The sequence below is a fragment of the Homalodisca vitripennis genome, chromosome 4 (assembly GCF_021130785.1).
Source record: "Homalodisca vitripennis isolate AUS2020 chromosome 4, UT_GWSS_2.1, whole genome shotgun sequence".
Lineage (NCBI taxonomy): Eukaryota > Metazoa > Arthropoda > Insecta > Hemiptera > Cicadellidae > Homalodisca > Homalodisca vitripennis.
In genome coordinates this window covers 158,901,666-159,033,449 of record NC_060210.1, presented here as the reverse complement: position 1 = coordinate 159,033,449, position 131,784 = coordinate 158,901,666, and the positions used below count along the sequence as shown (strand labels likewise).

The following is a 131,784-nucleotide window of genomic DNA, read 5'->3' as shown; positions in this document are numbered from 1 at the left end:
GTATCAAACGATACTTTTGGGCTCGGTCTTTCCGGGCTAGTGTAGTGTAATCACGGTGACGTCGCACAAAAGTAAACCTGAACCGAAACACGGCGAACAGTTTAAATTAGCGACCACTTCGTTCAAATTCGTCGTGGGGACGTAAAATGACTACATAGAATTAAGTTTAAAGACGTTGATTTTAGGTGTCATTAAACTGTAAACGTGCATATAATTATCGAAAAAATCATCACTTAGTTCGGTCGGAAAATACACTTGAAAAACTCTACTGATTAGAACTTCAACTAATTTGGACTTCAATGATTGATGTAAAACGTGGGGTTTTCGATTGAGTTAGGCGACGATTTTTGTTATCATTAAACTGTACACCATACCTAGATAATTATCGAGAAAAAAAATCACTTCGGTCGGTAAAATACAGAAAAAAAGCTCTCTACAGATTCAAGTTTTTGCCGATTTTGGAATTTCATTGGTTGAGTGGTTGAGGTAAAAGTGGTACTTAGGATTATGGTTAGGACGGTGATTGTAGGTATGAATTCAACGCCGACTAATACATATAATAATTATCGAGAAAAAAAAAACAATTAAATCACTTTAAAATTAGCGACTTTCTTAATATGGAGTCCCACAGGGATCTATACTTGGACCAGTCCTTGTTCCTTGTGTACATCAGCAGGCGGAACTCATCGCTCCTGAGTAGGGAAATATGGTCCAGTATGTTTGACGATACAACGCTCTGCATTAAAGGAGCTCCAACAAAACAACGAAGTAGAAATCATTTCCTTTTTAGAACTGAATTCATGTAATTTCAGTTTTTTTCTAAATTTAAATCTGAGGACCAACAACTCCAAATCAAATGCACTAAATTTCTGTTTGCGGCAAAGAGAGATTGAGGATCGCGCTGCTGTGATGGCGGACGATGTCCTCATAGAGGGAAACTGATTCCCACCAAGGTTCCTCGGAATGTAACCTTAATCGAAGTCTGGACTTGAGACAATCACATTGAAAGTTACCTGCTCAACGGTTTCTTCAGGCATTTTATGCTCTACGGAACCTTTCAAAAATTTTGCTGCCGAGGATGTACTAAAAATGGCCTACTTCAGCCCTGTACAGCCCCCATCTAATGTACGAGAGTTGAGGCTATGGGGCAGCTGTTCTAAATACAAATTTGAGGCGAGGTATTTTAGAAGTCAAAAGAAAAGCTGTCCGCAATCATTCATTTCAAAATTTAAATCCCGAAATTTCATGGCAGAGATGCCTTTGAGGGAGCTTGGATTGCTAACTTTTGCCCCTGTCTCCTACATCCTCGATGTCGCCCTGTTCTGGCCCGATTTTTAAGTGCGAGTTCGTCCGGGGCAGGGACATACATCAATACGGGACACAGAGGCAGGGCACAGGGACAACCTTCGGTTTACATCCGCACAGAACAGCCGCATTTAAACGTTTGCCCATCCGAGGTTTGGTGTTAAGCTGATCAACAAGCTTCCCTGATGAAAAATCAAAAATTTGTATGAAACCAACAAAATTTAAAGCTCGATTGAGACACTTTTTGGGTGATCGAGGGTGTTTTATTCAGTGGAAGAGTTTTAAGATGAAGCCACTGGGATGAAATTTAAAAGTAATTCGATCAATCCTCTGATTCTCTGGTGGTAAAATTTAGAAGATTTTAAAACGTGTAAGTATGTTATCAGGTCTTAGGAATGAGTGTGGACTGTGTATGGATGAAAACGGGTATGAATGGGAGGTCAAATTTAAAATAGATATACATATTTCTAAATAATTTAATTTGACGATTGTATGCCATATTTTCTATTAATTGTTTGACAACAATAAAGTATTATTATTACCTCCCACCGGTCGGAATATACCGAGGGAAAAGCTTCTTTACTGATTCAGATATTTTACGATTTTGGGTTTCACTGGTTGAGTCGTTGAGATAAAAGTGGTACTTAGAATTATGTTAGAACATTGATTTTAGGTATCAATGTGAACGGCCGACTTAATATCTATATAATTATCAAATAAAAAATTGAAAAAAAAATCGCTTCCGGTCAGATAATACACTGGAAAAACCTCTACTGATAAGAAGTTCCGACTACTTTGGATTTCACTCACTGAGGTAATTGATTTCATCATTTCCTTAGTATATTCCGATCGGAAGTGATTCAATTTTCTGTTTTGTTTTTTTTCTCGATAAAATTTATATAATCTCTAAATTCAATGTCCTAACATAAATTATAAGTACTACTTTTAACCCTCAACCTCTCAAGCCCAGTGAAATCCAAAAATCGTCAAAACGAATCGGTAGAGAGCTTTTTTTTTGTATTTCAACCGACCGGAAAGTGATTTTTTTCTCGATAATTATATAGGTAGTCGAGTACAGTTTTAATGATAACAAAAAATCGTCATCCTTAACTCAATAAAAAAAATACCACGTTTACCTCAATAACCGAGAAGTCCGAAGTCAGTTGAAGTTTCTTCAGTGTGTATTTTATTTCCCCGACCCGAAAGTGATTTTTTTCAGATAATTATATAACTCGTCTAACAGTGTATTGATACAAAAAAATCCGTCATTATAACTCATTTCATAAATACCCCAATCAGTGAAATCCAAAGTGGGCCCGAACTTCTTAATCAGTAGAGTTTTTCCGGTGCATTTTCCGACCGTCTAGTTTTGATCTGTAACCCGAGCAACGCTCGACAAATCGCCCTTCTTTTCTAAAGGGGTTTTCGGCCGTCATTCAGTGGCCCAATGTTCCCCGAAGGAGTATTTCATTTTTCTCCACACAATAATAGTTGAGTCAATTATACGCTTGAGTGAAGCTCTGTTTTTGATCTTTTTATTTCTTATCCAGTGAATCCAACATCACTTTGGTGCCTTATACTCGGCCAGAGAATCAGAACTTCGTAAAGTTTTCTGTAGCTATACAAGAAAATTTGTGGTACTAGAGTTTGCCTGCTGTGAGAGTTTGAATTTGCCTATTACTTCTTTCCACTTTCTATAAGGCGTAGTTACTACTAAAGCTCCATATTTTTGGTATTTACCTTTTACCAGTGAATTCATTGGCAAATAACAACCACACAAAACGTCCCCCGGATCCCCGGTTTTTCGGAACCCCCCCACCGAACATTTCTGGCTACGCTACTGTGTGGTAGAATAGATCACGGAACTCTATATTGTTTAACTTTCATACTTAGAACTGATGGTTTAAAATAAACAACTGAACTAACTCTAAAAATAACACTTAAAAATTAAAACATAATAATTTTAAGACAGTTACAATGAACACTTATAGAAACCAAATACAAAATTAAGTTTAAAACACTGCACACATTTTCTAACACAGATTGGCCTTAATCAGAGGAACTCAGTAAACATATACTGATCTGGCATATAGTATTCCTGATAAAATTACTGTAATTGTTCATGAAAGCCAAGGAAAAGCTTTATCTGTAAAAACCCTGTATAAGTAGATCAACATTAGTCCATGGTTATTGATTTTTAACAATACACAAATTGGGGGGGTGGGGGGGGGGGGGGGTGGGGGGGGGGGGGGGTGGGGGGGGGGGGGGGTGGGGGGGGGGGGGGGTGGGGGGGGGGGGGGGTGGGGGGGGGGGACTTCCTTGCCAGTAAGTCATTTTTTGTAATTGGTTTTAGATTTTTTAAATTTAATAGTACTGGAGTTACAGTTTATTTTGGTTGTAGCCTATGAACAACACTGTAAAGTGTGTGCAGAGTACTTAGTACAAGTATTCAAACCGTACCACCAGAAAAGTAAATGGTGTATGTATGGTGAATAATACGTAACAAAAATTACTTTCAATTCATGTTATTATAATTAAAAATGTTGATCACTTTTACTAAAGTAACCTGGATCTCCAATAGTTAAATAATTATTATTTACTTTACGTTAATAATTTTTTAGTAAGTGATTGAGTGTGGCTATTCGGTCACACTAGCAATATATTATATCGAAACCAATATTCTTTGTTTTAAAGGCCGTTATTGACAATAAATGATTTGAAAGGATGATAGGATTTCAGGCATTTGCTGTCATATTGTTACAAAAATAGAACACTAAATTTGTGAGGATTGAAAATCTACCCTCTTTCTCAAGTGCTAATATATAAGGCTAAACATGCAAAACGAATTTTAAATTAAGTGTGACGATAAAGTTGCTACAACTAAACTAAAATTGACAACTAAAATTACGTATGGTAAAAATAAGGAATGGTCCAACAACAGCATCCAGACTGCAAGAAAGAACCTATAGTGACGTCACAGACACCTGGGAGGGTGGAAGACTGGGCAAAAAAATCATCAATGGTGGCACTTCTGTGCTATTATCTAAAACAAAGAGATCAGGGAGGACTGTGGTCTGGGAGGGGGAGAGGTAAAGGACAGGTGCCTCCGGCTTTATTTTCATCCTGGTTCTTAAAATCATAGTGTGTGTATAAATTTTACTGGCTAAACTTTTTTGATTGTTGTTGTTTTGTTTTGAATTTGTTTAGGTTTCCTAGTTATTCATTTTTGAATATTGGTAGCCAAAGTAGCATAGCTTCAACAGAAGATTGACTTAGTGGTTGAATCTGCTAAGTATTACAAAAATTTTAACACTCAATGAGTGTACCACGTGTGTGTGATGTGTATACTTGTAATCATACATGAATATGGAAAACATTTACAAACAACAATTTAACTTTAGATTCATGTTAAATGTAAGTAAATTATATATTGTAAATATTAAATGTAAGTATATTCATACGAGATTGTTCAGTTATACAGATATCTCATTTAACCTTTTGGCCTAAATTGGTATTTTGTTTTTTATACTTAATTTTTTTGTTACATTTTCAATTACACTTTTTTACACTTGCATAATTTAAGATAAAAAAACTGTTTACATACATGGTGAAATACCAAAGTTTTAATAAGAAAGTAAATTAAAGAGTGCCCTATATATAAACATTGTTTCTTATTCTGTTCCAGATGATACTTTTGATGCATGGATATTGCATAATATGTATCTAATATACATGTTTCCTACAGAAATCCATGCTTTATATATGCCAAACTACATATGTATGTGATGTAAAAAAATTTATACCTAATAGATTTTATTTATACTTTTTTCAGAAATCTTTGGGAGTTGTTCAGACATCTTGGCTACAATGTTAAAACAATAAAATACAATGAATGGAAAGCTCTAATTTTAAAAGAAGGAGAGAAAGATACTCAGTTATTCCAACTCTCACAACTACTTGAAAATCTTGTCAAGTATGTACCATCTGATAATTTAGCCGATAACACTTACCTTAAATTTACAGAATAGCACAAGAATGAGAAGGTAAATTTTATAACAAGCCTGTATCAGTGGAAGCCTGAAGATTGTGGAAAAACATAAGTATATATTTGTTTCTAGGTTTGCCGAAGGTGTTGAAAGTGACAATATTAAGCAATATGTTAATGCTCGAGCCAAAGGTAAAAATAATTTTGAAGTGACAAAGTTAAAAAAATAAGTTTCCAGGATACAGTTTCATTTAAAATAGGTGTCCCTTTGTCGCTGTGGACCACAGTATATGATGAAGAATTCTGGCCTGAAGGTTCTTATGTAAGTCGGTTTGTGTTTAAACGCCAAAGTCCCGTGGAGAAAGAAGCCCATGAGGCTTCTTTTTTGGAAAATGTACAGGCGAATCTGCAAAATACTTAGGCCTAGTTTGTGGATCTAAGCTTGTACCCTCTATTGAGGATGGAACTAATGTTGAGGTTAGTGACACTACTACGATTAGGTGCGACGGTGCCTACCCAGGGTCGCCGACACAAGACGTCATATATAGGCCTACCTCAAAGCCTAACCTAAAGTTACTGTTCTTAAATGTACAAGGTTTGCAAGAAAAAGAAAATATTTTAAGTGTCCTGGGTGATGAAAATCATTATGACCTGCTGTGTTTTTGTGAACATTGGCTCAGTGATCAGGAACAGGATTGTGTGGATGTGGAAGGCTATGTGCGAGCATCTTTATTCTGCAGAAGTAATCACATTAGAGGTGGAACAGGCATATTTATTTCAGCTACTAGTAACTTAAGGTATGAGCGTATAGCGGTGGATCAATTCTGTGAAGAGCTCCATTTTGAAAATGTACAGCAGTTTTGCTTTCTTACCTCAACCTACTCACAATAACTCTTTATCACTCTCCAGCTGGTGATGCAAATATATTTTTTAGAAAAAACTGGAGCAGCTTTTAATTTATTTGGGTCGCTTCAAGGCTTACATAGTTATAGGTGGGGATGTTAATGCTAAATTTGACGTCACTATAAACTCGCCTACAGTTAAGAAGTTGAAAATTGTTCTTGCTCAGTTTAACTGTCACTACGTCAACAATCAACCCACAAGGTAATAAACAACTGTCTGGATAATATTTTCACAGATATTGAGACATCTGCTTATGAGTACAAAGTTGTATGCCCTGACATAAGCAGATCATGAGGGTGTCGAGATGGAAATAAAATGTAATTGTTTGCTGGAAGTTGCGCCCAAAGAAACTCCTGCAGTAAAAATGGTTTAGAAACATTTCTGTAAATAGCATTTTGTATTTTTAAATTTTGCTTAAGTGAAATGAACTGGCTAGAACTTCTCAAGTGCAAAACAATGACAGCAGAAACCATGTTTGACCAGTTCTTCAACAAGTTTTTAGAAATATTCAATGATTGTTGCCCTTTGAAGTATGTAAAAGCTAAAGCTCATACCGTGAAGAAACGGTCTATTAAATCACATCTTGCGTGGTATACTCCGGAGCTGGAAATTTTAAGGAAGAGGGTGATGGGTTACCGAACAGTTTTCAAAACTACTGGGAGCGAACAGGCTCTTAGGGCCTATAAGGAGATCAGATGTCGGTACAAGGAAATCAGTAAATCAAGCCAAACTAGTAGCCAATGTCAACTTTAATTGAGTCTGTCGAGCAACCCTTGTCAGGCAGCCTGGTCTCTTATAAAAAAGAAGACATCCCCAGCCGTAAACGAGACAACAAAACATTTCCGCTGAATGAGTTCAACAACTTCTTCATCGACCAGTCAGTACACGCTACCAAGGCTGCGGAGTCACAACCTGTTGCGACTTCAAGCCACTTTCTGCGGAACATCGTGCAACCTCAGCAGCAACTTCATTGGGAAACTGTATCTGAAAAAGACTTGTTGTGTACAGTGAATAAAAATGAAGTGCACCAAAAGCAAAGATGTATATGGCCTGTCTAGTTATATTTTGAAAATGGTGATTAGTGAAATAATGCTGCCTCTTATGCTGTGCATAAACGCTTGCCTTAAAGAGGGTGTGTTTCCTACTTCACAGAAGGTGTCCAGAGTTGTGCCGGTGTTCAAGAAGAATGACAGAAACCAGGTCTGTAACTACCGTCCTGTATCTCTTGTGCTTGTATTGGTAAAATCATAGAACATGTTGTACATAGGCAATTGTGTACCTTTTTAAGTGAGAATGATATTTTTTCAAACTCACAATTTGGTTTCCGTAAAAATAGATCGACAGTTGATGCCCTTGAGTCCTTAATTTCAAAAATGTTACAGGCTTTCGAAGACAGACGCCTTGCTCAGATCACAGCTTGTGATCTGAGTAAGGCGTTTGACTGTATTGACCACCAGATTCTTTTGGAGAAACTTAATTATTATGGTGTTTGTGGTCACCAATTAGATTTCTTTAAATCGTACTTACTTGGAAGGTCGCAATATGTAGATAATGGTAAGGATCAATCTAAAAAAGTTGAGGTAAATGAAGGTGTGCCTCAGGGATCTATATTAGGCCCAACATTGTTTCTTTTTGATTATGAATGATCTGCCAAATAATATTAGTCGATCCTTTACCGCTATGTTTGCGGACGACACTACTTTTTTAAGTGTTGACAGTGATGTAAATAGTCTTTCATTAGTAGTAGAAAACACCATGAAGCAAGCAGTAGATTGGTTTGCAGCAAACAGTTTAACACTGAAATCAGGGCAAAACCCAAAAATCTTTTATGTAGCTTAAAAAATAGTGTAAGCCTAGGCCATATTGAATCCATCACAGAAATTAAAATATTAGGAATAATAGTAGATAATAAGTTAACTTGGACTCCCCAAATAGAATCAATGTGCACAAAGTTAGCCAAAGTAATTTACTTGCTCAAGAGTCTTTCTTCCATGTTACCATTACAATATTTACGTATAGTTTATTTTGCCTTTTTTCATTCTGTGATATGTTATGGTGTTCTCCTGTGGGGAAACAGCAGTCATGTAAATAATATTTTATTGCTCCAAAAGAAGGCCATTAGGATTGTTACCAAATCTCTAGTCAAAGCTCATTGCAAACCCCTTTTTGTAGATAGTAGAATTTTAACTGTGATAAACCTGTATATATTTGTCTGTGTGGTAAATGTGAAAAATAACTCAAATTTAGTTTCCGTACATAGTGATGTTCACAATCATGACACTCGCAATCAGTCTAAGGCAGTAATCCCACTTTGCAGATTAAGTAAGAGTACAAATAGTTACAATGTTGTTGGCCTCAAGTTGTACAATAAACTACATATTGCATCCAAGTCCTTACCTCTTAGTCTATTTAAGGTCCAGATTTCACAAATGGTTAATTGCTAACCCTTTTTATGACTTAAAAGATTTTTTAAAGTTTGATAATATTATTAATTTAACTAGGGCCTACCTTGTTATATAGACTATTAATTTTAGGCTACTTATGTTTCATACATTTAAAATTATTGTAATAGCCTAACTTATTGTTACAAATTGACTATGTCTATCACATTTTTGTAATGTTTAATGACAATAAAGAACTTATGACTTATGACTTATCAAGCAGACAAATATAGCATCCAAGTTTTTTCAAGTGGGCTCAGTTTTCTTATGTTTCTTTTTGAAGTTTTCATACTTTTTTATTGCCATACCAACTCATAGCCCTTTATAAATTAATAATATAATTTCTTATAGAAACTTTCAGAATAGTTGTTTAATTACTCTAAAAAATGTAATAGTATTAGAAGTTACTGAGGTGGTTTATTATCCTATTTGTGCATTATTATCCTACTAAATTTAGAGCATATTAAAAAATATACATACAATTAAAAACTGATTTTTTCCCCTATTAGAGAAGAAATTTACTTCTCGTCTGACAGCACTTACAGTCAAGAGAATTTAACTGATGTTTTGAAGAAGATGAAACATATCCTATCCTCAAGTATCATCTGAACTATTCACCTGGTACATCGAGAGCCTGTCAAGCGTGGGGAATTCTACCACAAGCTGAGACTGATAGAAGTAAGTTTTTCAGTTACAATCAAAGTCAGTAATTAGATGATCAACGATAGAGTGGAATAGAATGTTGTTGTGACCAACTATCTTTTAATAGTTGGACTTCCTTATAACCACAGTACTAAGCTATGACTTTAATTTTTCTTTTTATTGTTTCAAAAGTGTACTTGAAAGTTAAATTTAATAATAAACATGCAGCCTAATCTTAAATTGTAGTGACCCCAACTATGATTTTTGATTAAAAATACAAAAAATATATACTTATGTAATTATTGTTTGAAAACTAAAAATGTTAATTAAAAATACTTCCAATATCTTTACATTGATAATATAAAGAGTGTAAAATATGCAGTGAGACAAAAATATATAAAAAACCACATAAACTTAATTTTTAGACCTGGGTTTTAGTAACTCGAGAATTTAGTTTTTTTCACCTAGTTTCTCACTGGTCAAGTGGGTTTATCTTATTTGTAGAATAACATGTATTAGAATTGGATACTTAGCTTGTCTCTGAACAGTAGATTTTTGCTAACCTTATTTTGATTGTAACATACACAGTGTCGGGTCCAGGAGAGGGGCTATGACCCCCCCCCCCCCAAGAGTTTTGAAAAATGCGGTTTTATGAAAAAATAATTTAATCACTCTCATATTGTAAACCATCAAAAATAAAATAAACTCAAATTAATGAAATAAACTTTGAGTATGAGTATTAATATAACTTATTTTAAAAAATTTTATTTTTTGTGGCATAAAAACTTCAAAATTACATTTTACAGTAAAGAAAGTGGTTAAAACTAGTACCAAGGTGGCCTCTTGAGAAAATCAGTTCTGAATCCGCCTTTGAATGTATATATGCACATTCATAATCTTTATATAAATCAGAACCACTAAACATCAGATGGTTTTGTCCAAAATAAACAATGCATGCCAAAAATAATGACAATCAGTTAATGCTTTTGGCCATTATTGCAAGATATACATTTTAGACAAGGTTCAGAGGGCCACTTCAAGTAAAGTGAAGTGGGGACCGTGCATCTGAGGACCAAAACCCAAAATCAATCTATTTATAGGAGGCCAGTACACGAAAAATGTGGCAGACAAACAGATTAAATCTAACATATTCACAAGAAGTACAAAAGTTTAAGTTTAATGAAGATCTTATTTTATACAGTAAAGTTTAAAAGGTTTTAAAAGTCCTCTCTGTGAATTAAACCTTGGAACCAAGGGCTTAAAAATGATAATTTGAACCACCACCAATGAGCATGTACATAGATTCTTTCAAGGACAGGTGATCTTTTAAAAGTATCAGATGAGGCATTCAGTTTCAGACAGAACAAAACACTGCCAAGTTAGCATGTGTCTCATACGCAGTGAACACTAAAATTAGTGTTGAATCTATTTTTTGTAATTTATGACCAAACCATAGTTTCTATCACTCTGACTCTAGTCTTTCAAATTTTTTTGTTTCTAGATATTGTAAAGCCTTATGGAAACCTGAAAGGCAAAGTGATAGTTGTTACGGGAGCATCTTCAGGCATTGGTGAAGGTATTAGTCGAACATTGGCGCGAGCTGGTGCAAGAGTAGTTTTGGCTGCTAGAAGACTGGATAGGTTTGCAGGCTATAGTTGACTCACTGCGCAAATCTGGTGCTGAGGCTACTCCAGTTCAACTAGACGTCTGCAATGCAGAGCAGGTAATATTTTTCCTGAAGAAATATTTATCTAAAGTTGAAAGGAAACTTGCTCTTGCGCTACAAACCTATTCAGTTCTGTAAAAGATTCAAACACTTGAATTTGATCATCTTTCTACCTTTTCCTGCAAATGTAAAGTAATAGACAGAGAATCTGTCACTTGCAGTCCTGAGAAATCTTTGGTATCTAATTGCAGCTTAATTTTTTCTTCACTATGCAGAGTGCATTCAGTACTTATTTAATTCATTTATATTGTTCTAACATGAATATTTTATAAATTAACTATCAACAGATTGTTCCCTATATCATAACCAATTTAACATGAATTTAATAAAGTCAAATGTAAAAATATAGTTTTTTAAATAAAATGTAATACTTTAGGTTTCTACTTGTATGCAAGAGATAGAAAGTAGAGTGGGACCAATAGATGTGCTGGTAAACAATGCTGGAGTCATGTTCTACCAGTTCATGAAGAAATGTGATTTGGCGAGATGGCAGCACATGGTCAATGTCAACATTAATGGAAACACTCAACTGCCTAGCTGCGGGTCCTCGGAGGAATGGTAGCGAGAGGGTCTGGCCATAATCGTCAACATCACTTCAGACGGAGCAAGGAAGGTAAATCTTACATTTAACTTTATCAGACCCAGTCAACTGCTTGAAGATAGTCTTTGAGAGAGTGATAACAAGAGAGGATGACCATACCATCAATATCACTTCAGGCAGGAGTGGATGGTAAAAATTTCTAGTAATTACTTTTTGGTATCAACATTATTGGCGCACTAAATTCTCCTAAGAGTCCTAGTAAGAATGGTAATAAGAATATTAGCTCTATAAAAACATAGAAAAAGCTATTTTATTTTAAGTGTTCCTCGGTACAAACCACCTAAGAAACTAAAATAACAATGATATACATATTACAATGTATATGAGCTTAATATTAACTATATAAATAATTTCATAAATAAATTATTATTAATTGTATATAATATCCAACAGACCTATTGCAAATGAAAATCATAACACGTTCACTTCCCAGAGCTGTATTCGTCGGAGCAATCATTACTAAACGTTGCGCAGCTTGGGAGCAAAAGTCATAACATGGTATCACTGTAGTTTAGAGAAGTAATTGATATATAAAACATTAATTCCCAGAGCTTACACACGTGCTGACTCCTCTGAGCAGGTCATGAATAGACGTTGTGCTGCCTAGGAGCTAAATTGCTACATACAATAACTTAAAATGGTATGAATGAACAAAGTGGTATAATTCACTATATATGGTTTTTTATATTTCAACACAAATTATTCCCCTTATCCATGTTCTTTCAAAGCTTTGGCAGTTCCTTAGATAGAAACGCATAAGCAATTTCAAATATTATTTTCACCATGTATGTAGTTTTTCTGTTTCACTCATACCTTGTACCATGTTTTTACATTTAGCAGCCCTTTGATTTATACCATCGAAGATCTGTAAATAATTATTTTAAAAAAACTTTGTTTCACAACTTTTGGTAACAATGTTTTCTATTATTCATATATAACTTAGGTTGATAAAACAACTCTTGTGATGAAGTTGTAATCAACTGGCAAAAAGTAGGTACTTAGTTTATCCAGCACTGCATGTCCAATCTAAGAAACATTTATAATGTAGGTATAAAAGGACGTTTTATCATAAGTGACCTTAAATTAATATTTTTTTCTTATTAATACTGTATGTGTTTTAACAGCCTTTCCCAGGGTTAGCGGTGTATTGTGGAACAAAATATTTTGTTCACTGCTTATCTGGAGCTTTGAGGTCGGAACTAGCATCGTTGGGGGTGAAAGTGACCGATGTTCAACCGGGAGATGTCAGCTCAGAATTGCACAACCATGTCTCTGATCCAGAGGTAACATTTCTATATTCAGAATTATTGATTCCAATGGTCAGTTTAAATTTAGTAAAAACTTATAGATCAACATAGATTAATTACTCATTATAATTAGCTACATTATAAACTTTGATCCATGAAAAATTTTGGATGTGACTTTTTTATATCCCTTGTTATGTTTTGTTTCAAAAATAGTTGCCGCACTAATGGTTAGCAAAATAAACATGAATATCTTGTATAATACTATCTAAGAAACACAATAGCCTAGTCAAACATCATACTTAAGAAATTCTTTGTTATAAAAATATAAGCAAGGAAAGTACCAAGTGACACCAGATAACTTTGTAGGTGTTAAAAAGAAGGACAAGCGACAGCAACAGTCATATAAATTATGGATGTTGAGGATAGGGTGAAGTAAATCAGGTAGTCCAAAACTCATCTTTTTACTGTAATTAGGGTTTTGCTGAATGTAAATTGAAAAAACAACAGTATTGATTTTGCTGATTTTTCTTTTAGCTCTTTTTCTAACGACTTTATCTCTTTTTGCTCTAAAACATGAATATGTGTATCATGGATTACTATTTTCTGATCTGTTCAAAAAGGATTTTGGACCCTTGCCTGAAGGACTTAGATTTTAAGACCTATGCACTCATTTTTACTGATAGTTTTAGTGGTTAGCATCTCAGTGGCTTGGATTCTTATTTTGTTTTGGCCTTAAACTTTTCACACTCTAAACAAATAATCATATATGCCTGTTGTAATTGTTATAAATGGTTTCTGAACTGCCCTTTTTTATAAAATGGTTCTGGTTTTATAAGCCCTTTAAATCTTTCATGTTTGAAAAGTGTCCTGAAGGCCTGTGAAGTAGTTCACCTAACCACAAGTTCCTCCTACAAAAGTTCGTTTTCCCTCTCCTGTACAGTCCTACAGCATACACTCAGCATTTTCTGTCTATAAAACACATTAACCCTCTTAGTGCCACCGGACGTGTTGAGTATACTGTCTCTAAAGTCACAACGTCCGGTTTTCCCGGACGTTATGCGAACTACACGTTAAGTGCCAACGTTCTGGTTTAGCGGGACGTTATGCAAACACAGATACAAATAACTTTATTCATTGAGCCTCAAGCACAGAATGGTGTCAAAACAATTGATAATTACAATTCATTTGTATGCAACTTAATATGGAGTGGCGTTGTCGAGATGAGGTCCTTGCACGAGTAGTGAATTCATCCAGACTGTACAATGCCAAACAACCTACGTTTATAGTGCCAACGTCCTGTTTTCCGGACATGTGAAAAATAAATTACAGAAAATCAATTATTACGATATTTTGTATTCAGTTTTCGGATAAACCTTTAACCTTTCACAATCAATTGGTAGAACAACTGTCAAATGAATTGGTTAAATCAGCCAAAAACTTCTAGGTCTAATCTGTCAGATTTGCAAGTTGGGACCTCACGGCGAAAAAAATGGGTGGCACTCAGGGGTTATGATTTTTTTTTTAATTCTGGCACTAAAAGAGTTAACAAGGTATTCACAAAAAGATCCCCATCCCCATCCTATTTGAGTCATTCTTGGATGATAGTATTCTGAAAACAAGTTGCGGTTATCAACGGTATCTACCTAGGGTGGGAATGAAATACAGAGATCCTCAACCATGAGCCACCGATGATGGGCATACAGCCCAGAAATTCATTGTCAGATATGCAACGTTTCTTGGAAATACAGAATGGTTCTGATCTCTTGAATAATGATGATTCCCTCAATTTACCAACTCATCTACAATCTCATTACGTCTAATACATGCATTTCCAGGTATTTAGCAAAGAAAATATATTATGGAATCTTCTCACCATCGAGACATCAATAAAGCAGTCCCTAAAAAATCCTGCATCAAAACTCCTAAACATTTAATCCTCAGAGCTACCAAAAGACTGTCAGTGGTTTGGCCAAATAACTTTATTAAAGTTTGACGATGTAAAAAAGAGCACATTTAGGATCTTAAGGACATGTCTTAACAATTAACCCTAATATGCTAATAAAACATTGGTTAAAAGTGTGTTAGATGTGAATTTTCAATGACAACATTTCTTATTGAGGCATAAGGATATTCTACAAAAGACTGTAAAATGTCAAGTGACAATGCCTTGTTTGTAGCCGATTTTTGGTCATCCAGGTTTGTGGCGGTCTTTAACACTGCCTGTTTTCTGGAAATGTTGGATTGTTTGTTGAACTCCTGATTTAGATTGGGATAAGTGTCGTTAAATAAATTCCTTACTTCATCACAAGATTTCAGCCGGTCTCCATAGTCTCGCATTATCAGGATCATAAAATGCACTTGTTCACATCACTCAATTTCAACGTAAAGTATCGCAAAAACATATCTTAACTTTGTTAATTCCAACCAGAAACTGGACTGGACTTCCTCAAAACTCATAAGATAAGGGGGGGCCTGCCCTGCAGCAGGTAATAACTGTAAAATTATATTGAAGTTATTTACCTTCTGAATGTGGATGTTCATGTTTTGCCTCAATCAATTTTTAATTAATTTCAGTGAGCTGGCCATTTAGTACTGGGTTGAGATAGAAAGCTCTAGTCTCCACTGTATTCTTTTTATCAAGACCTTACAAATGAGGGCATCACTTAATGGGGTCTTTACATTTAATAAATGTTGAGCCACCTCCCCTCCCCCAAATACCATTTTAGGGAAATGGGCAAAGTTGTAACAGTGACTAAAAAGTTCACTTTTTATTTCCTAGAAAGGTATCCCGATTTCCATCCCTCCATCTTTACCATCAAAAACTAAAACATAGTGTATCCATACACACTGTATATTGGTGTGTTTTTAAAATTGAAAAATATTAGAAATTAAAATATTTTGTTAAAATAATATGAAAGAGTAAATTAAAATTTATATAAATTCTATCAAACATGAAATTAAGTTATGTAAATATGAGCTAACAGATTTCTCCATGTGTTGATAAATAAAAAAAAATAAAGAATAAAGTGTACATATAAATATATCAATTTTTTTAGAGTTTGAATCATTTTAAATTTCAGGCAGAATTGCAGTTTGATTGGAGTACCAAAGTGCCGATACTGAAAGCCATCAGATGTGGGTGAAGCTGTTTCTCTACGCTCTTTCTCAACCATCATACTGTGCAGTGAATGAGATTCTATTGGAGCCAGAACAGTTACCCCTATAAGAAATACCATTTTTAACATTCAAACCAAATACAAATGTCTATTATTTGTTCTCGTTTCTCTTTCTGTTCTTTAGTTCCAAAAAGTATTATTCTTAAATACAATATGAGGTATAGCAAACTAAATGAAACATTTCCTAGTCAGTTTCAAAGAAACTTTTCTTTAAAAAGTATTCTAAATATGACTTTATTACAAAAAACAGTAGTTTAATATAGAATTAAATGTAGGTGTTCTGCCAGATTCTATGCTTTATCCTCTTTTATTTATCGTCTATGTAAATTAACTTAAAAAATCAAACAGGGGTCACCTAATGTTGATGACATTAGTGTCATTATCCAATTGGAATCACCTAACAGCCTTGCAATTGAACTATCTTCAACTTTTAAAAGTCTTAGCTCATGGTTTTCTTTGAATTATTTGTTTTGAAACACTGAAAAAAATCACAATAGTTCATTGCAGACCCAAAAGTAAAAACAGTGAAGGGGCTATGTATGATGCTTGATAGTATTCCAGTCAGGAATCAAACTCATATAAGTTAAAGACTAAGTGCACTATATATATAAATTGAGATATTTTTCATAAATTATATGTGGAAACCCCATATCCTGGTTTATTTTGTATATTTTATTCCTATTTTTACATATAAGTTGATCTTTTGGAGAACAGCATTAAGTTAAGTTAGTTATAGGAGAATATTTAAATTGAAAGAAAAGCTTATATCATGATGTGTGGCCTGGGCATGTGATAGTTGTCAAAAAGTGTTCACTAATGACATTTCACATTACGTTCATTGTTTATAATTTCTGTTTTCAGTTTTTCCCTTAAAAAACCTGCAGTCTTTTCCTGCATGTATATCTATATATTCCGCATATATATTTACCTATAAAAAATAAGGATATACTTCAAATTTATTCTTTGGCCAAGCCGTTCAATGGAACTCATTAAGCCTGTGCCTCTAAAATTATATGTAACTTAAGACTAATTTGTTTTTGTTTCTTTACAATTATTGTATTACATATTGGTATTTAAAACATATTTTATATTGTATACTCCCCATAGCTTCGATATTGTATAATAATAGATATTTTAATGGCCATGTTCAATAAAAAATAAAATTTTGATTTTATTTCAGTAAAAGAAATATTATTAGTGTGACTTCCACTAACCCCTACACTCCCCCCCCCACCCATTCCTCGTTGGCCTTTTATACTCAATGAATACAAAATAACTTAATTTTTCAGTTTTATTCATTTCACACAAAATATCAGCCTTTTCTGCGTTTACTCATAATTTTATATAATCCTGTATCACAAACTTTCTAAAAAATTCAAAAGCACCGGAGTAGTGGAAGATGTATCAGTGATTGTTTTTCACTGGTTAAACTAAACGCAAGTTTGAAAAGAGGAATATTAGAGAATAATGAATGTTTTAAATCCCCCGCCCCAATAATGAAAATTATCATCCATATAATAGTAAAACCATGCACTTATAGTTTAAATGTTATATTAGTGTGTTCTAATGGGTTGTACATCAGGGTGGAACGAAAAAATATATTTTTGTATTTCAATATATAATAGTGATAAAAAGTTGCCTTTTGCTATTTTATTTAATTAAATTTAAAGTTTAAACATGATTGGTGTAGGGTAAGAGGTGCTGCAAAGCGTTAGAAATTGTGATTTTTTAGTGAAATTTATAGACTTTCAATACATTTTTATCTGTAAAATATATTGTTGTATTTTTCCATTTCTGCTTAAAAAAGGCAGTTATAGGTGACTAAGATGCACTAGATAACACTTGATCACAGTTGGTATTATAGTATGTACGGTTTGAGTGGAGGGGGGAGCGTGTTACTGCTTGTCTGCAGGAAGTTGGTGGGAGGGGGCTAGAGCTAGAGCTAAATTCGAATAGCTTGAGCCAGTAATCGAAAAAAGGCAAGTTGCAACCAGTGTCAACAATAAAGTTGGAGAGAACAAAGGGTTGTTTTTTGATTGCAAAAAGAGTAAGACAATTGTTAAAGAGAAAAAGGGGAAACAAATTTTACAGAAATACTGGTGTTGAAGAACCGATTCCTTAGTTGAAGAACCATATTCTTTATTTCTGGCGCACGTTGCTTCCGCCTCCGGTACAGGTGAAGGGATTAAAGAAAGTTTTATTGAGTATATTAATAGTAACTGTGATTTGAACTTGAACAGTGCAACTACTATTGGATGTGATGGTACTGCTACAAAATAATGGAGCTAATAATGGTGTTATTGCTCTATTAGAAAAAACATTCATAAGTCTTTTGCAATGGCTAATGTGTTTCATTGCAACAAGTTGCCATTGCGCCATCTGTTTTGTGTGTATATGGGAAAAAAACGACCTACTGAGTTCTGAGAAGTATTAGGCGAATTGCTTGAAAAATGTCATGAGCTTCCAGTAGTTACGTTACTCACCAATGAGGACAACTTTCCGGACCTAGAAGTAAACAAGATCTAAGTACCAATAAAAAGTATTTATTTGAATGTGTAAATCAATCTCAATCAGAATCTGGCTCCCTGAATTAGCTATGATGAAACCAGGAAAGTTAGTACATTCACGATGACTGACGTTGGCTAGTTGCATTCACTGGTTGTATGTTAGAACAGAGAACCCTTCAGAAAACCTGAAAACTTTAACAGATTATGTAGTTAAGGTGTACGCTCCCATCAGGTGTCACATTAAGCTGAGCCCCTCTTGTGTAAATGGAGCCAAACACTTATGGAGACTGATTTCGTTCACATTACCTTTTCGAAAAGCACCTCAAAATAATCGACCCAGTTATTCAAATAAATGGCTACTACTCTCATCCTGTAAACATGCTGGCTCTGCATGTTAAGTGATGAGAGAAAAACACATTAGAGAGTTAGCATTCCGATGACTTTTGAAGGCAAGGTAAGAACAGAAGAATGAAGTACGGAAGTTTGTGATACCTTAACTAAACTTCAAAGCTGAAGATTACATCGACATTATCAACTGGGCTGATGTAACAATCATAGAACCACCTGACAAAGCATGTGACTAATGAGGACTTATCCAAGACACATAAGTGAATCAAGAGAAGATGATCTGATGCATTCTGTTGATTTTCCACGTTTCCTTGCCATACACAAGCAGTGGGAAAGAGTAATCAAGCTTGTAACAGAATCATCACTCTGCAGTCTCGAAGAAAGAAATGGATTTTTCAAAGCCAGAATTGCTTCACACAAGATGATGCCAAAATTTGAAACAAAGAGACACTTACCTAAAATGTATAATTGAGAATATTAAATATTGATTTAGCTTTGTTGCAATGTTTCATTTGTGTATTATTTGTATTTTATGAATATAAGTGTGTGTTTAATGGAATAGAATGTGACTTTATTGCATAGGTTAATAACTTTTCTACTCTTTCATTTTTAATTCAATATTACCACTGTACTATAAAAATAAAAGGAGAAATTCTTTAATAAATTTTATTCAAAGACAAATCATCACAAAATTATATCTACTAATATCTTAGAACAGCAAAGCCAAAAAAGTACATTAAAAAAACCTTTCTTTTTTTCAAGTTTTAATACCTACTAAGTAGACCTATAAAATGTTGATGGAAGTAAAACCACATTTTTTCATGATGTTATTCTTAGTTTAATTAAATTTAAATAATAAACATAAAATACCGTCCCAAAAATAAATAAAAAAATTCTACAAAATTGGAAAAATTTTATAGACAAAAAAACTATTTTCAAGGCTTTTGGGGCACCTAAAGATGCGTTTCTAGGAAAATGAAACTTTGTTGAGTTATTTCTCCTATAAAAAGACAAATTTATTTCACTATTAGAATGTGTAAAACAGAAAACTATTTTTTGCCCCATATCAACGTTCCACCCTATTGTAAATTGGCAAAAGACATAAATCAGTTTTTTAAATTTTTACATGCACTATAAACATTTTCCTGCTTTTAGAAATATAAAAACTATTTTTTTGTTTTAAATTACAATTGTATTATTTTGTTTATATTAAATACGATAACATTTTATTCTATCTCTCAATATTACAAGATTCCTACGTCAATGGGGTTTTATAGTGTCACATGAATTTTTCCACAGAATCGTTTTTTTTTCTGGTGTGGACCTTCCAAGTGTTAATAATGTGTGAGAGCCCATCTTTTACAGTTCCTGGTGAAAGTTTTAAGATTTAGAAACTTTTTATCCTCAATAAATCATCTGCTCAATATCTCCTTTCTATTGGGTTTTATGGTGTCTGATTTTTACATAAAATTCATCATTTTCCCATGCATTCATATTCTACAGAAAAAAAAATCACTTTCATATTAAAAGTTTTCTTTTATTTGATTATTCACATTTAGAAACTTTCATCATCAATCCGTGGTGAAAGTATAGGTTCCCATTTAGAAACTAAAGTGACCCTAAAAAACCCATGAGAATAAAACTCCACACAAGTGAGTAGGAAAGAGTTTTACAAACCGTTCAATTTTTATTTGGAACTTTATTTCCAGAATTTGTGCCTGAGAATATATACAGGGTTTACCACGAGTAACGCGACAAACTTCTCAGGTGGTTTTCCTCTTATTAAAATAATGAAAAAGTTCATATAAACATATGTCCGTAATAAAGCAGCTTTAGTTTCACATTTCAAGTTAACAGCCACATATTAAATGTACCTGTCTTTCAAATCATACAAAAGGTATATTTATGATTTTTATATTTCTATAATAATACACATTCAAGAAATCAATCTTTGATGATTGTTTTTTGTTTGTTGTTTGATGGTCAAATTCTTGAGGATTAGTGAGAAGAAAAGTTAAGAGCAATCACAAAAGCCTTGAGCTAAGATGTGCTCTTGACTCCTGATGGGCCTGTCTCTTGGGTTCGAATGATTGCTGATCAAAAGGTCAAGTAGTTCACTCACACTAATAGTTACCTAAAGTCCCGACTTTCTATCTGTAATTTTGTTTTAATCTTTAAAATACTTTTTTTAAATTAATTTAACTTTAAATTAAAATTAACAATTCAATGTTGGGTACGTATTTATCTTAGTTAACTTCAAATTTAAGTTTGATCTCTAGAAAAGATTTTTTATATATGTACATCTTGGTACTAGATATATACAATATATCATTCAAATGCCATTATTGTTCAGGGTACCAATAGCCTACATTTGTAGAATACACATCTCCTATCCTGAATGACCGGCTGGATATCTAAATGCACTTGATGTTTTTTACCTAATCTTTTGAATCTAATGGTGTTTGAAAGTGATTTGAAAATCATATTTGATGAGTTATCAAAGTGTATTAAATTTATGTAAATGATCTTTTGTTACATACAACAATTCAGTGTATATATTTTACAAATTTGGTTGAGACTACAAAAATATGTTTACCTAAATACTTATTATTGTCCGTTACACGATTGCAGGTTTAATAAGAAGTACCAAGCACTTACCCTACTTAAAACAGATAACTATATTGGTTGGATAAATTGAGAAGATTGATGCCAACCAAAAGAATGGCCTGTCATATAAATATTTTTACAACCTTAACAACTATATTAATGTTTAAAACCAATCTTTCAAGAAGCTCAGACTAATATTATATTTGACTTACAAACTAGTCTCATAGCATTATAAAATTATAGAAGATTAAATTGACTTTTTATTATTGAGTTATATATATATATATTATATATATATATTTTAAATATATATATATATATATATATATATATATATATAAAACCTATAGCATTTACTTAAAAGAAATCTACTGTTGAAAGTCTATATGAGATAAAAACACTGGTGGAATCATTGTAGAAAAGTATATTCTCTAAAACACATTTCCAAATTTTCAAATAAAGTTTCATGTCCATGAACACAAATATTATGAATTATATAAGATAAAATGGAACCTAACAAAGCTTCCAGTTATAAAATATCATTGCAAAGAAATAAATTGAACTTTAAATTACATTTATACAGCAGAACATGAGAAATATAGATGAATTAATAGTGTACAAAAACATTTAAAACCTATTTACAAATAAGTAAGATATAAATTTATATTTTATAAGTACACAAGCTTTAAAAAAGTTACAATATAAGATTTATATGAATATAACAGATTTTGTAAATATATAAAGCTACCTTTAATAAATAAAAATTAAATATGGTAATTTTAAAAATAGTATCCATCTTCTACTTAATTTTGTTTGTACTACTGTAATAATTTTAAAATAAGTTGTACAAGAGAAATTTAAAACAGAGAAATAAATAGACTTATTATAAAATACAAATAATAAAAAAACACAAAAATTATGATTTTTCTTCTTTTTCTTTATTGTATCTTTCTAGCTCTTCAGGAACTGGGCTTTAGGTTCTTTTTCACTTATATTAGGTCGGTCAACCAACGGACACTTTTGGGGCAAAACCACTTGTCCCTTCAGGTTTTTAGTTGCCAAAGCCTACACAAAGAAAAGTGGGAACCACTCTCATTGGGCACCAGGTCATTGTCACAATAGTATCATCTTCACCATCTGAATGATATTTGATCACACAGATCACATACGATGGGTTCAATTCATTTTGTCTTGGGGTCATTATGAAGCGAGTTCTTCTTCTCTTCGGTGGCGGACTCTTCTACGCTGCTGAGTTTTGCCGTTGCTGCCTTTTTCTCTTCTTTTTCGTTACCTGGTACTTGTTGTTGATTTTTTGTGAGCGCGGCAGCAGTAGCAATATCTATGGACCTAGGTAAAGGAGTTTATGGGGCTCTGGTGGGTTCGGGTGTGGGTTCTGATGGTGCCAGATTCCAATTACAAGTAGTGTTTCCTGACGGACTTTCTTCGTGATCGCTTGCTCTGCCTCTCTCCTCCGCTGTTAGCATCACCGTAGCAGGGACACTACTAGGTACCTCCCGTCTGTGGTTACATCACCTTGAACCTCTCTTCCCTGGCCAGCTGAAACTCCTTAATGTTATTGTTCCCAAATGAGTCTGGCTTCATTTACTGAATGGATTTACAAAGGATCTGTTGAAAAAGTTACATTTTGGATTAAATAACCTAATGTATTATGTTAAAGGTGTAACTCTAGGATACATTTGACCCAAGAAACTAGGTGACTGGTCACTGTAATTTTATCAGTCTATTCACCGTTCTTCAACTTGCTGACCAATAAAATCATGACGAACAAACAATGCCTTTATAAATGTGCCACGATTGTATGAGTAGCAACTTACAGTTTTTCCACACAAAAATTAGTATTGTCCGTTGCGATAGAGCTGGATATAAAACAATCTATCATATTTGTATTAATTTAAATTATATTTTACATGTTTGTATTACGGCAAAAATTGACCGAGAAAAGAAGAATAGAAAAGAAATAAAGAAAGCGAGAAAGAAATAGAAAATATCATACATTTATTAGTCTCATTAATATTGTTTTTGTGTCAGTAGCTTTTGTCTTGGTTGTTTTTTTTATGAGTAATAAATGTGGAAATTATAAAATTTTTTTTAAAACTGGTACAATGTATGGACATACTTATAACTTTTGTAAATTTAATTCATATTTGAGGAAAATGTTCTGCTCAATGTACAAAAAAGTGCACTATGTATACACTTATGTATACATTTATCTATGCCTAAGAAATTATTAACCATCATTGTATTACTCAAATACAAAACAAAGACAAAACATTTCTGTTGCAGTTTGTTAAAAATAATGAAATTTGACTACCAATTTCAGTTATATTTATTCTTTTTCCTAAAACGGCAGTGTAAAACTAATAAATATTCGAACCAGTTAGTATATACACTGAAGGCCTGTTTTGAGTAGAAAAGTACACACTCCAACGCGATATTGCTCAGATTGGTCGTCAAATTGGTGTTTCTAACTTTACTGACAATATAATCAAATGACAGGTCCTAAAACGGTTAACAATTTTGTTCTACAAGCAATAACTGGCTACAAAATCTAATGTACTTATGTATAATCGAATGTATAATTGTTATTGTGGTTTCAAAGGATCCAATTTAAGCAACAACAGAAACAGGTATTTAAATTTTTCCAAATGCATATTTAGTTTTAAATTAAAAACCATTAGTCTCAATTAAAATCTCCAATTATGTGAAATGTTTCCTAACATTCATATAACTGTAATTATCTTATAGTACTCTATTGTAACCAGAAGACTCAATTTTGAGATTCAAATAAATACTTTAGTAAAAAGTTTAGGCTGTTTTTAAGTTTGTTTTCATCTTTCTTTATAGTTATAAATTTTCAAAACCATTTGTTTTATCAGTACACCCATCAATTGGCCAACTAAATGAAACAACTTCCGATCAACAAAGTTAAAACAAAAAAATATCTACCAAAGAATCTTGAAGTCGTAGCTCCAACTTGCCTGTGCTTTTGTTTTCTATTTAGATCACAGATTTTTGTTGGGCTATCTGCAATTTCTCGTCCACCTTACGTTCCTGAGACCTGGGGGGGGGGATTAACGTTTTGTTTGCAGGACGAAACTATAGCTCGTTTTTTCTAACATGTGAATTCTTGGATCCTTAGAATAGGTATTATGTCTTTCTGATGATCCTATGTCCTTCAAAAAATGCTGAGAAAAATAAAATATATTAAAAGATGTTTAAATAAACCAACTATAAAGTAGAACATTTATTTTAGATGATGAAACTATTTATGTTAGTCAACTGTGTACTAACACCCTAACCTATATCCCACAATTCATAAGGCCTTAGGTAAACCTACTCATTTACAATTTTCTTTTATTGGTCCAATCTATGTGGTTATATAAGTCAGATCAACCCGAGATTTCTTGGCAAATAACTGAATAAAATAAATAATTATATAGGCTCTCCAATCAAAAGTGGGCATGGGAACAAGCATTCCCTCATGTCCAGGCTAGGAATAGCCTTTAGTATTAAGACAAGGGATACACAGTCCGTGGGATTGTCTTTATGGAGGTGACATCCTTTCAAGCATGTTTTTAACAACCAAAATAAGGGAGCAGTTACAATTCTTAGATATGGATCAAGAGATACCAATAAAAATCTAATCCAACCAGCAGAATTGTTAAGCTTCGGTCACAGACATAAAAAGAAAACTCAAACAGGAACTGTAATTTGTTCATCCAATTCTCCAGGAAGAAGACATTTACTTTGCATGCGTTCAAATACTCGTTTTTTTGTGATCTAACCAGAGAGATTGATGACAAGTTTTTAATACTCCAAAATATGCAATTTTTAATTTTCATGAAACTGACTTGGGAAAATAAACACGAAGTTCAATGAAACATGAGAAAACGTGTTAAACTACAGAATATGTTAGCCTGTAGGTAGAAGAGTAAAATTTATTTTAGAAAAAATTTAGTTATTTATTAATATGGATAGTCATTGTAATATTTTTTAATTAGACACAGTAAAAAGTACAAATATGAGGTCTACGGTTTAAAAACCTGTGAGCATTCGATTTTATATTAACTTTATTTTTTGTCTATGAACATGTGAATTATCTTGAGATTCAAATTTTATGTATGGGAAATTCTAAAATAATCAGAATATAACTAGAATACACTAGATGTGTATGAGTGCTCTTTGTCACTGAGAACATAACGATTAGACTGTGTCAGAAATTAATACTACACTGAAACTGGGGTGGAAGAGCCGAGGATTCTCAGAGTTACAATTCAACACAATGCCTATACTAACATACCATTTTCACAGGCTGTTCGAGTCTTGGATTCCAGTTATGAATACTCTGGTGATCCCACAGGCGTTTTTTGAAATTTTGGATGGGCAAATGCTCTACTGGGCTTTGTGTTGTTCCGACTCATTTATTAAATGTACTCGTGCTTCATCCAAAGAATTCGGATGTGTCTCCATAGCCTAAAGGAGCTCTCCAACCACACCAACAGACATCCTTCTCTGTAGACTAGAATGTGAAGGGAACAGGATTTATTCGGACATTTGCCATCATTCAGTGATAAAAAAAAAAAAAAGTAACAGTACGTTTCAAGATCTGCAATGTGATCTCTTCTTAAGGTAAGTAAACTAATTTAACACATAATTACAAACTAGGTTAAAATAAACAAATCATACCAGAGGATTGTGACATGCGTAAGTCAGGAATCACAACCACCATGTTGAGTGTCAACTTCACTAACTCTAAAAAACATGAACTTAATAAAAAAACAACTATAATTATTAAAACTGAAACTACAGAATGCTTAAATGAATTTGCAGGATGCAGTATGATTTTTTTATCACTGAACAAAGGCTAATGCCCGGAAAAATCCTGTTTCCTTCATAATCCTTCCATCGTCAAAAACAAATTTTAAAGAAAGAAACTAGAAACTATCGATCCACCCAAATATCTCAACATTTGCAGTTAGTGATGAAGGTCTAACGCTTCTGGATATACATAGGGTTGCCCAGATATAATAGCGCTAAGTTTATGGTACAAAATAGTCTAAGTTCAAGTTCTGTTCATCCAATTTTGTTAGATAGCCTATATTTTAGTTACTGTACAATTCAAATTTCTGATCAGTGCCACACAGATAGGATCAAATTCAGTTATTTTCTATTTAACTCGTATATATGTTTTACGGTACCTCATGTCGATTATTTTACAAATCCACTCGTCCTGGGGAAAGGGAATTGCAATTTTTAGGGTTTGGCATTATTTGGGGAAATAAGTTGTAAACTGGTTTTTTTGTATTTACATTTAAAGTTTTACTACTAGAAAATTTCTGTTTAATACAATTACATTTTTAGAAAGCACTTCATAGCGCACCTACACACAATTTACGTAATTGCCTGATAATATTGCCATTAATCTGCGTCAGAAGCACTCGGGTAACACATTGAAAGAAATACATCATGTTACTACACTATAAGCTAGAGCGTTTTTTTTAACCTGTACCCTTCTTTTTTTAAATGTTGACATATTCAGCATGTTCCTTAAGGAGCGTTCACTTTCTTATAAACCCCCCCCCCCCCAGCTATGTTCTGAGCATCAACATCATGCATATTCTCCAATTAATTTTCAATGACATTTAGGCCATTTCCAAAATGGTATTTAGGCAAGGGGTTAACCCTCTCCAGTGCCAAAGTCAATTTTTATGCGATGTCTGAAAAAACGTGGCAAGAAGAATCCAAATGTCCGTTTTTACAGACGTCAGGAGTAAGATGTGCAAGCATATCCACCAGTTGAGGCCTTCCTAATCTTTACAATATTTTTGTTTTTGATTAGGGCACTAAATGGTTTAATTTTTGCGTATTAGAGCTTTAATATCTGGCTCCAGTATAATAAACCAAACCCAACACCATTAATGGAATCACTCAAATATTCATGAACTATTCCAAAACTAACAGAAACTCCAAACCCTCAATGTTGAAGGCCAGGAATATTACGTTATAGTTATTTTCAAAATGGGACAGTATAGTTCACACTGCTTGGGTAGGGTACGATAAAGCGGACCCGGTTTCTTTATATACGATATTGGCTAAATCGATTATTACATAATCAATCGATAGCTAATTAATTATTCATCTTCTAAACGGGTCCAATTAAAATAATCTATATCAATAGACTTGTAAAACCACTTTCAAATATATACTTCTTAATGTTAATATTTTAAAATTTTTATATTACAGTAAACATTTCATTATTAAAAATGACAGTCCAAATTTTAGAAAACTACACGACATTGCTTTGGAAGATGACCTAAGGACATGTTTTTCATTGACTTCAACATGTTTGGGACATCGTGCAGAAAAAAACCCAATTATGTGACCATTTGTTGGGACAAGAAAACAACTGTAGAGAACAGGCATATATATGGTCGTCTTCAGTTTTCATAATTTTTTGGTTATAATAATTTGTGTTGATTCACTGTAAAATATTAGATTCATATTTTTAATTTTAAAACATATGCATTTGTTATTGATGAACTATAGATACATTTATATCGGATTGATAGTTAGTCTAGGGTTTTTGAGATGCGAATAGTTAGGTATCGATGATTGCATTTCTTCGATTATAAAAATGGGCAGGGTCCGCTTATCGTACCCTACCCCCCTTATTTTAATGGGACGATGGCCAAACTTTTTAAAAATTTTATACTGAAACCTTCTAAGGCGTATATTTTGAACTATAATATGTGTATATTATAGTTGTATTTATGGAATTAAAACCAAATTCATAAAGTATTGCAAACAAAACTTGGTTCATTATAATCGTCCTCAAAAAAGTTTACTTTTCAAGATATACGTTAATGAATTTTTTCAAGTTACATACTATAATAACTGTGGTTGAGAAACATCACTCAAAAACAATCAAACTGTGTAAAGGAACTTTCTTGAAACTGGGAAACTATATTGAGGAGCTAAAAATGGTCTAAAAACAATTATAATCTCATTCTAAATACAATTTTTAATCACTAAACATATAAAAATAATTCATTAATGGCCATGCCACAGTAGTAAAATCTTAGTTCATAATTTGATAAAAACTAGAATTTCTATAAGAAGATCTTACATAAAATCAAGTGTTTTAGTTCCCAAAATTAGCCTACCAAAGTCATTATAATTTAATGTATGGGCAGTTGTAAAAAGTAAAATTTTGGGCCCTAGGTCTTCTTTAACGCACAGCCATTAGGGCATATAAACACTGGCACTTTTTCTGCAATGTCAACCCAGAAGAAAATTGGTTCTTGGGCTCTGAAAGGGGTTTAGGATAGTTCTAAAATAGGTAGGTTATGTGACTTAGAGACTAACTATAATAAATTTGTTTTAACACTTGGAATTCATAAATTTGGGGTTATATTATTTTTATAATAGAATAATTGTTGTGCTAAGAAAATAAAAAATGTACACTGCTCTAGGGTTGGTTGGATAGGATCTTAAATTTTTAAACCTCCTAGGGACGCTCCTTGTCCACATATTTCAAAATGAGCTTACTTGAGTTGAATTTCTTACCCTTGGTAAGTTTACGTCTCACAACTCCCGCCATTCTAGAAAGTTGGCGAGATTTAACATCTTCCGGCAAAGGTTGTTCTAAAGAATCCAAATTAATTCTGTTACATAAGTAGCAATGTATATTAGAATTCAACGTATGAATGGTTTAACATAATCTTCATAATATTTCAAAAAATTCAGATCTCCGTTCATTTGTTAACCTTATTTTCAATCTCTATACTTTATATAGGAATCCCACAATTAAAGTTTGGAAGTTGGATTTTGTAAAAGATTAAATTGAAATATGTTTTTTAAAAAAAAAAAATTTAGACGATCTGCATTTCACTAAGTAAAACTCAGACGATTGCACTCACAAAGCCGGAATACTTACTTATAACAATAAACAACTAACACATCGACTAACCTCACACCACCTAACTCTCATAGCAAACACTGTAACTTGCATTGGGGGATTGGGCAGAGTCAATGTGGAAGTAAATTGTGAATGTAAACAAACACACACAAAAACAAAAAAACTCAGCTTGCTGCTTGCAGGACGCTCGGCTGGTTAAGTGGACACTTGTGGTGCAAAAAATCCCTTTCCAGGTAATAAACAACCCCAAGTAGTTTATTGCAAGGAAACTGGATACAGTTTAATCGTCACATTTATTAAACATCAAACTTAGTAGTACCTCATCTTTTGTATGACAGTACATTATGATAAATATGATCTATCTAATGGACAAATATTGTAAACTTTACTACTTGAAAACGACAACTGAGGGAAATGGGATTTAGGAATGACTAGGGGATATTGTTTAGCTAGGATAACGTCAAAGCTTCGATAATAGTCAAGCTGTGGGGTTTAAAAATTGTAACTATAGTTTTTGTCAGTGTTTTAAAACACGTGCATATATAATCTATATTTTCACTTCAATAAATAACAAATACAAAACAAATTATTTATACAGTGTATTTTTTGCTTTAAAAATTACATTTATATACAAGCATTGTCTTTAATTAATTACAGGATTGTGTTTTGGTCTATAAACATTATGACTGATGTTCTTAGCCAATGGGGAAGCTTGTTTTCTCGCGCCAAGAATCGCGGTGTTTCCCAATTTTCTTCGTTTCGTGTTCCTTTCCTGAGTTCTTCGCCTTAGGAATTCTGTGATTCTGAAAAGTTCGGTGTGTTATTGCAGTACTGTCTTCTTCAAATATTATTAATTTATTAGTAAATAAAAAGCGTTGCTGGTTGTGCAAAGTTTTATTTCTCTTCAGTACGAAGTCCGCTACGGTAAACAAAATTAACTAATTGACTAATCAACAAGTTTCAAACGTAGGTTTTAACTACAGGCACATCGCAATTCCAGCAGCAAGTTAAGTCATGCATTTGATTTTGGTTTATGATTTGACCCAAAGTCTCATAAATAGTCGTTTCCAATTTATTAAATTATCTTAGTGTTCAGATATTAAAATTTAATAATAATTTGATCGTATGGACATAAGGGGAGCAACAACTTTATAGGTTGCAGATTTTTCTTTTTACATAAACACATGATAAGAAACATTGATTTGGTCATCTGGAGAATTGCCAAGAATTTCAAATTTCGGAGTATTTGGTTTCTAATAAATATTCTGTTTCAATGTTTGGTGGTTTAGTTTTTGTTAATTAATGCTTTATTTTCTGTTAAGTTACAACAGTCTCAAAATTTATTTACTGGAAGGGAAAATAAAAAATAATTATTATTACACGCTGGCATTCCTCATGAGGGGGGAGGGGGGGGGGGGGTGGGAGTGATTTGTGGAGAGTTGGATTTGAACTGGGTTTTATACTTGGTTTTTTGGTCAGCTATTTATTCTGGTTAGCTAAGGAGTGTGGTTGGTCTAGCTGTTCTGGTTTACTCTTTGTTACTTTAAGCATGTTACAAGAATGTTTAAAGGTTCTGTTAATCATGTGTACCTAAACAAATAAATTCTGAAGGCACAAAGTAGCTACTTCCAGGATTACATTTTATCAAAATTGTTTAAACAAGGTTATGTCTTGATAGAAAATTGTGTGTTTTAACCCATCAGGCTGCTCAATATTCCCTGTAGTATATACCTAAAACCCTAACATATAAATTCCAATGATAAATTAATGCCCCCCCTCCCCCGCCGCCCTCCCCCCCCCCCCCTCCCCCCCTTCCGTGAATGGCATGTGTTCTGGCAATGTCACTAAAAATTAAATTTTATCACAATTTGCTTGGACTGAACCAAAATTTGTTTTTTTACGCACAATGGCAACAGGCTAGAAATATTATAATGTAACTTATAAGCAATATGAATGTATGTTATATACAATAAACATTTTTACTTTAGTACGGACCTAGAACTATATACAAATCTGGCTTTTGTTTTTTTTTAAATTCTGAAAGCTACGTAATCTTTTCGGTACATTTTAAAATTTTATTTAGGCTATTTAGTTGTACTTCTATAGAAAAATGTTTTGTTGTGTGTTATTTCAGGATACTATTGAAAAATTTGTATTAACACATCCAAACTGGCAGTCATTTTTTCCTTGGCTAGTGGCGGCAATGTTTTTGAGCCTCGTGCAAGTTTTTTTTAAAAAATTTATCTAAAAATATTATTTATAAGAGTAATATATATATAAAAGAAGTATATATTTTTGTGTTCTGAAATTAAACATATTAATGATATTAGTATTTAAATTATCGGCCTTAAAAAAAAATTATTGGTTAACTTTTTTTTCCATGAAATTCAAAATTTACATTTTCTTTTTTTATTTGATTTGGGGCGGGGACTATACTTATGCAAACCAAAGTTATAAGTAAGAAAACTACAAAAGTTGGAGAAGCTACCATTGTGTGTCAAATTTATTCTAGATTTCAGAAAACACATATAAGCATTATCACAAATTTTCATGAAACTAATAATAAACACTATATAACAAAAAGCAGCGATGCGGCATTAACATCGGTGCGAAAAAATAGGGTGTATATGTAAGAGTTTTCTAATAACAAAGTTTTACTAATACAGTTTTACTTAAATACATGTTAATATTGGCATATGTTTATTAGTAAACTATACAAGCAGTAGTTAAAATAAATTCATAACTTTTGTTTTGAAGAGTCGAAAAATCAAGTTTTCATTTTGTCATTAAAGTTACTCCAAAACTTTTGCGAAAATTTTTCGAGATAAGAAATTTATTTATTTAAAATAAAATTTATTTGCCAACTACTGCAAATATTTTAAACAATTCACCAACACACTAATCACAACACTAAAACACAAATAAATCTACTATAAATACTTACTAATAAAACACGTACTCGTCAACATCAAACAACTCAGACGGCATCGACAAACATGCGCGGTGGGTCACAATCTTTTACGTTCCAAACTGACGAACTTGGTACGTTGCATACTACAATACAAACCAAGGAATAAAACTATATGTATTCCTTATGCTTTTTTTTTTTTATTTCCCCGAATCCAATGGTGCATGAATCGAATCGATACGTTGCCCGGAATATACCTGTATATGAGTGATTATGGCAACAAGGGAATGTTTGGATTTATCAAAATTTTCCTTTGACAAAACAACAATCGCTAAGGGTTATTGTTTATCAAAATTTAATGATAAACAAACCAGGTTGGAGGGTTTTTAAACTACAATATACAACAAATGTGTATTCAACAGATATATAAGTGTAACCTGTTCAACCAGTTATTAATACCTTTTCACATCTGTCAAACAAAATTAAAGACCTGTTCTTTTATTTTATGGGTACCTCCAAATTGGCTTTCCAACTTGCCTTCAATTTCCAATTACCATAATATTGTTGTAGGTGTATGGTCAAGAATTTAAATAACTTATGCGTAATACAAAAAAACATACCATAGGTATAATTAATTGTAAATTAAGGTGGGTTGGTGTAATATAAAATCAAATTTTTTATTAATTAATACTTAATTTCATGGTACGTAATTGTAAGGATGATAATGGGTGAAATATAAATTAGGTTTAGTTGTAGTGGAAATCATTTAATTATATAATGCAATTTCACTTTTATTAACAAATACTTTATTATGTTATGTAAATGCAAAGTTCCCCCCTTGATGATTTGGCCACCCCCCCACCGCCCCCAATCTGCGCTGCACCCCCCAATATAATAGGCCTACTAGGCTAATTTTTAGTAAATTATTCGTGTCAACAAATGTAAATTTACGTTTTGAAGAACCTTAAAAAATATTTTGTAGCCTAAAGTGAATAAAAAATCTATTTTAATTAAAAAGTATAAAAACAAAGGTATTGCGTCATAGACCCCCCCCCCTGGTACAAAAATTTATAATAGAATAGAATCATTCAATAACCTAATATTACGCATATCGAATATCATTAGACTATTCAATTCGATATAAAAGTAGAAATACATTCATATGTTTTAAATTGAAAAATGTGAATTTAATGGATGTAACAAATAACCTTTTGACCATTACCTCTTTTTTTGCATCTGAAGGTCGACCATGTTAGATTCCCTCCCCCCCGACAGTTACATTGTTACCTTTCCACAAATATTCACATTAATGGATTCTTTAGGTACTAACCAAACATTCTGAAAGCCATAAAAAAAACATTTTTTCCGTCTTCTTTTAAAGCAATTTTCTTGAAGCTTCCTAAAGATTGACAAGCCATTTTTAATACACATTGTTTACTTATGTGAAATTTTAAAATATTACCTTAATTTGTTATTATTTACAAAGTGTTTACAGGCTGTTTATTTAAGATTTTTTCTGGTTACTTTTTGGGATCTATACAGACCAAACCACTTGTATGAAGAACAAAAAATATGACAATTTAATAGAAACAAACATGATAGAAACGAAAATAAAAACAATCTTCAATTAAAAATTACCTCTCCCTACCGTACAAGCATTTCCAGGTATTGTGATCGGTTTATTGTCGCTGTTATATCTTATCTTTCTCGAGAATCCTGTTTAAGCGCAGGACCGCGCGGAATTACGTGATTTGCCGGTTACATAATTGCTTTCCATTAAATTCAATTTATATTTATGATTAGCCCTCCTAAGAATTTGATATTTTACTGATAGGTACTATCTCGAGGGCAGTTTTTCTTTAGTTGAATCAGGGCGGGACAGCACCGCGAAGCCCGCGTGACATGGCCGGAGGCACTCGCATTTTGGGTGGGCGAACTCGATGTATCAAGAATATAAAATCAAGTTTTGAGTGTTTTTTTAATTAAAGGTTTACGTTTGGTAAATGTTTGTTTTTTGTTAAATTTTTGTGTTTGGAGAAAATGTAGCGGTTTTAAAACACGAAAAGTACAAACAAGCGATGCACCAGATGAACGGGCGGCGAGGCTTCTGCAATCACGTATCTTCTAGAAGCTCGACTTTGACCTCTTTGAGGATGGGGAGGTTGTTTGCGATAAGACAATCTCCTGTTTTATACTGACGAAATATAGTTCTCAGCTAATCTAGTAATCGTAGAAAGACAATGTGGAAATCCGATTCTGTCTGGGTGTGGTCGGTATAATCCAAAAAAAAGTAGATTATTTAAGTTAATTGTTAAAAATAATATTTAAATCCAGTATCGTAGTTGATTTATATCGATGGTTTATGATTTAAGTAATATCGTTTGCCAATTTGGATATAAAAAAACAGGGTCCGCTTATTAGGAACCTACCACACAAATTCAGCTAAATATAAAGTAAACATTTTGGGGGTAGGTACGATAAGGAAGCTGGTACCCAGTTTTGGTATATCGATTTTGACAAACGATAGGTTTACTTAATTATAACTTTTGATGGGGGAGCTTTAATTAAGAAGGGGCCTATACTCATATATCCAATTGATTTATAGGAATTTGGGGCCCTATTCGAGTATATTTATCCCCAAATGAGTTATGTCTTAAAATCGTTCACACATGAAAGTGTTATATTATATTACCGTAACAAGGAAGGGAATCTTCCCATAGGTTACATTAACAAAGTTTAAATTACACAAAATTTACAATAACATTATATAAAACAACAAAACCAATTATGGCCTAGACTGAAATATCAGAAGAAAAACCATATTACATATTGATAAACTTGTTCCAGGGGTTGATATCGTTTTTATCGTTCTATGAGCTAATTTATTATTTATTTTAAAGATTATCACTATTATATGATTGCGATTCTCAATTTAAAATATGATTGTGTAATGACTAAGATGGGGTTGTATATGAAATTTTTTATAAAGTATTTCCCCGAAAATGAATATTAAGTATCGATGATTATTACTAATCTATATAAATAACTGGGTACGCTTATCGTACTCTACCAATAGTTTTGCTCATTGTTTTCCTTTAAAATAAAAAAAAAAAAAAATTTAAACACACAAAATCACATCATTATAATCAAAATCCTTACTGTTTCACATGAAAATTTGTTGTATTCCGTCCCCAAAACCCCTTAGATTACGATGATTTAAAACCTGATTGACATGTTCCATCCTTTTAAAAATATTTGTAAAAATAATTAAACTTAAGTGGTATTAGCCTACTCGATAAGAAGTTTGTAGTACTAAAAATGGTTTCAAAATGTAACTTAATGTAATCAGAAATAATGTAATGATTGATAAATTTGTAAGTTTGCTGTTATATTTTATAGAAAGCAGTACTTTGTCATGCTTGGAGAGAAAAAGGGAAAATTTTATTTCATATTGAAATTTATAAATTGTTATTGTACAGTGGATCTTTGAGTATTGAAAAGAAATTAAATGAAAGGGGAAGTCATGGTGGCTAAAATTAATTCGCAAGTCCCCCAAACCTTTTAAACACTAAACAAGAATTTTACATTATTTTGGATACAATTTTGGTGGTCCCCAAGTGATTTCTCCCCTTTTGTTGTTTGAATCCAAGAGAAATGCTAATACATTTTTTACTCAAAAAAGAAAATTCTTACAAGCTCTCCATTTTCATCTTAATCAGAATTCGTGCTCAAGTCCTTATGTCTCTAACTTCTATGGCACTCCATAGGTGTTCACCCTTCGGATTATAACAAGTGTCATTGGATAAGAGGGGGGGGGGGGGGGATTCAGAAGGGGTCGTGGTCTCATCTAGTTCCTCCCCCTTGGTCATCAAACTTATTGCTCACCTTTGGGGTTTTATTTTGGCTTTCTTTTTGGTTTTTTGGGGGGTTTTATGATTTAAAAGGTGCAGTTGTGAGGGGAAGAGTGTACGGTATTTTTGGGACTTACTGGTGGTTCATCAAGCGATTTCTTCCCTTTTGATGTGAATCCAAGAGAAAGTGCTTAATGTTCCTCTCAGTAGCTGAAGATGTTATTAGGACACCCAAAAGGATTCGGATGGCAACATATCCAGCACAAAAGTACCTCTTAATTGGGGCCCTCACACAATTTAAAGGGCTGCAACTGTTTGGGGTTCTCCCTTCTTCCACTTTTTCAGGTTTTCCCCCCTATCCTTCCCAAATTATATGTCCTCTTCCACAAAACCTTTTTTGTCTTTGTTATTAGGCCATATATTGTTTGATTGTTTCTTATTTATCTTAAAGCCCCCCTTGTCTCACTGTTTTCCCACAAATATAATAATGCATTCCAGTAACTTTAGGGGTTTGTAGTTAGGGCAGCCCCTTTGACTTGAAAAGGATTTCAATAGGGCTCTTGCCGAGGTGGATCGTGCTTATTTCGCAAAATTTCATTCTCTTTGTTTACTTTTTTCATACTCCTGTTCTACTCCCTTTACTTTTTGAAAAAAGGGTGGGAAAGAGGTATTTCTTGTAGCCAAATTGTATGTGCAGTTCTTTTAAACTTGACTTGACTTTGTAGATTCATGTCATAGTGCCCTCGAAGCTTGTTATCAGTTCTATGATGGAAACTCATTATCTTTATTATTTTCTCCCACAAGTACCCCCAAAATACTGTTTCATCCAATATGTGCAACTCTCTTCAAGATTCAGAGGAGATTTCAGCCTTTTCACTGATGGCAAGTTGTCTGCCTAAACAGGACTCATTGCCTCCAGACTTTATAAGCAAAAATTAAAAATTGCTCCCTATTTTGTGGGGTTTCCCCCAAGCAAAATTTTCAAAGAGATTCTTCTTTTTTAAAATCTTTTCTCTGACTGAAGACAAATCAAAAATAGCCCTTTTTAAAAGATGGTTTAAATTTTTTTCACCAATCTACAGTTGCCATGAAGCTTTTACACTGTGGCACATCTCACTATATACCCCACCTAACAAGGAGGTTAAGTGGTAGAGAGGACTTTTAAGTTTCCTAACTTTCGCCTTCTGTAAGAATAAAGTCATTTTTCATTTCATTTCATTTCAAAGATAGACCCAAGACATCCTAAAGCGATGATTTAAGAAAACCCCTTCTCCCTTTAACAATATTTAAAGCACTTTGCATGTTGGCTGCATTGTCTCCAAATTTTACAAATAAAATCTACAAGTAATGCTTTGGTTTAGAAAATTTTCCACAAGTTTACAATTGATTTGTTTTTATTTAGGGAATATTACTCCATCCGTTGCATTTTAAATGAAGATTTAGGCTGGGGGAAGTTTTGTCATTTGCATTCTCCGCATACGCAGCTTCTTGCGAGTTTACGGCGATATGGTACTTTAAATGGAGAGATTTACGGGTTTGGGCCACAATTTTCGGAAAAAAAATCCCAATCCATGGTAGGATGTTTTTTGGTCATCGATAAGGGTGCGCTGACGTACAAATATGGCCCTTTTGGTCAAACTTGGTTGAGGGATTCCCTGAAACAAAAAGACATTCGTTTGGTCTGTGGTCTACTTGATACTTTTATGCAACAAGACTAGACCTTTTAGACTTGGAACTGCCACTCCCAAGCTTTTCCCTAATCAATTTTAAAACATTGAATTCAATTGATCTAGACATCTGGTTACCACCATTAAGTTTATCTCAATATAATTAGGCAAGTGATTTTTATCTTGACGTTTAATATTTCCCCAATAGGATAGTATCTTTTGTCTGTTCCCATGTGGTCAAAATAAAAAATAAATTTATTTTATAAAGTAATAAAACAACTTGCCAAATCAAATAGGGACAGATATATTAAAATTAGGTAGGGTCTCGGGCCTAACACTTTATAATAGGCCTTTATTACTGGTTTGGTTAGTTAGTCTTTTCATTACTTAGTAAGAAAAAAAATCATTTGGGGTTTAAATTTCAGAACTCTATATAAATTTGTTTTTTAATCAAAGTAGTAATCAACATCAACAACAGAAAATAATATATAAGTACAAGCCATTTAATAACAACTTTATTTATAGCCTTAGAGATTCCCAAAAAATTCGAACCTTACATTTTAAAATTTGCTATTGTGGTAAAAATAGTTTTTTATAGAAAGTTATTTAGTCTCACACCAAATATTGTGTCTTTTTTGTATTAATGCTATGAACAAATGTTTTTTTAAAAATAGCTTTTTTTTCCAAAAAAAACTCCCAATATAGTTAATCTTGTTCAAATTTACTAGGCGTAGTGGCATTTTAAAAATATTTGAACTTTACATTTGTTTTTGGATCCATCTGATCCCCCAAAAATGAAAGGTAATTTCTCCCTTTTTGAGGAACCCTTGAAATTTTTAGAAATTGGAAACAGTTGTAAATCTTCCCCAAATAGAGGAGGTTGCAGATAGCAGACTTGCGTGTGTTGTATTGATTGATGTGGGTGTCAAGAGAAAAACTTGTAGATGATTGATGCTGAAATATTTTCACCAGCTGAGGGTTAAATAAACTTGAGTTTTAGTAAGTTGGCCTGCCGAATTTTTCAAATCTACAGCAATGCAGTTGGCTATTTTAAATTTTTTTTGAGGCTGATTGTTTTTAGGTGGGTTTGCTTAGCAAGATATATGGCTTTAAGCCAACAGGAGATATTTAATAACAATTTCTTAAAGTAAAATTCTTTCCATTCTGACTTAATTAGGTTCGTTGGACTATTAGTACAGTTTTTACATACCACCCCCTTTGCATTTTATATTAATAAGTTTTTCCCAAATTACTCCCTTTTTTACTGTATTGTAACATGAACAATTTCAAGGGTTAGGCCTTCATTGGAGGTCAGTGGACTACTTCTTCCTAAAATTTGTTTCCTTATCTTTAAAATCTCAAAAACTTCACCCCTTGAAAACCGGGTTCTATTAAAAACAACCATCAAAACCCACAAAAGAAATAGAAAAACAAAAGATGGCTGTCTTTCTTTTAAAAATAGTTCAATTGTCAGTGATGAGAGTTGTGATTGAAAGAGAGAAAAAAACTTCGCACCCAAACAATGATGGGCTTAAAATTTTTCCTCCTTACAATTTATAACACATTACAACCAAATCTATCTTTTAAAATTTTAAAAAATCTTATAAAAAGTTTTTTAAAATAGACATCCTATAAAAAAATTTGAAGCTTAGGAAAAAATTGATATAAAGAACCCAGATAGCATGACCGTGATATTCTTAGTTTTTACTTTTTATAAGGCTTATACTTGTTTCCTCTTAAACAAATGGTATACCTGAACGTTATTTATCAAAAACATATTTGTTAATATACATTATGTATGATTTCGTTAAAAAAAAAATTTATTTAATAGCGTTTATTTTTTTAATGCCAGTTTTGTTGTTACTGGTACTAGATATCTAAAATTTTATAAAAATTGCATTTGTTTTCTTAAGTTTGTATTTGAAACTTTATTTATTTAAAAGGAGTAGAATAATTAGTTTTTAATTTTAAAAAACTTACGTTAGGAGTAACCAGTTCAGTTTTTAATGTTATGTACTCAAAATCTAACAAATTTTCATATAAAAATTTTCCACTTTTTTGGGGGGAAAAATCTTTCCAGGCCAAGGAAATGAGCAATTATTTCCATTTCATAATTTTTCCCTTTTCCAGTGGAAATATTTACTGGCCCACATACTAATCTTGAGTGTGGCCATCCGCGCTGTAGCTCCACAACTATGAGTATTCGGGCCTCTGAAACGAAATGTCTGACCTTGCACTACTGTGATTGGATGAGGGTCACATGCGTAATATTTGACATGTTAAGATTCTCTCTATTTCTATCTGAGTGCTAAGGGTTTTTAAACTTAAATGTTTCCCAAAACGGGAAGTTATGAAGGTTATATAATAGTGAAAAATTCTGTAACAAACCCCTTGAGTTTCCAAATCCATGAATTCGTGTCAAAAATTTTTTCAAAAATCATTAGCATGCCCCTTATTTTTTTAAAAACAAGAAAAAATTCTTTTCTCAGTAATCAATGGGAAATGTCTATTATCTCTTTTGTTCAGTCCTAGACAGATTCGTATACTCATTTCTTCATGCTCACCCAAAAACCCATTGCCATGAATACCAATCCATTGCATGTTCCAACTGGTATGATAAACTCCGTTCTCCTTATGCTTAAAATTTTTACAAAGCCTTCCCCCTTAAACTTAGCCTTTAAAAAAATTTAACTGAAAATTAGCAACTTATTCAGGAATCAGATCACTATTTTGGGACCGATCTGGGACTATGATTTCCCAGAATGTCAGGGGATCTGCCCTTCAGCCAATCAGTCACAGCTTCGGCACCGCCCTGCTCAATTTTTTTGGCGCGTAAAAAGAAAAACCTTCACTCGAAATAGTACCCAAAATCAAGCTAAGATCACGGTAAACGCTACATCTAATGGCTATCTGTAACTTTGGTACTACTAATAAAACTTCTTTATGAAAAAACCTATCTAATCCTACCCTTATATCGGTAACAATAAGTAGTAGATAGGGACAGAGTGACATCCTTGCTAACCAACATCGCTTCATTTTTAGGAAAAGGGGCAGAAAACAAGAAGTGATTGTCCTATTATACATATGTAATTTTTTACAAATAATGTCAAATAAAGTCTGTTGATTCTTAATTTAATGTAGTTTTTTAGGTTCCTTTGGGGGGTAAGAATACTAAAAAATAGTTGCATCTCCGAAATTACCGAAATTGCATCCTTGATTCTAGAGACTACTTTCCACTTTCATATTTCTAAGTTCTTTTAAAACAGCATAGGAATTCCCAGTACACTCAGTTATTTGAATTAATTTCTAAACTAAGGTTTACAGTTTTTTGGGGTTAGCTTTTCTTTACTCAGGAATGGAATTATTGACCCCTTTTCAGACTTTAGAATAGAAAACACCCTTTCTTTATGAGGGGAAAAATTTGGGACCATATGGTCTTTCCTACATTTTAAACTACCCCCTTTAAACAAATTTTAAATAATCTTTAGTAGTACAAAATAAAAGGGACTTATCTTTAAACTATAAAACATATTAACGCATAATTTTCATTCAACAAAAGAGGTCATTTTGGGTTCAAAGAGTAGCAACGCTGTCCATCACGATATCCAGTCCAGGTATTTACGTTGAGTTTCCCGCACAAACCGGGTTGTTCCCCGTCTTAATGTTGTTTTTAACAGAATCTTGGGTAAGGGTGCCATAATCTACACGGGCAGTGACGGTGAAGGGATCAGTAATAGGTTGTAGTTCTGTGTATTGGAATTCTCGGAGAACTGTAGTGCACCAGACAGAGTTTTTCTGTGCACCACTCCCTTGACAAAACGAAGTTTCCATATAAAATATTTATTTTGGTGAATCTGTATCATAATGACTACAACAATGACAAAAATTACGAATTGATCTTGAACGGCGGCAAATTCTAGAAAAATTATTGCTAAATCAATTATGGCGTACATGATCCCCCCTTCAAACTGTAAATCCCCAAACAAGAAAGGGGAATCAGCCATTTTGTGTTCTTTGGCGTTTAGTGATTAAAGGGTTGTCATGTCAAAATTGATTACAGAACTGCAGTAGTTTAAGTAGGGGAAACACAGGTTGATTTTATCTTACCCAAAAAAGTTTCATGTGAAATGGTAGAAGTCCTTGCATTCGTGTTTAGTGTGGTACCGCAGCGGGAAACACCCTGTTACAGTTGTACAACATGTGCATCGGGGGGTCCATCCAAGCCTGTTGTTTTTGATTAGTCCTAGACTTATCACCCCCTTTTCATACATATCGTAAGAGTTTTCCGTCGACAGTTATTTTTCAGTGTAAAATTTTATAGGTCCCCAATGATTGGCAAGTCGATAAACAGACAATCATGTGCTTGGGTTTTGTCTCAATACTTAATCTATTACAAAAAATTTTTAGTAAAATTTGTTTGTTTCTTGTAAACCCTTTAAATTAGTTGAAGAGGATGTGAAAAGTTCATGTTTTAGCACCGAACACTTTTTTCTCGATTTTCTTGAGAAGCTTATTTTCCTTTAATCACATCACTCAATAATGTTTTAAAACAGGTAACTTGTACATCGGGTTTTGGGGGTTTCCCCCAAACTCGATCATGATAGGATCACTTTTCAGAAGCACTGTTTAATATTATGGACCACCTAACTTACAAATCTAACAAATTTCTTTCCTTGCAGGTAATTCTGACAAATTTTCATGCTAGACATAACTTTCCCCCATAAGTGTTGAATCAAATTTATAGTTTTTAAATTTACCACTTATATGTGAATCTTTTTTTTCCCGATTATAAAAGGACAAGTAAAACCCCTTTTTACATCTTTTAACAATTTTCCTCAGTCAACATGTTTTTGCCAGTGTATGAAGATCAGTAATGACTTTTTCAGCAGTTTTAAAATTGCCTTGATGTGTGTTTTAGGGACTTTGCCCAGTTCAAAAATTATATTTCCCCCCTAGGAGTTATGATAAGTCTTTTTAAACCCTTTGAAGAGTATTCATTCTTCCAAACATTTGCTAATGTTGTAGGCTAGTTAAGAATGATGATCATTCTTTGATGCCACACTATCAATGTCAATACCCTTTTGAATGATCAACTTTAAAGTGAAATTTTTTTCCCACAATGAACCCACTCATTAGGGGTTGAAAATCAAAATTTGTTCCATAAGCATAGATGTAGGCTGAATGCTTTATTACGAACATATTTTTCCATGGGGTTCACTAACAATATCTTAATTCTTTCCTATCGTTTACCAAAATCATTCACCTTTACAAAGTTGAGAATTTAGACATTTTTTATTGTATGAACAAAAGTCTTATCATTTCCATCAATATTTTCCTGGGGCCACCTTGCTTGGTTGGGAAATATCAATTCATAAAATTTATAACTTCAAGACCAAAAAAAAAAAATTTGTTCAAAGATCATAAACCCCATTTTAAGCTGGTTTGCCAAATAATAATAAATTTTTGATGGATGGCTATAGAATTGAGAAGTCCAAAATTCTTCATTCGAAATTTTTTTCATTCATCTTATCTTCATTTTTCAATTTTATACTAATTTTTTTGTAAACTAACAAATTTAAAGAAAACATCTCCTACTTACAACTCCAAATTGTAAACATGCAAATGCCAAAAAGGTTTTTTAAACTTCAGCAAACAATTCAGTTTTATTGTAATTTGATTTGACTGAACTTAATAAATTTTAAATAGGAGCCGAATAGGATCCTTGAGCGACCTTTTTAAATATATATATTATATATTTTTATATATATATCTATATATATATATATATATATATTCAGTAACTGTAAAAATATAATTAGTTTTAATTATATAAAAACTCCCTTTATATCATTCTTCTTTTAATAAAACTAATACCAGAGTAAACAACTCAGAATATTTACAAATTGATAATTTTGAAACTAAATATCTACAACACATGATACGGATGTGCCATAGTTATTTAAAAATTCTTAACACTCCTCTTAAAAATTTTTAGTTCATTTTTTTACAAAAGAAAAATTTTTAAAAAACTTATAATATGTTCAGATATTTTTCCAAATTTGTTCCCAAAACTGTCTCTCTGATTAAAAACTCCTGTTAAATATACTGTATCTCGCCAAAAAATTTTTGTTTTGATTCTACATACCCCTTGTATCTTCACAATCTCCAGTAAAATTTATTAAAATTTATTTATAAAATGGTATTTGTATCAGTGTGTTTTAGTTCTTTTATTATTTCAAAACTGCACTATGCTTGGACTATTGTTTCCACCTTTTTTGTCAACGTGTATTAATGATACTTATGATCCATAAAATTTATTTTTTAAAATCACATACAGGTATGTTTCCTTGAAGCAGCAACGTGCTTCAACTTTTGTGTTGACCCAATAAACACACCGTTTGTTTTCTGAAAAAAACATGATATTGCACTTTTCCATAATAATAATCTGATTAGTTCACCCCAAATAGTTTTCTGTCACGTTAACATTTAGCCCAATCTGCATCAGAATATGTGGCTCAATTAATTTTCTTTAATTGGTATACGAGTCCCTTTTCTTGAGTTGCCTTTAAATATCTTTAAATACTCATTTTGGGGTTTCTTTCCATGCCACCCTTTTTTTGGATTATCAAGAAAATTGGCTTGATAGCCTTTCGGGCATGAGTTAAATCTTGGGGTCTTGAATTAAGAAACATCAAGGCTACCGATTAGTTTTTGGTAAGGTATTATCAATACTCAAAATTCATTTGTCTAAGTTCACCCTTGAAATCCTTTGGGCCCCTTTAGAATGTTAATTGTTTCCAATTACATTCAAAATTCATATTTTGGTCCAGCATGGGGTTATCAATTTACCTTTTTGTGTTGTCTTCATTTCATGTTCAAACAAATTCAGTTCCAATATACAAAAAATTTCAAAATTTGTTGAAGCACCCTTTCAAAAAAATTTCGGGCAGCAATAAAAATTTAAATCTTGTGTTTTAAACATCTTCAGACTTCTTAATTCATCAATGGTTGTTCATTATCATCTCTTTTTAAAAATGTTCACATGTTTCTTTTTCCCCTTTGTTATGATTTTCATGGTCAGTATTTGAATTACCTTCCCCTTCAAACCGCAAAGTTTAAGTTCTAATTTTTTTAAAATTTCATTGGTTTTTCATTCCCCCTTTAATTTGTGTTTTCGTCTCGAATTTTGAAACCCTTCTCTGGATTCGAGAATTTTTTTAAAATTTGTTTTTACATTCTAGAGCCTATAACAGTTTAATGCTTATCCTTCCAAATTATTGTTTCAAGCTCTTTCTTGAAGTTAGGAATCTTTGTTAAAAATTTAAATTGCCATGCTTTGGGTTTCCAAATTAATTTCAGTTTTGAGATCTAAACCTTTCCATACCATTTTTAAGCAGGTTTACTCTGATTATTTTTATTTAAAATATATTAAAAAATTTTTTTTTTTTTTTCCCCATCTGGTTATGCAGCACATGTCATTGGCTTTATTATATAAGTATTGGGGGGTTTTAATTTGTTCAGATACGCCCCAAATTTTGGGGCTTTGGTGGATATAGTTGTATATATTTCAGTACCATTCCTTTTATCTGAACAGAACTGATTTAAGTCATTGGATGAATACTTTTTCCCCTCTCCCTCAATCACCAATGGGGAATTTTTTTAAATCCCCTTTCTGTGGTTTTTTAATCCTCCTTATATAAAATTTCATGTTTATGAAGCTTCTGGTTTTAATTTTTTTAATTTTAATGAAACTTTTATGAATAGTCATGTGTTACTTGTTTGAAAAATACTAAATTGATCATTGAGCTTGGAGTAACTGGTATTGTTATGTCAGTATGAAGTAGGGGTTCACCCAAAATTATTAACACATTTCTTCGTCTTTCACGAGATTTAAAAAAAGGAAAATTCCCCTTGTCAACTTACTTTATTACAAAAAGGGGTTCGCAAATCGCATAGATACAGATATTTTTCAAATTATTTTAATAAGTCCCCTTTTCCCCTTTTTAGGTGGTTTTAAGTCTGCGGTGCTTTCACAAATTATTTTGATTGCACACATTTTCCTGATTGTAGAAATCTAAAATGATAAATTTGCTTTTCATAAATGCATAAAACCAACTGTTGGATCCTCAAACAGAATAAATTTTAAATAGTTATTCATAAATTGGTTTTTCTTTCCATTACTTTGCAAACATGAATTTTTTAAAAAAATGTTTTGTTTGTAAACTTTTTTACACAGTAAAACAGGGTTGTAGACTCAGGATATTCTGAAAATATCTGGGTACTATTAATGCTTCTTTATTTCACTATTTTACCTTCACAATTTTATTGTTTAAAAGGTATTCCTTTCTTTGATCCAACTTGCAGAATATGTATGTTTCATTTACTATTTTAATTTGGAACTTGTCTGTCTAACATGATGCCAAAAAAGTGGTGTTTTCAAAATTATTTCTTCTTACTTAAATTTTTTGTTTATCACCAGAATCTTAATATATCAGTTAACAGGTGTTACTGTGTTCTATCTTCTACTACTGGTTTAAATTTATAATCAGTTTCATCGTGTAAAGCTACAGAAAATTTAAAATTATTCATGGTTTTGGGTTTAAATGAGGGTTTGACGTGTTATAAGAGATTGTTAGGCCTATTATACTACTAATTTGTAAAAAAATTTTTACTCATTCGATAGCCATAAACCTATTTCCTTGAAAAAATAGGGTTTCTTGAAAAAACAATTCTGAATGCTTGTCTTTTTTTATGACTTTAAAACATTTTAAATTTGTCTTGTTTAAAGGGAATACTAAATGCAGCTTCTGCTCAGATCTACTCTGCTAAATATATTTGAACCCGCTTTGAAAGCAGACCTGCCTCTAAGATTTTCTTGCGTATTGGGGGGAGCTCGACCATGCCTACTGCCACCTTCCCTCTTTCTCTATTCGAACCTATTTCCTTTTACAACACACAAGTGGGAACCCAAGTGCTTTACTTTCCCTGCATTGGTGTTGTGTTGGAGCGGTCACGATGTTTGTGTTATTCTCTTTTTCTCGTTTGTTATGGAATAAAAAATATTTTTTTATTATTATGTTAAGAATAGTTCCATTTTAATCTATTTAATATGTTAGTATAATTAAGAAGTATTTTAAAAAATTTTTTATCGTTAACAGCTGTTATTGTAACACATACCCTACAAATGGTAAAATGTGGCGACTGAGGAAAACGTGGTTGCGTATGAAAATGTGGAGGGGGAAGTGACGGGCCACACTTCTTCCCTCTCACACATCTCTCTCTCACTCCCCCCACTGCAACTGTTCACTTAACAGGTCACTTTCAAAGCGGACTCATGTACCAGCATTATTTTCTGTTGTTGAGTTTCAACCATCAAGCTAACTTTGATTTTTAACAAAATCTAATGTTTTATATCTTATTTCTTACTACTTTATGCTCTACTTGGTTGTAAACAATATTATGTGTAACGTTCAGGCTTAGTCAACAGGAAGACATGGCATACTTTGTCAAAATTTAAATAAATGATCTTGTAACCTGTCATTTATTTAATAATATCAGCTCGAAATGTTCCTTGAGTTTATTATTTAAATTTTTATATAATTTAACTTATTAAACCTTAAAATGAGCTACTGTTATTTTAGCTAATTAATGGAAAACTAATAGTAAGTAGAATACAAATTTTTTTGAAAGCATCTGGAGATATATTGAACATTGTTTTTTTTATTTTAAAGGATAATAAGAAGTAAATGGATTTTTTGGTAAATTTCTGGAAAGCAAAAAATATTTTTAGCATAAAAAAAACGTTTTTATCCATTGTTTCTGTTGTGTTTTAATAGTATATTTTTTAAATTCCTATTCAAGTGAATATACCTTTAATATTATGTCCACATAGATAAGGGTTAAAATTGATATTTTAAAGTTTAACCCCGTACCTCCCTTTGAAAAAGGAGGGGCGGGAGGGCTTTTTTATCATTTCGAAAAAATTTTTTCATAAAAGTATTTGAAATAAGTCATGGTTAAGATTGTTACATTCGTTATCTCAATCCGTTTAGAATATATTCCAGCGCTTGTCAGGGAAACTTAAAATTTACCACCCTGTATGTACTTTTAAAGTCTTATATCCTCACTACGGTATGCAGCAGGCAGAATACTTTGACTTTGTTTGAGACTGTAACTTTTTTCTAATTTTCCCTTTACATCATTAACACTTTTTTTACCCTGGATTTCTATCTGATTCCTCCACATTTGTCCTTAGCCACTGTGTTGTTAAACTTAATCTGTGGAAGGAATATACTGCATCAATGACAAAAATTTTTTAAAATAAGTTAAATTTTTATTTGTGTTCTAAATTAATTGGTATACTAATAAAAATTTTTTTCAGGTCTGTGCCTATGCTTTTAGGCCACTACTACTAAAAACATATCTTCAGCAGGGTTGATATTAGTTTAGAAAATTATTTTTTAAAATTTTGGTTATGGTAGGAAGTTTTTGTAGAACAATGAAAGGAACCTATCATTTCCAAAAAACTATCAGCTAAGGCCTACAAAACTGTCAAGTTATAAGAAAAACTTGAATTGTGCCCTCTTTTTGATAAATAACATACTAACTCAGGATAATTTTACCCAGGCACTCATGTTACTTTTTACCTAATAAGTCAGAAAAAATTGAATTGTGCCCTCTTTTGATAATAACACTTACTAAACTCCAGCGAATTTTACCCAGGCAACTCATATTTACTTTTACCCAATAAGGTCATAACCTTTAATTATTCCGAGATTGACTGAAAAAAATCAAAACTGGTACATCTTACAGATTCTTCTGCAAAGTGAGGTTAGGGTCTCAAACCCCCCCACCAGCTAAACCCCCCCCACCTTAATGTGGTTTCTATTGCTGTCTCACCCATTATAGAACAATAGTGTTTTCATATTCTTTCTATTGTTTTATTAAGCAATTATGACATAACATTCATGAGAAATAGTTAATTGTACTTACCTCATTTACTACCAGTGTGTTCCAGAAATATTAGTGAACAGCAAACCCCAACTTTTCACAATTCAAACCTAAAACCAAGATTCCTGTATTGTGTCTTACCTACCTTGCTATCACATGTAGGCCTACTGCAATTTCAAATGGAACTATTGTGCTTTGTGGTAAACAATTTCTAAGAGATGTTGTGTACAGTATATTATAAAATTTTAATATTTTTGAGATAAATTAAAAATGGAAATATTGCAAAAAATTCCGGATTCCCTCTGGTAATTTCACCTGCCCGAGAGAGGGTATTTCAGGACACTCCGAAATTTGTGAACCGATTTTCCACTTAGTGAACAATTATGACAAACTCTAGACTGACACGTTTACTTTAAGAGTAAAATCATTTATACTTATTCCTTAGGTATTACTTGGAAGTATGGAATATTTTCTACACTTTAATAATGTTATCAAAAATGGCAAGCAAAATATTATCCTCTGAGGCCGAAACATTGGAAATATGTAAACGCACAGCGCTCACCATTGGCTGTAAATCACGTGAAAGAATTTCAATGAATAACAAATACTGGACTGGTTTGATTGTCATCCTGACCGCAGCCAAATCAGTCATACATAATTTTTAGAGCATGACAGTGTGAGTTTTTTATTCTTTTATTTTCCAATTTAGTATGCTTTCTATCCTAGTTAGAGTAGGGGATTGTATAATCGCCCTTATTGACTCGCGCTACTTGCTCGATATCCGGTAACACCCGTTCATCCGGCTTGCCCTCCCCTTCCGTTTCATCTTCCTCCCTTTTTCCACAACCACAACTGATCATACCGTACGTGGAGTTATTGATTTTAAAATGGTTTATCAACCTTACATTAAGTTAAACTCAGGGCTGTAATTAAATTTGGGACCCGGGGGGGTTATATTATTCTTAAAAGCTCAAAGGGCGTCAATTGATCTTTAAGGTAATTAACGGTGTTCACCGAAAACGCCCTCCTGTGCGTTAGCGCGGGGCGTGTGTGTATGTGTGTGCGTGTAGGGCGACTAGTGTATTAGTCATCTGACCTACCACGTGCAGCGGCCGTCTCTCCTAATTGGGATTTCTAGGGAGTAAAAACCAGGGCTTCATATTTACTGATGTCACATTCACATCATGCTGTTTAACAAAAGGCAAAACGATTTTTCTCAGATTACAACAAATAGAGTAACCTATTTAGAGGTCTGCATCTGTTATGGTTCCGTGGTTTAAATGCTGTCGCCGTTGTACCAATTTGGCACTTTTAAAAAATGTCAATACGGATTTTAAAATTTTTTTTTTTTGTAATAACTATAATAATATCAATAACTTGCGGAAATTCTATGAAAAAAAATGTTAAGGACACATTATTTAAATTACTATGAGAGTAACATAATACGTAAGAATCATTATAAAATTGTAAGAGACATTCTAACCTTCAGGGAAATTCCCCAAACACAAATTTACACAAGAAGTCTAGTTTAAATAAACTTTTTTGGGTTTATTTGGCTTTTAAAAATACAGGGTGTGCCATAAATAAAACTGAGGGCCATGAGGTTTTAATAGACAGTAATGTTGGGAGTGCTATAATTAATACCTCTACTTAATAACACTATAATTCCGCTAAGATAATTTAGGTTTAAAATATCTCACAACCAAAATTCTTACAATGCCATTGTGGGATTGTTGACAAAATGGAACATATTCCTAATAAAATTGACACAATATCATTAAACAATTCTTTGCTTACTTAGAAATGGCGTTTGCATTTTTGGACTACAAGTACTTGACGTAACCGTTGTTCTGTATTATAATTTTTCCATTACTGCGAATACAATACTGTTCCGCCATTGGGTCTACTTATCGACATGTTTTTTGTGTAACAAAGTAAACGAAATTGTGCTTTAGAGCCCAGCCATTAGACCCTGGTAAGGTAAGGTAAGGTAGGTAGTGTTGAAGGCTAATCCGCCCACGTTGGAGCCCTACTTTGGGCAGTCACTCTCGCCCCACAGCTCAGTCCCCAGCCAGCCTTCTCTCACCAGGTTTGACTAGCCTTAGCCGTCCTGACTGACTAACCCTAAACTAACATCTTCTGTAGCTTCCTTTCTTGAACAAGACACGCTCGAGTGCCCCCGTCAGACGCTGCTTCTATCTTATCGGCGAGTTTCCGTTTTCTTCCGAGGAGAGTGCGAGTGAGCGTGGCCCGAACGCTCGCAAGAAACAGCAGCGAAAGGTGACCTTTCTACCATCAGAAAATGTAATTATTATTAGCTGTATCAAGGCATATCAACGAAATTCCAGTTGATAAGACCGACCTGCAACCGTTCTGGTCCCCCCGCCCTTTCTCTTTGTATTGTTATCTTTTAGTACGCGAGTACTCTGTAAGGTTAACCACTGTGTCTTGCTTTTTACTGCTTCTTTGTTTACTACAAGTCTATTAATCGCGCAAGATTTTTCTAGTCATAATAAATTCTGAATATGTGGCGAATAGATGTATAAGGGAATGGAAATAGTATTTTCTCAGTAGCAATAATAAATATTATCATTTTGAGATATTGTATATTGCGTAAAGTACACTCAATGACTGCTTTTTCTCATTTTCGGCTGTATATTAAATTACTATTTGCTAACAATTTGTTTGCTTCATATCACAATTTTGTCCTAAGTAAATAACTGTCGATTTGACGCCCTTGTAAAGTAACCCTGCAATGATTTATTCCTTTGAAATGGGTTTTACCGTAATTATTTTGTGTAGGTAATTATTTAAACTTAATCATTTTATTACATTGTTGTTTATTTGACCTATGGGCAATTGAAACGTTTTCAAACTGTTTGATTCGGATGTGCCTAATTACTAATCGTGTATTTGGATGCAAAGATTACGTATGTGACTCAGAATGTATGTGCGTAATGTACTAAATGGATTAGAATAATCAGGTTATTACTACTTCATTACAAATATATTCACAACAAGCCGTTCATTAAAATCACTGTTTTTGTTTTTGTTTGTTTGAAATGTTATATTTAACATTCAAAAATGTTTTTAATTAATACAGAACGCAAATATAATATGTACAAATCAGATAAACTTCGTCAAACTACCAAAAATTGGAAAGGAGGTTGACTGTTGTTATCCAAGTAAACCATGTCTCAAACAATAAATAATTTTGTATTGTATTTGTAAGATCAGACTGTGAAAGATGCACTGTTCGGAGGGATAGGAAGAGCGCCTGTATCCATAAGCACAGGCTTGACAACACATTGATTCGTGCATTTCACTTTAAGAAAATATATTCTTCATGGTACATAATACATATTACACAATGATTATAAGTGTTCACAATGTACATTCATTCACGCGAGTATCATAAAATATACACATCAAATATAACATTATAATACATATACGTAGTAGCATATGCATTTCCCTTCGGATATATTTATTCGTTCTTATATTATAGATCAACACAAAGTAGTAATCAGTCACGCTGAGTTGTACTAATATTCATTCACTAAATGGCGTTATTTTTTATCATAATGGTTTAATGTTTTATAACATTTATTTGCCAACTATTTTTCCAGTGATTTTCATCCTTCAAGTAGGTGGCTCTGTAATAGTTTTCGTATATGCCCTATCAAAAGCCTCTTTCGTATTTTTATTATCCTCTGTGGAAGCATACTTGTATAAGTGACCTGTACAGAAGACAGGACAATAGCACGGTAAATGATTGAGGTAGTGGGCAATTAGAGTAAAGCGGAGTGGGGCCAGTGGCATTGGCCATGACGGTTTCTGGTCGCTCCTGCAGTAATTGGTTTAGTGCCGCGCCATCCGGTGCCGGCCCAGCTGTATGATAATCTATAATTTACAGGTAAATTGTAGTATTGGTGGAGGCCGTATGTAACTGCAAGTCATGTCTTACAATATAAATAGATAATAACAACACTTTGATAGATTAATTAGATAAAACTATATACATATTTTTATTTGCAGTATATAGCACCAAACATCACTTCGTGATTGAGGGGGGGGGGTGGTAATTATGTCTGGGAGAAGCCACAAGACGAGTAAGTCGATCCGCTTACATAAGCGAGGGCCAATGCCACCTCGTAGCCCTTCTAGTGAGTGCAGTTTACAGCACCTGGCTGTTCTTACTGGCCAGTCGGATAAACACATGAGTCACTAGACAACTGACTATCGACTTAGAACTTCATAGCGTTATATAGGCCGATATTAATTGTGTCTGGATGAAGCCACAGGGAGTAAGTCGATCCGCTTACATAAGCAAGGGTCAATACCTGCCGTGTATTGTAATAAGTGCAGTTTGTAGCACGTAGCATTTTGCGTCTTGCCAGTCGGATAAACACGGTAATCACTAGACCACTGATTATCGACGTAGCTTTTTAATGGCGTTTTGATAGGATGATAGTAATTGTGTCTGGATGAAGCCACAAGATGAGGTGTGTAAATCGATCCGCATACATAAGGCAGTGCAGGGCCAGTCTTAGCCCTTGTAATAAGTGCAGTTTATAGCACGTAGCATGTTCGTCTTGCCAGCCGGATAAACACGTTCGCCATGAGACCACTGATTATCGACGTAGCTTTTAATGGCGTTTGATAGGATGATAGTACTTGTGTCTGGATGAAGCCACAAGATGAGGTGTGTAAATCGATCCGCTTACATAAGGCAGTGCAGGGCCAGTCTTAGCCCTTGTAATAAGTGCAGTTTTGTAGCACGTAGCATGTTCGTCTTGCCAGCCGGATAAACACGTTAATCACTAGACCACTTATTATCGACGTAGCTTGTAATGGCGTTTGATAGGATGATAGTACTTGTGTCTGGATGAAGTCACAAGATGAGGTGTGTAAATCGATCCGCTTACATAAGGCAGTGCAGGGCCAGTCTTAGCCCTTGTAATGATTGCAGTTTATAGCACGTAGCATGTTCGTCTTGCGAGTCGGATAAACACGTTCGCCACGAGACCACTGATTATCGGACGTGTAGCTTTTAACGGCATTTGATAGGATGATAGTACTTGTGTCTGGATGAAGCCACAAGATGAGGTGTGTAAATCGATCCGCTTACATAAGCAAGGGCCAATACCAGTCGTAGCCTAATAAATACAGTTTATAGCACGTGGCATGTTCGTCTTTTCCAGTCGGATAAACATGTTAGTCACTAGGCCACTGATTATCGACGTAGCTTTTAATGGCGTTTGATAGGGTGACAGTAATTGTGTCTGGATGAAGCTACAAGATGTGTGTAAATCGATCCGCTTACATAAGGCAGTGCAAGGCCAGTCTCAGTCCTTGCTGTACATTCTGCACCAAAGATGAGCGTGCGTAATTTATTATTGTTAGTGCCGATGTCGGGTGACCAGGTGGACAGAGACGTTGGTGGCTAAATCGTACCGAGTACTCTTTAGCTATAAGAGCATGATTGCCGCTATGGAACAGCCGTTTGGAGAACTTTGGCTTTGCATTCAGCACATATAGTATAAAGATCAAAATATTTTGAATAAAAATGAGCATTTGTTAAACACGTCTGTTCCTACTTAGATTAAAATTTTGCTCAGAGGTATTAAACAAATGTATAACGACCTTGGTGTGCTAAAATAGTAATCTCTTCCCGTTTACAGATCACTTTTTCCTTCTTGAAGTACCCATACCTGTCGGTGATTGGCCAGTCATGCCTATATCACTCACCTGCCTGTAATTCTTGGCCTCCCCTTTCATAATAGGTACTGCAGTTAAGTCATTCTCTTAAATTTTTCAAACAAGATACTCTTCTTCTTCCTCTATTAATTTTGTTTTTAATAATTGTATTCATTTCCTTTTTAACTTATTTTACATGTGGTGGTGGACTGTAAAATTTAACTGTAACATTAATTAATTAACTGTTAATAAAACTGTACATTTCGTTTCTTACTCTATCCATCCATGACATTCTCAAAATTCTTCTGTGTCGCGCCACATTTCAAAAGCTTCTAGTTTCGTCATTATTCCCTGTATAAGAGTCCACTCCTCAGCAACCATATAAGTAATAGTAATATATAACAGTGCAACATTTGGAGCTTATGCTGTGCGTTTATATCTCGACTGCATTAAACCATCTCATTGAAATGACATTTTATCAATCCATTTCAATGCCACTTTTTCATTTCTTTTGTTTAATCACACGTCTCTGTAATTCATGTTGTAATATGATCCAATGCAATGAGAAACTTTCTATTTCAATGTCATTTATTGTTAAGTTTACTGTGTATCGTGTTTATTAAATTATTAATCTACTAAATTATATGAATATTATCTTATCTATTAAATTTATCACACGCTTAATATAGTCTTGTATGTATATATATTATATAATTTCGTTAGTAACATATTTTAGGTTAAACCAGTTAATATTAAAATTGTATTATCTATGTCTAAACGTTATCACAATACTTTCATTTTATTTGTGGTGCCGAGTGTATATCTTTTTTGTCGTTACAAAAATACAACAGCACAATAATTCATTTATTACAAGATAAAAACATAATTAGTTTCAATCTAAAGTAAAGTTAATATTATCTGCTCGAAAGACATAGATGTTACATAACAATAATGGATACACGGGTGAGTGTGGTTACAGTTTGCGTGTAGTCTGGGAAGCCTGGTTCGGGAAATGAGAGGAGAGGAGGGACACTCGTGTTACCGCGCACGTGTGTCCTGCTGCCCTGCCTTGGTCATATCGCGGTATCGGTATGGTTTCCATCAGGGTTTCTGATACTTCCTCGGTCCCCCAATAGGCGTGCATCCGTGTCTATCAAACTACTACACCCTTCAAACTATCATTTTATTTAAATTTGCATTATGATATCGCCTTTATGTCAGAATTTTCGCTAACTACGGGACTCAAAATCTGAAACCACCATTGTTCCAGGGTTTTCTTGTTGCTTTTTTGTTTATTTAGCAGAACAACGGCCAGATTCTTGTGATTTTAACGTAGGAAAGTGTAAAACGTGAGAGGGTAAAAGAAAAGGTATAACGAAACGGTGCTGGGGAGTTCTATTAGATCTGGGCTTGTAATAACTATTACTGTGATATTATGTTATGCTTTCAATAAGCTGATCTATAAAAAAATAGTGCTTCTTTATTTGACCACAAAGAAGTATTTGTTGACATCCAAAAACCTACTATATATGTGAGATATGTAGAGTAATGAAAATTTCTCTAAAATTCATTACATTTTTTTGTGCAGGGTTTATTCGTGTTCCAAAAGTTTTAAATGCAGGCTACGTGTTTATTTGACCTAAAACGCTATATCTCGAAAACTATTTGAACTAGAAACACGACATGAATACAATGGACTATGTGTCCTGTTGATTCAAATAAAACCTAATTCAAATATTTTGTAAAATCTAGTTGTTGTATAGTAGTTTAAATCTAAAACTGTTACAATCTTTAAAGTGCCACCTTAATGCATCTATCTTATAATCCTCATCTTCAATATAAATTTTTGAATTTTGGTTGATAAAAGGAGAGGTTATAAAAATGTTCAGTGACTATGCAGCTTATTAGATTGGAGGTGGACTCTATACACGCCGCGCCGTATACAAACTAAGCTTCGTACAGTTGGTATTCTCTAGATGAAGCCGTTCGCGTTTGTGCAACTATTTAATAACATAGACCCAATGTCACACGACTTACTGAAAAGTGATATCATTGTAGAGCTAAACAAAGAACGTTTCAGAATTGTCAGGTCTTTTAAAAACAAAAATTTGTTACTGTACGTTTTTAAATATAACGTATGAGTTCAAAATAGCGACCGTTCCAAGTTTTAAGAATTGAATGTGTTGAGTGTTTGAAAACACAATTTTTATCGGGTTACAATCAAAGTCCACGTGCTTTAATGCCAGTATATAATAATGATTTCAATCTGAAGGTTTTATATGATTGAGTTTTGACATTTTTGAACCCATTATGGGTTTATTATGATAGCAACCGTCCAGCGGTCCCAGCGCCCAATAGCGTGTCCCCCATCACATTCCACTCGAATGTTTCCGCCTCTTGTCCCGTTACTGTTCTCTACCATTATAATAATATACCTACCGGGAATAATTGACTGTTTCCCAGTAAAGTTCTGCTTGTAATTGCGTTGACACTATTACGCGTGGCCGATGGCATTTTAGTGTCTTCCGTTATCCCACAAGTGGCACCTACATCAGTTACTGGTGTCACTTTTGACAACCAGGCGGCACAGTAACGACATTGCCGACATTGAAACCTCGCTTTATAAATGACCGTTTAAGATAGTTTTACTACGCTTATTGTTGAGAAGAAGTCAATTTAATTTATCTAATGTCTCTGTAAATAATTGCGAGAGTGTGACGGTGGCTGAATTGTAAGAATCGCCGGTATTCAACCTTACTGAACGCACATGTACCTTATCAGTTCAGCTGTGTTATCTACAACAAAAGAGTTTCTTACAGAGATAAGAAATCTTTGTTCATCCAGACACAATAACTAGAATAGACGTCAGATAACACTTATTATCTATATTATTTTGTATATTTCTATTAAAAACTCTTACTCGCTGAACGGGTTAGTTTGATTATTTGTAAGGACTCTGTAAGATATACAAGTAATTGAGTGGCATGAGTATTCATGCCTTAGGGTTAAATTTATGATACAATAAGCTCGACACAATTATCGTCCTAAACGGCTTTAGGCGACTTTTATCAAATGGCTCAGCACTAGGGAAGCCTCATCATTCGAGGGGCTGGGGCTGGGGCTGGGCAAATTGCATTTCTGTCTATCCGCAAGAACTAATCTTTAGGTTTGAAATTTTGCACCGAGCTTCATGCTAATATAGGCAACGTCAGGTTTGAAGATTGGTGTGTGTTACGCCATGGTATATGCAGGGGGTGGTTACAACAGTTTTAAGATTGCAAACTGTGTAAGATTTGCAGTCCTGATTACTGGTTAAAAAAAATTAAGAAAGTGTACCTTATACAATAATAATTGTATATGTATAACATTTTTAACGACTATACCAAACCTAAAACTTTTAAATTAAAACTTTTTTAAAAGCGAGTTTTGGTATATTCTTTGAACAGCAGTAATCATTAATTTCTTACGCCCGTTTTCGACATCAGCAGCAATGTAGAGACATGATACAGCACCCTCCCTGAATAACACGGATGTATGTTATGTGTCCAAATCTGCTTGTGTCTTTCATGCCGCTCACCTCCCATAGATATGGAGATGATTAAGTACAGACATCAGCAGCAATGTAGAGACATGATACAGCGCCCTCCCTGAATAACACGGATGTATGTTATGTGTCCAAATCTGCTTGTGTCTTTCATGCCGCTCACCTCCCATAGATATGGAGATGATTAAGTACAGACATCAGCAGCAATGTAGAGACATGATACAGCGCCCTCCCTGAATAACACGGATGTATGTTATGTGTCCAAATCTGCTTGTGTCTTTCATGCCGCTCACCTCCCATAGATATGGAGATGATTAAGTACAGACATCAGCAGCAATGTAGAGACATGATACAGCGCCCTCCCTGAATAACACGGATGTATGTTATGTGTCCAAATCTGCTTGTGTCTTTCATGCCGCTCACCTCCCATAGATATGGAGATGATTAAGTACAGACATCAGCAGCAATGTAGAGACATGATACAGCGCCCTCCCTGAATAACACGGATGTATGTTATGTGTCCAAATCTGCTTGTGTCTTTCATGCCGCTCACCTCCCATAGATATGGAGATGATTAAGTACAGACATCAGCAGCAATATAGAGACATGATACAGCGCCCTCCCTGAATAACACGGATGTATGTTATGTGTCCAAATCTGCTTGTGTCTTTCATGCCGCTCACCTCCCATAGATATGGAGATGATTAAGTACAGACATCAGCAGCAATGTAGAGACATGATACAGCGCCCTCCCTGAATAACACGGATGTATGTTATGTGTCCAAATCTGCTTGTGTCTTTCATGCCGCTCACCTCCCATAGATATGGAGATGATTAAGTACAGACATCAGCAGCAATGTAGAGACATGATACAGCGCCCTCCCTGAATAACACGGATGTATGTTATGTGTCCAAATCTGCTTGTGTCTTTCATGCCGCTCACCTCCCATAGATATGGAGATGATTAAGTACAGACATCAGCAGCAATGTAGAGACATGATACAGCGCCCTCCCTGAATAACACGGATGTATGTTATGTGTCCAAATCTGCTTGTGTCTTTCATGCCGCTCACCTCCCATAGATATGGAGATGATTAAGTACAGACATCAAGCTTGCCGCCTTTTATATAATTATTATACAGCTCTACTACATAGGTCACTTATGTAAATAGCAGTAAATATTGAGCTGAGTGACATACTGAAAATCGATAATTCTTGAGATCCAGGATTTCTTCTTCTGAAAATGCAGAGTTCTCTGTATACATTTTCACATGGGCCCAGAATCTCTAATTTATTATTGACTGTGAGTGTTATACTCATGCTCAGTGGCAGACTGGTCGGCCTACAGTCACTGACACTACTCATTATTGGCTGAATCACAGTCGTATAATCAAAGATTGAAGATGAGCAAAGACCAAAAATTGTGGTCATCGTCTTCTCAAAGTGCTTAGTTCTATAACAATTTGAGTCTTCTCGACAATGTAGCATCTCCACACAATTAATTCTATTTCCCGTGTTCTTCACCCATTGCCACTGCTATTTTCTTACGTTGGTACCTACTTAATTCGTAATGTTGTGTTACTAATGACATAGTAAAAATTAATGGATGCATTGATTTGAAAACCATTTTTCTCTCTCCTATTAATTGCAACAAGACGTATGTTTGATGAGGTAAAATTTATAAATTTGGCTTGTGCACATTGGCAAGTAGCACTGCCCGCGGACTGTATTAGGGGCCATTTAGTGAAAGGTGGACCGCTTGAAATAGAATGCTGTACATGAAATGACATTGCAATTTGTAGTGCTTCACTGGACAGAATCTCTTCTGTGGTCGATTGGGAGAAATCGTGACATTTTGGAATGAAATGGGAGTCAAATTTCAATTTAATCTACTCAGGCATAGTACTTGGTAGATCGTGATGCGATTTCCCCTCGTCATATGTAACACAAACCTAGTTCGACCAGTTTACTGGGGTACACATTAGGTTTCTTACTCATTAATTGTAATTTTGCAGTTCCTGGCTTGTAGTCTACTGGGCATGAAGAATATCTGGACATTCCGTCATAAGAATACGTAAAAAAGCGAACATACTCAACATACGGTGATGGCAAGTCCAACGTGTGCACAAAGCTTTGTATATTTGATCTGACCACCGTGTGTTCCGTTGTAACTTAGAAGCAAACGTTCGTTTCATATTGATTTTGTGACGGTTTTTCGATTCGCTCATGGTTCGAATTACGAGTAGTCTCAAATTCGTCGCAACCGCATTGGTATTTGACACCCAAATGTTACATTTGTTCTGTCATTTGTATCTGGTTGGGCATTTGTGGATTAACTGAAATTTAAGGATTGTAAAGTCTATGTTGTGGGATTTGAATTCTTTTTAGTTCTAACCGTCCGTTGAACTATAAAATGTTAAATTTTTAAATTTCTACCATAGATCGAATTTTATAAATAATAACATTGTTAGGTTATGAGTATCAGCTTCTGGTCCTGAGCAATTCGCGTTTTGACTCATTTGGGTTAGAAAACTACCGTAACGACCTGAGGACTATACGGTAAACAGTTTGCAGCTTCCTAAATATAAAACTGGAGTCAGAGAAAGGGGTCACGGTGCCGTAATCTGGAAGGCTTGTATAGGTATAAGCTTTTGTATAGGTTACAGAAATACAGGATTTTATAGGAAATTCAATTTCCACCAAGCTTAAATGGCCTCAACACTTTTAAAGCGTTCTGTCGTTTTAGATAGTAAAATGAGACGTCAGGAAGCATGGCCAAAGGTTCCATTAGGAATCCCACTTTTGTCTCGAACCATCGTCCACATTTGTTGTAATACGTTTTGACGTACGATAAAACTATGTTTAAATTTCAATTCACTCGTCTATTTCCGATTATTTACAAGTTCCGTATCTGATTTTAAACCATAATAATAACAAACAATTGCTCTCACAGATGCAGTTTGTCTTTGTGATATTGCGACTTGTTATTGTGAGGCCATTTCCCTCGCCAATGAGGTATAATTTTGTGGACAGATTTTACCTGAAGTTTAGCGGTTATTAATCGTAGTAAATGGTAGGTTCTATAGGCCAGCGGTTAACATGTATAAGAAGACATGAGAACAGTAAATACTGTGAAGAGACCGTGAAGGGTTGGAGTGGGGTAGCGAAGTGATATAACAAGGAGCGGAGCGGCGGGGCAGTCAGTCAGTCAGTGTGGTGCAGTGGCGGTGATGGCGACCTACGCGGCGTATCGGCACATCGAACTCGACAACGTCGGATATGGCAAGAAAAGGTATCACGTAACTGTATTCGTTTATTATAGTCGGTTGAGGTATTATATATTTAAACCATTCGTTGAGCAACGATATGATACAATTTCTGGTATTAATGGTCAAACCTGTGAGTAGTTAAATCTTTTACGGAAATTATACTTTAGCGTAATAAAAATGTTAATGTTTGAATTTTTATGTTAATTCAAGGTGTCTCTACATGTGTAGAACTGCTGTATATACAGTGCGGGGTAGTGGCGTGGCCACATGGCGGCCTATGCCAGTTCTAGCTGGACAACATTAATTATTAATAACTACTGACAGGACGAAAACTTTGGATATTTCACACTGTCTAGACACCGTACTTGTAGGTTTACAAAATTATTGTACCTTCCTCGCACAAGGGTAAAGGGTCTCCTTATCTTATTAATAAATAATGTTAAGCAATCTTTAGCGTAATATTATTTAAAATTTTAAAACAGAATTAAAATTATTTCACCGTAAAATTGAATACATTACCTTTTATGTACGAAAGCTGTAGCCAGAATTTAAACAAAAAATAAATAAGTAATATTAGTAATAGATTTTTAAAGTGATAGTCAAGGAACCGATAGGCAATATTCATTGTATAATCTCACACACGTGGTTTTTCTTGAAATATATAGAGGATATTCTTGTATCACAAGGAAGAAATCGATAGTCGTTAGCTGGTTTCAGTGAAGGTCGAAATAAGTGGTATCGAAAAATATAAAACGATAACTTTACTTCAGATTATATGCTTTATACCTTGATAAACTTAATAATATACACGTCAAGCAACTAGATAAGGATAGTTGTTAAGGGTATGTGTGTGGTTAATTGGCGCTGATATAGCATTTATTTATGTGACTGACGGTTGGTTATGAGTGTGTCAAGTTATGAAAGTACGATTACAGAATAAATACCATTTCATATTTTTCAACACTTTTGATACCCTCCCATTCCGAGCTATACCGAAACTAGCTCACGGCTGACGGTCAATTTTTCTCAGGAGAAATTTCTCTGTCGATTTCAAGAAAACCCAGGTAATGTGGTTTACAATAACATTGTACACTGTCAATGTTAGGGTATTACGTTTCTTTCTGGTACATCTGCTTAGTCCTGTTTCCGAGTCGTGGTCTGAGGAATCCCGATGGTGATCCAGAGTTAAATTCAGGTTTCAGGACATCTGAAATTCCAGTAAAATATAACTCTACATCTTACGATTTTAGGTGGATTTTATAGAGATCTTTCTATTTCTATCACACTCTCATCAGTTTCAAAAATGTTCGGTATAAAGTTCTGAAACTTTGTTATATCTCAAATGTTAACCTTACAATGTAAACCTATCTGTAAAGTTAACCTAAAATCTCTGATCAATCTGATGCAATCTTGATCAATATTTTCATTCGTAAAATGTTCCTTCAATAAGATCCACCTTTTAGTCGTGCTACATCCAGATCTTCTTCTACACGTTTAAAGAGTGCCTGAGACTTTCCATTTTCGGACGTTTTACCCACTCATCTAAGAAATCTTTTCGGCAGACAGTGTAACTATCTGAAAAAAAAAAATTAAAATCTATGATACGAACCTTTGTTAAGTTTTTAATGAATATACTCGAAAAGTACGTTACTTTTCCTAACTTTAAATGCAAAAACAAAAGTGGAAGCAGCATACCAAATTGTAATAAATATTTAACATTGATATGTTATGTAGTAATTCGTATTTTTGACGATTATTAATTATACGTATCTTTAATCGACAAAAAATTACTTCCCGTCGTAACTACACTTCTTAGTATCTTTGTAAACTACACAAATCTGATAATAAACAAGCCTTGTTTGCTCACGAGAAATGAAAACTAAAACGTTTATTTTAATATTTAGACGACTACTTGCCACAATACTTGGATTTGTCCTTGTATTGTGCACCTCATCAACAGTATCGGTTTAAACAAATTCTGTTATTGGTACTAGATTATATAAGTATTACTAATACCGAATAATATCCAGTGACAATTAAATCCAACAGCGAGTGTTGTCCAGGTAGAACAGTCATCGACCGCACTGTGCGGCGGCGCGGCGCGACGTTTCTAACAATGTTCAAGAACGTGTAGGGTGAAGAGCAGCGCACTTGTAGCCTAATCTGTAAATCAGACGTCGAAGCAGTTTTGGAGTACTGCACTCCATCTCCACCGTGTGTTGACTCTTCACGGTGGTAGCAGATGATTATCAGACTTTCAGTAATACTGTACTATAATATAAGGCGGAATAGCTAAGGCTAGAATAGTGGATAAAAAGTAGGGAAATTTTATCCTGAATCTGGAATTAAAGCAATAATTGAATGTGTCAAAAGTTGATGTTATGAGGGTCATAATTTTAGAGCAGGTGCCCAATATTAATGAATAAACTGTAATGGTTTTTAACATAACTGAATGGTGCATCTTCGACATATATTTTATAGCCTAGATTATACCGAGAATATCTTTCTTTAAAAAATATAATTGTTTCATGAACCTATGAATACCTTTTGTTTTCCTGAAAGTGATCGGTTGTGGTTGGCAGAGACTAGAATTTAAATAATATTATCTAAATTTTTAAAACATTAAAATGGTTAAAAACACGACTTAAATTAAAGTTACGAACTTCTTAAATCTGAAAAACCTGAGTATAAAAAGGGGAAAATGTACCCAAATATTCATTTGTTTTATATGCGACAACGTTTTTTCGTAGAATTAACCTTAAACTTTTACTACATAACAAGATAGGAGTACGGCACACAACGTCTCGCGTAAAAGCGTTCGTTGAGGTTCCATGAAACATTTCAAGTCTATATCTAATTGCATTAATAAGATGTTCTGCAGATAGATATACAGAAAGACAATCATTCAGAAAAGACATTCTGACATCCCCCGGCAGAAAAAAAAAGAAATTGTGTCAGCATACTGGGTGGTAGATTTCAGTAACGCTCGGCCAAATTCCATGGATGTACATGCATCATCATAGAAACCAGTCTTGTCAATCTAGAAATGAAGTCTTATGGAAAATTCAAAGTCTACAAATAAAATCTTACAATCTTATAGCAGTGCTCAAATAATTAAAGTTCCTGTGAGCTAGGGAAGGTACTTCAATGAAAGAGAGCTTTGAAATCAAATCCTTTCATTGACTTTTGACACACATTGACTTTCTTCCATTTTATTACTTGTTCTTTTTACTCTGAATAAATATATCAGATGTTAAAATCTTGTACTTATTGATTGTAGTTGCTTGACAAATTTGCTCTACTATTTTCTCGTTGTCATCTTGGTTATCCGTAAGACCAATGTAAAAACATGTCTAACGTTCATCCAAATCACATCGTCGAACTCATGTTGTCTATATAGAAATGAATCTTCATGCTAAATGTCAAGTCTGTAGGTCAGTTCGTTTGCGAGATTCATGCGACACACAAAATTTCGCTTGCTCATATTGTACTATGACATAAATTATAGGATAAAATCATATTCTTATATGTTTTAAAGTAGCAAAATATATTAAGATTAAATGGTCCATATTATTTGCTGGAAGTTAAGTAGAACATAGTATCATTAAGTGATCATATTATATTATACAGAGCTTCCATTTCATATTATTGGGGTGTACCCTGGAAGAGACGACAGTTAGACAATAGTCTTCCTCGAGTTGTTATAGCGCTCTTCTTTAATATACGTAACAAAAACAATGAGATTATTCATAAAAATCTGATAGTTGTATAGTATTTTATTGTTGGCATAAAATGCATTTATAGCGTTACGAGACAATAAAAAATCATTAAGTGTTGGTATCAGACAAATATTTTTTGAAAATCACAACCGTCATAATAATGTTTTTTGTACTAGTATACAATATTGGCATACACATTTTATAGTTATTTAGGATTTGGATTAACATCATAAAAGAAGGAAATGAGTCGTATGATAGCTCAATGTAATGACATCGATAAAATCCTATTAATAGTATAAATAAAGTAATGTTCATCACCAAGATCAATTCTTACTGGTTGTTTATTAATTGCTATTCATCGTGCAAGCCACTCGTATAACTGCACACAACAACAAGTTCACCATACTGAATCGTGTTCTTGACAGTCGACTCGGATAGAGGTGAACGACTCCATTGAGAATTCCTGTCAAGATTTCAGTTATTGTGTTGTGCCGAGACGTGCGTATATCGTTGGTGGTTGTAATCGTTGATGAGACGAGACTGCCCGGTCCAACTGTGTCCAATCAGTCCATTGTCGCCCCGCCATGAGTTTCTGTACCACACATCGGATTTTTGCATTGCCACGGGATGTCAGCATTCCTGGTGGTTGTTATAGTTTGATGAACGAGGCTATACATTCTCACTATGACAAACATGTTTATCTCTGTGATGTATGTTGACTGGTCAGACCATCGAGTGTATATTCAGGTCGTTGTCGCCCGCCACGAGTTGCATGCAGGTGACAATCTGGGGCGCAAGCCGGGGCCCGGGTATTGCCACGGGACGTGCGAGTGAAACGCCTTCCTCTTCCTGTCGCCGTCCGATGTTCATCATATTCCGTTCATTTCAATGGGTTCTTCGTGATTTGAAATCAGATCTCAGTCTCGGCTGTTGGATTACAAAACATAAAATACAGTAGTAAAATAAATAAGTCGTTTAGTGTAATTATAATAACTTATTGTGAATGTAATTGTGTAACAGCCCATCACGTTGCTTGTTCGTCTTGAGTGTGGGTTGCTCACGTGTTTGTCTCGACTGTCCTCGAAGAAAGGCCTTATAGAGGAAGAGTTAAATCGATTCTGATCCGTGTTTAACGCTATCAATCAGTTTCCGGCTCAGTGGTCAGCATTGGATCAGCATGTAAATATTAACAAGGTCTTTTGTGTCGCATGTGTGAGGATAAAATAGACGGCATTCTGTATTCTTGTAGAGGCCTGATCGAGGTCGACTTGTCTTCCTCTATTTAATATGTAGGTTTTGTTTAAACACACTATTTTTAGCAAACGTTCTTCACAAATTTGGTTGCGCTCTTGACAAAACGCATCCTCTACAGTCGCTTTCTTTTGGAAAATATAAAGCTTCTGCAAAACCTTCTAAATGGGAAGTTCCCTGAATGCATTTTTATTGCCTTGTAAGTTAATTTAGTTTATATTTTTTGGTGATGAAATTTACCGGTAGAAGACTTATCCGATCACTTGTATCTTGTGTTTTATCCTTCCACTTTTGATACAAAGAATTAAATCGTGGTATTTGGTCTGGTGTTATCGTCTATGAGTGTATATTCAATTAGAAGCTCACTAATGGTCGTCCGCCAGCCAGGAGTTTCGGAGAGGACGTGTTCCCACGGGACTGTCGCTTCCATTATATGAGGTCCACATCATCCTGCCGCCCGAGCCTGATTACTCCTCCATTAGCTCGTGCTGTAGCCATGGTAGGCTATCTCTTCTCTGTCGCATTTCGCCTCTTGCAACCACAAATGTGTAACTATTGCGGGCAAGTGATACTACACCAGGTAGTAACTTCACTGGAGGATAATTTGATGATAGTACTGTGAGTTCGGCTCTGATAATTGAACACACAGAGGTCATTTTGTCCGAGTGAATGGCACATCCGTAGCAGAATATTGGTTAAATCGTGTGTAAAGCGAGCATTATAAACCTGGGCATTGGACACGTTTCAATTGTCGGTGAGCATTCAGTTCAGTACGGTATAGGTAATATTGATATACGGTTGGCAGACTCACGCGAACGTCGTGGTCTGTCCGAGTGAATGGCACATCCGTAGCAAAATATTTGTTAAATCTTGTGTAAAGCGAGCATTATAAACCTGGGCATTGGACACGTTTCAATTGTCGGTGAGTATTCAGTTCAGTACGGTATAGGTAATATTGATATACGGTTGGCAGACTCACGCGAACGTCGTGGTCTGCCTGATCCTGGTACCATTCCAAGTCGTCATGGTATCTCCCCTGTCTGATCGATAACAAAGGACACATCCTCGTGGTATCGGTATCCCACTTCTCAATCTAACCTATATTATACTAATGTATCGTGTATATCTCTCCTAGATTTTTTATAGTTGTAGACAATTTTATTTTTCGTGAATACCTTTTATTATATTTTTAGTTTTCTTTTTTTACCGAACGTAATAGATTTGTTATATGTTCGTGAGACTTTATTTAAGATTTGCATTGGATCAATGAACAGTCTCGTGCAGAGAGGTGACGTCGACAGCACAGTAATGCAGCGAGGTTGTTCGCCCAGGTGAGAAAGCCTGTATCGTGATGAGTTCTGGCTTATTATAAAACGTCCCGTCACGGTGATGCATTAGTAGCGCCTTGCCGGTCAGCTTGTGTGTACCGTTACCGTGGCCGAGCTCTGGGCTGGAACCTGTAACAGCAGAGCACGCTTACATCCAGTTTACATTTTTTGGCTGTTAATAAATATACAAGTTTTATCGTAGAATTGAAACTACTAGACTATTACATTGCCTAGTGAACCATACATTTTTATATTTGAAAACTATTGATATATTTTGTGTTTGGTAAAAACATTTAATATGTTTGGCCTTAGTTGAAATCGTAGGTTTATACTATTTTAGACACAGGCACAATGTGGTATTGCAGATTATGAGAGTTATTAATTACCGTTATACGTTAATGTCAGTTGGAATATTTATTGCCAAATTGTTATTACAAATAATAGTTTTCTAACCGTACGTCAATTTTTTTTATAAACAAATGGTCTAGCTTTGATGCACTGGCTGCATAGCCATATACACAATTCATTGCTATTGTCTTAAGTTTACATTTAGAGTTTTAATCAAATAATGTTGGCAGCTTTATGCATTAACCTTTATTGAAGACCTGGATAGTACGCTACAGAAAACACTACGAAAAGAAGATCTACACATTAAAAATTCTAATTTTATTAATATTTGAAAATAAAATATAGCATATAAGCTACCGTAATCAAAATATGGAGTAATACCTCGCTCAATTACATAAATGAGTAAGACTGAATATTTTTAAAGAAACATCGTAATCAGTTTAGGTTATAAAAATAAAAAATAATTATTCTCTTCTGAAGAGGCTTCAGTTATTAACTTATGTGGTTACAATAATATGCAAATCCACATGTCCATTTTGTAGATATCCACTAGGTTCATTTAATAAGATACTGAACTATATCAGTAGTTTTTAAATATTCAGACTAGTATACATAAAAGCGCCCGTTCATTGCTACAGTAAAATAGCGCACAATCACGTATGCACGTATGTACTGGCTACAAATACCAGGCTACAATAAGAGAGCTTATGTGTGAAAACCTCACATACAATCTTGGCCGTGGGATAACAGTCAATCCTTAAATCCATCCCTACAACTTACAGATACTGATCTTGGGCTTTGTTTATTGTCATGGAAAACACATCTTAATAGGAAACTGCAGCCGTAACTGTTCTGTATGCCGGTTGGGTTCGACATAATTTAAAGTAAACTAAAGTGCACAATTATTATAGTTACTGTTAAGTTCTATACATTTATGCCAGCATTGAATTAGTTTCCGTATTCCGTTGAGAAAAGTCAGCATCTTACATTTGAACAAGTTTGCCACTGCGGATTTTACTTCATCGACAGATTTATACTGAACTCCTGTCAGGTCCCTGTTTAGTGGCGTGAGGAGCCAAAATTCACATGATGCTCATTAATGCTTATAAATCTGGACTGTAGAGTGGGTGGGGGTGTTTTCGATTGCGAAGCGTTGAATCTTTCCACGTGTTGTTGACTGATATGTGATTCTGAGCACTCCGATCGAATTCGTCTAATCCTGGTTTTAAGCTTCCCCATTGTAGCACATTAGGCTTAGAATTGATGGATTGACAACGTGGTTCGTATCTATCCATAATGACAACTTGTGAATTCTGAGAAGGGTTAGCGTAGGGTTTCCGGCGCTCGTACAACTTTGAGCTTTGGTGGAGTGACGATCTCGCCTACCTGTACCATTCTATTGATGTTTCCTTTAGATTGTAGTAATGAATCCATGTTTCATCTCCAGTTGAGATATCACTCAGAACTGTATTTAGCACGCAACGAGGCGCGCACTTGCAGTGCCCTAATTTGTGAATCATGTCACCTTCTCGTTCTTTAGATATCAAAATAAGAAGCGATTTCATGTTGTTTTGTTCCTCTGTTTTCTCGAATAAACACATCAACACGAGACTGGTTTTTATATGTTGTCTCACTCACCGAACGACCGGAGCGATAAACACTGCAAATTTTCCAAATTCACAACTTTTATCTCTTAAAACCAACTTTCGAGAGTTTGTAATATACATAGTTTCGTCGTCGTAAACACTTGTCATACGTCGATGAGTTTTCAATGGGGATCTTCTACGACTAGATTTTTTACTGCGACAGAAAACTTGTCTCGGTCATATTGTGTAAGATCCTGAAACAAAAGTAACATATGCATAACATAACAGTATAACATTTGCAACCAAATGTTACCGTAGCACGTTTTTTGTGTTGTTTTTTTACAACAAGAAGCAGAGAAATTTCATTTAGTCCTTTAAGGACCTTTGCCCTGCTTCCTTATTGACGGGATATTCTGGATGGGTAAAGTTAGGGGTGGGGCCGCCTCCACGAGAAAAGAGTTTTGCCATTAATCTCAGTCATGTCTCCTTGGAAGAAGAGGAAGTCAGCTCTGTATCAGCCTCTTCAGTCAAAGCAGGCAGCATCAGTCCTTAACACTTGGGGAGATCCTTCCACCTCCCAGCAGCCATCTCTTGCAGTAGACTAGAGTTTTATCGATCTACCTTTGCAACCAAATACCTGAACATTTGCGGTTATGCCGCTCCTGGACACCCCTAAGGTTGCCCAGAGTGACACATCGGTGTATGCTGTACACAGAGAGGTTCAACTGGAAAGTATAAACCAGCCAGAAGTGAATCCTACTGAGGTCACGATTAAACTGATGTTACAGTCTCGGATTGCGTTTTAATTGTTACTAGTCAATAAAAATTACTGCTAGTATCAAGAAGTAAATTATCCTTATTTGTTAAGTGCGATGTCTTACTGTTATAAGTAGTTGATACATCATCAGTCTACACCCACACGTTTTATCGATTAAGAACGCGACCATTGTTACTTGATGGAATGCGTTCCTCCCAAGCGCTGTTGGCGTTGTGCTTGAATCCACGACCTCGTTTGTTGCCCACGTTTTTACAAGGATGGCGGAAGACGGAGCAGACAGCCCCGCCACTGGCAGTGCCCTTCATGGACTATCGGTCCGTTCCGCTCCTGTCCTTTGTGTCTCGCTCGGTCGTCACCTCGGCAACAACTGTCATATCTCAGACAATATTTTATTATTCTCTTCCAATTTCTTTACGACGAAACAAGAACATGATAGTTTATTTTTAAGTAATATGACTGTTGTTGAAAATTGTTGAAATTACTCTGTTCAATTAGTAAAGAAATTTGCTATTGTTAAAGTTTGTAAAAAGAGTCACGGCGACGTCAAACGTGTGTGAACAATAATTAATTATTTTACATTTTCTGAGCAAGATTTAATAATCTTTCTACGATTACAAACCTCCTTGAATTTATCTATTGTAGTTTATGTGTATAATAATTTCACTAATTAAGCTTTCCGATTGTTTTTATTAAATAATAAGCAAATTTTTCAACATAATACAATCATTAACTTGTTCCTATTATAACATAAGAGAGGTCAGTGGACTCAGGAGTCGGGTTGCCGCCCCGCCCGACCCAGCATATGGCGTGGGAGGGAGGTATCCATGGCAACGTGTCAACAGTGGTTACCATCAACAAATTTGTCAGTCTTGTTTTATGTTGGTTATATTTTTGACGTGCAATATGTTTGGTTCCGACAATTCAAATAGATCTGTGAATCAAGTATCAAGAAGGAGGTACGTTAGTAACTTAGTTTATACTATTAAGTGAACAGTTTCAAAGTTGTATCGTATTGTAATGTCTAGTTAACGACAGGTCTAGGTGTGGTGCTTCTCGTAACGCATAGGCTATCCTCGTACTGCAGGTGTACCCCGTCGAGCCCATTACTAAATATGCTGGGTCTATCGTTGTAGGTTATTGTCCAAGTTGCAGCTCTTAGCAGTGTAAAATAAACATTATTAAACCATTGATTCTAATGTAGGTAGTACTAGTTTTTGTATCATTAAGTAAAATAAGATGTAAGCGTTTCTCGTATTAAAATAATATTTTGCTACGTTTAAAGTGTACATTTTCTTTACAATTACACAATTATGTAATACGTACATAATTAGCGATATATAATTAAACCCCAACACTATGTGAGATGGAATTAAACAACTTGTATTCAGTAGTTGAGATATAAAATTTGTATGAGTTCATTATAAAATTACACACACACACACACACGTTAAATCGTCATTAGTTTGCTTGTTTTTTACTCAAAAATAACTTGGAAACCTCCCACTAAAGTATTGATTTGCGACAAACTGAAAGCGTTTACTGCTTAGTTAACACCGAATGTTTTTAGTAATTTAAGAGAAAGTCTCGCACAGTAAAGATACGTACCTGTTTAAAATGCTGAAACTCTAAAACATGCCGTATATTCGAAATTTTGTCACAGGACATCTGATTTTACTTGTTATTAGTTAAAACAAAACTTAATCCTCTAAAAACGTATACGTTTTCCTGTATGAAGTAGCTATCACTTACACATTGAGGAAATAATTTATACGCATCAAGTCTCTGCTAGTTTTCCGATGTTTAAATAATTTATAGTGGGTATATCTCAAGTTTATGTAACAGGAACGATCGTTCGTGAAGAAGGTGGATGCAGCCTACGCATTCATTTTGTAACATTTCCAAAAACGATTGAACTCATGGAAGTGCCTTTAAATAATACACGATAGAACTAAAAATACAGGAAAAATGGAATGGCACCTTCATAGGTAAATCTACAGATATTTTTAGTCAGCCAGATGTAGTTGGGTAGAAATATTAAATGTTGGATGTGTAAATTGAAATAGCGCTATATTATAGCGTTAATTAGTTGTGGATTATGAAGATACGGGGCGGCGTGGCGCGGCGCGGTGTGGTTTGGCGGGCGGTCAGAGCCGAGAACTGGTTGTCAGCTGAGAATGTAGGCGGACCTGCTGGTCACTGCGCAGTGTTAGTGTAGCGGCCATCATGGCGGCTAGGTAAACCTCACTATATCTACTGATCTCCAGACACTGCTTGTAGTAACTAACTAGTTCGTACGCATGGATAGGCTCAGTGCGCTATATTACATTTAATACAATATATTTCGTCTTGTTGCTTTGAATTTCCGATGATTTTTTAAAATGTTGAATCTTTTGAATATGAATCATATTACAGCCTTATCTTTGCCCAATTAGCATGTCCATTGTCACTATCAATATTAATATAAATTGCAGAAAAGCTAGTTTTTAAATCATAAATTCACACGAGTCATATTCCCCTTGTGCTTCTTGTCACCTTTAATTTATTTCAGTGTGAGCAAAATATTAAAAATATATCGAGTGTGCACGTGAGGTTTCACTATCAAAGAGTAACTTATTACTGTACAAGCCAACTTAATCTTGCATTTTTTAACATACTGTACCTTGTGTAAACGTTCGAATGAAAGTTGCCTTAAACGGCAGCTACTCTCGGAGAGAGGACAACTCCCTCGTGTGTAACGGGTATTTACTTGATCTGTCCTTAACGTAGACATGATATGGCGTTTAAACACGTTCGTCCATCCAACAACTTTATTGTATATCGGGACTTTATTTTGTATGTGCAAAAGAAATGTATTTAAATATGACGATATCACGATTGAACCTTTAATTACTTTAGTTTAATATATATGTCAGATAGTCTCGCACGTCAGGTTACTACTAGTGGGTTAGTACTATTGCTTGCCACATGACACTAACGTGTAGGCTAGAGCAAGTGTTTATCGAATGAAGGCCAAATTAGTGTCTGCAGAACGATGAAACCTCCAGGGGCGAATGTCACGTGTGTTAGGGTATCGGTAATATTGCTTGCCGCATGTCACTAACGTGTAGGCTAGAGCAAGTGTTAACGAATGAAGGCCAAATTAGTGTCTGCAGAACGATGAAACCTCCAGGGGCGAATGTCACGTGTGTTAGGGTATCGGTAATATTGCTTGCCGCATGTCACTAACGTGTAGGCTAGAGCAAGTGTTTAACGAATGAAGGCCAAATTAGTGTCTGCAGAACGATGAAACCTCCAGGGGCGAATGTCACGTGTATTAGGTTATCGGTACTATTGCTTGCCGCTTGTCACTAACATGTAGGCTAGGGAAGGTGTTACCGAATGAAGGCCAAATAAGTGTTTTGCTGCAGAAAGATGAAACCTCCAGGTGGCGAGTGTCACGATCTCTGGGGAGCGTCTTTCAACGGATCTCCCAGTCACCTCAGGCACGTTACGTAATACTAATGGTGTATACATATTATAGTATAATAACTTATTTTCAGCTGATAAGTATTGCAGTGTACTGTCTGAAGTGGTTATAAAATCAACCACTTGAATGATCAGTTTGTATTCAGTATATAAATGTGGGGACATGAAATGTCTTATCATATTTCAATCCCTGGCTTGTTTGTATTTATACTGGGTACTTTGGGGAATGTCTCCATGGTTTTGACTTATTTATCAGTGGTCTTCAGAAAACCTGAGTAAAACCTTACTTTTAGTACATTTTTAATTAGTGTAGAATTTTTTGACACAGCACATACAGTTAGTGCAACATTTGCGTCACAACACATTTTGTATAATTACTTATTTTTTCTTATGTTTCTGTTCCTATTTAGATTTATTTATAAATCCACTAAATTACTTAGTCATTATCTATTGTCCTTTACTTTCATGATGAAGTGATATTTGATCTAATTATTATAAATTTGGTATGCAAAATACTTTATTCCATTCTAGTTGGTTATTTGAAATTATCTATCATTAAGTTATCTCTAATGGTACCTACTGGTATTAGTTTATTGTGTCAGTTACTGGTACAATTAGTGTTTTTGGCTATAACTTGTGTGAAAATAGTACAATTGTTTTGAAATCCATGCATACGTCTTTTTTCCTTTTCCTTTTCCTTTTCCTTTTCCTTATGACTTTTATGAAGATATCCATTTTCGGTAATCCTGAAAAAAAAAAAACTGTTGTTCTCATGAATATATCTGTATGTCTTCCTTGAACATTGTCTGGATAGTAAATATAAATAATCTTTGACTTTAAATGTTATTGAATTTTCTAAACATACAATGGTAAAAAACGGTGTATACAATGATGTGGCTTTGGGACACAGTGGTTAATATTCAAATAAATATTATTTTGGATTGTAACATGTCTTCTTTTGATTGGCAGGGTGCTGAAACCACCTGGTGGAGGCAGCAGTGACATTTTTGGGACTTCAGCAGAACCCACAGAGCCTCAGCGAAAAACTAGAACACACTTGACCTCATCAATTTTTGGTGAAGAAACTGTTACCCCCTCAAGAAACAAAGCCGGTAATGATTCCTTTTACAATTTGTTTGGAAATGAACCGCAAGTCAGGCCTGTATCAGCCTTTAAGGACAAGACCAAAAGTAATATTATCCTTGATGATGTTTCTACAAATACAACTGACAGTGATGCAAAGAAAAGTCTGACCTTCACTAATGAGGATGTTACACAGTCGGGAGACTCTGTTGACGGAGAAGTTCCAGTAAATCATGATAGTGTACATACAAATGGAAATAATAGCGATATTCTGCCAGGTAAGATCTTAATAACAACAAATTAAGTCCACTGTTTGTAAATAAAATCTAAGTTGAACAAAATAATTTTAAACAAATAATTAAAGAAAATTGTTTAAAACACATGATTTAAAGTAGCTACTGTTATAATTTATTGTATTAATAGTAATTTGACTGAGCTTTAGTGAAGCCTTTCCTGGAGGGGCAGGAGAAATTTCATATCTGTCTGAGTGTCCGCACGATATCTCAAGAACGAACTGACTTATAGATTTGAAATTTTGCATGAAGCTTAAATCTATGTAGTAAACATTAAGTTTAATGATAGTGTATGTCACTCAAAAGGATTTGATTGAGCGAAAATTTTTACCTGGTTTTATGGGATAACCATAACGGCAATGAGGAAATCGTAGAATAAATCAATTTCAAGGGACACATTAATTACAATGTGAAAAAATTAATTGCTTTCAAAATAATTTAAAATCATAATATTTTTCAAGATCTTAACTGAGGATAAATTTCATGAAGTGTTTGACATACCTCAACACAATTCTGATTATCTTCATGAGGCCTTTCTAAGGGCCTCAAAAAATAAATTACATTAAATATTGGTTTTGTAATTTTTGTAATTAGTCATATTTTTACAAATTGAATAAATTGAATTGAAGAATAAGATTCTTTATGTTTTGAAAATGTGTGTAAAAGGTTACTGACATATAATCCAAATTTTACACACATTTAGATTTATTACCAAAACAATTATATCATAAAAGTTGACTATGAGGAATTACATACAGTTCTTATAGGTTCAAGGGCTCAAACTTTTAAATTTGTTTTGTTGAGTAAACCTTCAGAATCTGGACTTTAGTGCAGGTTATCAACTTTTCTAATCTTTTCTGGCATTGCCGGAGAAAGATTGGACTGAACATTACATTGTTAATTTAATAATTTTAACCTGTATGAACATTCTAAGAAACTGTCTAATTAGAATTAAGTAATGCATTAGCAAGTCTATGTTTTATCTGAAAAATTTAAAATTCTTTGTTGGTACTATAGTATAAAACATAGCAACTGGTTTCAAGTTTTCTCAACAGAGTACAGCAAAATATATGCTTTTCATTATTTGTAAAACAAAATAAGTTAAACATTTATCCTAATTAAATGTAAAAGTTAGTTATACAAATAAAAAATGTATGTAATAAATACATTTATCAATACCTAATTTATTTCAGTGGACTTAATTTGTGTTTTGTTTTTTCAGGTAATTTCAGCTGTATATCTTAAATCATAATATTCTGCTATTGCTTTTTGTTTGATAATAAAATAACACTTCACACTTTTATTGTATTTTCATACTTCACTAACTCTTTGAGCTTTTGCACGCTTACTTAGCTTTTTCACGTAATGCAATGAATATCATGCCACCTTTTATTAATATGATAAAAATGCTTTTATTATTGTTATTCCATATTTTATTAGGAGAAAATTCTAATTCTTTCTCTCTCCCTTCATCCAACTCACTACCCCGCTGTGTGTCTTTGTGCATGGGTATACATATAATGCTTTGCTTTACCCTAAATGATACTTTTATTGCGTTTGAAGTATATTAATAGATCAATTTTGTACAGACAGTTTGTTATTTTAAAAATGTGTATTTCAAATTATAATAGCAATATCTCATACAATTTCTCAGCAAATGATCTTTCACCCACAGCACCTAAAAATCAAAGTAAATTAGCAAATAAATATTAGAGTTCAGATCGCAAGTGATGACCAAAGTATATGTATTTTGACAACTGGGTCAAAGGAAATAGTTAAAGGTCTCAGTGTAGTAGTCTTGTTATATAAAAAATGAAGAAACTGGAAACATTACTGGTTTATTTACTAACTCAGCTCACAACATAAACATAATAATCAATCACATTTATGCTCAACAGTCTATAACAGCTGTTTATAATACATCAGAGAGTTCAAAGAGAATACAATATTAGTCCTTCTCATTGAAATTGCAAGGTAGAACCTGATTAATATGGCACCTCCAGATCTGGCCCTCAAGTCAATAGTAGAGATGATCTTTTTTAGCGCTTGTCTGAAACTCCTCTTATTTCACGACTCCCAGTAGTCCTTGGCTTATATTGGGTGCCAACCTATATTGTCTGGCAAGGTGGAGCAATAGATCCAGTTGCGATGGTCTTCGATTTCCTGACACATACAAGCAGGCCCAGAGTAGTTTGTATTCTCAGGGAAAACATAACTTCACAAGGAGACAGGTCTATGTTGTTGTTAGCTCCTGAGCTGTGTAAGAAGGCATTTTGAAATGGATGTTACTAGATTCTTCAGACATTGCTTCAAGTGTCTTTATTCTCCGAAAAATTCGTTTAGCCCGGTCATTTATTGAGGAATGAAAGGGTGCTGTTGTGTTGTGTATTATGGAATTGTCTTGTAGGAAGTGCTCGAACATCTGGGACATATACTCTTGTCCATTATCAGCACAGTAGAATGCCAAATGTTGCATAAAGCGTTTGAAATACTACAATTCACCAATCTGATATTGTTCTTTTCATTCGAATGACTTCGATCCAATTAGTATAAGCATGAATGAATAACAATACAATAGAACTTCGTTTAGCAAGGTCCAGCAAAGTCAATATGTAGACGTTCCCAAGAACCCTTGACCTCTTCCCAGTGATAAAGATTGACTTTTGCTGGTTTGTTCCCTGTAAGACAACAGCATTTGCAGTTTCGAGCCAGTTCTTTTATATTAGCACCAATGCCCTTTCAGTAGACATAGCTTCACATATCATAGCCTTTCAGGGGCTTCAAGTTAAAAGTCATTTTGGCACCATTTGAGTGATAGTAATGTCCAGGTTATGTTTACCAATCATACTGCTGTATAGCAAACCATCTCACAGTAAGGAGTAAAGGCCTTAGGCTAAAGGAAGGACTCAAATATCAGGTGCCTAAAAGATTGGATGTCAGAAGTGGTGAGCCATCCAAAGGTCTAGGGCCGGGGTTTATAAGCTAAAAAGATCAGATGAAACGTTATTTTTTTGAATAATTCCAAACAATATATTGTCATTTAACAAGAACAGTATTTACCATGTCAGAATACACCAAAGTACCTAGTCAGCAGATATAACATTAATTAGATAATGTAAATTAATAACAGGAGTTTAAATTTATTGTACATTTGCTAACACTATTCTAAATAGTGAGGCTGTTAAATAAATATAGAATTAAATTAATAACAACTATATTACTATTAATTATATTTTTAATTTTAAATCACCTAAAATTATTTTACATAACATTAATTTATAAATGTTGTCTTAAGCTAAGAATTCATGGCAGATTACAAACCTACCCTAAATTAATGATGTACCAAAAACTTTGACATCAATAAGGCAAACTTTGAATAAATTTAGAAGTAAAATGTCATTAAAACTCATCAATTCAATAAAAAGGATTTTACAAGTCTTGTATAAAATTGTATAAGGAAGGTTTCAGTATAAAAGATAATGGCTGGATTGTTTTGTCTGATAGCAATGAACTCATTTAAATTTATTTTGTTGTTTATTGTTTTTTTTTAATACTTAACTATATCAAATATATATATATATATATATATATATATATATATATATATATATATATATATTAATGATTGTTTGTATTTTTAACTTTAAAAAAGAGTGTTTTACAATGTTCAAAAGTGTTAAGACTTGCTTTGTAAGATAAGAATTTCTTGAAATTTGTGAACCGTAAAATAAACACCTTTTTAATGACAGAGTTTCATTCAGAATCTTCGAAACAAGTTGACATTATCATTCAAAGAGAAATTGACTAGCTGTATTTTAAGACACTTAAAGGACAAGCTCAAGGAGGGCAAAAAATTAAATTGAAAACCCAGAAGGGTTCATTGTTTATTGGCCCATAATGGATTTCAGAGGATCTTCACACAGCCTGAGGTTAAGAATGGGAGTGTTCTTTCATTGTTTAATTAAAAACCCAAATTTTAATTTAATTGATTTGGTATGTGCTCACAAACTGTTTCACTTCTGACTTTTTACAGAATACCATGGCAGTTATACTTAGCCATTCATGTTTTCTTGTTGATGCTCTCAAGAAACTGTTTTTTTTTATATATTTTTTTTATTTATATCACAAATGCTTTGGATATGAAACTTACCTATGACTCTCTTGTTATATTACAGATAGTGCAAAGCTTGCAACATTTAGTAATCTATATGTTTGTATGCTTCAATTTCGTCTGTGCTCTAAGTTGTAAAAAATGCTATGTCAATTTCAAATAGAATCTGCAACAGTAATGTCTGTATACAATAATACCTTGTATTGTTAAATTTCTAGTAAACAATATTTCGGAAACATAAAAACTGCAAATAAGAGTGTAAAATCTTGAAATATTAGTATTACTAATTTAACCAGTGAATTATATTAATTTGGAAAAATCCTCATTTTGATATGCCTAAACAAAACTTTAATAACTTTTATTATTGACATAGTGTTGATACTGTCAACCTACAAATATTCCTCGAGTAGAAATTTTTTTAATTTAGTAAAATTTGCACAGTAAGTGTGGTTCAATTTCAAGTTAATAAATACACCTTGTAGTTTATATAAAATTTCCAAACTATAAGCCATAATTATTAAAAGTTTTAACTCGTATTACTACTAAAAATACAAAAATAATCATTTTTTGCCTTTTGTATTCGTGAATTAATCAAACATCGGTTTTAACCCTTTGAGTGCCAACGCCCGATTTTACCGGACGACAAAAGTTGGCCGAAAAGTACCGACGTCCGATTTTACCGGACGTTCGGGAAAAAAGTCACTAAAAATTGTAACCTTTAATATTTTTAAATAATATCATATTGAAATGTTTGTGAAGAATCGTTCTTTTCAAAATAAATTGTTATAGTACATTTCCGATCAAACTTTAAATTATGAAACTCACATATAAACATTTTTGGTTGCCATAGCTACCGGAAACAATGTGACAACAGTTTCTTAAAAGTTGTATAACTTACTCATTATTGAAGATAATAGTATAAATTTTTCAAGATTTACAGACAATTGCATAAACTTTCCAGTGATATGGACTAAGAAAAGGATATGAATTTTTTTGTCATAATAATTTGGTTGAAAAATGAAATTATCAAAACTGTTTGAATTTTTTTTAGGTAAGTCCATTTTTGGTATTCCTAAATTTAGTGTTATGGTAACTTTGTTATTCTATGTTAATTAAACAGAGTTTTCAGAGAAAAATAAAGAAAGAATCATGTTGATAGCTTATTAAATAATCGAACTGTGAATTTTTTACTAAAACCTTGCAAAATGCCTGCAGAAGGGCTGGCACTTTTAGGTACACCCACTAGAAAAATACCTGGCACTTTTCAGTATACCCACTCAATAAATACTTGGCACTCAAAGGGTTAATTTAAGTATGTAGCTATAGAGGTAGTGCATTTCTTTGCTTGGCTTAGGTGTTGGTGCATGTGCATGTTTACAGAATCCTCAATGATAGACATCTGTGAACTGACAGAGAGGGAAGCTACAAAGATGCCAGGTAATTATACTTTACTGTCTCCATATAGTCTGAAATGCAACTCCATCCAGGTACTTATATTGCACTTATATCAAGATATTTAGTTCATTGTTGTTTTAGTCTTTGGAACCTAATTTTAGATATTACATTTATGTCATTAAACAATCAGTGTTAAAACTGCACCGACTCTAACTGGTTAGAATGGTGTTTTAACCTATATAAACCCAGTAACTTTCTGGTGGATGCTGGGTCCCCAGGGGGTATACAAAGGTAGAACTAATTGTATGCTACAATACAGGGTATCCCGTAACTCTCTGGACAAAGGTATATCACATTATTGCTGAGATCAAGACAAACAAATCTCACCATATAAACATGGGTCTCCGGTGCTTAATATCCATCAGTTTCTGATGTTTCTCATCAGATGATATGGTTTTTATTAAAGAATTAATATATTAAAAATTAATAAATTATATCATACCAAATTTGGATTTTTGCGATTCAATGTTTATTAAAATTAAAATATATATATAATATATATATATATATATATATAATGTATGCAGAAAATAAATGCTCAGAGGCTTCTTTAAACAATAGAAGAAAAAGACCACAAAAATCCTTTAATATTTCGACTATATTGTCGTTTTCAGAAAGGATTATATACGCTTTTTGTACCTTTCTGAAAATGACAATATAGTCGAAATATTAAAGGATTTTTGTGAAGTCTTTTTCTTCTATATATATAAAATATGTCAGGGATATGACCTGCAAGGAGTCAGAAGGATATCTTAAATTAGAGGGTAGGTTGGGAAATACATCAAATTAAGGATCTATGTTAGTAGGTCTATATTTTACGTTGGTTTTAAAATTTGAAACATTTACAATGTAAGTTCTGTTCTAGATGGTTTAATATTCTTGTCTTGGTTGAAGTTGTAAAAGTTAAACTTAGTAAATGAATATTGGACTAAAGAAATAGTTTTTAAGGTAGTTAGGACTTCACATCCAATAGAGAATGGTCTACAAGGAGTTAGGGGGAAAATTTAACGTAAGTTTTCTTCTAACTCCTAATGGGTCATCCCTCTGACATGACTAAAAAATGTTAGTTACTTCAAAAAGTAGATTTATAGGTACATTAAAGATGTACCAAGTTTTATTGCTTTACCTGTAGGGAATTGTCAAGCCCGTGCTGAACGTTTTTTACACCCTGTATATGTATATGTATATACAGGGGTGCTGAAAAGTCCCGGGACGGTCTAATAACTTTTGAACTAATTACAATATAAGAACCAAAATTTACATCAAGCTTTTGCTCATATAAAACTATTATTTTATGTATTTCACCATGATATCCTGCTTATGGGGGACGTCCCGCTAGGGGTTGGTGAAAATTCTTAAATAGAAGCATAGGTCGAGTCGTACATCAAATTAAAGCTCTTTTAATTAGAAACATTTTGGCGAAAATCTGACGTAAAACAGTTGACGCATTACAAAATGGCGGACACTGAAAGATTATAAAATACATAATTTTTCAAATGCAAACATTCTGGTTGTTAGAGAAAACTGAGACACTTAATCTTTTATTTTACTTCTTTTACTTCAAATCACTTACCAAAACAGTTATAACAAATGTTCAAAGTGTTTGCCTTCAGTTTGCTGACAATATCCCAATCGATTGTAGAACGCTGATATCGTATTGTTTAAAGCTTGGACAAGAACACCCTGAGCTTCTCTTACAATACGGTTTCTCAACTCATCCAAATTTCTCCAGATTTGTCCCCTTTAAACTACTTTTTCTTTGAGGTAGCCCCAAAGAAAAAGTAGTTTAAAGGGGACAAAACCTCAAAATTTGGATGAGTTGAGAAACCGTATTGTAAGAGAAGCTCAGGGTGTTCTTGTCCAAGCTTTAAACAATACGATATCAGCGTTCTACAATCGATTGGGATATTGTCAGCAAACTGAAGGCAAACACTTTGAACATTTGTTATAACTGTTTTGGTAAGTGATTTGAAGTAAAAGAAGTAAAATAAAAGATTAAGTGTCTCAGTTTTCTCTAACAACCAGAATGTTTGCATTTGAAAAATTATGTATTTTATAATCTTTCAGTGTCCGCCATTTTGTAATGCGTCAACTGTTTTACGTCAGATTTTCGCCAAAATGTTTCTAATTAAAAGAGCTTTAATTTGATGTACGACTCGACCTATGCTTCTATTTAAGAATTTTCACCAACCCCTAGCGGGACGTCCCCCATAAGCAGGATATCATGGTGAAATACATAAAATAATAGTTTTATATGAGCAAAAGCTTGATGTAAATTTTGGTTCTTATATTGTAATTAGTTCAAAAGTTATTAGACCGTCCCGGGACTTTTCAGCACCCCTGTGTATATATAATTGAAATATGTATTATTACAAAGTCTTAAACATTAAGTATGAGCCTTGTTTTTGATTGGTAATACTGTGTTAGTTTCCTAGAGATATTTACAATTTGTTTTTAATAAACTATATTATATATTTTTCAATTGTCTTATATTTCCCAGAGAGCTCCATTAGTGTAGTTAGTAACCAATTGTACAGTAGAGAGAGAGCAAGTGCAAAAATGTTGTTCAAATTTATGTCATTGTCTGCCTGAAGTACTGGTTATAATTGTATTTGTGTTCCATTATTTATTATAATTTTTTTAATATTTCACTTTGTGTTACAAAATGTTTAAAACCAATTTCTTATTCATGCATAGTTCAAAACTTCTTCCTGTGTAGAGAATATATGTTCTAGCCAAAGTTAAATGGAACGATTTTAAATATTTCCTTAGAAGTTGAGAACTTCACATTCTCAAGTGTGTGATGTGTTCAATTGTTATGCTTCTTGAGGTTGATCACTATATTTTAGATTACTGATATATTTAACATGTAATCTTACACCTTGAGTAGCTAAGCATATAATCCTTCATTTCTTTCTATTAGAATCTTCTTAGTCTGTTAGTTGTAGAGCTAAGATTTGACTGTAGTCTTATATAATTTTGAAATTAATTGTATTATGATAAGACCTTTTTAGCAGTGTTAGATTTAAGTATCCTCTTTCTTGGTAGAACTGTCTAGTTTTAGTTTTTATACAATGATCTCAGCAAAATATGGTCAAATGTTTCAATCTAGAATTCCATGTATATATTTGTACTTGGTTGTACAGATGGCGGCAATTCCGCAGCCAGCAATGGACCAGCTGTGAATGGTGCCTCGTCCACCTCAGAGTCTAGTGCCTCCACTCCGGCCCCTACCCCAGCTCCAGCTACCGCTGCTGCTGCCAAGCAGCGTGTGCCTCCCGGCGGCTTCTCATCAGGCCTCTGGTGAACTGCACCATGCTTCCTCCATGCTTACCCAATATTTATGACTTAAGTTTTTTCTACATATTACATTAAAATTTTTTGCTTTACTTTTCTGATTTTTCTATTATTTTGTTAGTCTAACCTTATGAAAGTATTTATTAAGATAACTTTTACCTGTACTTAACAATAGAATACACTTATCTAGATTTTTGTATTGCTTCTGATATTTCTCTGATAGATTGAATTAAGAAAAAATCGTGTCTTGTTAAACAGTTTGTTCTGTTAATGAACAAAATTACTTGTTGTAATTTAATCCTAAATCATGAAGCATGAGTTATATTTCTCTAAGTTGCCAATGACTTAAAAATAGAATTAAGTACTATTTGTAAGACATACGGTCCAAGTTAACTATTTAACTATATTTATTGAGCTAGCTAAAGTTGATCAGAGTCCAGTGCCGGTAACATGTTGTGTAATAAATTGTTGGTACATTTTATACTTTTGATAATAACTGAAAATTGTAATTAAGTCACTTAATTTTTGTATTGCTGCTATTTTAAATTTTGTTGTGTAGTTTATTGTACAAGTATAATTTAATATTTTGTATTCATAGTAAAGCACTTTCGTCTTTTATTTAATAAAAAAGTTTACAAAATTATCTCAGTTTACTAATTTCTTTTCCAATTTAAGTGCAACAAAACACTTAGATGTTTATAAATCAAAAAAACATTATTAGATCTGGTGTTTACTCAGCTATCTCTCTCAAATGGTTTAAGTTGTTCTAAACAAAACTAAAATTATAAAATAAGAACCTACATTACACAAGTTACCAAAGAAAAATTGTTTTTTTATTTAAAATCAGACAAAGGAAATTCAATAGTGATCTTAAACCAAGACGATTACAGAGTAAACAGTATGTTAAGTAAAGGACCCTACAAAAGTACCCACTTAACTTCAGAGTATATGAAATAATATAAAATAGTAGTCAGTAGTGAAATATATAGAAAGCTTATAATATCAAACCCCATTCTACCTCGATTATACTGTTTACCGAACGTTTACAAACCTGGAAAGGAAATGAGGTCTACAGTTTCATCAATAAACTCTCCAACATATTTACTGTAAAAATGGTTGTTACTGTAAAAATGGTTGCAAACCATATACTTAATGAGCTACCACAATTCCCTTCATTGGCAATAACAAACCAATTTGAATTTTTAAATTTAGTAAAAAATATTGAAATTGAAGATGATGAATACTAATTGGTATCTTTTGGTGTTACTTCTCTATACTGCAACGTACTTACGAAAACTACGGTTCTTTTAATACAAAATTGGGTTCAGTCTACTATACATTTAACAAGCAAAGAAGTTGAAGAGTTCATGCTTATAATTAATCTATGTATAAATCAAAACATTTTATTTTCAAATTGATAGAACAGCAATTGCAAATATTTTCATGATTCACTTCTAATCTTTTAAGAATCTCTACCATACTTTCCTAGAATTTGGATTCGTTATGTTGACGATATATTTGCTGTGTTCAACAAAAATGAAAACCTTGATAACTTTATAAATCAATTAAATTAATTTTAATCCAGCATTAAATTTACCTGTGGAATTGAATCTTACAACTCACTTCCCTTTTTAGATATATTAGTAATCAAAAACACAATTTCAAAATGATTAGAGATCGGTATATATCGTAAACCAACCCACACTGATAGTTTTATAACAAATCATCCACCAGCACAAGAACAAGCAATCTTCCATTCAATGATTTATAGATTATTAAACACTCCTCTATCATAAGAAAGATTTAAAAAAGAACTTCTGTATATAAAAAATGTTGCTGTTTTTAATCTATATAAAACGAATTTACTTTAATAAAGCTAAAAAGAAACACGACAACAAAGACTACACTTTTATCAATAAAAAACACAAACACAAATTGGATTAGCACTACTTACCAAATTTATCAAAACATGTACAAAAATCATTCAAAAAACATAAACAAAAACGTCACTTATAAGACAAGTAACTTGATGAATAATTTGAAAGATCCAAAAGATGATGAATAAATTATCAATTATCAAAAAATGTGATGACTGCAATAAAAAAACATTGGACAGACGAAAAGAAAAATTCATACATGGTATAAATCAAAAGAAAACCTAAAATTATTAACCCTCCAAGTGGTAATTAAATCACTTTGCTTCAAAGTGCTGGGCTGTTTTGAAGCAAAATACATGGTTTCTTAAAAGCCACTTTTTAGATACAAATATACATTCACAGATCATGTGTTGTATATCATTCTTTTCAGAAAAACATGCTTAAGGAAATAAAGATAATTCAAAACAATTACCACTTTTCTCTAAAAAAAGTCTTGATGAATAGTAAAAAACATTTTTTTTTTTTTTTTTTTTTTTAGATGGCGAGGTTGTAAATGTGTTTTAAAACACGGTTATAAATATTTTAAAATATACAAATTGTTTAAAACTTCATTGTGAACAATAAAAATGTCACTTCAAAGCCTTTTGAACAAAAACTACACACACAAAATATAAAAAGTTAAAAACAATTCCGCACACCAAAATTTACACAATGGACACATTCAAAGTAAACACTTCTCAAAACAATATTGGTTTGGATGCACATATAACCTCACAAAAGCTAAATGTCTGTTATAATAATTATGAATAGTAAAAAAAATCCTATTATGGTCCTTTTGTTTATATACATTTGACTAAAGAAACTTAGTCGGATTCTGATTGCTGCGCTACCCTCTTTCTTCTACTAGTATGTGCATCAATGCTCCGCTCTCCAGGTAAACCGAAATCACTAAGGAATGTTGAACTTGAAACTAGTGTTCCAAAATCTTCAGTACATAGAATAATTAAGAAAAACTCAATTAAATTTTACAAAAGTCACCTAGTCCATAATCTTCTTGAAGATGATCTGGATAAGAGAGTGGAATTTTGTTCTCGTATCATTGAGTTTCATGAGCTAGATCCTAATTGGCTTACTCAAATTGTTTTTTTCACACGAGTCCACTTTCTACGGCAATGGTGCTGTAAATAGGCATAGTTGTAATTATTATAACACCGGTAATCCACACATTCTTGAACAGACTCTACTCAAATCAAAAGGAATTATTGTTTGGGCAGCTGTCAGTTGTAACGGGGTGCTATCTTTTAACATTTCAGACAGTACAATGACGAAATAGGTATAAACAGGTTTTAAACGAACAAGTCTTGCCTCATTTTACGGTTCCATAAATGGATCAAGCAATCTTCCAATAAGATTGTGGTTCTCCTCATTTCACAAATTCTGTCAAGGGATTACTAAATGACAACCTTCATGGCCATTGGATTGGTCGGGGAAGTGAGTTTTTAGATTGGCCACCCTGATCCCCAGATTCAACTGTGTGTGATTTCTTTCTATGGGGTTACTTAAAGGAACAAGTTTATACTCCTAGCTTCAATAATGATAAGGAATTAAAAGAATCAATTGAAGGGGAACTTCTCTGGATACCACAGAATTTCTTTGTAATTGTAGGTTTTGTCATAGGCTATGTTCTAATTTTCTGATTTAAATGCTTTTATTTCTCTAGAGTATGACAATAAATAATTTTACAAAACCAAAAATATTGTTTTTAAAGTATATTTTTTCAAAATGCCACCATTTTGTTTTAACAACTGCTAGAGAGCTGAAATTTTCATAGAATATTTTTTAAACCTATTTAATGAATTGTGTAGAGTTTAAAAATAATCAGTGCATAAATGGGCAAGTAATATAAAATCTAACGTTTAAACCTCTTCGTTGAACACCCGGTACACACACACACATATATATATATGTACACACATACACAGGGTGTTCATTTTATCTGTACCACTGGTGTCTCAGTATCCTCAAGACACAGATATCACGAGAGCTTCTTGGAGACTGTAGAAAGCCCTCCCGACCAAGTAAACTTTTTTCGTTCTCTTAGGGCAAGAAGCTTATAAATTGCACCTAGTCCTGTAAGAACGTTAGCGCTGATTCTGGAGTGACAGGATATTCAGGACGGGTAAGATTAGGGGGTAGGGGCCTTGAGATCCATGAGGAAGAAGCACTAATCTAAAGGTCATGTCCCCCCAGAAAAAGGGGAGGCCAGCTCTGAACCAGCCTCTCAAGTCAAAGCAGACAGGGGAGTGACACACCTTGTTGAGGCTAGCAAGAACCTCTGATAATTAGGGAACGAACCCCACCAAACTTCAACAGTCATCTCCCGTAGTAGACTATACCTATCGAATTGCTATCATTTTAACTTTTGAAAATGATTGTACCCTTAGCAACAAATTAGTTTTAACTTTATTTAGTGTTTTGTAGTGAATATAGTACTCTAAATTTTGGAAACATATAGTGTAAGAATTATATTTTTTGTACATTTCTGAAAATAGTCATACCTTTAGTAACAATTTAGTTATTATGTACCATTTGTGGTTTTTACAATATGTTTCAGTTTTCAAGAGAACCTGGATACCATTATATATTTTCTAAAACTAGATAAAAATGAAGAATAAATTGGCTAACTAGATTCTAATATTTACTATATTATCATTCTTTACCAAGTGCAGTCCCACAAAAAAAGTTTTTTTTTTTATAATCATATTTTTAATGGTTTATGCATACTGTTTTATATCATAATTATCCCCATATTCTCACAAAGAAATTATGTATTACACATATAGGTTTATAGTAAAAATGTATTTTTTACAAAATGTTTAAGAACGAGTATAAAACGCTCAAAAACGGCATGCTATATGAGGAAAAAATGACTGCCAGTTCCAGGGTAATATAATAATAATGATTAAAGCAGATTTATTACAGGAATTGATGCAAAAAGTTTTACTTTGTAAAAATAGTTATTGTTTATTTACAATAAAGTGTAACAAAATAAAGTTAATTAAAAACTGACTCCTTCCAACGCAATTGAGCATCCGTGTTTAGCACCTGCTGGAAGTCTTGACATTCGGCTCTGAAACAACAGTTTTACTTTAATTATATATAGTTTATTGATCAGGCACTTTCAAATATAGATTTTAGACTACAAGTAGGTTTATGTTGAATTCATCATTCTTATAATGAACGGAAAAACAAAGTGAGATTGTTATATTTATATAAACATACAGGTGGGATAAAGTTACTTCTCGCCCAGTGGGAAAGCGAGGGGGACTTACACCAGGTTGATCACTGCCTACGTGTTAGCTGTTGTGAACTTTCACACCCACAATGACTTAAAGCCAAATTGAGTTTAACCTCAGTCAACCAATAACATGGTTGATAACCTTTCAGGTAATATTCCTTGCCCAAATTAAAAATAATTACTTTGCTGTATCTAGAGCAGAACTCAGGCTGAAACTTGAGGGTTTTTGTGTACCAGATGGATTTATTATGGGAAATAGTTACCATCACAGTCTACATAACCATAGTGGTGTATATATTTATTTTCCTTTGTACATAGCATTTAAAGAGTTGATCTGAGTAAATTCTGCAATGAGGTATTTTGAGGATACTTGAATATAAATTACATTGTAATTAAATTACTCACTGTATAACTTGCCAACTCAGAGTTTGGATATATTTTTATATCTTTGGAGAAACTTTTGTTTCATAATAATCCTATAATATAAAGTTGTCTTATGTGAAAAATTGAATGTAAAGTTTGATGTAACATTAAAAAACTTATGAATACAATTTAACAATTCAGTGTGTATTGTGCCAATGATAAGCCAACACGCTGTGAGTCATTGTGTTATATAACATAATTTCTAATTTCCTATTGAATATAATAGAAATTAGATAAAATTATTTAATGTTTTTTTCTCATTAATTAGTTTTTTAATCACACATGATTTTCAAGTCATTAAAATATTTAGGCCTTATAACAAGACCAGTGCTAGCTATATTTTGACCTCCTCCCCCAACCTATTATGAGATGCAGATTAATAACTATTGACTAAACATATCACAAGAAAGAGCAAAAAAGTTTAGTCAATTTGTAGACATTTAGGCTAAGCTCTTGTATCTTTCGGATTGTTGTATGCCCTCAGTTTAGATAAACGTATTTTCTTTGTTTAAAGTTCATTAATAATTATGGAGGATTTGAAAGAATAGTAATACATTTGCCATCATTATGTGTTATAACAGATACATGCTGAGAATTCAAGAAGAGATACCAGTTTTTCAGTTTTGGTAGGAAATTATATAATTAACAAACCAATATAATGCTAATGTAATTTTTATAATGTATCAAACAAAATAACACTTTTGTTTGATACATTATAGAAATAAGACTATACCGTTCATCAATAAACTGATTTTTTATATCAGCAAGCAATGGTAAATATCTGGAAAATTCATTCACCTCAAAAATATTAAATCATTGCCAATAAAAGATTTTAATAATCATTTTACTGTACAGCTGTCATGAAACGAAGACTAATGTAAAACATATATCTACTTTTTAAAGGAATAATTTAAATACCAAACTACGAGGGAGACTCAAATGAAAACCTTCAAAGTTCCATAACTTTTTCAAGTGTTGCGCGTTTGAGATTCAAGAAGTGACCAACAGGTAGCAGAATATTGCTACAATGCAGGAGAGGTCAGCAGCATCGGTAAAATGGCCACTCCACTACCAACATGCATTGTAATTGATCAGTGATCTCTGGTGTGTTTCTTGTGTCGTGAATGTGCCAAACTGATCGAAATTCATTGCAGAATGAGAGAGCAGTATGGTGATTTGTGTTTATTGATACATTTGTGTATGAGTGGTGTAAGAAGTTAAAAAGAGGTGCAACTTCTATGGAGTATTCTATAAGAAGTTAAAAAGAGGTGCAACTTCTATGGAGTATTCTATGTCCAAGATCAGGACAGGCTCACCACGTAGTGACAGACGAAAACAGAGTTAGTGGAGGAGCTTGTAAAGGAGAAAGATGTATAACTCTGGAGGAAATAGCCTTAATTTTGAAGATGAGTCTTGGTTCAGCCACAGAATATTGTTCACAATATACTACACTTCAATAAGGTGTCTGTAAGATGGGTCCTGCGTCAGTTGACTGCCTAATTGAAAGAAAGTTGTATCTTTTCCTACTATAGAGAAGTTGAAACTGTTCAAAAAAATTCAATTTTAATTTCTGCCACATTCCCCTTATTCACTAGACCTCGCTCCTAGTGAATTTTAGACGTCTATGCACTTTCTAAGTGGTGGAACATAAGCATTTAGTATCAGGGAGACTCGTCAAAAAATGACATGTAATTTTGTTGTTAATTTTTTCAATTTAAAAAGTTACGGACTTTTCAGGTTTTAATTTGAATCACCCTTGTAATAATCAAATTTTTTTATAAATTTCAACATTAAGAGAGTGACCCATAATACTCATATCCATTAGACATTCAATGATTCTAAAACCTACTTCATAAATTAGCATATCATTAAAACAATGTTTTTGAAAACTCCTTACAGCAGCAGCATTTCATAGTGGTGTGGGGATGGAAGGTGTTTATGAACACAATAGCTGCATGAACAAAATTAGGACAGGAATCATTTAACATCAAGTTGACTACAATGATTAATTGACAATATAGTTATATTAATACTTACTCTAGGCTTTTTGTTGTTTGTAGCCATATAGCCGATACACATAGAGTCAGTTGTATGAGCATAAAGCATTTCTCCTCTGCCACCTTTTACGTGTATAACTAGTAAACCAGCCAGTTTTTCTTCAACATTACGTAATAAAGGTGATTCTGAAATTTTAAAATATATTTCAATCGAATTAACAAATGCTTTACTATACATATTATAGTCACGTTTAAAAATTAATATTTTTAATACGTGAACCTCTCCCCTCTTAACCTTTAAAGCGCTAAAGAAAATTGGGCCTCAGTTCAATTAGCGTGCATTAGAGATTTAAAATGATTTTTTGCCTGAAGTTTATTTATTTTCTATTTCTTGGAAGAAGAAATAACAAATAATCATTTTTTTTTTTAAAGCTGTACCAGTTTTACATGTAGATACATCAACCACCAAACGGTTACATCCACATGTCATGCCTCACGCTAAAGACAAAACGTTGAATAGCACTAGTTTTGTATTGATTTTCATATGTCACGCAATTCAAATTGGTTCCAGACAGTCGCAAATAAAAACATTTACAAATTCTTACACATCCATAGCATTTTCTTGAATTATAATATACACAATAAATTCAAATAAGACGATACAACGCGTTTACCACAGTTCCAATGGTACGGACATACCCGTTTTCCACTTTTTAAAAGTTACTATCTTCTTGTTAGTAAAAATAAAATCAAGAGTTTGGAGAGATGCTTATTAAACTATCTGAACACATTTTTATAGCAGGACCACCATTTAGATCTCTGCCCAAATGGGCAGAGAAGTGTGCCATTTAAAGAATAATATTTATTTATAAATATTACAAAAACAATTAACACAAAAATGTGATGTATACAAAAATTCAATCTGACTCTTACCAGTTTATAGTAATTTAATTCTTAAGCTCGCAAATGCTTCATTTATGAAAGTTGTTAAAATGGAAACCTTTAGGAGAATTACTGGAAGGTTTAATAATTTTTTTTTATGACCAAACTCTGTTAATATAAAGGTAACATTAAAACGCTTTCTTAATTATATAGATAGATAGAAACATGGGGCTCCCAAAACAATTTTAAGAATGATTGGAAATGAATGATCCTTATTCATATATTTTGTTTCCTACTGGAATTAAACATAGCCCAGAATATTAATGATAATCCAAGAGTCAATTTGCATTCTGTAAGCACACAATCAAGTTTTTCACAAAAATTATGAACTTACCAAAAGAAATAGACAATGAATTATTGCAAGGATTACAATTTTTTTGTTTTATTTCTATCATCATACCTTGTTAAATATCCTTGATACATGACAAACAGTTGGTTTAAAATGTGTCAAGGTAAAAAGAAATTGACAGTGAAATATTCCTTTCAGCTTGATTGAAAGACTTTGTGGCTTTTATCTAAAAATATACATTACTATTAGTTAACACTTTTAGGGTCAGCCCAAAAATTAAGTCATTTCCAAGAATGCTGGAGATTTCTCCCTCCACACCAATACTATTGAAAGATGCAAAGCCTAATTCAGCCATTTTACTAAAAATATTGTTCAAATTACAAATATTAAGATATTTTCTAAATTTTCTTACCAGTTGATGGAAAAACAAATTTACTTCTTAAAAACAATAAAATAAGTCTTATTTTGAAATGTATGGTACTTTTAAAATTTTTTAAATGCAAAATATTTTGCTACAATATATTTTTTTCAGTTTAACATGAGAAGTACCACATTAAAAATATATTTCACTATAAAACAGTATCACTTGAAAGAGAAAACAAAACTGAACACAAAAATAAAAGTTTTGATTAATATTTTAAAAAGTGTAAAAGCAATGTTGTCTTTTAAAAAGCTACATTTTTAGTTTTTTGTGATATTTTACACTAAATTTAAAACTAAACAGCGATTAATCTAACATAATTGCTATAAATATATTTTTGTAATTTGGTTCTTTCTGTTGTTTATATACCAGCAAATGTATAATACATAAAAAAAACTATCCCAGTATAATTTTTTCCTTAAACGTTAGTATGTACGGATTTTGGAATTATTTGAGTGTTATAAGAATGTTGGCATTTTTCAGTAGTTTATCAAATGTCCATATAAACGGATATGGCACTAAATGGTTTAAGGTTAATTTGTACAAAGAGCAAACTGTGATGTTATGACTACAACGGTTGGTTTGTAGCACTTTAAAAAATGTTTAAACACCCATACTCTTGAAACCATACAAGACAAAACTTGTTATAAGCAAATACAGTTGTTTCTAAAAATGTGGTCTTGGTTTAGTTACATTCCATGAGAAATTATCTTTGTAAACATATTCCCTTACAATGGTTCAATGTTACTATATACTTATCAAAATTTTGTACAGCCAATCTCAAAACTGAAGATATATTGAAAAATATACAAGAATAAAACGGTTTCCTTTTACGTATATAGTGAACCACTCAAGATAAAAATGTTGCACAAATGTAAATGACTGTCCTCTTGAAACATTTTAATGATTGAAACTGGCTAACAAACTTATCCAAGCCATATTTAATTGCCATCTTTGTAACAAATTTAGTTATAATCAACAAGAAATTATGTTCACCATTAACATTCAGTTGTTTAAAATTATTGAATGTTTTTAAAATTTGTCATTTGAGATAATGTTAGGAAATAGTCAAGTTAAATTGTTTCCATGAATATGAAAGTTATATGCAGATCCTGTCTTTGTACTAAGTTTAGTCTGAATCTATTAAATATGACAGCAGTTATCATGTTAACAAGCCCCATCATATATACATACATATAAAGATACATTTTCGGACTATGCTGATTTTAGATTATTTATCAGAAGATAGTTCGTCTGGGTTCATGATCATGTCAAAATGGAAATTACACTGTCAAAAATTCCATCATAGGCAGGATTGATGGAGAGTGATTTTAATAAGAAGATCCCCATTTAATCTACCTAAAAATCGATTGTTTGATACTTTTATCTCTTTAGAAACCCTTCCATTTCAACTCCACTGCAACTAGTACAGCTGACAATTAATTTATTTTTTAGGGAAAATTCCTCTATCAATTTAATGAAAATCTAGGTTAAGGACTTGTACAATGCAAACTGGCTTTTGGCTACTGAACCCAAAAATGGGTAATGCAAATAATCTAACACATTCTTAATTGATAGTTAACAATTTTTCTCTTCTTAACTCTGCAGACAATACAATACCATAATGGATTTTGGTAGTTTACTGTATGCAAAATACAACTTAAACATTGTTTACCTAAAAAGCCATCCACAAAAGTAGTATGTAGAGCAGATGTGGGACAATCTGAGGCATGAATATTGCGGGCGGCTTCTCTTGCCAGACAAGTGGCCATTAAATGTTCACCACAGCCGGTTGAGACCACACCTACAGTGCTATCTGCCCAACAACCAGCACCCTGCATAGCAGCCTGTACAACATTTAACCCTTTCTATTAAACTATAACAAACAAATGTAATAACAGATCCTCTATTATAATTATCCTTGGTCAATAGAAACGGGTTTTGCTTCATTTAAAATTTATTTTTATGAGAGAAAATTGAAACTAGTAAAAGAATTATAATGGGCATTTTGTATTGCTAGGTTTCACTAAAATTTAGAAATGTTTGGTGTTAAACCTGAATCTTATAGAACCTTTATACATATAAATGTTTCTGTTCTTTTACCTAGCACCTTTATTACCTTCATAAACCAACACTTACGAGTAACCATCCTTTTCATTAAAAAATAGTTCAAATATAATTGCACCATTCATAAAAGTAATCCTAAACAATAAATACAACCAGTGAAATGGTACAATGCTGATCTAGTTAAAGTTAATGTGACTGGATGGTGGAAGTCTGTAATTTTTGGTTGGACTTGTGAGATATTTATTAAATAAAAATGATCAATCCTGTCAGAATTTGAATTAAATTTGTATTTTGGACAATTAATTTAAATACAAAATGTGACGTTTTGGGCAGTTTATTTTCAATGCATTTGACATTCTGAAAGAATATTATTTTAGTGTTAACTCATAATCATAGAAAAGTTTACATGTGAGGTTTTGAAAATTACCTCTTCAAATAGAACATGGCAAAGCTGCAATCATAACTATCCTTGGTGATGTTTACCTGTCCTATCCTGCCAGACCGTTTCAAAAGTATTCCTCCGCTTGAGCATGCTACAGCAATATTCCCCTTGGTGTCGACACAGACAGCTCCAACCGTGTCCATCTGCTTCTGTAACTGTTCATTCATAAGTACTCCTCCACTTGAGCATGCTACAGCAATATTCTCCTTAGTGTAGACACATACAGCTCCAACAGTGTCCATCTGCTTCTGTAACTGTTAATTCATAAGTATTCCTCCACTTATAAGTATTAAGTATTAATACCCCCCCCTCTCTCTCTCTCTCTCCCTCTCCCTCTCTCTCTCCCTCTCCCTCTCGCTCCCTCATTCTTTTGGTGACTGTTGTTTGCATGGGTGAATGGAGCAACATAAATTTTCAAATGAACTAGTATAATTTTAATGCAGAAGTCGACAGAACAATAAATAGCCATGGCATTTATAGTTGTATCGTTTGCGGAGAAGTATATCATAAAATGAATCCCAAAACATGATTAACCAGAATAAATATCGAGCAAAGTTTGTTTTCTGATATCTGTTTTATAAAAGCACAACCATATGTTTAATTAATTTAACCACTATTTTTAATTTGTTTACATTTATAGTGTATCAAATATTGTTTATTGGCATGAAACATAAATACATGTATTGGCTTGTGTCAAAATAACCATTCAAACATAACATTTAATTTATTATTAACTAACATGGTACATGACAGTCCTGTACAGAATAAATACATTTTTACAGTAAAATTACCTTAAGTATTCTTTTAAAACTATCTAGATCTAACTCTATTCTTAAAAAATCAAGTAGGATGTTGAATAATACTATGGCATAATAATAAGAATGGTTAAAAAAAGATGTAGTGTGGAAAGGGATATTAAATTTATGTTTGTTTCTAAGACTGTATTTAGATTGTGGGATAAGAGACTGAACAATACTAGTTTTGTTTTAAAAAATTCATGTATAAAATATATAAATGCAAGGGAAAGTTAGGATTTTAAACTTCTTAAAATAGGTATGCAAAACTCTATTTAATGAATTCCAGTAACAATCCACAATGCCTTCTTTAGTTCCAGCAACAATCTGCAGTGCCTTCTTTTGTAAGATAAAAATACACTTAGAATTAGTTCTTTATAATCCCTAGATTGCTACAGTGTAAGTAAAATATAAGAAAATCGCATAGTATGCCGTAAGAAGAACGATTCAAAGGTAAGAGAATGCCATAAAAAATAAGATGGTCAGAATTTGATTCCGAAGACTCCCTTTGAAGCAGTCAGCAAGAACTATGCTAGATGGAAGTTTACTGGCCTGTGCTTTTGAACTAATGTACCAATTCCAGCTTTAAATGTTCAAAAATATTTAAAATATTTTTCAGTTTATAAAGAAGCGTATGCATAAATAGTGTCATTTTTAATATACTTTTAACTGTACATTTTTAGCAAGTGTTGATTATTAAATATAATAGACAAAGTTACTATCTAACTTTTAGTTAGTATAAACTTAAAGACTGATATAAAACCCATCTTAGTTATCTTTTAACAGAAGTAGGCTTATCTGATCTGTGAAATATATTTTCTTAATCGGCAACAAGACAAACTCAACATTGGTATCGAAATTATAATTCAGTTGAACCAGCAGTGGTCATAAACGTGCAACACCTACTAAATTGTGTGCAAAGCAGCAGATAACTGCTAGAAGTGCAGATATAAAAGACAACGTAGTTGTAACTTTTATTACACATTTAAAGACTCTTATGTAAACTATCTTAGTTGTCTTTTGACAGAAGTAGGTTTCTCACACAGAAGAATACGTGAGAGCAGCTGGAGTTCCTTGATTAATTCTTTCTCGCTTTTCGTGCGTTTAAATTGACATCTGAATTGTCTTTTTAAGCATACATTACAAAACGTAACAGTCACAAAGAGAATTCCACATATTTACTGTACAAGTACATAATAGCATTGTTTTTTTTTTTAATAAAAAAATTGATATATACAACATCAAGTTGTGTAACAAATGTACTATAACAATAACACTTTTAGTCTGCTGAGGTGTTGCTATAATTTAATGGACATGTGCAGTAGACAACTACAACTCAAACTGAATTTTATATATATATATATATATTTCCTGTGTTACTACTAAAAACTTAATTTTAAACATAATGTTTTTATTGGTTTATTCACTACGGATTATTGTTTACTTTTACAATAATTCATCATTTAAAAAAAAGCAATCTCCAGATGGTAGGATTACCTACAATTGCTTAAAACAAAAGCAAATAAATGGATAGAACAATAACAAGTTAAACAAATTGGGAGTCACAACAAGCTAACAGAACAAGTATATTGTAATATTATAATAAAACAAAACAATAATAGAAATATTCAGCAATTAAGACAGTAAATAAATAAATTATTGATCTATTGCCAATTTTATCTTAAATTTGGAAAATGTGCATCGTTACCCATAATTTACATTATATAATATACTTCAAATGTAATTTAACAATACATTATTCTTGTCTTCTTGGAATATTTAAACTCTTAAATGTGTTAATTTTGCACAGCTTCTTTAATATATAATTTCATTTTGATAAATGAAGAAAAATTAGATAGGAGTACAGAAGGCTTTTTTAAGCTTTTCATTTATGAAAAAACATTACTCCATTTTTTAGACAAATGTAACTACTATATTTTTTAATATTGTTTTTTTTACAACACAAAATTAATTTAATAGCATTTTATGACAAATATCACCAATTTAAAAAATTCTATACCTCATGCAAATTTCTTATTTTTAGGTAGACTTTTGATCTACATAACTATTATTGATACCTTGTAGTTGAAGGGATTTTAATGAGAATTGGTATGGACGTATACCCATGATGGGTTTTCACCACACTTTTGAGACAAGGGGGCAGAGTAAATTTTATGAAAATGTCTTACTTGGTTTACAAGTTAGTCAGAAATAGATATACCTAAAAACAAAAGTATGTAATAGAAGCCTAAGATCAGGATAAAAAGAAAAGCAAAAACTCTATTACCTCACTCGTAAATCCAGTGTTATACTTCATTCTTTTATTCTCATGCTCTTGATAACGATTAAATCTCTTCATAAAATGCTTAAATGTTCTTATTGTTTTATCTGAAATATTGTAATGCATAAATTGAAATACAATAATGAGTGAATTAAATGTCAGAATCAATACATTTATAATGTAATCAAACACTGAATTAAAATTACAAATACTTTACAGTAATGTAAAACTTTGTATTACAAATTAATCGGTACAGTGCAAAAGTATTATTCATAAATTATTTTTTATTCACAAAAGACAATCAACCAAAACATTTTTGTATGTGTTAAAACAGTAAAATATTCAATGGCACAATCTTCATTAGCCGTATGCACTTGAAGACAGTATTTATAATTTGTCCTTGGAGCTCATATAGTCAGCTCTATTGGCTGCCGCCATTTGGTCGGAAGCGCAGAAAAATGTAAAGTTCACGTCTGAGTATAACATAACACTGTAAATGCCTACTTAAAATATTTTATTTACATATATTTTTAACAATATACGTAAAAGAGTGAAATATCCCAAATGTTTGTTTATGTTTATATTAGAAAGATTCATTTAAATAAGTTTTTAATTATTTTTCATTTCTTCTTTAAACAGTTTAAATTACTATGCAAATAACATAAAGGAAATTGAAAAATAATTCTCATCTGGGGAGACAAACATTAAATATGGCCACCGAACTGCTAATGAAAGTAGCACGGCCATCTGTACTGGCCATATGAGTTGCGAGAACAAACTATGGCAAAACTAACGCGAGCTGTCTGCAACCTTGGTGTGGCCTGTGCTCTGGTCTTTCGAGCCCAAAGGGTTCATAATAACTTGAATATTTGCATTTTTGCTTCAACAATAACAATTTAAAACATTAACAGTGAACTTTAAATTAACTTATTATGAATAATACCTTCCTCCCTAACTGAATTCTTACACCTTACTCTTGATCAAGTTGGTCCATGTGTTTGACCATTGTCCATTTTATGTAATTCATTTGTCCGTCCCTTGACTTGATTCTACCCACTTGTTTAACACCTTGCTTGCACCCTGTCTCCTGGTCTGATACACCTCTTTATTCCTGTGAACTTTCTGTCTTCACTGTTGGGTTGTAGTCGTTATCTGAATTTTATTAAAGAAAGGTGTGTTGAATGGTAAGATGAAGTTCCAGTGAAATTTGGAGAATGACAAAACTGCATGAGAAATCTTTGTAATTTATAATCAATAAAGCCTTTTTCTTCTTTGGGTTGGCAATCCTCCTGGATAAGTGCTGAGCAGTTTGGTTTTCTTCACTTATCACTGAAGGTTCTTTCTGAGAAAACAAATGTTCATTTGTAGGAATGTTTGTTCTGTTTTTCTGTTCCTATTTAAAAGACAGATGTCTTGTTTGAGAGTGGAAAAGAAAGCAGTCATTTGAATTATGTATGATATGTTTACTCAAATTTCTTGTTGTTAAGGAGACAAACAAATTAAATGTATATCTAAATTTCATGAAGAGTATTGGAAACACTCAAAGTTCAGAGGCATTAATATGAAAATTTATTTGAATCGAATGTATAGACCAAACATCTCTCGAACACAATCAACATTGTCATCTGCTAGGGAAGTGGAAGATTACCCGCTATGAAGGTTATTTTTCATACTCATGCTACCTTCACAGAAACAATGTGTTTGTTATTAATACTCATACATTGCCAATTTTTATAATGCATCTTTATTCCTATATGCTTTATTCAGTATTCCAAGGGTTCCATATAGTATTTTTCAAGCAACATAAAGAACATAATGATGCCAGACAGGTCAGACTTTTTACCAGGCAGTGCTATCAAACAGCAATAAAATAAATTACTCTCTCAACAAATCTCTGCTTAAATGTATATAAAAATTCCTGGAACTTTTTGAATATATCTTGTCCATACATGTAACAAGATTACTGTGTTATTATAATGTGTAATTACAGTCGTGTTTCATCTTTCTTCACAATTTTATTTACACTATATTGTTTGATAAAGAATAGTATATACTAACCACTAATGAGGGAATCTGGATCAACTGTAGCTATGTTGTGTTCTATTGCATATCTATGAGCTCCTTCTCCTGCTAACAAACTGTTTCCCCAAATTATAAACAGTAGCTTTCACAATCCTGCACAGAGAACATTGATAATAATAATTTCATAGTGTTTGTGTAAAATAAATGAGAGTTTACATAAAACAATAATTTCAAAACTCTGGGGTTTTTTTTGTTATTTTAAACTAATTCCTTCTTCTTTTCATAAGGATTGTTGATATAATTTACAATGGGTATAATCACGTACTTTAGTGCTTCAGTCTGTCCTGCTGAAAGTCTAGATACAAAGGTCAGGCACATCAACAGGACCTTAGGGAATCATCCTATTGATTCCAAATTCAGTTTTAACCCTAGAATTGGCCATCAAATTTCCCTATACTGGCAGACCTCTTTTGGCTAGTTTAAAAAAGTTTTTCCATCTACTCTATTATAGGATTTAAAGTAAATTGTACAAATGTCTGCCAATTTGTTGGTAGATTCAAAAATTCATTAGCATAATTCTTAATATGGCTTTTTATTGGAAGTCAAGTGACCATGGGAAATAGCAAAATTACTACGGTCATCCAGCAGTATTTTAACTAAGAAAGATACATGGTGTTTTCCTCAACCAAGTTTCTTAACATTGTGCAACAGGTTCTTGATGACTGTTTCTTTTCCAAATGTTTGCACATATATCTCGGCCTGCAATTTCACAAAGTTTTTTGAGTCAATTCCTTATGTTAACATTGGTCCATAGGATTGGTGATTGGGAAGAGATAAAAATGAAGTACTGAAGAATCTGGCAATGACAAAGAAATGATTTCAACAAAACTCATAACAGCCATTATTTCTACAACAAAATTTTTGCTTATTTTACTAGTTCTATTATCTGACTAAAATTTAATAATTTAAGAAAAAATATACAAGATCTTTATTTGTCATTACATAATTTAAAAATATAATAACTTTATCAAATAGTAATAAACTTAAAATGACTTTAAATACTTATTTGGTAAAGTCTATCATGCTAACAACAACAAAAATCATCCCCACTAAATAAAAAACTGTTTTAAGCAAGATACGAGACATCATTTTCTAATAAAATTGTGATGATAATTTAACTAAACATACCATGGTGGTACACGCCCCAACGATAATGGAACACGTTGTTGGTCACAGATGTGTCTTGCAAGAAGTACTGGATTTTTTACTCCTGCGACAGCTCCACAAGCACCAAATGTTAAATGACCTCCATCCATTAAACTGGCATCACACTCTACCTTCCCATCCATGCTGAGGTTAGAACCAAACCCTGCATTAGTCAATGGAGAGTCTTCCAGTAGTACAGTAGCCGCTACGACAGCATCTACTGCAGAGCCTCCTCTTGTCAAGATATCAACTCCCTGCAGGGGAAAACATAAGAATTTTAATAGTAAAAGTTTAAAAATGACAAAATTAATATACTGTATATTATTATTTGTTAACCCTTTGCACTCGAAGGCCAGCAGCACTAGCCATACCAAGGTTGCAGACAGCTCACGTTAGTTTTGCCGTAGTTTGTTCTCGCAACTTGTATGGCCAGTACAGATGGCCGTGCTACTTTCATTAGCAGGAATAATACTTTTAAAAATACACACCTATGTATAATCAAGAATAGTTAGCACAAGTCTTCTAATAAAATGTTCTAGGTTTAATATACCTTATATATATATAATGTGTGTATACGTATATATATATATATATTCTCAATCGCAATATTTATAGATGGATTTGCTTTGAGTTTTGAGCTCCTGTTATATAAAAACTTCTATGTACAATTGTATTGAAATTTTAACATTTAAACACTGAAATAATGAAAGCAAAAAAGTCTGTGTTTGTAATTTTAAAATAATTATAGGACTAGCTCAAAATTATTTCGGGTAAAAATGAGTATAGGATTCCATCATATTACATCATAAGTGTATTCAATAAGAAAGCTAACAGACTCACACTTTAGGATTTCTCCTCCTGACCTAAGATGTTGTTGAAGTGCTATAGTACTGAAATCTTTTAAATTCTTTAACAAAAAATCATGAAATGTTACACCAAAATTCAAATGGGGATATACTCTAGCAGTCATAACTTATCTTATGAGTGCTATGCCATTTAGAAAATATGCTAATGGCATCCCTGTTACACACAAAGGAGACAAAGAAAATCTTATTAGATTCTAAAACAACAATAAAAATAAAAAAAACCAAAGCATACTTGTTTACTTGCTTGCTGGCATAGTTGTTTATATTTCTCCTCAAGAGTCTCTGAGTGTTGTCCAGCTCCTGTAAAAACACAATCAGTGCACACTAGTTGAGAAGAACTAACAAAGAACTACTTACATAAGTATATATGTGTGTATACAGGGTTTTTTATAACACAATACCATAGGTGTTAAAATTACATACAACATTTTAAATGAAACTCTTTGAACAAATGCTACAAAATGTTTGACACCCAAAGGGTTAAGACATGTATTGCTGTGAAAATACAATATACGATCAAGTGCCTCACTTTATAATTTGTTTGCTTTAAATTGTGATGGTGAAGATTCATCCATTTTACACAGATTTGTTCTTCAATAATTAAAGTAATTGGCCTGGCAGTCCTAGATATCTGTGTCTAAATGGGTTAGAGTAAACTAATAGTCTAAGAAACCTGCATTACTTGAATAGACATATGTGTAGTGTAGTGTAGATAAGGATATAGTGAAAATTTTAAAGAAGGTAATTGTAATGTTAGATATAAAAGTCTAAAATGAAAATATAAGTATGTTCAAATATCTGTGCAAATGTTTCTCATTGGATATGTTGGAAATTTAATATTAAATATGTTGTATATAATATATATATATATATATATATATATATATATATATATATATATATATATATATACAGTTAGAATATATCTCCTAAACAATATTTTCCTAGCAAATTTATTTTTAGGTTTAACATAAGTTGCTTAATTTTTAACATAGTTGCCTTGTTTATTTAACACAAGTCATATCTTAAAATTAAATTTTTAATTCTTGTTAGCTATTTCATGGTTTTTATATATGATATGTTGAGTTAGTAAGCCTAGGTCAATCAAAGTTATTGTGCAGTGCAGTGAAGTTTTTGGGAGGTGAATATTTTTGATATATCATGGATATGGTTTATAGCTTCTTATAACTTTTTTAAGCTCTCATTTCAATAAGGTCCCAAAACTTTGTGAATAGGTCATCTGAAATTAAACAACTTGTTGATCTATCAGAATCAGACAACCCAGACCTTCACAGTGTCACCTAGATTTTCCTTTATGCTTTCTGGAACCCCAAACTAAGCCAATATGTCAGCAAAAGTTCAAAAATTAGTATTTTGATTGTAAAATTAATATATACAGTAAAATATTTGGTACTTTGGGATTATACCGACCACACCAGTATGAAGAACACAAAAATAGAAATTTATAGAAACAAACATGATAGAACGAAAAAACAACTCTTCAATTACAAAATTACAAACTTACAAGCATTTCCAGGTACTGTGATCGGTATTGTTGTCGCTGTTATCTTATCTTATCTTATCTTTCTCGAGAATCCTGATTACGGCAGGCCTCGCGGCATCACGTGATTTGCACGGTACATAATTTGCCTTTCCATTACAATTCAATTTATATTTTCTGATTAGCCCCTCTAGAATTTGATATTTTACTGATAGGTACTATCTCGAGGGATGTTTTTCTTTCGTCGACATCAGCGCGGGGCAGCACCGAAGGTGCTGCCGAAGCCCGCGCTGATGGCCGGAGGCACTCGCATTTTGGGTGGCGGAATGTGATCAAGAATAAAAACAAGTTTTGAGTGTTTTTTAATAAAGAGTTTAGTTTGGTAAATGTTTGTTTTTGTTGAATTTTTGTGTTTGGAGAAATGTAGAGGTAAAACACGGAAGTACAACAAAGCGATGCACCAGCTGAACGGGCGGCGAGACTGCAATCACGTTATCTACTAGACGCTCGACTTTGACCTCTGTCTGAGGATGGGGAGGGGTTTGCGATAAGACAATTCCTGTTTTATATTGACGAAATATTGTTCTACGCTAATCTAGTAATCAGTAGAAACGAAATGTGAAATAACGATTCATGTCTGGGTGTGGTCGGTATAATCCCAAAGTACCAAATATTTCTATATCTATATTAACATAAGATGAAATTTGTTGCTTTTACCACTTTATACCTATATGAGTCTGCATTTGCAGAATACCAGTAATAATTATTAATTTATTTATTATTTTAGAGTACATATAATTCTGTAAATTATGGTATACTTTGGAAACAGTATAAAAATAATTTTTTGCTATTTTTTTAAGATGATTGTACAAATTTAGGTATGTTGCACCACTTTTCTAAAATAAAGAAAATTTAAACAATTAGAAATTGGGGTAATTGTCACATTAATGACCGGAGTGGCAAAATATGAGTTTCGCGTTATTAACTTATTTGAATCGTCCTACAGAACAAAACAATATAAGGTTTGATGGGGTGGAAATGAGAAATAACAAAGTTATAGAACATAAAAAAATGGAACAACTATTCAAGCGCGGAGTAATATTTCCATGTTCTACATCCATGTGACCTTTAGTAACCATGATTCAACCTCGTGATGACATCATCGGATGCGGCACCATCTTTGCAAACGTAAATGAAAAATTATACTGAAATAAGCAGAATTTTTATCCAAATGAACAATGTCTTTCTTAAATTTCGAGCTACAAATTAGTTGTTAATGAGTTGAGACGAGTGCCTCCGGCCATCAGTGCGATCATCAGCGCCATTTCGGTATCAATTTACAATAACGTGACCATGGAAAGGTATGTTCATTTTTTTTTCCTGAAAACTACAATTTTTCCTGAAAACAATAGTGAAGAAAAAATTCGTCGGCAACGAAAATCAAAGGAGTTACGATTTTTTGAAATCCTCTGAAAACTCTGTTTTTGACAGTACCTCTGGCAATTTTACTGAAATGATGACGTTAATCCTGTCAACGATGCCTGCCCGCTGCGCAGTGCTGCGCACTGCTTGCTCTTTTAGAAAAAAAATTAACTCGAGCTTGCAAAAGTCGAATCCCAGATCACGTGATGCCCCTGATCCTTAACCCTCCAAGTGTTGTTCGACAAAATTTTGTCGGTTATTTCCCATCCTTAATGCAATAATGCCCGAAAGGCATCAATATAATACAACGATATACTTTCCCCCCAGTTTATATGCACCTGTGATAATAATACTGGGCTATAAATGCCCAACCCATGAAAAAAAAGTCCATTTTTCATGGTCACGGTATTGTAAATAAATACCGCCATTTCTTTTTATTTAAAAAATTACAATAGGCCGATTTAAATTTAAAAGTGTTTGTTAAATTCTTGATTCACAATTTTGTATGCCATGATTATCTCCACACACATTTCCCTGCAATATAATGTATTACACATAATATAATATATATATAATAATGTGATATAATTTTTAAAGTAAAGGTGTGAAGCAATGAAAAGTTGCTTGCATACAGGGGGGATGACCGGCTCTGGGGGGTTACCGGAATAAATAAGAGATCTACTATGATAATGCACTTCCGAAACCTAACCCATAAAAAAGTGCAAACAACATTTGGAAGTTCATATTTTTATTAAAACGTGTGTTATTGGTCACCTTGTCTACAAAAGTATAAACATTGAAGCGTTTAGCAATCTATACAATTAGAAGTAAATCTTGAATTACCTATATGAACACAAACAAATCCAATCATAGCTCACACTTCTTACTTTGAAGTGTATCAACTTCTTGAACTAAGCGAAGCGACAACAAGACCTCACCAAACACCACTGCAGACTGCACTAGTATATTACGTATTATAGCAGACAGCATTTGAGTCAGGTCAGCAGCTAAGCAAGACGGAATTCAGTAGGCCAGTAACTAGTACGGTAGTCCTTTAGCGAGTAGGGAGTTACTGGCAAGGCGATGTTACAAGAAATTTCCAGTAATAAGTTAGTAACTTGGTGTTTGTTTACAGTGATTATTTGTTACTATCAGGTCATAAGTCACTTCTTCTAGAGGCGCAGGTTAAGAAATGGGTTGAAAGCAGGGGGAAATAAGGAAACAGTCCATGATATTTTGTATTTGTTATGTTTATTATAACTAACATAGTCAATTTATTTGCGTTTAATATATTAATGAAAATGTTTTAGTTTATTTTAAAGTAAGTAAAATTTACTATGCACTTTATTTTACAATTTTTATTTGAGTTTAATATGTAGAATCAACATGTAATCATGATTGTACATATAATCATTGAAACATATCACTGTTTATGTAGAAAATAAACTTTTTTCAATTTTGAACAGATTGTGGCAGTAGTAGCAAATAAATGGGATGAGATAATAAATACTTTTGTACAATTATTGAGATCTGCATTAATTCAGTTTGATAATATTATACAGATTTTTATACATATTTGTGTTCCATTTCAACTTATTTAGATAAATTGAGTAGAAATTGGTCAAGGCAGACTACGTATCTTAAAAATAGGTTCATAATTCGTGCGTTTCAAATTATTTAATTGTAACCCTAGAGACGAACAGTGCACAACTCATTTTATTTGTTTATTGATACCGTCGGGAAATAAACGTTAGCATTGATTTCGGAAAAAAAAGATATACGATCTTTTAATCGCAGTGAGATTTTTTAAGTGTACTACATTTTATAAAAATGACAGTAGCATAAATTTATTCTTTAATAATCAAAGATGAAATCATATAATCGTGAAACTTATAAATCGGTGTAATTGGATGTATGTGCAAACATAAATTACTAATGTAATCGATACAATATTTATTTGTCTCAGTAAGTATCTGCTACAGATCCGACAAGCGATCTGGGCGCGCGGTCAGGCCGATTAGTAGCCTCAGGAGAGGGGCGTCTTTTTTAAAAAAAAACATAGGGGTTTCCCTTAGAGTCCAGCCTTCGGTATTACTCGTGAACCAAGAGGCAAGGACTGGGATATTTACTGATTTATTCAGTTGTCTTATGGTTGTATTTAAATAAAAGGTGTCCCATAGTTCAACTGTTTCAAATCAATTACAGAATGACAGCACGTAGGTGAGGTCAATGTTTCGTGGATGGCTAAAGAGCCTCGCTATAAAAAAGTTAGACAGTTAATAAATACTTACGGACACATAAGGATTTAAGTAAATCATGCAATTTTACGCAAGTTAGCTCTATACAGTATAAGAATAATTTTATTCGTGACGTATTATTAGGGGATTGATTTCTTCTAATATCAGAAACTTTTGGATAAGACGTTTCGGAAAACTAGAGGTCCAGAAATGTTAAACTCAATCTGAATCTTTTAATAATTCGTATTCTGATAAGAATTAGGCACAAAAAAAGCAAAGAATAATTTGGATTCGGAGTCTGTTAGCAATTTCAAAACCACAAACAGTTGTCACAGCTGCGTCTTACCAATGTCACTTTTGCGATTAAAAAAGTTATTCCCAGGGGAAATGTATTGCTATTGAACCTAACTGTAGGAAATGTGGCAAGAAGGACATTTGTGCAAAGTCTGTATATCTAGAAATATAATTTGGTTTCTAAAAAGGTATATCTTCGAAACTTTCCTCATATCATGCATCTCATAAACCACTTTGTGAAGATTCCCCTACTTCATACTCCAAGTCTACAATACAATTGAAAGGCATGGAGTACAAACATATGCCTTGGTGGATATTGTCAACGTCGAGACTCTTATTAATTAAAACAAGTTGAGAAAATGAGGATCATAATATTTCGAACAACAGATAGTGTTGCAAACGCATCCACTTCTTATCTACCAACAGCTGCAGGATGTAAATGTTGAACTTGGCACCAATTCACAACTCTCGTAGTGCAGCGTCTGAAATCTGACGCTGTCTCAGACTTGAATCCTGGAAACTAGAATCATGTTCGTCTAAAGAGATCCAAAACAAGTTCGCGACGAAGAAGATCATTGTGGTGAATAATTAATATAAACTATCATGTGTTTATATCACATTTGTTTTGTTAAAAATTATTTTATTCTATACTGTTCAATCGTATTCATTTTCTATGGTTTGTTTTGAAATGGTTAAAATCCTTTATTCTGTTGCTTTACTAACTGCGTTGTATTTTACATTACAATTTAATCATCTCATATAATTTAATTGTTAAATTGTATGTTTCCTGCTTTATTCTAATTCCAATTGACATGGATAGGTTTTTAAGACCTGACAAGTTTGATACTGACCCAAGTTCGCCCTCTTGCTCTAAACTTTGGAAATACTGGTTAAGAACATTTGAGAATAGAATCTCATGAAAGGAAGAAAGCGTTACATCCGAGGATAAACTGAATCTACTCATCAATCACATGTCACAACCAACCTTTGAATTCGTATCTGAGTCCACAACACACGAAGCAGCAGTTGACATTCTGAATAGTCAATAGTATATTCATCAAACCTACAAGTGAAGTATTTGCAAGGTATCAGTTAGCTTCACTTAAGCTATGATCGGGTGAGTCTATCAGTGAATACTTGTTGACTTTAAAAGTACTTAGCAAAGACTGCACATTTTCTGCAGTTACTTAGTATATGTATTTATTTTATTTCTAACGGTATACCATTTTACAATGTAAGAAAAAAGAAATAAAAAATACTTACGAGATAGCTTCTACTAGGTTTAAAGTTCATGCTTCTTCACATTAACAGTGCGTGAAGAGAACTATAAAAGAGAAAAAACATAGTTTTATCCAAATATAGTAGCACTAACTATGCTTTAAAGCTAAATGGCTTACTAGACAAACTTTCTGCCACACAATCCCCATTATGGTTTCAAGGTGTATTCTTACACCCTACTACATATATGGTATGATCTCTGGAAAGTTGAAGCTTTGGGCTTTATATGCTGAACAATGCCATATTGATATGTTTACTTGAAGCCTTGGCTTGCCGTCAAGTAACTTTAAACGTTTATTATACTCTTTGATAAAGTTTTTTTCACCATTGCCTACTAACAAAACACATTCTCAGTGTTTTGTGTGTCAGTGTTTGTTTGGCTTTAGTTTGCTTGTTTAAATAAATCTGAGTTGCAGTTGACTGAAGGAAGGAGTGTTTTGTCTACTACTGACGTTAGGATTGGTGTGTTATAACTATGTTATAAGTATGATATAAGTAGCCTGTCGTTTGTGGTTAAATATTGTTTGTCTTATTTTATTAATTTACCAGCTAATTTATTATTTGACCATTACCTTCGCATACCGGTATACAAATTAATAGCAGTATGTCGGAGTATGATATGGTCAAAAAAGGAAAAATAATGTTCAAAGGGGACAAATCCAGGTAAATAAATTTTAAATATTCTTATTATTAAAGCTATGATACTCAATGTATATATCTATTGCAATAACGGAGTTCTTTTTTTTTACTTTTTTTCTAATCAATTCTGCTTATAGTCTAGGCTTTTTATCATCCTTTTCATTGATGCTTTTACTGCCACAGGCCAATCTAGTTTATATGCTTTGGTCAGGAATTCAGACCCAAGAAAGACTGTAGACCGATTTGGTCGGCTTTGCATATTCTCTTTACTATGTTATTTTTTACCAATAAACGTAAAATTTATACTAAAATACAGCTGCAGTATAATAAGCGGCCACTATGATAATAAAATCATAATTATCAATTATAAATATCGATACTATCAAATACAACATTTGATCTATAGATAAAATTTCTTAATTAGTCATTGCCAGCTGTTTTTATTACATTTTAGTACTAAGTAGACTAGTGACATCATTGCTAGCTGTTATTTTATTTATGTAGTGATTTGGTTAGTGACATTGGCAAGAACAATGGCGATGAACATGCAGATATTGCCCCAAATCTAATTTTAAACATTGAGCAATGTGTAAAATGGTTGCAAGATAAAGAGCTTGCTACATTAGAAATAAATACTAATATAGCCTACACATTTCCAAAAAAGAAGAGAAGTGGTAGATTCTGTTTGGAAATTTTGTCAGAAAATAAACAAAATGCCGATTCACTTATCCCATTAATTGTGAAACACATAAAAGCAGCAATAACGAAAGAGGAAGTTGAACAGAAGCTAAATTCAATATTCACACTACATAGTTGGGGTAGACTTTAATAAGCGTCCTACACTTGTTCAGTTGTTTTATCGAATGGTTCGATTGTTTTTATCTGAAGGATAATTCGATATTATTACAATTTATTTAACTGATATGATTTCAGCTTATTAGTTATTTTAACTTAAACAATAAACAACAAGAAGTAACTATTAATTTGAGACTTTTAAAATGGCGATAAATATGAGGAAAATATTTCTCACAAGTGGGGAGATTTGTTCAAGTAGCTTCAACATGTGGGTTTGGCTCCTCGTAACACATAGGGAGAATTCTTTCCTCCATTTCACTAAAGTGGTTACTTATTGATATCAAGCTGGGCAAGTTATAAATATTGTAAGGTTTCTTTGATATCTAAGTCTAGATCATAGTTGGTTTTGTTGTTTTGTAATGCTATTGTAAAATTTGTGTATTTAAATTTGTAATGTACAAGATTCTTCTTGTTATGGTAATTTATTATAACTCTTATTGTGTATGATTTTTACATACACCGAAGTTGGATAATATATCGAATTGTTCTATAATAACGAGTGTAGGTTGCTTATTAAAGTCTCCCCTATTATAAAACTTATTGCGTACAATTTTTACATATCAAAGTTGAATAATATATCGAGTTGTTAAATACTAATAACCGAATAACAAGTGTAGGCCATTTATTAAAGTCTCCCCAATAGTTGTTAATATATTCGGTACTTTGGGATTATACCGACCACACCAGTATGAAGAACACAAAAATATAAATTTATAGAAACAAACATGATAGAACGAAAAACAACTGTTTAATTATAAAATTACAAACTTACAAGTGTTTCTAGGTATTGTGATCGGTATTGTTGTCGCTGTTATCTTATCTTTCTCAAGAATCCCGATTACGGCAGGCCGCGCGGCATCACATGATTTGCACGGTACATAATTGCCTTTCCATTACAATTCAATTTATATTTCTGATCAGCCCCTCTAGAATTTGATATTTTACTGATAGGTACTATCTCGAGGGATGTTTTTCTTTCGTCAACATCAGCTTCGGTGCTGCCCCGCGCTGATGGCCAGAGGCACTCGCATTTTGGGTGGCGGAGTGTGATCAAGAATAAAAACAAGTTTTGAGTGTTTTTTCAATAAAGAGTTTAGTTTTAGTTTGGTAATGTTTGTTTTTGTTGAATTTTTGTGTTTGGAGAAATGTAGAGGTAAAACACGGAAGTACAACAAAGCGACGAACCAGCTGAACGGGCGGCGAGACTCTGCAATCACGTTATCTACTAGACCGCTCGACTTTGACCTCTGTCTGAGGATGGGGAGGGGTTTGCGATAAGACAATTTCTGTTTTATATTGACGAAATATTGTTCTACGCTAATCTAGTAATCAGTAGAAGCAAAATGTCAAATAACGATTCATGTCTGGGTGTGGTCGGTATAATCCCAAAGTACCATATATTCATTAAACCGTGTTTAATTTCTACCTAGTTTTCATCTCCTTCCTACAATCTGGATTTAAAGGAACAAGATAATTATCCTGTAGCCATTTTACATATTGTTCAATGTTTAAAAATACATTTTACACAAAAAGTACATGTTCATTGCCATTGTTCTTGCTAATGTCATTACTCATTATGTAAAAGATTAAACTTTGAACTAACTTAATTTTAAACAATATTGTTATTCTGTAAATGTAATACAGCTGGAAATTATTAATTTATCTATAGGTTAAAAGTGTTTACATTCGATAGTTTAGATATTTATAGTCAATAGTTAATTCGATTGTCGTAGTGTCCACGTATTATACTGCAGCCAAGAATAAATTTACATTATTTTTCCGTAGAATGTGAAAAAATGTTAATACTTTTCATTATTTATTTCAGCTCAAAACGAAAAAGGAAACACAAACATAAAGATAAAAATAGAGATGTGGAACCAGTTGAAGATGAAGATAAAATAAAACATGGTATGTGGTACAGTTAAGAGCTATCTATTTACCAGCATGATATTTTCATGAGCTCTGAAAATTAATTTACAAGAATAATCTGGATCTCAAAACTTTTTTGCAGGCAGGTGGGCCAAGTAATTTCACTTGTATTTTATTTAAAAACAATATGGTTAGATATTTATTTTTACTACCAAGAATTGAAAGTTCTATAGTAACTAAGCCAATGTAGTCGGTTAATAATAATAATAAAAACAATCCAACATTCTTGGCCAACAATGTCAGTCCATCTTGGCTTGAACTTTGATACTCCTACTCCGAAATTGTGGGGTTTCACAGCACCCAATCTAACAGCACCTAATCTCACAGCACCTAAAATTTAACCGTCTAATAAGGCCGATTCTCATAGCACCTAATATCATAGTACCTAATCTCACAGCACCTAAAGAAATGCCCGAGAGTTGCACGGCACCACAGACCTAAAAGGAAGTGGTGGGGGCTCGCTGGAGGGATAGGCCGCCACCACCGTCAGTGGCCAGTGGGCGACCGTCCGTTGAGTCGTGTGGCTAGTGGAGAGCTCTTTAAATTGGGTATTGACACGTGCTGTGCAGGTTGCATTAACACGCTCGCTGGAAGAATGAAAGCGGTGAACGTTTCATATTACTACAATTGCAATAAGATAAAAAATATACCTTTTTACAACGCTCTATGTTAAATTATAAATTATTTAATATACATCTTGGCACGAAAATAAAACTAGGATTATAGGAGTACTCTGAATTTTAGGAATTTATATATGTTATTGTCACCGGATCATGTATTTCACACACACTAAACATCTCACTTAAAACGTCTACCACATTAAAATATACCTATATCAAATCAGAAAAAAGTTTGATTGTTTAGGTAGTATTAATCCATATATTATAGCGAAGGAAAAATATTTTAGAGATTTTTATTGATTGTGATACAGTAATCAAAAATATGAGGAAAAACACAGTTTTTTGTTTTAAATTTAAGCTTTCTCCAATTCAAACTCCTCATAATTCAAAAATAATTACAGTAAAAATACAGGGTGAGGCAGAAAGGATGAACGGTTTTCAAAAAAGCAATATGTCGTTACCTGCACATAAAAAAAAACATTTATTTACAGAATAATATTCACATGATCTTACCATTTTAGAAAATTAATGTTTGAAAACAACATCTGACAGGTGACGGCCGTTTTCAGCAATGCACTTTACAAGCCGCTCTCGGAAGTTGGCTTCTACTCTTTCTAACATTGCCCTGCCAATTTGTTCGACTTCCACACGAATTGCTTCCTTTAGTTTTTGAAGTGTACGTGGTTTATGCTGGTAAACACGTGACTTGAGGAAACCCCACAAGAAGTAGTCGCACATTGACAGGTCTGGGGAACGAGGAGGTCAATCAATGTCACCAAACCGAGAAATGATGCGACCACGAAAAACAGCCCGAATTGCCTCCATTGAATTTCTTGCTGTGTGAGCTGTCGCCCGGTCCTGCTGAAACCATACTTGCCGGATAGGAATACGTTTTCTTCTTAGTTCAAGTAGGAAGAATTCAGTGAACATCTGTCTATAACGTTCCGAGGTTACAGTTACAGTGGTCCCGTTGTCGTCTTCAAAAAAGTATGGACCAATAACAACAGTACTGCTCACAGCACACCAAACTGTCACCTTGGGACTGTGTAATGGTCTCTCATGCATTAATTTTGGATTTTCATCTGACCAATAACGAAAGTTCTGCTGATTAACAGTACCATTCAAATGAAAATGTGCTTCATCTGTTGTAAACAAAATGATGTTTTCATTTTGGTCAGGTATGGCCTTCATTTCTCGAGCAAAATTTAGCTGCTTTACATAATCGCCAGGATTCAATTGTTGAACCATGGAAATTTTGTAGGGATGAAATCCTAGATCGTTATGTAAAATACGCCTTACTGACTGATTACTGATGTTCAGTTCAGAAGAATGTCTCCTAGCAGATCGACCAGGACTACGGAGTATGGCTTGCCGAACTCTTTCCACATTTTCTGGAGTGCGTACAGTGCGATGATACCCTGGCGGTTGTTTATTCATCACTGTTCCTACTGAACGAAATGATTGAACCCAACGTAAAATGGTGTTACGAGTGGGTACACTGTTATTTCTCGCAAGATTGAAATGACGACGAAACTCGCGCTGAACTGCAACAATACTCTCATTATTACGAACAAAACTGTCGTAAGTAAACACACGGTGTTGCACACTCCACGACTCCATGATGACTAGACAAAATGGTATGTTCTACCGAACACATGGCCACTTCAATCGCCCAACTCCCACTACCCAGATCAGAATACTATCTGTTCTAAAAACATCCATCCTTTCTGCCTCACCCTGTATTATATATCATTTGTTGTATGACTCAGAACGACATACCGATAACTCAGAGTTCTAAGTTAATAATTAAAGGCTTAACAAGGTTTTTTTTAAATTCATTAGACTTGTATTTATTTATATTCACGCAATGTTTATTACTAACTGTCTTTACTTGTGAGTGAAGGTGCAGAACAAGCGAGATACACAGTACCTGTACCGGGACTGTGCTACATTATGGCTTAATGAAACATACCAACTTGACCCATGTGCCAAACAGCAAAATGTTTAAAAATTAGGCTTGTATGATTCTGGTAAATATTTAATTCAAGGAAAGGCAATTAAACTATTCGTTTAACCAAAAACAAACATTTAATTAAACCTATTGTTGTGTACGGGTTACGGGGAATCGGAATAAAAGACTGAATTAGTTTACATCATCGACTGTGCTCGGTTAAGGTTGGAGGGTAACTGAGAGAGAGACAAGGGCAGGACACTGGAAGTGGTAGTGGTGGTATGATCTGGTGGCGTGATGAGAACAGCCAATGGCATTTATTCAAACTGATCACCCCATATGACGTCACAGCATCATACGATCATACAGTTGGTCTTTGGCTGTGGCTTTAACTTGCCAGTAACAATTTATTTAATATGTATAATAATTATTATTGTAATTCAATACATTACACCTATATGTGTAAATTCTCTTACAGATAATTTGAGGGAAGTTAATATTTCTCAAAGCGAAGCGTCTGAATACCTTGCATAATCTTATCATCATCGTCTTTGTTATCAGTATTTATATTTTCACTGTCTACCTCATATTCACTGACACAGTCTTCCGACGAATTTCTGTCTCTCAGTTAAAATATTAGTCTCTCTTCAACCTCCCTGAGCAATCATTCGTTGGTCCAAGTGTTATCAATAACTATTTTGGTATTCACTACAACTTTTGTCCAACAATCAGGTTTAGTCTTTTCCAAAGCTTATTTATAAATGTTGTGATATAAGTAATAGTGAATGGCTCCTTATTTTTGCGATATTTCCTTTAATTTGAGCCCATATTAGTTCTATGGCGTGGAGCTTGACAGTCACTACAAGTTAGACTTTTTCATATCTGAACTCCTTTCTGGTAAATCATTCTGTAATTTCTGCCTTATACCTTTTGCTCCTAGGTGCTTTACATATTTTTTTAAAAATTATACCGTGTATTATATATAACAATAACTACATCTTTTATAAATATAATTCACCCATAGAGGTTGAAATGAGCTTGTAATTAATTTTTGTTTTTATAACTTCCTTATGTCCTATGTACATGAAATGTGGCACACACTTGCCTCATGGCTTACATAGAAAAACAAGAGCATGTTCATGAAGATTAACTACCATAGCGTCTGAAATTTAATTGCAAATCCTAGAAAAACTATATTGTTATTTTTCATCTACCCGCTGTACGAAAAAAGTTTTAATTTCACACACACGTTTCTCATCATACAAATAGATTACCACAAGTATATTAAAGAAGATTAACCCAGAATATGGGTTTACATGGGAGTTCCAACGCCTATAACAACTACATTTTGTTTTATAAACTTTCAGGTATCCTATGAATGTAAAATTTGACATTCAAGTGTATTATGCATTAATGACAAACCAACCCGGGGATACCTTTGTCTTGATGTTTTTTTTAAATTTGCCTAGATCAGATTATTTCATGTAACATCATTTTTCATTCTCTGATCATAATGTGCTTATTTTAATTATTCAAAAGAATACTCTTTCTAAAACATCTGAAACCTTGCTAAAGCCAAAATTACAAGTGGCATCTTTTGTTTTAATTCTTCCAAAATTCTCGATTGATGATCTGACAAACAATTTGGTGTCGCATGATTGGAATACCTTACTTAGTAAGGAAAGAGTATTCCTATAAAAAAAAAATTGTAATACATGATCAACTTGTTGCTCTGGAAAATATCTAAATTTATCACAATTTGGTTTTAGAAGGGGTAAATACACCATTGATGCAGTTTATTCACTAATTAAGGAGGTCCTAAACATTTTTGAGATTAAAGCCTTTGCTCAGGCAACATTTTTTGAACTGATCTTAAAACTTAACTATTACGGTATTACTGGAAGTCCGGCTTTAAAGAGTTCTTTAAAGACTATTTATCTAACCGCAGGAGAAAAGTTTGTTTGTATTAATGGCAATTGCTCCAACAATTTGGCGAACAGGATTGTTGAAGCCCATACCTAAGAGTCAGTCCTCAGCCCTATTATGTTTTTATTATATATATATATATATATATATATATATTACTATCGTTTTTAAGGACAAATCTCTTTTACATGGTGAAGACACAACTCTTTTAAATATCTATACAAACTTTGACAAACTACAAATTCTTGTCAATGATACTGTTGAGGAAGCCTCAGTGTAGTTAAGAAATGGATTTGTTCTAAATGAAGTCAAAACTCAAAACATTTTGTTTACCCTACGACAAACACCTTCCATTGATACACCAAATAATTTCTTTTCTTGTGCTAAATTTCTATTAATATTTTAGTAGAGTATTTTTTTACTTAGACTTATTATAAATTGTGTTACTAAAAACTACGTTAAATCTGTATACTATGCTCATGTTCAATCAATAATCATGTATGACCTAATATTATGGGGTAATAGTGCTAAAATTAATGAAATCCTTATCCTGCAAAAGAAAGCTATCAGAGTAATAACAAAATCACAACCAATAGAACACTGTGAACCACTTTTTATTAAGCTTGAGTTGCAAACTGTTATAAATTTATATATTTTTGGAACAAAAGATATTAACAATTAAAAATGTTACAGGTGGATGGAGCAATATAGATTCTACAAGACTTATAACTGGATCAGTAGCAATTGAATTTGGCAATCAGACCTACGTAACAGCATTAGATAATGGATTGTTTACATTAGGACCTCCACATAATGAAGGTATCCTATTTTAGTAATAAATTTAAATGTAATTATATTGTTAACGTTAAAAGGTTTTTTGTCAGTCAGCATGTCTAATTAAAATGTAATCTATTTTATCTATACTCAGTTACTGAATGTATAATATTATTATCATTAGTTACATAATTTAATTTTACAATAACCAATAACCAGATTTGAAATTAAAGCTTCATGAAAAAATATACGACCAAAATTTGGCTTGAAACATCTAGTATAACAAATTTACTTCTGTTTAATAACATTATTATGTAATGCCTAAATGAAAGGTTGGATAAGACAGAAAGAAGTAACAAATCTTCTGACCATCCTACCAATAAAAGTTAATTTATCCATTATACATAGAGTAAATAAAATTTAAATAGAATGGGAAGAAAAAGTGTTGTCCCAACAAACCAATTCATGTGTATGTTTACATTAATACACATGACATGTTTATTGACATTTAAATATAGCCATCTGTTATCGTCAGAGCCTTAAATTTGCTCACAACCTTATCTTTCAGTACAGTATTTTGGGAGACACATCTGTAACATATAGTTTTTAATTTTTTTTTTACATGCTGCCAGTTTGTTATTACAAGCAGTTGGACTTGATTTATACTTAAATATGAACAAATAATAGTATTTAAATTATATGTGTGTTATTCAGAATTTCTCAATAGAATACAGTAAATATGCATATATATATAGCTGAGTTCTGGAACCCCCTCCTCCATTCGATGCCTTAAAAGCAGTGTTTGGTATGACGTCGGCAATGGAGGGGTTTTGCTTAAGGCCTGCCATTCCGGTGCGTCTTTTTTTGTAGCCGTTACCCCTGTACTCAGGAGCGTGCAAGACTGTTTGTGTTTGTGTGTTCCCGGACTTGAGGCCCGTGTGTAACTGTAAGTGTTGGCGATTTTTCACAATAATTTGTGCATGTAAACTTTTGAAAATTGATCCGAAAGAACGGATTCTCCAACTTCTACGTGAAGTTTCAAGTGAAAATAACTTTATTGGTGACCAATTTAATTCAGAGTTAGATGATTTGCTAGAAAATAGTGAATATTACACTGACAGAGAACATTCCAGAAATTAAGATATACCTAATCGACTTCACCACCAAGAGGTTACTGATCCAGGGGTGAAAGGAGTTGCTCCAAATGCTGATACTCGAATAAAATTATGAAATTTGTTTTTCCCAGAAACCATGATTGAGCTCATTGTGACCCATACTAACCATTGGATTGAAGAAAATAGGGTTAATTTTTGTAGAGAAAGAGATGCCCTTCCAACAAACGGTAATTCTAAGCAATATATGGGTCAACCTCGATTTTTCTCATATTACAATATAATGTTCCAATAGTCAATTAGAAAAGGAAATGACTAGAATTTCTTGCCGGAAAGCAGTTATAGGGAGCAGGCAACTCATATTACAACATAATGTTCCAATAGTCAATTAGAAAAGGAAATGACTAGAATTTCTTGCTGGAAAGCAGTTATAGGGAGCAGGCAACCACGAGAATTACCTATTAGTGATCAGGGGCACTGACGTGATCTGGGCTTCAAATTTGGAACTACTCGAGTTAATTTTTTTTCTAAAAGAGCAAGCAGCGGGCAAGCATCGTGCGTGATCTTCGTCTATACTGAATTGATTCAGGCCAAAGGAATGACACATATTCCTTTACCAGATTTTTACGGAGATTTTGTATTGGGCGGATTATATTGGTTTACTTTGCTTTCCAGCATGTAATTATGTGTTAAAAATTGTTTTACATACATTACCTACATTATATTGTAATATGTAATAACAATTTATCAGAAATTTTTAATAAAAAAAAGGATCATGCACGATGCCTGCCCGCTGCGCAGCGCTTCGCGCTGCTTGCTCTTTTAGAAAAAAAAATTAACTCGAGTAGTTCCAAATTTGAAGCCCAGATCACGTCAGTGCCCCTGATCACTAATAGGTAACTCTAAGCAATATATGACCGTCTGGCGGTTGCCTGCTCCCTATAACTGCTTTCCGGCAAGAAATTCTAGTCATTTCCTTTTCTAATTGACTATTGGAACATTATATTGTAATATGAGAAAAATCGAGGTTGACCCATATATTGCTTAGAATTACCCAACAAACGTTGCAGAAATCAAAGCTGTCCTAGGATTATTGTGCATGGGGGGAGTCTTGCGATCATCTCATTTAAATCTGGAAGACTTATATCCTAAGGATGGTACTGGAATAGCATTTTTAGAAACGTTATGTCTCAAAGGTTCAGATTGCTTCTAATAGCTATGAAATTTGACGATAACAGGACAAGAGATGTACGTACAAATCTAAATAATTCAATTGTTGTTTTCTTTTAAATGCTGAACATTGGTGGAGTCAATAGTTTAATCATTTGGAGATCAAATACATGGAATTAAGTAACAAGATCTTGTCTCAAAACTCTCAGCTCAACTCTCAGTTGTGTATGAATCAGTTGAAAGTCAGAGCTACTTGATCAACCTATCAACCTCGTCAACTTCAGATACAAATCAGGGCTCTTGCCAGGATGAAAGCTCCTCATCTGGAAGAGGAAGGAACAAGTCATGGACAATGTTCACTATGTACATGTAAACAAGACAGAAAAACAAGAGCAAGATGTGTACGTTGTAGAATCTACATCTGCAGCGAGCATACAGGGCTAAAGCTGTGTCTAAACTACCCATTAGATGGACTAGAAAATATGGATACTGATGAATCAGAGTAGTAAATCAGAGTGTCATAATTTTTAATTATTGTTATATTTACTTCACTGTACTTACCTTAGCCTATAAATATTATTGTAACTGTACCCAGTATACTTAAAATTTTCTATGATTAAGTTTGATTTATTTAAGTTTGATCTATTAGTATTTTTAAATGGTGTTTTTTTTAACTTTTTTATCTATATTGGATATAAAAATTTTAATTTTTAATGTAAGTTGAAGTGCGCATAAATTTAAATTAAATTTGTATAACAACATTTACATTACATATGTAAATAAAGGTTTTTATACTTTATGAGCTGTTTTAAATTTTAACCAGTGTTTTCTAGGGATTATTCAAACACAGTCTACCAGACCGTGCACGAGCAACGACGTTCGTTAGTGGAACGCAGGGTTAACTGTGAACTAATTCACTTTAATATGATACAATAGGGTCTATTGAGAAAGAAAATACCCCTTTCACCTTGACCCTGATTATCTATTGTAACTTATTCTGCTAACTAGACAAGACAACTGATAATGGTTCTATAACAGCTATCAGGAGAGAATCTTTTCCAGTAGAGAAAGGGTTCCGCAGAACTCTCTCTATCTCCTTCATTTAGATTCACAGAGTTCTTTATTGTAATCAGTCAGAACAACTTTTTATTCAGCCCGCTGACCCAGCCTCTTGCCTTTGTCAAAGAGCTTTCTGGTTCTTATTCTCAAGCCTTGAGCTTACTGTTCCACCAATGCACATTTCGCTTGGCCATTTGATGCTTCAGAGGGTTCTAGCATAGGCTTTGAGGGCAGCACTACGCAGGTTATCGACACTGTTCAAGGCTGTCTTTGTCTCGAACAGTCAGTTCTTTACGTTCCAAACTTTTTCTGTAGGGCTTCACAGTACAACATCCAATTGGCAAGTTGTGGAACTCTATTCACTATCACACGAGGTCTTATCGTTTCAATATCACACAGTATATGATTGTGATCATAGAAAAATGGATCTCTGGACATGTGTCAATTGGGTACCAGGTTATATGTGAAGGGGCTAGTTAGAGCCAAATCAAAAACTCCTCATTAATCACATTTTTAACCTGTTGACGAGTGCAGCAAAACATACCCAAATGAGTGCGCACAGCATTTGCCGTTTGGTCCCGTATGAGGAGGCACAGCATTTTTCGTTGCAGACTAATGACTGTCAATTCGTTCTCACTGACTTACTGTGACGTCTAGCGAAGATTTTTGGAACTTTTCAGTTGTTCCTAATAGTGTCTCTGTACAGCGTTGCTAGTCCTGTATCGTGGTGGCACCTGGTGATAATTTAAAAAACTATTTTACGGAGGCGGGACACAAGACCCGCTCCGCCTCCAAGGTCGCCATTTTATAAGGCCACTCCCCCAGAATAACCCAAAGAAGCGAAAACTACTCAGGCAGTGCTATGTGTGCATGCAAACACACTACTCGAACTGGACAAAGAAGAAAAGAAACCAGCTATGAATGTTCAACATGTGGTCGCCCTTTGTATATATCCTTGTTTTGAGCAGTATCACATATTAGCAAAGTTTTAAAACGAGGATATTGCTTTTAACAATCTACAATGTATTTTTATATACATTTAAACTATAATAAACAAGTTTATTAACATTTAAACGTTTTTTTTGTTTTACTCCCTAACAGTCTGTCACTGGTCAATGAGTCACTCAGTATGGACCGTCATAGGGGCACGGCAAATGCCGTGCGCACTCGTCAACAGGTTAAAGGTCCCTGTTTGTTAGCATTATGTTGCTAGTGATATATTCGTAAAGACACCCTCCCCTATTGTTAGTGTTCATTTTGCCCCACACCACATGTTATAAACATTGGCATCACATGTGATGACAAAAGACTTAGCAGCCACCTTACAGTATTGAATGAGGTTTGTAACCTAAACAGGAGGCTCTTAGCAACTATCACAAAGTAGGCAGATGTAACCACCACTTCAATTTTTCCCTATGGATTCTGCAGCAGTAAAAGGACATATCTCTCTATTGATGATAGCTGGAGCAGGTAGAGATTTAATGTTGTTGGATGATAAAATACCAGTGTAGGGTTTTTAGCAGTTATTGTCTTCAATAGATCAAATTGCCTATACTGGGAAGGAGTCCCTTGATACGTCTCCTCTAGGTCCTTGGCTCCTGAAATCCAAAGAACTTCTGGCAAATCTTAAACGCATATCTGTAGCAACTTTGGCCTGCTGGAGGTGAAGCTAGTAGAGGAATGTTGAATCTCCCTTAACTACCCTTTAGGTTTACATGAGCCCCCATAATAGGTCCACTCACACTGATGGTGTCCAGAGTAGTCGGTCACTGAATAACCCGCTTTCGCTTCTGACCGCCCTTAGGATAACCCCTCCACCTCTCTTGGCAGAGGGGCCACAGAGACCTTGGTGGTGGTAGAAAAAGTGATATATGTGGACAAGAAAATTCAAATGTTTTGAAAAGGTGATGAAACACCATCTACAGGATCATGTTGAGGTTGATAGTAGAGGTTGGCATCAAAGTACCAATCACTACTACCAGGGAGGATGGTTTCCTTGGTTTGGAAAGCAAGACAATAAAGTTGAGAAAAGAATAGAAGAATTAAAGAGTCCTAGGAGTCAGTTGATCCAATAGGTGAGAGTAGAGTGAACCGATAATAAATACATTGTAGGAAAGAAGTCAGTCAGATCAGCTCAGCCTGTTCAGATGTGATAAGAAAACACATGGCTGTAGAAGTGCTTCATGTAAGTACTAACTTGACATATATGTTGGAGTATGAAGACTCTGACACTTTGCATCCATTCACCTTGCTGACTAACTAATGTCTTCTTCTATACTTGCAACCATTTTATCTATTGGGGTTAGTATTACCAATAATACCCGTAAAAATTTCTCACCAACTATTGAAGACATGAACTATTGAAGTCATTCTGTGTAATGGTAATATCTTCAATATTACTAATAAGTTAATTAGAATAACCACAGATTGCAGGATATTTTATAAAGAAACCTGAATAACTTTACATTTTATTGTTGCCGATCAGACAACAATAAAAAACTAAAGCCAACTAGCTTTAATGGCTTTCACATGAAGCTCTACTTGGATATACGGTTCCAAGTAGATATGACCTACATGGTAGTTAAATTTCTTAAAAAATAAATGAAAAAAGAAAACTGTAGTTAATTATTGTGAGTTACAGGTGAAGGACCTCTTCCTGAAGAAGTCTTGACAGCTGTAAATGTTAGTGACACAAAAGTAGCTTTTAAATCAGGCTATGGGAAATACCTTGGAGTTCACAAAGACGGAACTGTCATCGGACGTTCAGATGCAATTGGTGCTTTGGAGCAGTGGGAACCTGTATTCCAGGTAACATAAATAGACCTATACGTGAAAAAAATCTTATTTCTAATAGTGAGTATGAATTTTTATTTTATAAAATAAAGATGCAAACGTTAATAAGATCTATTAAACTGAATAGTTGCTTAAAACAAACATTGTCTTAGTCAAGAGAGCAAGGATTTTCAAATTAGAGAAGGGTGGTGTCAAAACACCATAGACAAGTTGAAATGAGCTTACCAATATTATGAAATATATTTAAAATAGATTGAAGTAAATAATAACATTTGCTTTAAAGTAAAACTAAATATTATTAAAGTATGTAATTATTGAAAGCAGAGAGTTAACTACAAGCATCTCTTTTAATTTAATTTCTTATTAATTGATTATCTAATTAATTAATCTCTTGGTTAAACCACTCTTGTAATTTAAATAAGTTGCAAGATCTTACAAGAATTCACATGTTTTAAGTAATAATGCTAACTGAAATTTATTTGTAAAAACCAGTGTTTAGTTTACATGATATGCTAAACCACAAGTCATGTGACCGACCTGATAAATAGAGATTAGGTTATACATCAGTTGAGATCAATAGCTTCAGTCAAGGTCATTTAACAAATTTGCTGCTGAAAAAATTTGACTGGTCATGGTAAATGTGAGAAAATATATTTTTTAACTTACCCAAAATGAAGTCAGAGCCGCCAAAAAGGTTGAACAATGGTGATGTCATAACTGTGACAACAATTGTTGTCAGTTGCACCTAGCGCCGGTCCCCGCTTAGTCAGTACTGCAGGACACTAGGTCTATTACTCCCGAATGGCACTGTCACTCTCAGAAGACATTGTCAATTGCATAAATATTGAAAAAATTGAAAATCGTCCAAAAACATGGACTGAATTCACATTTGCAGAACTCTGAACTTCAATCGGAATCGTCCTGTTCACTCATAGTCTTTCACTAGTTCATTGTCGTCCTCCATATTGCCTAAATACAATAATAAACACATATACACAGCCACCTTACACCATACACTACACACAATAAACAATAGAGCACAGCCAGCAAACGAAAATTGCGAACCACGAACGGATTGCGAATAAACAATGTATGAACAGGAACAACAGGCAGCAAATGGCACAACGTTCCACAGCAACTACTAGGCTCATGTTGATCCAATGGTGGCCAAACGAGCAGATGTCTGCTATTGTCATCCACATGACGCGCCAGTATTGCATGACGATTGTCGAATGTGTTAATGTGAGTATTATAACAGTCCAGATTTTATTAGCTACCAAGTATCACCTGATCTTTAATAATGTTCCAGGTTGTAAATTTAATGCTACTCAGCTGCACTAATTGTTTCATGTCGATACGAACTGAGGATGACCATTTGGGAACATCCAGCAAGACGGCAGGCTCAGCAGTTTGTACAGATACGATCAGCTGCTGAATATCAACTGATGTGTAGTAATGTTGTTCTAGGATGGAAAGTTAGCGCTACTCAGCTGCACTAACTGTTTCATGTCTATACGAAGTGAGGATGACCATTTGGTGGCATCTAGCAAGACAGCAGGTCCAGCAGAGTTTGTGCAGATACGATCAGCTGCTGATGTGCAGACAGATGACGTTAATGAGATTCCAGTTGAAGAAAAAGGAAGTCTTTCACAGATAGAAGAAAATTATGTGTAAGTGTGCTCCTCATTTATTTTTTAGAAATATTGTCAACATTTACTCCTATTGCACTTGTAATATCACTGTCCATTCGGTTGACTAGTTTTGTATTAGCTTTACTAATTCAGATAAACATTGTGTAACGTAATGATTTCTATTACGAGGGTCGTCCAGAAAGTAAAGAACGATTGCGCATCACGGGCGGCGCAGTTCACCCACCACTGCGGTAGATAGCTTGTTCGTTAGCCACACCTTCTGCCTCAGTGTGAGCTGAGTAGCGGTACCGTGAGGTCACGTTTGCGTCTCCTGTGAAAGTTTAAAATGGCGGCGTTAATTGAAAATCCCGCCAAGTGTGAACTGCGTAGTGTGATACTGTTTCTGAATGCACAGAATGTTCGACCTATTGAAATTTATAGGCAAATTAAGGCAGTTTACGGTGACAAAGCTCCAGTCAATGGAATGGCATCACTCGAATTCACCAACAAAAAACAGGAAAGAAAAACCAAATTTGAACACCAGGAAATTGATGGCAACAGTTTTTTGGGACCGAAAAGGCCTAATCCATGTGGAGTTCATGCCGAGAGGCGAAACAATCAACTCAGAGGCCTACATCGAGACCTTGCATCGGCTACGCCGCGCTATTCAGAACAAATGACGCGGAATGCTGTCGTCGAAAGTGGTGCTGATCCACGACAATGCTCGGCCTCATTGCAGTGCACGAACCAAAGCAGAACTCAATTCTTTCAAATGGCAAATCTTCGGACACCCTCCGTATAGTCCAGATCTGGCTCCGAGTGACTATCACTTGTTTCCAAAGTTGAAAGTGTTTTTAGGCGGAAAAAACTTTTTGGGTGACGAAGACCTCAAAGAAGGAGTAAAAACATGGCTTCATTCCTTGGCGGCAGAACAGTATAACGTCGGTATAGAAAAACTGGTGCCACGCTACAACAAGTGCCTTGACAGTTCCGGCGATTTTGTAGAAAAAATAGAGTAAGTTTATAAGTATTTATAAATAAATTTTCATGCTCTTATCTTTTGTTTTTATTGACTTATAAAAAAACGTTCTTTACTTTCTGGACGACCCTCGTACTATATTGTCTGACCTAATTTCCCCGGTCTTACTAATTATAGACAAACACAAGTGATCACATTTTGCTCTTCTGTAAACTCTGAAGAAAACTATTCTGATCATGCAACTTCCATAGTAATTGATTGATTACCTTCAGCCGTCAACAATCCTGACTAAGCATTATAATATTATATTTGGATATGTTTTAAATACTTTAACAAGTTTCTTTAGAGTTAGTTCAACTGGTTAAAATTACAAAATGTAATGATCTTTAACACATTTAATCTTATGTTAATTTTTCTTATTATTGATTTATCATTAATAAACCAACTCTAATGGTTTGCAAAAAAAGTTGCCAACCGCACTTCACAAATAGCAGGATTTTCAATTGTGTAATACATTTTAAACTGCTGTTGCAAAACAACAAGGAGTGACAATAATCTTTCACTAGCACAGTTGGGTAGCCACTGAACAGAGAAATGCCCTGACATCAAAATGGCTATGATAGTCCCGCCCCTAGCGGTTAAAAAGAGTGAAACGTAATCTACTTTCTGGATAACCCTCATAAATACAAAGATTGAGAGAGTTTTATATCCTAGTGGATGTGTACGATAAAGTGATCTCCATTTATAGGAATAATGAAAGAGTAAAAACGTGTGATTGAAGGTGTTACATTGCATACAATAATTCATGTTTAGTGTTTTTTTTAATTCACCGTTTTGAATAAAATACTATACATACATTTTTTGTAACTAACATTTTTATTATGTAAACTTTTTTGTATTATAAATAAAGGTCCTTTAGAAAATATCAATTATTAATAATTTCTTTTCTCCAAGCAATTTGTTGATACTCTTGATCTAATATATTATTCTCATTGAGATATCCCAAAATATTACTTCTTTGTTAATTAATTATATACAATTATTCCTTTTTTCAGGCGTAAATTTCAAAAATTCCAAGACAAAAAGTTGAAGATAAACTCTGGTGATAAATCTGAGCTCAAGAAAGCTAAGAAAACTGGAGTTTTGCACGAAGCAATGCTTGACAGAAGAAGCAAAATGAAAGCTGATAGATATTGTAAATAAAGTTTACATTTATTACATCCATAAAAATGAGTTTTATTTAAATTTACAACTGTATTTTACCATATTAATCAACATGTTTACTATGACAAAGGTAAGGTAAAATAACTTAGAAATTTCTAATGAAGAAACTCTCCATTATGGGAGTTTTATTCTCAATGGCTACCACACAAAACAGTTGACTTTTATAAAATTAATTGTATTCTTCTAATAAAGGAAACCAATTACAATAATATTGTATTTGATATTATTAGACATACGATTAAGGACTCTGTAGTAACAAATTGGAAAGATTTATTTGCTCAGATAGAATATTGTACTGATATAATACTTGTCAAGATATAAAAGTAAATATATATACTCACTAATATCCTATTAGCAAAAAAGAACCAATTTTAAATAAAATAAATAATTCTACTAATATTAAAAAACATCTTGGCGTATTATAAACTCAGAAACAAAACCAGCTCCTAACCAAAAAAAACATCTGTCTAGTTGTCAATGATCAAATTATTTCAAAACCAATGGATGTTGCAACATAATTCAATCACTACTTTGTTAATGTACCTAATATTATCTCAAACCAATTTGACTCATTAAACTTAAGCTATGATGGCCCTATGGACTATTTACAAAACCTAGGTTTTGTAAATACAAACAGGATGAAAATATAAGGAACTATTTCCAAACCTGTTTGTTAATAGTTCCTTATATTTTCATCCTGTTTGTGAAAGAGAAATAATAGAAGTTGTTAACAAATTTAAATCAAACAAATCCCCTGGCTTAGATGAAATATCTCTCAGAATTTAAAAACAATATATTCATATTCTATCTAAACCTCTCTTGGCTCTGGTAAATAATTCCCTGAATGAGGGCGTCTTCCCTGAATGTCTCAAGGTGGCCAGAGTAACTCCAATATTTAAAACAAAGATTCCAATAAAATTGCAGAAAATTACAGACCTATTTTTGTTCTTTCAGTCTTTTCTAAACTATTAGAAACCATTGTTGAGTCACGCCTTCAATACTTTCTGAAATCATTCTCAATAATAAATAAAAATCAATTTGGTTTCCAGTTCCAGTTATCAACATCAGATGCTATCATCAGTTTAACTGACTGTGTACTGATTGCCTTGGACCAGGGAGATGCAGCTTGTGGCATATTCTGTGACCTCCGGAGGGCTTTTGACTGTTGATCAGGAATTATTAAATGAGTTGGAACACTATTGTGTTAGAGGAGTTCCTCATAAATGGTGCAGGAGCTTTCTGAGGGGCTGCAGTTAGATAGTGGAGTTTAGTTACAGTAGTGCTTGGTCTATCTGAAAGTATCGATCTCCTCCATGCTATTTAGAAGCACGTGTCCCTCAAGGATCTGTTTTGGGACCAATATTATTTTTCATTTTTATTAATGACTTACCCAAGCAGCTTAACTATCTTCACAAATTAATTCTTTTTGCAGATGACAGAAATCACAGAGCAGATTTCACATATCTAAAAAATTACTAGATAACTTGAGCTTGATATTTAACTGGTAAGAACAACAACTTTCATTAAATATCTTAAAAACATCTATACTCAACTTTCACTTTATCAGAAATAATGTTGAACAAATATAAATAATGTTCTTTGAAAATAAATTAACTTCCTCTAAAACTTGCAAATTTCTTGGTGTTATTTTAGATGACAATTTGAGATGGGAAAATCAAATAAATCAAGTGGAAAATTAAATTCAGCATGTTGTGCAATTAAAAAAATTAGAGATCTCACTGATGTAAGAATGGAAAAAACTGTTTATTTTGGGTCTTTATTGCGGTATGGTATTGTTTGCTGGGGCATGTCCCCATTTATAGAAAAAGTTATCAAAGCTCAGAAAAAAAGCAATAAGGATATTAAGCAATTTATACTTTAACCAAACATGCAGGAATAATTTTTAATGATCTTCGAATTTTGACAGTGAGTATGAATGGTATATGAATGGAATGGTATATGAACAGGTATGTATATGAATGGAAATCCTAATTCAGACTTACAAAATTTCAAAGCAAACCTCTCATTTCCCAACATAATAATTTTACATGGAACATTAATGCTATTCCAGACCCAATACACAAAGCTACCCAGTTTAAAAAAATCATTTTCTTATAACAGCCAATATTTTGTCAATAAATTACCAATAGCATGGAAGCAGATTCCAACATTAGATTATTTCAAAAGAGCCATTAAAAGAATTGCTGGAAAATGAAATATATACATTTGATGATTGTAGGCCGGATTAAGCAGGACTTGTCATCAGTGTACATATTGACTCCATGATGTGCCATACTTAAAATTATTTTAAAAATTTAGTACAATTGTAAGATTAAATTAATTTATATTAGTATTTGGGTTTCTTATTTATTTGACGAGCCTTATAACATTAATATGTTCTCTTGTACTAATAAAGAATTTCAAGAATACTATATTGATCGGAGTGTTGTTTCAATATTTATAAGTTATATAACACATATTAATACATATACATGTATTAATACATATTAATATTGCTAATTTTCTATGCCTGATCGGATTCTAGTGATTTGTATTTGTACACTACTCTTATGTTTTATGTAATGTATAAATAATTAAAAAGCCTAATAACTTTTTGTGGTTGTTACTTTTGAAGGAAATAAAACTTATTTCAATGGTTTTGAATTACAAAGTTTATTTCCATATTACAAAAAATGTAAGTAGAAATTAACAAATAATGAAAGAATTAAAGTTATTATGACTTATTTTTAGATATTTTTAAGCAGTCTTTGCCAAAATTGTTTTTCCTGGACATAATCACAGAAAAAAGAAATTTCAAGTAGTTTGCTGTCGGACGACAACATCACACATAGATTTCTGATAGTAAATTTTGCCATTCTTCCTTCACCTCCTTTTGTTCTTTCTACAATGGAAGTGGTTGGCCCTGGTAGGCAGTGATAGCCAGTTAACCACATTCCAAAGCCAGCTAATTTGTGCATTTCAGTCCTATTAAATCAAGGACAAGATTCTTTAGCCATTTTTAATTGCAAATTTTTTCCATTGTTCCTAAAAAGATGAAATCACTAGCAAAAACAGGGTAATGGGGAACTCTGAAGCGTATGGTGGCAGTTAAAAGTTAAAATGTGTTGTTCTAAGATGCAACCAGCCCACTAGTAATACCACCAACTTTTCCTGCACACTCCTCTCCACATTTTGTTTTTATTACTTCAATATTTTTAAAGCAATTAGGATTATTTATAATGTATTATTACAATTACAGTTTACTAATATCATTGCTTTTGTCTTGAAAACAAGGTAACATATGAAAATCATTTCATTAAAATATTTGAGTTGTCCCACTCTTTTTCTTCTAAAATAAAATTTATGCTATCTAGGGTAAATTTGAAAAGACATTATTGTTATTATCGTCAGATATTTAAAATACTTATTTGAGAT

General features: G+C 33.4%; 3 protein-coding genes and 2 long non-coding RNA genes across 13 annotated transcripts; 4 read left to right on the top strand and 1 right to left on the bottom strand.

Moving 5' to 3' along the window:
- Positions 1-9,280: 9,280 nt before the first annotated feature.
- Positions 9,281-11,516, top strand: LOC124360426. The gene is made up of 3 exons (XR_006922242.1): positions 9,281-9,312; positions 10,778-10,999; positions 11,379-11,516. It is a non-coding gene; the product is annotated as an uncharacterized LOC124360426 (long non-coding RNA).
- A 66-nt stretch (positions 11,517-11,582) lies between these two features.
- LOC124361510 lies at positions 11,583-15,974 on the top strand. Its single transcript, XR_006922310.1, has 3 exons — positions 11,583-11,615; positions 12,728-12,886; positions 15,931-15,974. It is a non-coding gene; the product is annotated as an uncharacterized LOC124361510 (long non-coding RNA).
- A 34,895-nt stretch (positions 15,975-50,869) lies between these two features.
- On the top strand, positions 50,870-84,124 carry LOC124360424 (microtubule-associated protein Jupiter-like). 6 transcript variants are annotated; one of them, XM_046814049.1, is made up of 5 exons: positions 50,870-50,892; positions 73,734-73,808; positions 74,761-75,152; positions 80,659-80,715; positions 83,880-84,124. In XM_046814049.1, exons 2-5 carry the CDS (start codon positions 73,738-73,740, stop codon positions 84,038-84,040), a joined length of 681 nt encoding a protein of 226 aa, XP_046670005.1. In that variant the 5' UTR covers positions 50,870-50,892; positions 73,734-73,737; the 3' UTR covers positions 84,041-84,124. The 6 variants fall into 6 exon arrangements, with proteins under 6 accessions (XP_046670005.1, XP_046670006.1, XP_046670004.1 ...); XM_046814047.1 differs by lacking the exon at positions 50,870-50,892 and adding an exon at positions 72,477-72,560; XM_046814050.1 differs by lacking the exons at positions 50,870-50,892; positions 73,734-73,808 and adding an exon at positions 61,189-61,339.
- Positions 84,125-88,905: 4,781 nt separating this feature from the next.
- Positions 88,906-106,889, bottom strand: LOC124360423 (threonine aspartase 1). 4 transcript variants are annotated; one of them, XM_046814043.1, is made up of 9 exons: positions 106,722-106,889; positions 103,188-103,255; positions 102,072-102,343; positions 100,920-100,999; positions 98,868-98,968; positions 95,828-96,040; positions 94,953-95,124; positions 91,666-91,811; positions 88,906-89,037 (listed from the first exon to the last, which is right to left on the bottom strand). In XM_046814043.1, the coding sequence occupies exons 1-9, from the start codon at positions 106,747-106,749 to the stop codon at positions 88,966-88,968; spliced, it is 1,152 nt and encodes a 383-aa protein (XP_046669999.1). In that variant the 5' UTR covers positions 106,750-106,889; the 3' UTR covers positions 88,906-88,965. The 4 variants fall into 4 exon arrangements, with proteins under 4 accessions (XP_046669999.1, XP_046670000.1, XP_046670002.1 ...); XM_046814044.1 differs by having other exon boundaries at positions 95,828-96,034; XM_046814046.1 differs by having other exon boundaries at positions 95,828-95,935; positions 106,722-106,877.
- A 3,094-nt stretch (positions 106,890-109,983) lies between these two features.
- Positions 109,984-128,355, top strand: LOC124360422 (protein FRG1 homolog). Its single transcript, XM_046814042.1, has 6 exons — positions 109,984-110,350; positions 113,007-113,089; positions 118,301-118,426; positions 124,364-124,530; positions 125,983-126,185; positions 128,181-128,355. The coding sequence occupies exons 1-6, from the start codon at positions 110,292-110,294 to the stop codon at positions 128,326-128,328; spliced, it is 786 nt and encodes a 261-aa protein (XP_046669998.1). The 5' UTR covers positions 109,984-110,291; the 3' UTR covers positions 128,329-128,355.
- Positions 128,356-131,784: the final 3,429 nt, after the last annotated feature.

Coding starts and splice junctions, on each gene's coding strand:
- LOC124360424 (XM_046814047.1), top strand. Junction 73,809..74,760: donor GGATCTCCCAGTCACCTCAG/GCACGTTACGTA, acceptor TTTGATTGGCAG/GGTGCTGAAACCACCTGGTG. Junction 80,716..83,879: donor GGAAGCTACAAAGATGCCAG/GTAATTATACTT, acceptor TTGGTTGTACAG/ATGGCGGCAATTCCGCAGCC.
- LOC124360423 (XM_046814043.1), bottom strand. CDS start 106,749: ATGATTGGATTTGTTTGTGTTCATATAG. Junction 102,344..103,187: donor GCCAGCAAGCAAGTAAACAA/GTATGCTTTGGT, acceptor TTTCCCCTGCAG/GGAGTTGATATCTTGACAAG. Junction 98,969..100,919: donor TCCAGATTCCCTCATTAGTG/GTTAGTATATAC, acceptor ACAATATTTCAG/ATAAAACAATAAGAACATTT.
- LOC124360422 (XM_046814042.1), top strand. CDS start 110,292: ATGTCGGAGTATGATATGGTCAAAAAAGGAAAAATAATGTTCAAAGGG. Junction 118,427..124,363: donor AGGACCTCCACATAATGAAG/GTATCCTATTTT, acceptor TGTGAGTTACAG/GTGAAGGACCTCTTCCTGAA. Junction 126,186..128,180: donor CAGATAGAAGAAAATTATGT/GTAAGTGTGCTC, acceptor TCCTTTTTTCAG/GCGTAAATTTCAAAAATTCC.